This window comes from Macaca fascicularis, chromosome 5 (assembly GCF_037993035.2).
Source record: "Macaca fascicularis isolate 582-1 chromosome 5, T2T-MFA8v1.1".
Taxonomy (NCBI): domain Eukaryota; kingdom Metazoa; phylum Chordata; class Mammalia; order Primates; family Cercopithecidae; genus Macaca; species Macaca fascicularis.
Genome location: NC_088379.1, coordinates 182,048,731 through 182,170,626, shown reverse-complemented (window position 1 = coordinate 182,170,626; position 121,896 = coordinate 182,048,731). Strand labels below are relative to the sequence as shown.

General features: G+C 37.8%; 1 protein-coding gene and 1 long non-coding RNA gene across 8 annotated transcripts in view; one reads left to right on the top strand and one right to left on the bottom strand.

Moving 5' to 3' along the window:
• Positions 1-12,937: 12,937 nt before the first annotated feature.
• On the bottom strand, positions 12,938-65,187 carry NEIL3 (nei like DNA glycosylase 3). Of its 7 annotated transcripts, XR_010587088.1 has the most exons (11): positions 64,950-65,187; positions 53,715-53,827; positions 40,304-40,438; positions 39,803-40,016; positions 36,274-36,348; positions 34,475-34,641; positions 24,242-24,411; positions 22,106-22,526; positions 19,241-22,027; positions 16,712-16,865; positions 15,290-15,426 (listed from the first exon to the last, which is right to left on the bottom strand). XR_010587088.1 is itself a non-coding variant. In XM_005556351.5 (10 exons), exons 1-10 carry the CDS (start codon positions 65,103-65,105, stop codon positions 13,405-13,407), a joined length of 1,809 nt encoding a protein of 602 aa, XP_005556408.3. In that variant the 5' UTR covers positions 65,106-65,187; the 3' UTR covers positions 12,938-13,404. The 7 variants fall into 7 exon arrangements, 5 of the variants coding, with proteins under 5 accessions (XP_005556408.3, XP_065401772.1, XP_065401774.1 ...); XM_005556351.5 differs by lacking the exons at positions 16,712-16,865; positions 19,241-22,027 and adding an exon at positions 12,938-13,587 and having other exon boundaries at positions 15,252-15,426; XM_065545700.2 differs by lacking the exons at positions 16,712-16,865; positions 19,241-22,027 and adding an exon at positions 12,938-13,587 and having other exon boundaries at positions 15,252-15,426; positions 24,242-24,408.
• A 34,503-nt stretch (positions 65,188-99,690) lies between these two features.
• Positions 99,691-121,896, top strand: part of LOC102118354 (uncharacterized) — a 26,242-nt gene continuing 4,036 nt past the window's right edge. The window contains exons 1-2 of the long non-coding RNA XR_001491149.4: positions 99,691-99,908; positions 116,715-116,853. This is a non-coding gene — a long non-coding RNA (uncharacterized lncRNA). The remainder of the gene's footprint in view (positions 99,909-116,714; positions 116,854-121,896) is intronic.

Genomic DNA, 121,896 nt, shown 5'->3' with positions numbered 1-121,896 from the left:
TTCTTTTGTTTGATTCATTAGTATCTTATCGAAGGGAAAAGAGAAAGAATGAGGGAATAAATACAGTTAGTTAAGGGAGTGAAATTAGGCTAACATTGTGAATAAAGTGGGTGACAATAAGTAGCTCAAAAATGATCTGTGACAAAACAATTATTTGCATAGAGAGCATTTTGAAGGACTATTGCTCATGTTTCTTTAAGAGTGGCATCAAGAGAGGCTTACATAGTTATCCACATTCCAGAAATGATGTACTATTTAGAAATGAACTACTTCCGATCTTTTTTGAACCGGTAACAGCTTTGAAGATTTTCACCACTGGAGTTGACCATGGATCAAAATTATCTATGTTCATTCCTGAAACAAAATGAGGGTGCTGGAAATGTGCTATGGTTACAGTCCCATTGGAAAGCACAGGACAATCAGCTATAGCAGATAAGACCAATTTGAGGATGCAAGACCATAAGGCATGGAGGTAGAATGATTGCAATGTGATGCTGAAATAGGGCATTCTCTTGTCATTTCCTATCTGAGGCAGAGAAGGGTTATTGAAAAGTTTTAGATCAACCATGCACATGCTCTAAGTGGGCCTCAAGGGCACTCAGGCAGAAGCTGCATTACCCGGGAATGCGTTAGGAGTTGGAGAGCCAGGACATAAAATATGAAGTGCTGAAACACTGCAGTGTGTGAGATACAAGCAAAGCGCCAGCATATGTCCGCCCCTCAGTCACAGATCCTAACAGAAAGGGAACAGGAGCCGAGGAAGCAGTGGATAGGTGAAAGAAAAAATGTACCTCCTTGCGAAAATACAAATAAAATGTTTTGGGAAGAAGCACTCATAGATTGTAAAGAAAGCCAATTAATGGACTGTTGCCCGGATTAGAATGCATTATGCATTTGTTCTTTAAGCGTGTTTCCCCTAAGCTTTTATCGAGAAATTGCTTGTTTGGGAGGTATTCACTAAATGTTATGGGGGTTATTAAATCTTGCCTTTTTGAAGATTATAGTTTACATAAGCAAGATTTTTGGTGTGAAAGCAATTCAACAGATAGAAAATCAGCACCAACAAAAGAGATAAAAAAAGAAGGAAGAAAGGAAGGAAGCAGGGGAAAAAAGGAAAGGAGGGAGGGAAAAACAGGAAGGATGAGAAAAGGAAACTCGGAGGCCTTGCACACAAACAGCAGTGTTACATTTTCCCCTGGATTGCTAGCTTCTCTATCTTCTCTTCCCTGTCTTAACTTCAGTGAAACTTTTTTTTCTTGTTAGTTTCCAGCCCCTGTGCTTGTTCAATTGACCCTCAAGACAGGGTGCTCCACACTCTGAGATGAGTACAATTTGTTGTGTATTCTTCTAAAAGTCTATTGGGGAGTTTTAATCAAGCAATTTTCACGGGAATTTACATGTATAAAAGTAAGAATACCTCATTTTAAATAATTGTATAGTAAACTAACCACTGACCTAAAAGAGAGAGAGGGCAGAAAGAAAAGCAGATTTAAAAGTGATGGACTGGGAAACACAGCAGAGAGCGGTCTTTTCAGTGCTGCTTTGAAAAGACAAGAAGCTGAAAACAACTGGAGGTCATCTGAAAAGAGATTGGGGATGATTATCCTATTTAATTATGCAAATGATGAATGCGGAAACTTTTTTAGAAACGTATTTTAGATTTGGAAAGGGATTTTAGACATCTTCTAATGCAACCTTCTTGTCTTATGGCTGAAGATTCTGAGGTCCAAGAGAAGTTCTGTATCATGGCAGAGTTTCATATATTTGTTAGCAATCATATTTGTTATTATTATTATTAATGATTATTTAGTGGCAGAGCTGAGATGAGAAATCAGGTTGCCTGACTCCCACTGCACTCACTGTTCTTTTTTCAGCCTCACATTTCAATTCCATTTCAAATGAATTAACCCACGTATTACGGCACATTTCAAAAAAGAATTCTCACGTGTCTGTTCTAATATAGTATATTAAAATATGGTATAAAACACATGCAAATATTGTTTCCTCTAGGACAGGGGTCCTCAAATTTGAGAATGCACAAGGATTACCAGGAGAGGTTGTTGGAGCGCAAACATTCCTGGGTCTTCATCCCGGAGAATCTAAGCAGCTCTAAGCTGGTGCTGATGCTGCTAGTCCACATTTTATTAGCACTTTTACTTACAAGCGTTGCTCTAGGAAACAGTGGTTATAGTAAACCCACTCTTGGTAAGTTGAGTGAGAACAGGTAATAATTTGCAATGAATAAACAGCATGAAAATAATTACCATTATTAGAGTGGGTTGATTTTAGCTCCAGTTATCATTCATATTTATAACATGCTAGTTCCTTTCCATGCAAAGTAGCCCTTTACAAATTCTCTGTTTACAGGCTTCTCCTAAACTCTTCTTGCTTGAAGCTGGCAACTACCCATCTCTTCAGTGCTACCTCCTTTGTGAAGATTCCTTGTGTCCTCCAGGTTGCCTTGGGCGTTCTTTTTCCTGTTTTCTCTTTGCACCCTACCTCTCTCCACTGTAGTCCTTGTCACACTGGGCTGGAATTGTTACTTTGTATGCTTAATTCCCCCCAAAGGCTTTAAACTCCTTGAGGCACTGTTCTTTATTTATGCTTTCACAGTGCCTCACTGACATCATGCACTGAAACATTTGTTGATTGAACGCTTATAAAAATGAGGATAACTAGAGAGAAAAAAATGTAAAATATATATAGTAGAAATAATTCTCTGTGAAATTTATGGTTTCTAATTTTATCTATCCATTTTATCCTTGGTAGGCCTATAAATAAACTGAAAACTGTCTGTCAAAAAACAATAAACATGTGCTAAGTGTAATTTCATGATACAAAGTCTTCAATGCAAGTGTTCAGAAATTACCCTACAAAAGTTTAGCACCATTGATAATATATTTGTTTATTCTGAGCCATTTTCTTTAGTTTTTTTTAATTGTTCAAATTTTTATTTTAATGCATGGTATGAGAAATGAACTTTTAAATTAACTGAATTGTATGGAAAATGACACAATGAGACCCACGTTAAAAGAGAAGGTCAGCTAAATGTCCAAACTTAAGGATATAGTGGGCAGAGATAAACATAGATTCCACAGTCTTCTTTAAGAGGTGGCATTGTTATTTGTCAAGTAACACTGCTGTTCTCTGGACAAGTGCAGAGCAAAGTTGTGTTTGAAGGACTTCAACCTCTTTAGTTTTAGTTCCTAGAATATTACAGTGGGAAGGAAACTTTGATAGAACCTGAGGGAGGTTCCTTCTAACCACATCTACCCTTGTAGGAGGTTGATCACTGAGTTTCTCTGATGACATTCCCGGCAGGAGCTAAGTACCTCACAGCGTCTTCATTTCATTTTTTATTTTTGGAATTTCATTTTTGGAATTTTAGTCTTCTTTTTAAAAACCAAACTCATGTATCTTAGGTCTGTTTTTCTGGACATGCATGGAATAAATATAATTCTTTCTTTTTATATCAGTCTTTCAGATTTCTACAGATAGTTGCCGTCTTCTACCTAGCATGCTTTCTTTTGTAAAAAAGGAATAGAAAAAAAAGGAGACTACTTTTTTTTTTTAATTTAGAAAAGAAATACTTACCAAGTATATGTATTAATTCAAATGCAAATATATATTTACCAATGGTGCTGCATTTAGTGTCACTCAGAAAGAATAGATGGGAATGCACAAATCAAATTTGAAATGAAAGTACAAACAAGAATGAATGATACACACTCATTAAAGGGATTTACTAACTGACTTCTGCTTTTTATCGTGTTTCGACTTCCAATTTTACAAGCTTCTTAAATCATTGGTAATATCTTTGTTTCCGTATTTTTTACTCAAGAACAATATTTATGTGAACGTTAGAAGTATGATCAGAAGACAATGTAAAATGGCACTATGCCATCAAATGTGAGAATCTGTCCCTAATTTCATAGTAGTACTCCCACTCAACTCAAAACATACCTCATAAACCTCTCTTCCACTCGAAGTCTCCATGTCTGACAAAAAATGGAATAGTTGAGTTTATGCAGCTGTTCCTGGGCTAATTATCTGCAATCATTTCTGATTACTTAATAGGCCATGGTAGGATGTGTGTTTGCTGCTATGTTGAGTTTACACATTAGGCTTTAATGTGCTGATATGGTTAATTATTGTACTCACTGCTGCCTGCTAATAGACCATTCCTGAAAATGAGACCATATCTCAATGGAATTTGCTTGTTTATTTTAAATAAGTAATAACTACAAACTCAGATCCTAGATCCAGTGTTTATCATTTTAAGAAGGCACTTTTTAATGCTGTATCATTTCTAATGCATTTAAATTATTCAGGTTTGAAAAAATGAGTTATTAAACTAATGAGTCAATAACCAACTCAAGTACATAGATTTAACATTTTTCCTGCTCTATTCCGTTTCCTAAATTGTTTTCTGGTATTGACAGCAAAATAAATTCTTTAAAATGATGCCAAATAAGCTGAATGTGATGACATAATAATGAGAAAAATAAATGCATATTACAAACAGACAAGTATTTATTAATATGTAAACCAAGATGCTCATGCTAGCGACTGGGAGTGACATAGATATGTTAATATGGAAGGTAGATATGGAATTGTTGTAATGAGACTTTGAATTTGTTTTGTAGTTTTGCATTTTATGATAGCATTTAGTACAAAATGCTAGTATGTAGTTTTAAAAATTTAGAAGACTGTTCTTTTGTTGAGTACATATATTTGTGTTTCTGATTACCAAAAACAGATGCCAAGTGCCCACATAAATATATATACTTTAGGTGTTCCTCTTCATCCTTCCTTTTCTGTTCGCAGTCACAGGATCTTTTTTTTGTTTTCTGTCTTCACTTTCTTCTTCATCACTTCTTTTTTCTTTTCTTTCTTTTTTTTTTTTTTTTTTTTGAGACAGGGTCTCACTCTGTTGCCCAGGCTGGAGGGCAGTGGCATGATCATGGCTCACTGCAGCCTCGACCTCCCTGGCTCAAGCCATCCTCCCACCTCAGCCTCCCACATAGCTGGGACTACAGGTGCTCGCCACCACACCAGGCTAATTTTTGTATTTTTAGTAGAGATGGAGTTTCACCATGTTGGCCAGGCTGATCTCAAACTCCTGACCTCAAGTGATCTGCCCACCTTGGCCTCCCAGCATGCTGGGATTACAGGCATGAGCCACTGCACCCAGCTCTTCATCTCTTTTTAACTTCCTTTTTCCTCCCTCATTACTCTCTTATTAGAGAAGCCAATACGATTCAAATAATAAATAGAAAGTAGAACAATAGGTTTCTTCCATTCTCTGTTGTTCCCCAGGTCCTCCTTTGAGAACAGGTTTTACCCTTTCTCGAATGTGACTCTGGAACTACTTGGATCCATCACTGTGAATGAAACCATGTGACCCTACAATCTGCTCCTCTAGAAACACTATATATTCAGTGTTTCCATGCACTTGAGTCACAATCTCTGCTGCAAAGAAGTAGAGAGAGAAAGAGGTTAATTTTGGTAATAACACTCATTGTTCTGATACATGATTTCTATCTAGAATATAATATATGCCTGTGTTGATCTGAGGCTTTGGATCTCAAAATTTGTCATGTATGAAGGACTTTTATGAGTTCTTACATGTTTTCTATTTCTAAATTTTTGATGTATCATTGGAACCATAATACTCACCCCAGCATCTCTTCCAAATACTTTCTTTTTGAACTTCTGGACTCTGTTCCCTAAACAAAAAAAGCTTTTGCACTGTTCTTTTCTCCTCCTAAGGAGACCCTTAGTCTCCTTGCTGTAGGGTGTAGTTCAAGTCCTTCTTTAAGGTTATTGTCAATGTTATTTCCTCTCTGAAACATTCCATGAGAATAGTTGTGACACATAACAGTAGCAGGGCTATTCATGATAAACATAATAAAATTAACTCAAGAGCTTTAACTGCCAGTGCTAAACCTTCACGTGGATATTTTATTTTATCCTCACAAGAGCCCTGTAAGAACTGAACTGTTGCTGTCACCATCTCACAGATGAGGTATCTAAGACTTAGCACACAGTAGCCAAAACTTAGTAAAACACTGAGATCAAGGTTTTAAGGTCAAGGTCATGGTCAGGGCTGCTGCAGATCTTGGGACCAGCAGTCTGACTCCAGGATTCAATTTTATTCAGAATCTGAGTGACTAACCACCATGCATACCATCTCCCACACCACTGGCAGGATTGATCATTGTTTTCATTTGTTTGAGTTCCTCTGCGTCATTAGTTTAGCGCGTATCCCAGCGTACATTGGCGTACTTATCTGCCCGTGGGCTCCTTAAGGAGAGAGTGGTTTGTTTGTTTTTATATTCTCAGAACACAGAACTAGCCCATCCCAGGATCCATCCGTAGCCATGAAATGGGAACTGATTCTTCTTTTTACACATTTATCTCCCCGTTTTCCTTCACATACCCTATGATCTAGCCAAACAGGAATATTTCTATTGCTGACACCTTCTTGTGCTGCTGCTCTTAGAGACCTTTGTATATGCTGTGCCCACTGCCTAGAATGCCCTTCTACGTATGCAAATCCTCATCAAGGTGACATGTCAACTCTTTCCTCTTTCCTGAAGCTCTTCTAGCTCCTGAATCAGATGTGAAATTTCCCTCTCTGCAACCTTTAGCACTTTGCTTAAAGTGCTTATTTTACTTATCATTTCTACCTCATCTATGTATCTACAAGATCTCTTTAAAAATAACTGTCCCTGAATGTTTCACATAGTAGGTGCTCAACAGAGATTAATTGAATTAAACATTTATTTAAATCAGTTGGCTTTGTTTTCTAAAAAATGAAGAGGTTCAAAGTCATGGGCGTTGTAAGATATAATTATATTTACTCATCTCTATATGTCCCTAAATACAGTGTAAATGTAAGGCAGCATTACTTTTTTGTGTTCTTTCCCTTGTACTGAACGCATGTCCTTTGATTTGATTAATTTTGGCCTGTCTATCTGTAAGCAAAGTTCTAGAAAATACCCCAATAAAAGGGACTTTCATTTACATTACTGGAAAGATTTAACAGCTTTTAGATACTGAGGAATTTCTTTCTCTTTTATAATAAACCAGTAACACTCTTTTCAATGACATTTCACTGCCTTCATGTTTGAATAGTGGTAACAAGGTTAAAAATGTTCAATAGACTGACGTTACATTAAACCTCCATCTACAAAGTTTAACAAATATTTACCAAATTTCTACTGTGTGCAAGGTACAATACTTGGTAAGATTCTATGAAGAATAAGGAAGAGTCATATATAATTTCTTAAGGAAGTGAACATTAAGAAACGCAGAGAGGACAAATACAACACAAGGCAGACCATACTATACTCCAGAAAAGACGGCAGTGCTGTAAAGACATCCACAAAAAGAAGTAGTTTCATCTTTTGGGAAATCCATTAGAACACTTGCTTTTTCATTTCCTCGCCCAGTTTGCTAATACTGATGATCTATAATATGCAATGATAAGTACCTTTAGAAAAGTACACGAAAACAATGGATTTTTAAAAATAAAATAACGGAACTAAAATGTATAATTTGAATTTAAAATGAACTTATGGGAATTTTAACATCATAAATTTAACATAAATGTTAGAAAAGAAAAATGACCATAATCTCATCATACCACAATTATTTTCATTTGTGTATTTTTTCCCTTTATTTTTCCTACATAGGTGATTCTTAGATATTTGTACATATTAAAGACATGCAATTCTGGGAACAGCTAATTTTCCTTAATAAATGAAAAGGGGAATAGCTTATTCAGGGTGTGGGCATTAGTGTGTCACAAAGTTCATTCAAACCATGGCTTGTGTGACAGACACACTTCCTACTTAACCTACAGCAGGCCAAGTCTCCTTAACTGAAAAATTAGAAATAGCAACAACACCACAACAACAGCAACAAAGTCTATTACACAGAGTGGTCAAGAGAATTAACTGAAGTAATCTGTGGCAAATATTCAGCACAGTGGTTGCTGCAAAGTAAGGTTCAATAAACAGTGACTCTCGAAATCACTGTCTTCCTCATATTGTATCTGACTCTCACTTTTTTCTCCCATCATTGAACTATTTTATATTCTTGTGATACTGGTTTGAAATACCAGGAAATGGGCAGATAAACTCCAAAGAGGTGAATACCAGCAGCCCACACAGCATCTCCCAAGTTAAGCACAAGGACCAACAGATGTGGGCTCTGAAATCTGACAACCCTGTCCAGGTTCTGCTGCTGTGGGAGTCCATGTAGTTGATATGGGACAATAGCAACTGCTTCTCTCCACCGAGTGGTACAAGGAAACACAGGCACAGAGACAACTGCTCTCCCCAACTCCAGAAACAGCAGGCAACCTAGGGGATCAGCTGTGTCCACAGATAGCACCAGTGGGACTGATAAGGAGCCACAGCAACACCAGAAGAAAGGAGATCAGAACTGCATTGCAAGGGCTCTGTAAACGACACTGTCATTGAAACCAAAGCATACAATGCAGGCCAGAACCTACACACTAAACCTAAACAGGCTGATGGCATGCTAAAGTAGAAGATTAAAATAGGATCTAAGCTCTCCTAACATAACTGAAACATCCAGGATATGATGGAAAAAAAAATCACCTGTCAGGCCAAAAACCAGGAAAACAGCAATCTGAATGAGACTAGATACTCAACTGAGGACAACACTGAGATTTGTCAGATTTGGGGATTATCTCACAAGAATTTTAAAGCAGATAACAAAAAAAACCTTCAAGAATCAATTATACATGCTCCTGAAACCAAAGGGGAAGAAACTAGAACGTCTTAGCAAAAAACCCCCTGAAATTATATTTTTAAAAAACCAAGTGGAAGTAATAGAAATGGAAAATACAGTAATTGAAATAAAACCTTGCTGAATGATCTCAATAGTAGAGATGACAGAGAAAAGATTCAGTGACCTTGAAGACAAATCAATAAAATTTACTCAGTTGGAACAAAAGAGAGAGAAAAATAGACTGGAAAAAATGAAGAGAGCCTCAGGGATCTGGGCTATGTTCCTTGGGGATCTCAATAACAATCTAATAATCTAACGTTTGTGTCACTGGAGTCTCAGAAGAACAGGAAGAGTACGGGATTGAAAAAGTATTAGGGGCTGGGCGTGGTGGCTCATGCCTGTGATCCCAGCACTTTGGGAGGCCGAGGAGGGCAGATCACCTGAGGTCAGGAGTTCAAGACCAGCCTGGCCAACATGGTGACACCTCGTCTCTACTAAAAGTACAAAAATTAGCTGGGTGTGGTGGCGGATGCTTGTAATCCCAGCTACTTAGGAGGCTGAGGCAGGAGAATCGGTTGAACGTGGGAGGCGGAGGTTGCAGTGAGCTGAGATTGCGCCACTGCACTACAGCCTGAGCGACAAGAGTGAGACGCCATCTCAAAAAAAAAAAAAAAAAAAAAAAGTATTGGAAGAGATAATGGTTGAAAACTCCCAAAATTTGGTAATAGATATTTAAAATACATAATTAACTTTGTACAATTAGAGTCAATATGGTAACACTTCACATAAAATGTAGAAAACTCATATAATAGGTCCTTCAATCTCTCCGTCCTTTATGATATAGTTGTCACATATATCTACCTGTATTGTAAATTTCACAAGCCCATTTCTTGCTTTAAAAGTCCCGTATGTTTTAAAGAAACTAAGAGGAAAAAATATTTTATATTCCTTTAGGTATTTGCGATTTCATATTTTCTATATTGCCTCTTGAATAAATATTTGGATTTCTACCTGGTATTATTTCCCTTTAGAATTCACTTCAATGAACATAGTTATAAGAGCTACTTTAAAATCTTTGCTTACTGTCCAACATCTGGGTCATCTTAGAGTGGGTCTCTGTTGATTGTCTTTCCTCTAAAACTGGGTCGCATCATTCTGGTTGTTCATATGTTTGTAGTTTTAGACTGTATCCTGAATAGTATAGGTATTATACGGTGAAGACTCTGGATTTGGCATGCAGTAAGTTCTCATTTCACATCATTGATAGGTTCATGGAAACAATGACTTTAAGCAAAATAATGTAAAACAGAACTAATTCTCCAAAAGGCTAATTGATATAAACCAGAGTTAAGTTCCTACAGCATATTTCTGGTCAGAGAAACATCATCAAACTTCTAAATAGACTTCTAATGTTAAACACCAAAATAAATGTGAGCTGTAAATATATTGAAGAAAGATTGCTATAAACAAGATATTTACTCAAATTTTGGTGAATGAATTCATTCACCCTCCATACTGCAGTCACAGTAATTTTTTTTCTTTTTCTTAGCTACCCGAATTTTGGAGTGACTGACGATTGTAGTAGTGGTGATGAGTTAACTCACAGAATAAATGTCTGCAAATGTTTCGTACTGTGTTGTTGTGCATTTGTATGATTATTGTATACTTGGCAGATTTTTAGTTTTCTGTAATTCATATTCATTCATTTTCCAACCCACTTAATCCAGTTCTGGGTTGCAGGTGGTGGGAACCTATCCTAGCAGCTCAGGGCACCAGGTGGGAACTCTCCCTGGCCAGGATGCCCTCCCATGACAGGGCAACTCACACTAACACACACTCACACTGGAACCATGAACACACACGTGCCAGTTCACCTAAAGCACACATCTTTGGGATGTGGGAGGAACCCAGTGTCCAGATGAAAACTCATGCAGACATGCGGAGAGCATGTCAACTCCACACAGATAGTGGCCGTGGCTGAAAGTGATATTTTTCTCATAGTTACAACAAAATGATGTCGAATGAAGGGTTATTCAAGGACCTGCTGTCGGCTTCTAAAGAGTGTTGATGTATTTATCTCAGCAGCAGATTAATTTGGTTAGATTCAAACTACAAAATCTCTTTCTTGCAATGGCAGATCATATCTCGGCTCAGCCTTTTTTTTTTTTTTTTTTTTTTTTTTTTGAGACGGAGTCTCACTCTGTCGCCAGGCTGGAGTGCAATGACGAGATCTCAGCTCACTGCAACCTCCGCCTCCCAGGTTCAAGCGATTCTCCTGCCTTAGCCTCCAGAGTAGCTGGGACTATAGGCGCCCACCACCACGCCCAGCTAATTTTTGTATTTTTAGTAGAGATGGGGTTTCACCATGTTGGCCAGGATAGTCTCGATCTCTTGACCTTGTGATCCGCCCGCCTCGGGCTCCCAAAGTGCTGGGATTATAGGTGTAAGCCACTGTGCCTGGCTGGCTCAGCTTTTATCTTTAGCTTGCTGTGTTCAGTTTGTTCCATGCATATATGGTTCAGTGGTCAATGACATCAGCAGAGCTTCACAGAATGTGGGGCTCCCCTCTCCATGTCCTTTCTGAGATTTCCCCCTTACTTCCCAGTGGCTGTGGCTGCCATAATTGCCTGCTGATTCTGCAGATGAGAAATACTTAGGTTTTATACTGAAGTTTTGGCTGGCCTACTTGATTCTGTTTTTGTTCTGCCCTCAGGACAAAAGCTGTAAAAAATGGGAAATCACCTCCAGTCAATTCTTTCTTCTAAATTTCACAGCCTTCAAGAATCCGCCTGCTTTAGTTCACTCTCCAGCGGTGCTTTTGATTTGGTCCAGGATCTAGAGTTATCTGTGGGAAGGTTGGGTTCAGCCGGAGCTCACCAGGACACAAGGAGGCAGAAACCCGCACTGCAATTTTTTATGAGAAATTTCGTTATAATAGAAGTTTGAAAGAATGCTGTCATTTAAACACTCATTCTTTCCAAACAAGAGCTTGTTTTTGCTTGTTTGAACTAGAATGCATCTGGTTCTTTGGGCCTCAGATGAAAGTTTCTTCAGGCCAGGCGTGGTGGCTCACACCTGTAATCCCACAGCACTTTGGAAGGCCAAGGTGGGAGGATCTCTTGAGCCCAGAAGAAACCAGCCTGGGCGGTAGGACAAATCCCATCTCTACAGAAAATACAAAAATTAGCCTGGCATGCTGGCACACACCTCTATTCCCAGCTACTTGGAAGGCTGAGGCTAGGGGGTCACTTGAGTCCGACAGGTTGAGGCTGCAGTGAGCCGAGATCATGCTACTGCACTCCAGCCTGGGGGACAGAGTGAGACCCTGTCTCAAAAAAAGAGTTTCCTCATATAGATCCTGAACATTTCTTATTAGGATAGGGATCTAAGTTTATTGTATAACCTATTGTTTCATTTACCTACATTTCTGTGTAATTAATATGCACATTTTTGGAGACCAGACTTTATGGAAGTCCTTTTTGCAGTAGACCTTTTTTCCTGTTTATTAGCTTGCAGTTTCCTTCTTAATGTATTCCCTACGTACTTCACATCAGGGCAGCTAAGACTGTCAACTGTCCAGTCCAGCTCCTGGTCTGTAGACTCACTGCCCTGTTGAGCAATTTGGGTGAAGATCATTCATCCTAGGCTGGTCCTGTCTTTTCAGTGTAGAGTCAAAACAAAATACTTATAAAACTATGAAATATGTTTTGTTCTTGCCAATAATTTCATATGCTATTAACTTCTATAGCTCTGAATGAAAAAATTAGTGATAGAATGGGAAAGTAGTTCAAGCCACCTTCATGCTGTCCTTTAAAAAAAAAAAAAAAAAAAAGATTCAACCAGCTCTGAAAGGACGTTTTTGTACAAGCATGCAGAAACACCTTAAGAGTGACTCTTTATTGAGAGGGAACAATCATTGTGATCTGTGCTAAAATGTAAATAAAAGCAGGGGGGAGAGGGCATTAGAAAAATACAAATCAACCTCTCTTTTAAACACCTACACCCAAACTTCTTTTCTTAGATGTACTTTTACAGTCTGCGTCCCCATCACTTTACATGAGAACACAAATTTGAAGTCATACAAGGTTTGGCATAGCCCTAGCATCTAACAGCAACTTAATGTTGGTTGCACAGAATTTTAAAAATAGACTTGTTCACAAAGAAGATCTTATTTCTTAAATTTTATTTAATAAAACAAGAAATATCTTTAATCCTATATTATAAATAGTGGTTGTACATGAGAAATATATTTACTACAGACAGAATATCTTATTTTATTGTGTTGCATAATCCTTTCCTAAAAAAAAAACAAACTCTGCTTCTCCACAGTTACAAGAGACTAAGAGCATACTAAAAACACTTTATTGTCATCACTAAATGCATTAAATACACATCCTAAATGGAATACGCTCTGTATCTGATGAAACACATAGAACGTTCATCAAGGCAAAAAGAAAACACATAGCCAATGACGGAAAGATGGCACCAAAGATGGAAAGGAAAAAAAAAGAACAGTTCTCAAATATTGCAGTAACTTTTCAATGTATCATAGATATTCTACAACTTTTCTATGAAACAGAAGAGGACCAAACATTACACACAGTTTGAAGAGATTAAATGCCAGAGAATCTACAGATATTAGCATCCAGGAATAATTTTCATTCCTGGCCCATTTTCTGCCCACTGGAAAAAATTGCATTGTTTTTCCTTCCCAAGAGGACACACAAAAAAATTCTTTCCATTGTTAGGTCCAGTCTTCAATACTGTTTTCATGATGGAACGTTTGCCATGGTTGCAGAATGGGAAGGACAAATCTGCCCACTGCAGGGAAAAAAGGTAAATTTTACAAGTTTATATAAAAGTTATCATGATGTACAGGCTAACCCTAGGCACATGCGATTAGTGCCGTATAGTCTTCACTGCTGTTATCATTAATTCGACATTGTAAAATAGACTAGTCATTAGTCGTTGCCTTTAAAAAAGGCAACTAAAAGAAGCATGTCTAACTAAAAGAAGCATATCCTAAAAGAAGCATGTCTCTTACAAATTTGTTTGAATCACGCAGAAAATGGCCGTAATTCTGAGCTTCCCTTTGTCTAAAGGTATATTTACAGAAGTTTCTTCACTTTATTAAGAATAATTGAAAACTATCAAAATCTTGCTATAATCACCAATATCCCTGCCAAAGGTCTGTTTCAGTTAAAACTGTAAGATCAGGCGAGGTGTGGTGGCTCACGCCTTTAATCCCAGCACTTTGGGAGGCTGAGGTGGGAGAATAGCTTGAGCACAAGAGTTTGAAACCAGCCTGGGCAACATAGTGAGAACCCTGTCTCTAAAAAAAAAAATCAACCAACCAACCAAACAACAAGAAGAAGAAACCCTGTAAGATCAAAGATTTGTCATGATTTTAATATTAAACTTCCTTAGGAAAAGCATCGAATAAAGACTTACCCAGACTAAATTAGACAGATTCTATTATATTATTCTTACTAATTTTGACCTCAAGAGAGATATGAAAAAGGCTATTATATTTTTAGCAATACTACGAATATTGCTAATAATATTTTCCCATTACATCTATAAAAGCTTCTTGAGGAGGAAATCTGTGAATTTTGTAGGGTAGAGTCACATTGTGTTCAGAGACTGAGGTCTAAGATCACTGTCCAATTTTCCCTGGGAAATTCCTTAAGGAGGTATCACATTGAAGACAGACATTTGATTTTTCAAAAAGTCCAACCAGAAAATCTTTGCTCCAGCACTGAAACATATCAATATTTTCTTTTTTTCAGTTCTATTTCAGATGAAGAGTAACTAGAAAAAAATATGTATCTCTGACCATTAGAATCACACTCAGCCTGATGAGATGCTCACACTGAGGAATACTGGAATTGAGACTGACTAAATGGACCTGAGGTTCTTATCTCCTATCTTAGGTTCATCTTTAGGGACATATCCACAGACTGGGAAGGCATGAGGAATCGCCTGTAGCTAAATTGCTATTCTGCCATCACTTTTTTGGGTCAAGGGTGGTTAAGTAGGATTTGATAAGGTTACTGCAAATCCCAGGCATGTAAGTTGTTTTTCTTATAAACCTTTATCCAATGCATAAAGCAAAGGTTTTGATGTAGCACTGAAGTCAGGAAGAACAAATTCTCACCCTGGATTATTAGCCACATATGTACTACTAGTATTTGCTAGTCACTCAGCGTCTTTCTAACTTTACAAGCTAAGGGCAACACTTCTAGACTTGTGACTATAAATATGATATACTTTAACAATATAATAGCTATTATTTTATTAAATTTCTTTTGGCTGAACATCTGAATTTTAAGCTACTCAACATTCAAGCTTTAGACCGAATGCCAATATGGTTATTTCAAATTTAAAGGTAAAAGGTAAAACTAGGCAAGTATTGCTATTTGTTATACATGAATAACCAAAGCATTTCATTACATTTTAGTGCGCTAGATAAATCTTACACATACTTCAAAAAATCCACATTGTGCTTCTCTAGGTAGAGGACAGGCATAGAACTGCCTGCCCTTGTTTTCGCCATCCTTCCTCACAACTCGGAGAACGCAGAGGCGGCTGTGTTTACTGCAGCGAGGGCCGTCAGGATTTAAGGTACGAGGGCCATCTGTCACATTAATTTGAAGTTCACTGTAATGACAGGTTACAAAGTAAGCACCGCATAGGAGTGCTAAAGGACCATTCACACCACTTTGCCCCCACATGTCAGAATTTCACTTGTACAAAGAGATTTTATCAAAAACTGGACCACGTTAGCATTAGGTCATTATGCAAATGCTGTCTTTATTCTTTGTTTTCCCAGGTAATTCTAATTTATTTCCAAAGTTACCTATGTACCTAAAACACGTAATTTAAATTTCTAAAGAACAAAAGCAGCTGGATTGTGCATCCAGTAAATTAAATTTTATTTTTCATTTCTGATATTCTGTTCTTTTCTTACTCAGTATTACACGGTAGCCACTTTTATTTCCTCTGAACTATTCTCCAGTCCAGGTTCTCCATTCCCACTGGTCCCAAAGTGGCTAGTCACAATATTCTCTAATTATTTTCTCATCGGTAGCAAACTCTCATCAATGGCTCTGACAAGGCCATAGAAATCACTCTCTCTGCTGTCTACTTTAAAGACAATTTTCTATGCTTTTCTCTGATCAAGGCTACTCTAATAGTCGCAATCATATTCTTGCAAGAAACAGGCTGCCTGGCAGAGAGCAAAAATGTGAATTTGGTAAAGCTAGCAGGGAAGCTTTATTCTCCCCCACAATTAGGATCAAGAGGATTTGGAGGTTGTCCTCATACCCAGTGTACACAGGCCAGAAGCTGGCCTTGTACTGTAGCTGTATAAACAGAATTTTCTTTTTGAAAAGAAGCTTATTTACATTTTCTATGTTGTACATATTTTAATGAGGCCTTTATGAGAATTAGTTTTAAACTGGTTGAAGAGAAAGTGTTCACATTCATTAAAACCAGAAGTCCCCCTCTTAATATTCCTATTTTTAAAAACTTTTTAATGATAAAACAGTTAATCCGTTCTCATCTTTTTGGTAAATATCTAAAGAACAAAAATATCATTCTTAAATAATTGTTGAAAATACTTAAAAATCAAAGGTGATTTCTCTTTTTCCTTGCTTCCTAAACTGCATTTATACACTTGTTTCTATGGTGTCTGAATACATTATATCTAACTGAAATGTTCAGAGAAAGCAATCTTTTATTTGTGATGAAACTGACTGAAATTCATTTATATAACATGCTTAAATATACTGCTTTGAAAATGTTTGCTGGGATGAACTCAAACATGCTGAGGGCAATTTTTGAAGGTTTCTTCAGTAGCCATTTGTAAAAGAAGAGCAGCTGTAGGCATTGCTAAATACATCGTTATCATTAAATACTTCACCAGCAACTGTTTTGATGGTACCTTTTTCAGGGTAGGGGGTGGTGGTTGTATTTTAGAGTCATGGGTAATACCAAATCAGAAATAGGAAAGCTGAGAGGCAAAGGACTTCTCTTTTCCACAACCTTTCAGTTCACCAATCTCCTCCAACATTTAACTTCAAGAGAAGCCAGATAATCTGGACAGTTGTAGAGAAGACAACAGATTTCACAATTAAAGCAAGTGGTTCATAAACAATGCTTAAACAAAATTAAACGAGAAAAGATTAAGAATATTAACAAAATTAATGAAATGATGCATTCTTATTAAAAATCGTGTGGACATAAAAACAGTTTTATGTATCATTTTAGAGGTGGCTGTTTTGGATAATGGTTGAACATTTTCTAACCTACTTGTTTCAACCCAGAGAGCTCCAGGGTTCCACATATCCAGGGAGAGGTTTGGATTCTCTATTTTAAGGTTTTTCTGGGGAGAAGGGCCAAGGTAGAAGGCAGGATTACGGTAGAAAGGAGAGGCCCAAATGTCATCTCTCTGCCTTCCACTCCATTTCTTTCTTTAAAAATTAAGTAAAAAACATGGCCACAGGCTGGGTGCAGTGGCTCACGCCTGTAATCCCAGCATTTTGGGAGGCTGAGGCAGCAGGATCACCTGAGGTCGAGAGTTCAAGACCAGCCTGGCCAACATGGTGAAACCCTGTCTCTACTAAAAATGCAAAATTAGCCGGGCATGGTGGCACATGCCTGTAATCCTAGCTACTCAGGAGGCCGAGGCAGGAGAATTGCTTGAACTCGGGAGGCAGAGGTTGCAGTAAGCTGAGATTGCGCCTTTGCACTCCAGCCTGGTGACAGAGCAAGACTCCGTCTCAAAAAAAAAAAAAGCCACGTTCAATCTTGGTACTTCTTGGTACTCAGAGTGTGGTCCACTGACCAGAAGCATCAGCATCACCCGGAGTTTGTTAGCTACTACGCCAGATTGCTTGCAGAATCAGAATCAGCATGTTAGCAGGATTCCCAGGTGATTCGTATGCACATTAAGTTACGAAGCACTGAAGTAATATAACCAAAATACTGATGCCACCTGTAATCAGGCTGGCTCTAAATATTCACAGCTAATCTTAATTTTATGATAGAAAGCATTAGCCAGGGTAATTAAATGTTCTGATTAACTGAGGACATCTTAGTTCCTCTCTTTGTTTTAATCATTTAAAAACTTTCTAAAATGTAGCAGATTTCTCATTTAAACGTAGCATACAGAATCATTCATTTTAGTGATCATGGCCATCATTTTGAATATTAACGCTGGGTTATAAACGATCTATTAATATAATAGATCGGGGCTGGCAAACCTTTTCAGATAACATATTTTAGGCTTGCTGGTCTTATGGTCTAAGTCTGTCATCACGAAAAGCAGTCACAGAATATATCGAAACAAATGGAAATAAAGCTTTACACAAACAGGTGGTGGGATGGAGTTGGCCCTGCTGGCTATAGTCTGCTCATGTACATGTCATTAGAATCAAGAACAATGCCTGAGGCATAATAGATTCTCAATACTTATTAATAAATAAAACTGAACAGAGACCAGACAAAAACTATCATCAAGAAGGAAGACATTACTAAGCACAGGTCTGTAATTTTAAAGTGAATATTATTTTTTCATGGTCAACTTATCACAGTTTAACTTAGGGGTATCCAATCTTTTGGCTTCCCTGGGCTACATTGGAAGAAGAAGAAACGTCTTGGGCCACACATAAAATACAGTAACCCTAATGATAGCTGATGAACTTAAAAAAAATATCACACAAAAAACTCATGTTTTAGGAAAGTTTACAAATTTGTGTCGGGCTGCATTCAAAGCCAACCGGCCTACAAGCCTTTGGTTGGACAAGTTTGGTTTAACTCATTTTATAGATAGGGTGATTCATTATAATAAAAATATTGTCTGAATTGTTTGGATTAATCGGTCTCACTGAATGTGGATTTTGTCATACGGGATTATTGCAAGAATTGAAACAAAAGTGAAATGACTCATTCTGGATGGTCCCAGGTGGTTCTGAAATCCTTAGACTGAAAACTCCCAGAAGCAAACCCAGAGACAAGGACACGGTGTCAGTACTTGCACTGTGATTAAGACACATCTTCAACACCCCTGATGGCAGCAAACGTGAGAAAATATTAATGATTTTGTTATTGTCATTTCACCCTTCCATGTGAGTCTTTGCATCAACTCAGGAAAAATTTCAACCTAAAACACAAGCATTTTTTGAAAATCCATCACTGTGTTTTGCTCTGTGTTTACAATAATTGGATCGACAACTTAAACTGCTTCTAGTAATTATTCTTAACTGTTTAAAAATGGGTTCAGTCATCTAATTTATAACCCAATAACTGGATGGAATACACATCTATCTCAAGACCAATCAGAAAATATGCCTCATCAATGCTGCATGGATTGTGTGGTAATGAGAACTGTAATTAAGAGAACAAAAGTCAAAGTAATTATCATATAATATTAAAGAAAAAATAAACTGGCTATAAATTATGAATGGACCACCTGCTTTAATAGTATTATGTTGTGAGCTTCTGCTAGGCATCTTGTCCACAAGATGAACACTATAGCTGCCAGACAAGGAGAAAAATGAAATAAATGACAGTAATTTGCAATTTATTCCTTGTAAAGTAGCTGGGTGCAGAAGGGCTGCTGGGTGAATTTATTTCATCACTTGACATTTATTCTGCTAGTTAATCTTGATTGATTGTGGAGTCTCAGTCCTGGTGTTCTTATATTCAATACACACACAGGCTGCAGCATTTCTAAGGAATGCGGTGCACTGTGATTGATCATATGATCCTATTACTAATGGCTTATGAAGAAATCATTTAAATTTAAGGTTACATTAATGTTTTTTTAAATCCCTAATTCATTAGTGAAATTGTCTGAGATTTTCTACAAAGCACTAAGGGAATAAAAATATGCCAAGATATTTCATCCAGGTACAACGAATGCCACAATATTTTAAGATGATCACTTGTACTATCCACTTAAGCCACGGAACAGAAAAGACTGTTTGGAAATGCTTTTCTCCTCCAGGACAGCCTCCCAACTCAAACATTCTTAATTAACTCCTTCATGAACTTCCACCACGAGGCATTAATTAGGGTTAAAGTGAACAGGTGGTGAATTTATCCAGTCAGTTAAAAGTTCAGCCCCCATAGCTTAATTCAAATGTGAGCATATGAACAAAAGTTAAGCTCTAAATGATTATGAACAAAACATTAAAAAAGCCAGTCAAGGATAAATCATCAGGATTAACTGATGATGAAATGAGAGTTGGAATAGGAAACTCGGAGTAAATACATCTATTGAGCAAAGACTGTCTCCAAATTTGTTATGAACTAAGCTTAAGGATTCCTACAGGTTGCTCTAGGAGTTTACACCAAATGGACCCTCATCCCACTGCCAAGAGGAGGCATCTATCCATCAGTAAAGGCATAGTTAATAAGAGGAAAAGCCAGTGAATCTCACAATTCCACCTGAGATTACTCTAGGTCCCAACCAAAGTACACCCCTCCACATCTGCAGGTTTCCAATCCATGAATTCAACCAATCTTGGATCAAAAATATTTGGAAACAAGAAATAATAAAAATGAAACAATAAAAAATTATACAAAGAAAATACAGTATAACAATTATTTACACAGCCTTTACACTGAATTCAGTATTATAAGAAGTAATGCAGAGATGATTTAAATATATGAAAAGGTGTGCATATGTTATATGCAAGGACTATGCCATTTCATATCAGGGACTTGAGCATCTGCAGATTTTGGTATCCTGGGGGTTCTGGAACAAATTCCCTGAAGATACCGAGGGATGACTGTAACTCTTTCTCTGCCTGTCTCCCACTGGCAAGAAAAGACATACATGGGAGGACGACCCTCTATTTGTGTGTTATAAATTCTCCCCTTAGTCAAAAATGCTGGATGTATGTCAGCTGCTTTCTGAAGGAAGAAAGAAAGCAGCTCAGAAAAGAAAACGGTGGAGAAATGTGTCCTCTGTTGGAGATGTAACATCGGGTTGCCATAGTTAGGAATTCCAGATAAAGGGACTGGGAGGGCCAGATAAAGGGGGAAGGAGGGTCAATAGAAAATTGTTTCAGGAGCTGCCAATAATCATTAAGGAAAAGAGAGGATGACATTATGTATTCAAATTTCTGTATCACAGGCGACAAAAATGAGGGTGTTCTCCTGGACGTGTAGCTGGAAGTCCTATAAAATGTATCTGCTCTGGTAGTATTTATTAGTTACAATTACAACTTTTGAATTTCAGATACAAAGTAGAGTAGCAAGCAGGCTTTTCAGGACTTTCAGTTAAAATAAAGAGCAACTGCCAGGCCTAGTGGCTCATGCCTGTAATCCCAGCACTTTGGGAGGCTGAGGTGGGCAGATCACCTGAGGTCAGGAGTTCGAGACCAGCTGGGCCAACATGGCGAAACCCTGTCTCTACTAAAAATACAAAAAAAAATTTGCCAGGTGTTGTGGCAGTGAGCCGAGATTGTGCCACTGCACTCCAGCTGGGCGACAAGAGCGAAATGCTGTCTCAAAGAAAAAAACAAAAATAAAAATAAACACCATCTCGCATGACTGTTTGAGATCCATCCACGTTCTTTAACAGAAAGGTCACCAGAGGTATCTGAGACCCTTCCTTTTAGAACACAGTATACTAACTAAACTTTTATAAAAATAGTTCCCCTTTTGGAAGACTATCTTTCATTGGAAGGAAATATTAAAAAATGCTAACTGGTTATTGATAAGCAGTATGATTATGGGTGACAAATATTTTTCTTTATACTGTACAATATTTTCCAAATATTCTGTATTGATCATGTGTATGGTTATTATCAGAAAAAAAAACCCCAACTTTTTATACATGTAGGAAATTATGTTTTTTATAACATTATAATCTAGAGCAGGGAAAAGAGGCAGACTACTATAATAGTCTTTTAGGGTTTGATTCATGTTACCAAAAGTAATTCAACTTCCTTAGCAAGGGACAATTTCTGTCCTCTTAAAACTTAATGCAACCGGCCGGACGTGGTGGCTCATGTCTGTAATCCCAGCACCTTGAGAGGCCGAGGTGGGTGGATAACTTGAGATCAGGGGATTGAGACCAGTCTGGCCAACATGGTAAAACCCCATCTCTACTGAAAATACAAAAATTAGTCAGGTGTGATGGCAGGCATCTGTAATCTCAGCTACTTGGGAGGCTGAGGCAGGAGAATCGCTTGAATGCTGGAGGCAGAGGTTGCAGTGAGCTGAGATCACACCAATGCACTGTAGCCTAGGAGACAGAGAGACCTCGTCTTTAAAAAAAAAAAAAAAGCAATTATCTTAAAGACCAAGGTTAAAAGCATCATACCTGCTAGAATATCCAGGGTTGCAGCTTTTAAGATCTGGTGATGAGCAGTGGGCTGTTTTTAGTTTTTTATGTGCTGGACTGAATAATTTAGATTCTGAACTGATTGTAGGTGCTATGTTTACTTTGCTGGAGAGTTGAGTTATATTGTTTGTTCTCTTCTTGGAGGGGTGCTGTGTATCCTTCAAACAGACATTAGTAGGAGGAGAGTTTTGAAACTCCTTATCTAGTGTCTGGTTTTGCTTTTTTTTTATTTCCAGAGTACTGGATTTATTGCTAAAATCAGTCAAGACAAGAGTTGTAGTTCCAAATGCAGTTTTTCTGTTGATCTTGACTTCTGTATGAGGTTTTCCAAAAGTATTACACGGGTACTTCATTAAGTGGCTAAAGACAGTAGAATTTTCTTCATTCTTGAGCATTGAATCTGGAAGGAGAGATAAGTAATTCTGCAATAGTCCTATAAATATAACATACTGATTATGTGAAACATCTTTTTATTTGATTAAAACATTTACTTCACTTTATTACAGTGAACTAATATATAGAACTAATAACACCAAGTTAGCTCAGACAAGTCAGAATTAATCATCTTCTGGCTAGGAAATGAAATATTATGTAAAATGCAAAATTTTGACTTATAGAAACCCTGACATGGGTTTAACACAGATTTATATTTGCTTTTTATTATGTTTAAGCATTTAAAGGTGATTCAGCTATCAGTTTTGCTAATATTAGGCAAAATATTAACAAGTGGTAATTAAGAGATGATATCCTATGAAGCATTAGGTCAGCAGTTAAAGACCTGTTTCTAGACTACCAGGAATGACAAGGAAAGATAAGACAAAGTGAAAGGCTTATTTAAAACAAGTAAAGATGAATTACAAAAACTTAGTATCTATTTTTTTTTTTTAACGGAGTCTTGCTCTGTCGCCCAGGCTGGAGTGCAGCGGCATGATCTCGGCTCACTGCAAGCTCCACTTCCCGGGTTCCCGCCATTCTCCTGCCTCAGCCTCCCAAGTAGCTGGGACTAAAAGTGCCCGCCACCACACGCAGCTAATATTTTGTATTTTTAGTACAGACAGGTTTCACGTGGTAGCCAGAATGGTCTCGATCTCCTGACCTTGTGATCCGCCGCACTGGGCCAGACTAAACATCTATTAAATACAACGTTTCAACAGAGTATCCTAGGATTTTGGAACATGTACTATAATACATTCTATATTTTCATTAAGATGTCTTTCTGACTCAGAAACATTAACAAGAAAACAGTTAATGAGACATATAAATGCATTTCAGAACGTTGAAATCAATGTGGCAACCTAAGATTGTGTTTTTCCGTGGGCTCTGTCTCTGTTGAAGGATACTGAAGAAGGAGAGGTAGAAATAGGAGATGCAGCACAGCAAAGCTACACAAGGGGTGATGGCTGCCTTTCCGGCCCAGGGAACAAACCACAATATGACAGTTGACACAATGCGGGGGTGCATAAATCAGGAATGAACTTTCTCATCTCTAATTGAAGAAAGAAATAACACTTTGAGAACACAATAGAAGCCGCAGCAATGAGATGGCTCTTAATCACAGGTTTCCTCTGAGGTTTTACATGCTCTAAACGCATGAAATCGTGAGCTATAAAGAGTTATTTTGAAAGATTTCAATGAAATCAGTACAATTGTCTGGGTAAAGATTTTAATAACAAGGGTAGAGGGGATACAGAAGATAAAAAATTCAGCGTTTTTCTATTCCACCTGCAAAGATATTCTTACAGAAACCCTCCCTTTCAATTTATGAAACACTTGCACTGAATAACAAACTCGAAAGTTGCTGAAATCTGCATAAAACAAAGCTTTATTGAATAATTCATTAGAAACAGTAGAGAACAGATGTGATCATCTCCGTTTTTTTGAGATACAAAGGCACATACTGTTATAGCACAAACATGCTTTCCCTCTCTGTTAAAAAAAATTACTCAACAGAATATTAGCATGGTTTACATGTAAAAACTGGCAATTCCTTTAAACTTTTGAGAAAGAAATTTTATTTACTTATGGAATATCAAGATGGAGCAAGATATATTCTTGACTTTGTATAATTAACCCTCTTAGAAATGTAACAAACTCAAAATCAAAATTGAGTCTTACCAATAGGCCTTGAGGTCAAGCAAGCATCACATGCCTTAGAAGAGGGCTTATTGATTAAAGTACACACCACACAGGTCCACTGCTCTTCAGACTTCTGAGCCACAGAGTCCATAATATGATCCACCCTGCTAGATGTCCAACTGATTATAGTATTTCTAGTCGGTAGCCTGCTATAGAAATAATTTTTTTAAATTAATCACTAATGTTGTTATTGCCTTGTTCTTGTCTGGGTATTTAAGAAATGATTACAGAACCATTAATACCCCAATGCTATCTCTTTATTATTGCTTAGAAGTTAGAACTGTATCTTAGAGTCTTTTTTTTTTTTTTGTAGAGATGGGGTCTTGGTCTGTCATCCAGGCTGCAGTACAGTGGCACCATTACAGTTCACTGCAGCCTTGAACTCCTGGACTCAAACAATCCTTGTACCTGAATCTCCTGAGTAGCTAGGCCTACAGGTGCACATTAGCATGCCTGGCTAATTTTTAAATTTTTAGTAGAGATGGAATGCTATGTTGCCTAGGCTGGTCTCGAACTCCTGTCCTCAAATAATCTTCCTGCCTCAGCCTTCCAAAGTGCTGGGATTAAGGCGTGAGCCACTGCACCTGTCCAGGGTAAAATGTTTTCACCTGGACCCCGCTAATTGTTGTTAAAGTGAGAAACATCAAATAAAAGTTATTTAGAGTCAAATAATTGAGTAGTTTTTTTTTAACCAACTAAAAATATTTGATATCACATTAGGAAGTATTTCTCAAATAATATTTTAAGTAATTGGTACTTTTTCCCAAACAAAATGAAAATACCTTTATTCAATTAAATTATGGGAAAACACACCTATGCACAAATTAGAGGATTGAAAGATGTGAAAGTTTTATATTTACTTCATGTGCACAGAAAACTCAGGAAACTCTAGAATTTCTCTACAACATCTGCTGAGCACTATGTAAATTCATTAATTCATAATGATGAAAAAACATATTTCTTTGTGTTATTTCCCTTCATGTAAAACTGTGTCATGGTGGATAGCCAATTATTAGATTAGCAAGCAAACAATAAAACCCTGATTTTTGGCCACAAACATAAATCATGGTTCTCCATCTGAAGTCCTTAATTGAACATGTATTTTTACACAAAATGCCTTTATATGGCTGTGACATAGTCCTACTCTCTAATGCACAGCTAGCTATAGGTCTGGATATAGAGCATGTCACATGGTTAAGCAACCATGGCAGTATCACGGATTCCCTTCACCATCCCAAACATTAATACCGAAAAAAGCTCTTCCAGGTAAAGGCTGTGTATCTTACATTTCAGAACATGAGTTCTTTGCCTTTCAAAGGTAACCTTGTCTCCTGTGACATTTTGTTCCTTACATATAATTACCCTAGTTTTAAAATTCAGGTGTGTCTGGTAAAATAATAAATAGAATAAGAAAATCTGAAAGTAAGATACATCTCATTAGGATTCTTTTATCTTTACTTACCTTGACTTTTAATGCCACTCAGTATTTATTATCCCTATGGAACATCAGATCTTCGACAGAATTTGTTTACTTGACCTAATCTCTGTCCTCTACTAACTTACTTTGAAAGGCAGCGTGATGCATTTATCTATAATTAAACACAATTTAAATGACTTTTACATTTTCCATGGGCTCCAACTTTTCCCTATTTTCATCTTCTTCTGTCATATAAGTTTCCCTGATCATAAGGAGAATTTTATTGTTACATATGGAGGCTTTGGAAACATTCTTTCCTTTTCTTACTGCTCCATTTCTTAATCACTCATAATAAATTCTTCCCAATCTCCACTTGAATGTGTAAGAAGAATCTCAAACTTAATGTGTTGTAGTAGGATGAATAATGGCCTCCCAAAGACATAGGGCACAATTCCAGGAATCTATAAATGTTACTTTATAAAGACGGAGGGTTTTGCAGATGTAATTAAGGATCTTGACATAGAGAGGTTATTTTGGATTAGCTGGTGGCCCCTTAACCCAATCACAAGTGTCCTTATAAGAGAGAGGCAGGGGGAGACTTGATACACACTGAAGAGAAGGCAAGGAGACCACAGAGGCAGAGGTTGCAGTGAGGAGACCACAGAGGCAGAGGTTGCAGTGAGGAGACCACAGAGGCAGAGGCTGCAGTGATGTAGCCACATGTGAAAGAATGCCGGCAGCACCGGAAGCGAGAAGAGGAAAGGAATATGATTCCCCCCAGTGCCTCTAAAGCGAGCACAGTCCTACCCACACCTTAATTTTGGTCCAATGAAACTGATGTTGAGCTTTTGGCATCCAACGTTTGAGTGAATGCATTTCTGTTGCTTTAAGCTACCAAGGTCATAATTTATGATGGCAGCCAGCGGAAACGAATACACATAAAATTCATGACCCACCAATCTGCAATTCTACTATTCCATTTCGCGTCAGGAAATGGCATCAGCATCACTCAGTTCATCGGGCCCAGACCTAGAAGTCATCCTTAACACTTCCTTTCCTCACACCCACTTCCAGTCCATCAGCAAATCCTGTGGAATCTGCTGCAGATGCAAATTTACATGAAGCAAAAGTTTAATTTTCCTTGGCTTGATGTGTCCTTTGCAGACTGGGGTGGGCAGCATGGAGAATGGGAGCCATAACTCAACCACACGCTGGGGTCTCAGAGGATTGCAGGCAGCAGTAGTCCTGGTGCCTGGATGCTGCCAGCGTCACCTCACACCTGCTCAGTGCCCAGGGACAATATTGCCCTGGTGACCTCAAGGAGCAGGTGGACTCTGCCTTGAAGCCTGAGGAGAAGGACCTGAACAAGAGATATGGCATCGTTCCATGCCCACAGGCCACCGTAATCCAGATTGCCAGGCCACTCTACCCCTAATACTCAGAAACAACCTGGCGGGGGGGGGGGACCTGAGGCACCTGAGGAAGATCAAAGGGCTGGGGTTCTCCAAGTCAAGTCCTCAGGCCAGCAGTATGGGCATCATGTGGGAATGTGTTAGACATGCAGATTCTCAGGCCCCTCCCAGGTCCCACTGAATCCCCAGCTCTGGGGGTGGGGCCCGGCAATCCGTGTTTTCACAAGCCCTTCAGAAAATGCTGGCACACCCTAAAGTTTGAAAGGCACTGCTCTCAGGGTTTCCTTACAGAGAAGAAGAACTGCTTAAAGAAAAGATAGAGGAAGCTGGAGATGTGTCACTATCAACAGCCAATTGTGAAGCTAAAAGTTTTCTCATCTAGTCATAATAAAAGATGTAATGATATTGTTGGTGGTCATATGAAAAGGCAATCAAGGAGTTTGCAGCCAAAAACATGAAGGAACACAATTACACAGCTGTGTCAGGCAGTGAACTAATAATATCTCATTTTTCTGATGTTTGTGGTGTTTAAAAAATATAATTTGTTGTGATTTCTTATTCTAAATATTCACATTAGGACCTAACGTTGTAGTCATAATTTTTTATTGTTTTTCATAAATAAGGCCCCTTAAATTATACAAGTTTCTGGCCTTAACCATACCTCAACTTCCAAAGTTATCCTAAATTCAACCTTTTTATCCCACCACCTCCTCTCTCTTCCCTGTCACCAGCATTTACCACCTGCACTACTGTTGAGTCCTCAATGCTGCCGCTTCACTCTGCTTCCACGACAGTCACTAATCCATACAGCAGCCCAAATCATCCTCGGAAAACTCAAGTCAGTTCATGCTGCCCTCCTGCTCAAAATCTCCCAGTGGCTTCCCAGCTCAAAGTACTGGCAACAGTTGCCAGAGTGATTAATCTTTTCAAACGTAAGTCAGTTATTTCACGCCCTTTCAAAACCCTCCAAAGGTTCCCCATTCTACTCAGAATCTTTCCTTGGCCAAACTGACTGCATGCTCCTTGGTCCTTCCCAAGCAGAGAGGCTCCCTCTGTCTCTCATTCCCTCTGCTTGGTTCAGTCATACACGTCCTCTTTCTCTTCCTTGAACAACTCAGAGGCTTCATGCTTTTCTGGGTTACCGTCTTTGAATTTTCTCTCCCACCCTCAGATTGCTACAGGTCATCAGATCTTTTCAATAATGTCCTCCCCAGGGACTTATCCGCCACCCTATCAAAAAGGAGCCCTCTCCTGTCACTGTCTGCTACTGTGGCTGATGCTCTTGAGAACACTAATCACCACTTATCATTGCCTCGTGGCTTATACATGTATGTAGAGACAGTTTTTTTTCTTTTCTTTTTTTTTTTGAGATGGAGTCTCGCTGTGTCACCAGGCTGGAGTACAATGGCGCGATCTCGGCTCACTGCGACCTCCCCCTCCCAAGTTCAAGCGATTCTCCTGCCTCAGTCTCCCAAGTAGCTGGGACTAGAGGTGCCCGCCACCATGCCCAGCTAAGTTTTGTATTTTTAGTAGAGATGGGGTTTTCCATGTTGGCCAGGATGGTCTCCATCTCTTGACCTTGTGATCTGCCCGCCTCAGCCTCCTAAAGTGCTGGGATTACAGGCATGAGCCACTGTGCCCGGCTTTTTTTTTTTTTTTTTTTGGAGAGTCTCAATCTGTTGCCCAGGCTGGAGTGCAGTGGCGTGATCTCGGCTCACTACAACCTCCACTTCCTATATTCAAATGATTCTACTGCCTCAGCCTCCCAAGTAGCTGGAATCACTGGCACATGCTACCACGCCTGGCTAATTTTTTGTATTTTTAGTAGAGACAGCATTTTGCTATGTTGGCCAGGCTGGTCTGGAACTCCTTACCTCAGGTGATCCGCCCACCTTGACCTCCCAAAGCGTTGGGATTACAGGCGTGAGCCACCACACCCGGCCAAGTTTTTCTTAAAAAGATCTCCTCCCACTGGAATATAGTACTCTATAAATATTCAATAAATATAGGCTTAATGAACAAATTTTGCCCCTACATATTGATTACAACTGCTTTCTTGAAAATCACCTATTTCCTAGAGGTCCAATAAAATAGCCTTCTTCAAACTTCACCCTCTCTAACTCAGCTGAATTATTTTTAAATTTTTAAAATTTTAATCTTTTTAAAGACAGGAGTGCAGTGGAGTGATTATAACTCACTGTGATCTTGAACTCCTGGGCAGGTGATCCTCCTGCCTCAGCCTCCCAAGTAGGTGGGACAACAGGCATGCACCATCATGCTTGGCTAATTTAATTTTTATTTTTAGAGATGGAGTCTTGCTATGTTGCCCAGGCTGGTTTTGAACTCCTGGCCTCAAGCGATCCTCCTGCCTCAGCTGTCCAAAGTGTTGGAATTGCAGGCATGAGTCACCGTGCCAGCTGACTCAGTTGAATTTAATTCTCTCCATCACTTCCCATCTTTGATCCTATAGCTCTGTTTCTTCTACCTCTCTTTAATGGGATCCTTTTCTTTTGATCATCAAAGTTAAGGCAAAAGCAAGGCTCTCCATTGGACCTTTCTGCCTCCCTCCATGCATTCCCAGTGATCGCGAATACTATCAGATTTAGCTATCGTCTCAGACTACCCTAGGGTGGGAAATGGGGAGGGGCATAAAACATAAGTGGGGAACGGCAGTGCCTCTAAGGCAGCGGTCCCCAACTCTTTTGGCACAAGGGACTGGTTTTGTGGAAGACAATCTTTCCATCGGCGTGGTTGGCTTGGGTGGGGTGTGGGGGAGATCAGCAGGCTTAGGAGCTTGGCACCTAGATCCCTCGCATGCACAGTCACAATAGGTTTCACGCTGCTATGAGAATCCAAGGCCCCCACTGATCTGGCACAAGGCGGAGCTCATGCGCTAATGTACTGATACCAGTACCGTTCTGTGACCTGGGGGCTGGAGACCCCTGCTCTAAGGTATCTCTGCATTTCTCAGTGGAAACAAGTCCTTGGCATGGGAAGCAATTGATTTTTCTTTGTCTAAACAAAGTAGATTAAAAAAAAAAAAACCAATATAAATGTTAATAAAACTAAAAAGGAAGTTATGCAAAATAAAGTGGCATTTAAAGGCTTGAATAAAAAGCTGCTGTCCAGCTTCTATTTTAATCAATATATGATTGCTATTTCATTCAGTCTACTTTGAATCCTTCTTGGAGCACCAAAACTTCCCAGAAGCCCTCAAGAATATAGTTCTTTTGCTGAAACCAGAAATAATTTATTATCATGAAGCTTGCGGTAAGGGGCTTAAACAGGAAGCAGCTTAGACCCACCTTTTCTCTACTTGTTCTGTCTGTGGAGAGCCAAGATCACCTTCATGGGTTCCAGCCTCCAAGGCTCTGGTCCCTACAGCTTTTCTATTAATTCTGTGAATTACTCCAATATTCATTTTGGCTACATGACCCATAAATTGCCATTTTTGTTTATGAGACGTTGAGGTGGGTTTCCCTGTAGTCAAGACCTTCAAATTACGTTTTAAACATGACAACTACACAATCAGATTTTCCCCTGAACAAGTTTATCCTACCAAGACTAACCCATCACAGGTTTTCTTATGTCTCTCAAGTACCCTCTAACTGCTCCATGCCCTCAAAAATTTCTGCCAGGTTACACGTGCTTAAAGAGTGGTTTGCAGACAGCACTAAATTCTCATTGACTGGCAACCAACTATTGCCACATTTCCAAACTAGATGGTTTCTAGAGACCTGAATATGTGCTCCTGAAGGAACAAAATATCCTCCCTGTGGGCGGCTTTCCAAATGTTTTCCCTGTGTACTTTCCCATGTGCTGTTTCATCTTTCAGAAAATCCTTTTCCTACCTCTTGTCTTTGATGAATTACTATTTCTTTCTATACTAAACTCAAAGACCACCTCTTTCAGAAAGACTTCCTTGTCCTTCCTAGGTAGACTTAAGTGTTTCTTCCTCCATACTTCCATTCCCCTTAGGATAAACAAGTCCCTTTACAGCAAGTCCATCACGGTGCTTTATCTATTTACCATTTACTTCTCACATTAGCCCTTGAGCACTTTGAGAGGCAGTGTTCTATTCTGTCTGTGTATTTCCAGTACCTGGCATACAGTAGGCCCTAATAAATAAAGTAAATAACAAAAAAAATGTAAAGTCCCTAATGGAAGGTAAAGACTACCTCCTTCGTTTTCTTTAAAGGAAATAATACTCACATACATAAATTATATTAGCTAGCAAATAATTAAGAACCAACAATAGGCGGGGCATGGTGGCTCACACCTGTAATGCCAGCACTTTGGGAGGCCAAGGCAGCCGGATCACTTGAGCTCAGGATTTGAGACCAACTTGGCCAACATGGCAAAACCCCGTCTCTACTAAAAATACAAAAATTAGCTTGGCATGGTGGTGGGTGCCTGTAATCCCAGCTACTAGGGAGGCTGAAGCAGGAGAATCACTTGAACCAGGGAGGCGGAGGCTGCAGTGAGCCGAGATCGCGCCACTGTACTCCAGCCTGGGTGACAAGAGCGAGACTCTGAGACTCCGACTCAAAACGAACAAACAAACAAACAAAACTCAACAATAAATAGTATCAGTATTTAAAGTGTGATATGATCAGTGGAAACTGGAAAATTGGGGGAGGCCTTCATGAGGAGTTCAGTAAGCTTTCAGCGACGGAAGAAACAGGAGGATTTAAATAATTGGTAGTGGCCTTTTCAGACTTCAACTTAACTTGAAATGACTTTACATTAAAATGAGAAAATTTAGTCAACATAAAAAAGGTTCAAATACTCCTCCAGAAAATAAATGGGATGTACTTATTCACAGAAAAATCTAGGAACAGGGCATATCGTCCCGGTTTTCAAGCTTTTTAAAATATGTAAACATTTATTTCGCAGTGTATAGTTGGTTCATCAAACAAAGTTCCAAGCTGAGTGCCAATGTAGAAAACAGAATCAGGTCAGGAGGGAAGAGGGATTACAAGGCCCAGAACATTTTGAGCACGGCCTTCCCTAACTCATAGGTCTCTTTTGGGGAATTGTGGGGTCTTTGAAATCTAGTTTCAAAAGAACCTTTGACATTGACAAGTATTTATATGATAAATAACATAATTATTTGATAACTTTTTTAATCTCAAGAGATATCAATTCATAGAAAACCAATACAGAACATTAATCATTTATTCAGTAGACATATATTGAAGGTCTTCTATCTGCCAGCTATTGTGTTCAATGCAGTATCTAGTTATTTGGTCAAATAAATGTATACCTATATTATAAAAAAAGTTCCTGTTCATAAAAAATTATGAAAGTTCTTGCTCCTAAAAAAATGTATGAATGTTCATAAAAAATTAAAAAACCATAAGTGTGTTTTTTAATATATATATATATTATTATCTAAATCTGTTTCAGATGTCTATAATAGTAACGAGGGGTGAAGCAGATGAGTAGAAGATGTAGAGTGGTTTAGAGAAAAGTATTGGAGAACAAGAAGAGTGATGCAGAAAATGAAACACAAGGACACCAAGAGAAAGCACGCAGCTCTAGACATACTTATGAAGACATAAGCTGGGACTTCCTTTGCACGCCAGCTCCCTCCCCTGTCCCCGAGCTCTACAGACATGATGGCCCCTCCCACCTCCTGGGTTTCCCACAGCCTAGTAGTGCCCTGAGTCTCTTCCTATGTCCAATCCTACGGTTTTGTTTCCTTTGCTTTTTCTTTCCTGCCCACTCTGTAGTTATAGGTATTTGCTGAAGCTCAGACCTTGGCTCATTTCCTTTTCCATTCTTAGTGAACTGAGAAGTTGGAATGCTTCAATCAACAGCACTGTGCCGATAGCCTCTCTCATCCTGGATCGCAGCCCCTAAGACACGTCTTCCTGGATATTCCACGGTTCTTTCCCATATCTAACACGCACTGCATCTGCACTGCTGCAGCCCATTTTCCCAGACCCACAATGTGAATATTTTTATCATTTGGTCCTGAAAACTTTTGCATTTTCCTACCTATCAAATCTGCCACAGTCCTTGTTGACTTTTAAAAAGTTTTACTAGGGTACTATGTCCAGTGACTTGACCCCAGGCTGGTAACCATCGTTTGCCCGTTACTCTGCACCAGCTTCTTTACATGCGTTTTCAGTCTCTTTGTTTTCCATGTTAACTGCTACAATCAGCTAAAAGTCCTTAATGCGCTAATTTAGGAAAGACCGTTAACACCATTCCCCAAACTACTAATGACCACCACCATTTGATCACATCCTCCCTGTAAAACTAGCTTTTACTGTTCCACAACGTGGAGCCTCTGTTGGGGTTGGCCAGTATTCTCATCATCCCTCCACCATGCCATGTTTATTAATGATTCAAGGTTTGTGGCCATGCTCCTTTTTTCCAATTAAATACTGTTTGCTTTATCATTTAATTAAAATTCTATTTTTAAAAGTAAATTTCAAATGATACTTTTTTTAAAAGTACAGTAGGGAGAAGGGGGAAAAGAGTGGAACAAGGAGCTCCATTCAAATGATGCTTTCTTTGAGATCTTCCCAACCTTCCTGCACATGTAAACCTCTAATATCCCTGAACCCGTGCAGCATTTGATGTGCTTCATATCATACTGGTACTACTGGCTTAAAATCACACATACTGCTATGCAGCTGCTTTATACTGTATAATCTTTCTCTTAGATTTCCCCAAAAGGTCCTATGGCCTGTTACCAAGGTAACTGTACATTGGGGAAAAAGGAAACAATCAGACTTTTTTAGGATTATTGGACACTGGCTCTGAACTGGCACTAATTCCAGGAGACAAATTGTCACTGTGATCCACCACCAGTCAGGTCAGGTGATTGATGGAGTTTTAGCTCAAATACCTCTCACAGTAAGTCCTCAAACCTGTCCTGCGGTTATTTCTCCAGTTCTGGAAGGCATCATTGGAAGAGACATACTCGGCAACTGGCAGAACCACCACACATGAGTGTAGTAAGTGGTCTTATTATTTCACCAACAAGACATATAATCTGTAAAAATCTCTTGCTCGTGTTTTATAATATTATTTCTAAGTGAAGCAGAGACTTTTGAAGGTAGTTGCATTTTTTTCCAATTATTGACATCTCCAGGTACTCACTTTACAAACTAGGTTAAAGGTAAAGGCTACATATTATTCCCTGAGCCAGAGATTTTCTACCTAAATTCAGAACTGGTCCATAAATCACCTTTGGCTCCTTCAGGTTCTTTGGTGACGTTATTTACTATTTCCTTCCAAGGACTAAAATACTTTTGATTTATGTTCTCTTCTGAATAGCCTGACAGTTATTCAGTTATATTCTCTGATTATTAGCTTTTTAGTTAGATGGTTAGGGCAAATGGTATCCCTTTAAATTCAATATCTTACCATATGTCAACATGTTGAGGATTTTCTTTTTGACAGCGAGGACAGAAATATGTCATTCTGTTATTGTCCCCAAAGCGGCACACAGTTATTCTGCAGTGGCACTGACCACAATTAGGACGCTTGTAAACTTTATAGTGTTTAGAGACAGCAAGTCCTGCTTTACGGCACTAAAAAAAAAAAAAAAAAAACCAAAATATTCTGTTATCCACAAAACAGTGCTGCCAAGGAGCCAAAGACACAGTCTCGAAGGTCATCTCTGAAAATCATCTGTTAAAAATTTACATACTTTTGTACATATGTCAATATAATCTTTTCTTTCATCAGAGAAAAAGGTATTGACAAGATTTGGTAATATTTGTCAAATAAAATTTGCGTGAAATAAGTCATTTTATGACATTAGTATTCAAAATTGCTCTTTGCATAGCTTTATCCTCTTATCTAAATGAGATGTAAAAGTTCTATATTTAAAAATGTCTTTTACACTTTTAAGGCTTTTTTAATTAACCATAAGTATATAGTTACAGGGAAAAGGCTAGATTAGCTTTAAATCTGGTTATTTTTAGAAGACTGAAACTGCTCACTCAGTTTCAACAACCAAAAAACTTACTTCTAGGGGACAAAATTCAGTAAGAGTATTTTCTTTGTTAACCTGAAAAAGGACATTTTTTTTTTCTTTTTTAACCTTAGAGATTCAAAAAAAAAAAAAAAAAAAAAAAAAAGAAGGAAAGAAAATAAACATTCAAATACCATCCTAGCAAAGAATATATTCCATTTTGGTATAAATTCTACTTCAAAAGATATTTTGATATACTTTGTGAGTTTCATTCCACTCACAAATACTTAAGCCCCCTGCAAAGAAAATATCTTGGGTTTCCATCAGCAGTGTGAAAGTTTAAAAGCCCAGAAATACAGCTTACCATATATGAGCTGAAAATTACACAATTTATATTAATTTAAGGAAAGTATTGGAAGACCCAATTTAATCTGGGTGGAAATGGGCAGTTTTCTATGGTCATCTTTTTCTGGAGGAAGAAATAAGCAGATGCAATTTAAAAATAGCCATAGTTACTCAAGACAGATCTGCAGAGCAAGAGGTTCATTCACATTTTAGGCCAATTAATAAAGAATGCTACAATACCTGCCTTTCTGAACATAGTAAAAATGAAAATTTTGGATACAGAAAATGGACTGTGAAGAAAAGACGTATTTGTGATACTTTGCTTAAAAGATAAAATATGTTTATTGAATTCTATATATGCATATAGTATATAACTTTCCACATTTATAAGTCAGCAAGTACTTCCTTTTCAAAACTGTGGTAGACAGAGAAACATTATTATCCCATTTTACAGATGAAGAAACTAAACTTAGATAAAGTTATCCAAATAATCTAAACCACACAGATAGTTAAGTGGCAAACTTGACTGAACCAAGGTCTACAGTCAGTGGCAAAGCCTGATGGAACTAAGGTTATCTGAAAGTGTTACTGTAGGTCGGCTTTTCTAGACTTTCTATATTTTATGTATCCAAAAATAGAAAAGGGTCTGTAAAATGCTAAAATGGCTGCTCCCAACTGGTATAAAGATAATTGAATATGATTATAGTTAGTCGAGTTTGAACTGACCTATGACCTAGAATTTCAAGATGTTAATTATACCCACATAATATCACTCTCCCTTAATGCACCTCCATGCTCTTTCCACTAGATGGCTATATACAGCTTTCACATTTTTTGGTGCAATCCAAAAGGAAACCACTGACATTTGACATTTTACATAGTTGAAAAATTTTGCTCTTACCCTGTAAAAGAGAATGCTGAAATCACGTATCATTTTCACAAGGTGATGGGTCTGTTCATCCGTTAATTGACAAACCTTAAAGTGGAAAAACAGTGGAGCCCAGTTTCATGACTTGCTCATTACTGTAAGAAATAATATGCCTTGCCAATTCTGTGAAAGAGAACTGTAAATAGATTTTGAATACAGTTGACCTTTGAACAACATGGGTTTGAATTGCGAGGGTCCACTTATACGCAGATTTTTTTTTCCGCCTCTGCCATCCCTGAGACAGCAAGACCGACCCCTCCTCTTCCTCCTCAATCTATTCAATGTAATGATGATGAGGAGGAGGATCTTATGATGATCGACTTCCACTTAATGAATAGTAAATATAATCCTTACGATATTCTTTTGTTTTTTTTAGAGACATGGTCTCACTCTATTGCCCAGGCTGGAGTGCAGTGGCGCCATCATAGCTCACTGCAGCTTCAAACCCCTGGATTCAGCCATTCTTCCGCCTCAGCCTCCCAAGAAGCTGCGACTGCAGGCGCAGACCACCACACCTGGCTCTTACAATATTCTTAATAACAATTTTTCTCAAGCTTACTTTATTGTAAGAATACATATGTAACAATAAAACATACAGAATATGTGTGAACTGTGTTATCAGTAAGGCTTCTGATCAACAGTAGACTATTAGTAGTTACGTTTTTGAATAGTCAAAAATTGTATATAGATTTTCAATGGGGGGTGGTTAGCACTCCAGTTCCTGTGTTGTTCAAGAGTCAATCGTATATGCATATCTTCTAGAGCTCTATTTCTCACGGATCTATTTAGTATCATTAACAGTAATTTTATTTTGAACTGATAATATTACTGACAAAAACACGATTCCTATTTATAAATTTTAATTATAAATTCAAGCATTTATTGAATATTTATTCTGTATGAGATGCCTTCAAAGTCTCAGCATTGTGTATCAGACACCTTGAAAGATCTTGCTGGACTCGAAAAAAAAAAATTACCAAGAACAATATAAAACAGAAAGAAGGGAAAGGAAAATAGGCACAAGAATAGATGACCACCAAGGTCACGATCGAGCTTTAAAAAAGATATGCATTTATATACATGCATTAATATCAAAGTACTTATTAACACATGGAAGAGCTCAGACACAGACCTTACTGAAGAACTTTTTTCTGACACAGCCTAGCATAAATCTCAGTGTTACCCTTGTAGAATTATTATTTGGCACATGTGCTATCAATGGTAATCCCAAAAGAAACCGTCTGATGCCTCGTGCTTGTTGTCTGTGTGTGAATATGACCCTTCAACGACACAGGTTTGAACTGAGCAGGTCCACTTAGATGTAGATTTTGTCCAGTCAAACATGGATGAAAAATATAATATTTGTGAGATGTGCAGCCTGCATGAGCGTAGGGCTGACTTTTTGTATAGCAGTCTCCCTAGGGCCAACCACAGGACTTGAGTATGCGTGGATTTGGTAAAGGCAATACTGGAACTGATCCCCTGTGTATACCGAGGGAAGGCTGCATATAAACAGACACATACATGTACAAAGAAAATCATTTATCAGTGACTATAAAAGTGAAAATCTAATCAACATAGTCATCCTGAAAGTATTATAAATATTCCTCAGTTGTTCACTTAAACTTTAAAACTCGCATGCATCCAAAGCATTTATTACTTTCCATATCTTACATACTGTATTAAGTCACACCTTGAAAGGTTAAACTGCACTTTTTCAGTAATTTTTGTACACGTGCTTTTAAGAAGCCAATAGTTAAACTTCAGAATTTTTTTTTTTTTTTGAGACAGAGTCTCGCTCTGTTGCCAGGCTGGAGTGCAGTGGTGTGATCTCTGCTCACTGCAACATCTGCCTCCCGGGCAGTGATTGTCCTGCCTCAGCCTCCCAAGTAGCTGGGACTACAGGCATGTGCCACCATGCCCAGCTCATTTTTGTATTTTTAGGAGAGACGGGGTTTCGCCATGTTGGCCAGGATGGTCTTGAAGACCTCTTGACATTGTAATCCACCCATCCTGGCCTCCCAAAGTGCTGGGATTACAGGCATCAACCACCGTGCCTGGTCAATGTCATTACTTTTTAAACCCCCAGGCATTATGGGTAAATTATCTTTTCCTAGATGGATGGCTGGCTGGATGCAGAGATAAAAAGTAAATTATCCGTGCATCACAGATAACAACAATACCCTGGGTTCTTTTTTTCAAAAACATCTTTCATCGAGGTCTAAGTGATTTTTAAAAAGCTCACTCTTGTTAAAGTTCTGTTTCATTACTTCCATACTGAACTCACTTGTTCCAAGTATCAAAAAGCAGAATCTAATCTAGACCTATCATTACCTGGCTTCTTTTAAAGCTTAATTCCTACTAATTTTGGTATGACTAAAACTATCTAGTAAGTATCTACGCAAAGTAAACAAATAACCTGGGTTTATGTAAATATTTATTTACTTAATAGAGTGTTTATGTAAATATTTATTTAGTTAATAGTTTAGTTAATAGAGTGAATTATGTACAAAATAATTCAGCTAAAAGAGCTAAAAAATTAATTTAGTTAGTAACAACAGGTCTTGATAAAAGCCCTAATGTAGAGGTCTTTCCTAGAAAAAAATGTATGTATTCTACCTGGGTTTGGGTTCCCACCTCTCTTACCCTCTTAGAACATTGCCGTATTCGTCGCCATTCCCTTTTCTACAGGTGGAACCTCTGCCCTTCAACCACTTTTTATTTATTTTTTTTTTTTACAACATATAAATAAGTTCAAGTCTCTCTAGTTGTAGAACAAGAAAAAAACAAAGTAACAAACTCATGTCTTGTCCTGGTATCCTCTCTAGCAGGTCAATATTTTCCCTTCACTCTGGCCTATGTGAACAAGGGCTCTGCATTTTGTTTCCATTTCCTCACTGATCACTTATTCCTTGGACCCTGCTGCCTGCCTTCCACTGCTATCCTTACACTACAACAGCAGCTTCTAATGTCACCAACAGCTGTAATCAGGAATACACGAATGTGTGCAGAACATGTACTTAATATGCCAGAGAGAAAATAAGTTGTGAGTTAGCTCATTCACATCTTCCACAAATATTAATATGTAATGCCTACCATACACCACAGGCCACGTTCTAGATGTTAGGATACTTCAGTGAACAAAGCCTTGTTTTCTTTTGAGACTGTGTTCTAGGAGAAGGAGACAGCTTTTAAACCATCAGGATAATAAGTAAATAGGTTATGTTTGAAAGGGATACCTGGTATGGAGAGAACAAAAAGCAGGGCAAGTTAAGGAAGACTGAGAGAATGAAATGTGGAGAGGGAGGGTGTGCACAAGGCTACCGTACGTGCGGTGGTCAGAGCCGGCTGCACCGAGAAATTGACCTGGGTAGACGTGGGAAGCGGGACACCTGAAGTTTGTGGAGACTGTGTTACTGCAATGCAGAGTTAAGGCTTCCACATTGGCTCCTTCACAGTGCTGAAAACTCAAGAGATAATTTAAAAAATACTTAAAACCTACTTTAACAGCTGGGTGGAGACCACTGTCAAAGAGAGCTTCATTTTTGATGATGTTCCCTACTCCAGGCAATACGTTCTGATCCATTAGCACATCACCTAGCATCCGGCCTTTCTGTTTCTTAACTTCATTTTCCGCTCTCAAGAAACTAAATTCAGGTGAACATACATCTAATTCTTTCATCATTCCTACTCTCCGTTGGCTTTCCATTGAGTTTCTATAGAAAGGAATACAAAACACATTAATCATAAGTCTGGTTATAATTTCACAAAGTGCCATTTAAAACGAGCTTTGCTATAAGCACTTTATGTTAATCAGGGTATAAGAGTTAGATATGCAAACAACAAAGATCTTACAAATTATATTATCTGAAGGCTTCTTTAAAATGAGGTTTCATCAATTACAAACTATTTATTTATTTGTTTCTTTAGTCACACATGTGACATCCCAAACCATGCTCTGCAGTACTGCAGCTTAAGTACTTTTATTTATTTCTTTTTTTACCTGAGTTCAACTGATGAGTCAAAGAAACAAATCAAATCTTTGGTGAGCTGCACTTCCAAAACAGGAGAAGCTCCATTTTTATATTTACACTCAAGTGGATTAATCATGATGGAGCCTTTCATTCCGAAATGAATCCTGAAACAAAATCAAACCCATTTTTGAGTGGCAGAAAGTATATCATTTATCAAGCTTTTTCCCTGTACTATCATTTTTTTGGATTATAAGCAAACAAATGTTAGTCAGGATAGGCACTTTTAAAGGGCAGAAACCAGTAGTAAGATTATTATCTATTTTTCTCTCATGACTTTGTATCCTTATAAAGATAGAAGACATGACAATCAGTTTTTCAAGTCAAAAGTAAAATAACTTCTCGGAGAAATAATAAGGTACCAACACTAAGCCCAAGAAAATACACCCCTGCTCCTCTTTTCTTGTCAGACGAAGTATCTTTTATTCACGGAACAGTCTAGCATCTCTTGGCATTTTCTCAGATTCAAAGGCTTGGGATGAGATAAGGCTAAGTTTAAGTTGCCTATAGTTTGTGTTTTCATAAATTCTACAAAGCCACTAATATTCAAATTCCTTATTTCTAACCACAGTAGACTGGAAATATTTACCTATTGCAAAATAATATCTATGGTTTAAGACACTCTCTCCCCCCTTGTTTTGCACTAAGAAATGAAACAATTTTTTTATTTTTGCAAAATCTTATGTATCAAAAAAAGAGAGAGAACAAGTCAAAATACTATTGTCTTCAATTCTTTTCATTTTCTTTTACCTTTATATGTATTGGGAAGAGGAGATTTATAAATATTGACGGTTAAGTTGAAAGCCACAATGCAGTGATGAAAAATTCATAACCTTTCAGATTTTATAGGATTGATTAGCATGTCCAGTTTTTTTTTTTAAAGTAGTTCTGTAAGATCTCTGATGATGAAGATCAAAAATGATTCTCAAGATGAAATACTGTGTTCCACCTTTCAAATCCTGCTCCTTATAGCTTTGTTGAGTTAATAAATATGGCTCTTTTGGCAGCAAATGTTACTGCTCTGTGCTTCTAATTGCGAAGCACCATGTTATAGTATTGTACAAGGTTAACCAGCCTAACTTTAAAAATGTGGGTTTTAAACTCTGTGTGCCCTGCTATCAATCATAAATGCATTTTGCATGCCCCATAGTTCTTGACAGGAAAAATGTGTGCCTGTAAGTACTCCATAATTTAGCTTACGGAGGTGCAACCCCAGTGAAAGGTGTACAACTGTCATGCCCAGAAGCCATCATATCTAAAATCTTTTCAGCTGCATGGCTCATAAAGTGGATTCTAAATCACCTTCTATAATGAAACCACATCCACATAAAAAATCTCAAAGGTTAAGACCCAATTCAAATGCAGGAGTAGCCCCAGCAAGAACCTTAGATCAAATAAGTATGGCTCTGTCTTATAAATCTATTCATTTTTAGGAAAAAAGTACATAAAATGTTTACTTTATTTTTATTTATTTTGTTTTATTCAATAGTTAGATATTATAATTGAGCACCAATAAACCAACACATCTCATGGGTTTATTACTAAGTACCTTTGATCTTAAACTACAAAAATATATCAGTATTATGAAAATATTTGAGGCAGAGTAAACATCTATACTGCAACAACAATTGATACTGATTTTTGTTTTAAAACCAGTACATAGGCCCATACTACATAAAGAAAAGACATCTTTAGGATTTCATTTGCTTTTCAAGATTCCTTATAATTAATTAGTTCAGGAAAATTTTATCAGATCCTTATTTCTATTTCAAGCTCCTTCTACCAACGTGAAAGGTTACCTGAGACAATTCATTCTGCGTAATAGAAGTCTACCTGCCAACCACAGTTGCCTGGTCCAAGGGTGGGCATTAGGCTTATCCTGAACAGGTCTCTGCCGTTTTCTCAGATCCTGTGCCTTTGATACAGCTGATTCAGAAATGGACACCTGTCCCAAGCGAGATCCATCAGTATCCAAGCTGGATTCATCAGTTTTTCTGATACATTTAAAGATGCAGGACCCAGGGAGATCCTGTTAGCATTAAGAGATCTAATATGAAAGCTGTCTCTGGGAATGATTCCCAACGTGAGCCCCAGCAAAGCAAAGGAAGGTCTCTCTGCAGAGGGGAAGACTACAGAAGATTTCGGTGAGGAACAGAGTGAAGAAATGAAGAGAATCCTAATGGCTTTTAGTCTTTGCTTGCTGTAGTTCTCCTTGAAACCTGTCTGTATTCTCTTCAGGTTTTGTAAGATACTCCATATGATTTTTTAAATTTTAAAAAAGTTTTTGGTACCAAAGTCAACAAAAGATAATAAATAATTATTGAATTTGCTAGAGTTGGGCTTCTGTCACTTGCAACCAAGTTCTAATATGAAAATTGTGCCCAAACTAAAAATTCAATTAATAGTAAGAAAATTCCTCTCATTAGAAACAGCTTCCTAAATAAACTAGTAAATAAGCCCTGATCCTATTTTAAGAATCAGCTGTATTCTCCCAGCTATCACTGTCAGAATAATCTGAACATCCTTAAGCAAGCACAAACAGCATAAACAAAGCAGTACTGTCACAGTTTCACATTAATGACAACTACATTTTGCAAATAAGGCAATTGCCTATAAAAATTTTCAAGTGATCAGAAGTGTCCTAAGGGTAATAAAGAGTGTAAAATGTAGAATATAATAGTGTAAAACCTATGCTGGGAATTTGAAAAAAGAGAATGTAAAAAGATACAGTTTTAACAAAGCTAAAAAAAAAAAAAAAAAAGGAGTTCTGCTTCTACTTAGAATACAGAAGGCTGAAAGTGAACATAGCTACCACTCCAACAAGGATAAAAAAAAAAATCACATTATCTACAAAATCATACATTTTTTTAAGCCCATCAGAGACATGGGATTGCAATGCAACCAGGTAAGCTACATTCCAAAATGTGACAAGCCCCTCCATGGAAAGGAAAGTCAGAATACACAAATTGCTTCACCTATGGCAGAGCACAAGAGGAAGAGAAGGCTACCATACAAATGGGAAAGCAGAAAACTGCACAATTTTCAACAAACTTTTAGATACCGAATGTGGGCTGGTGTGACAGTTTAGAATCCCTGGAACTCCAGCCACAAGGAGAGTACACACTCGTGGGCCCATGTGAAAGATATGAGTGACAGCAAGAAACCTGAAAGAGCTGCTCATGCTGGCATGACCTCTGTCTTCATGAAACTCTGTCTGCTTCTTGGACACTTTTTTCAGACGAAGCCAAAGTCTTTTTAAAAAGTCTTTAAGCTTCTAGGGCCAAGGGAGAGGTAGAAACAAAGATCGTATCTGTCCTTGAGGGAGGAACAGGAAACTTCCTCTGCCCAGACAATATGTCTCATACTGAATAACAACCATAAGCAGTCTGCTACAGGAGAGCAGCAGGAAACCCTTCGGCCACCCAGCCCAGGCAAAGGTACCCTGGCCTGTTGAGTGTGAGGTAGAAGCAAAAGTCATCTGTCCCTAGAGTTGAAACAGAAAATCGGCTTTGGCACAAAATACTGTGATGATACAAAGAGAAATCCGCTCCCACTAAAAGAGAGGGAAGAAGCTCTCAGACCCAAGTACACCCACAGAAGCAAGGCAGAGCTTGGCTGCCATAGGAGGGCAAGCGACAGTAACCCTAAGAAAACTGCGACCTTGAGTTCTACATACACAAAGGCCTGCCCAAGTCTCAAGCTAGTCCAGAAGTAAAAATCCCCACTATCTCCATCATGAGCCTCCCACTAAGTCACAAAGCAACAGCAGCCTACATGGTGGAGAGGTAAGAACATGGAGAGACTTTCTCTGTGACGTGAATATGCAAGATGTGCTGAAAGCTGACAGTCGAGCAGCAACAGAGAAACCATCCACTGCCAACCCAGTCCACACACAAGGCATAAAGTAGCAGTAGCAGCTGGAGTTTTGAGTTGTTGGTGCACTGAAGACAACCCAAACAAAGCAAAACTCAAACCAAGGTCAACTACTTTACTAGACTCACTCAATCCCTGACACTAATGACTAATAGAAGAAGCATGACTGTTTCTGAGCTTAAATATTATTTAGCTCTTATTTGTCTATATATGGTGTCTGGGATTTAGCTTTTCGTCTTCTATAGACAATGTCTAGGATTCAAAAAAAATTATAAGACACATATATATATACAAAGATTAAAAAAGTATCAAGAGGTAAAGATATCAAGAGATAAAGCAGTCAACAGAGCCAGACCCAAAGATGCACCAGATGTCAGACCTATGAGACAGGTGATTTAAAAGTAATGTTAAATTAATTTTAAACTTAAAATATTGATTCTTAATCAAATTTTATATTGTATGCTAGTTATTAATATGTTAATGATTTAACACATGTAAGGATCTAGTATAAAGGCACTTGAACAGGTGTGATATTTCAGCAGAGAAACAAAAGTACATGACAGCAGGGATAAGACATTTCTTCAATAAGCAGACCAGCAGACTGCACAGAGCAGAGGAAAGAATAAGTTAACTTTAATATAGATTAATAGAAATTATCCAAACCTAAGAAAGAGAAAAAAAAGATGAAAAAGATAAAACAGAGCATGTTCCTTAAATATGCCTGGAGTTTTCTTTCTTGAGAGGTTTTAGACTATCAACTCATTTAAAACTTAAAAAAAACCTCGTATTATTTACTTTTCTAGAGTAGGTTTTGATAATCTGTGTCTTTCAAGGAATCTGTCCATTTATTTTAGTTGTTGAATTCATGGACATAAATTTGTTATGTAATATACAGTGTCCTATTTCTATTCAAATAACAACTTGAGGATCTGCAGTAATGCTCCCTTTGTCATTCCTCATAGCGTTTATTTGTGAGCTGTATTGTCCAGTATGGTAGCCACTACCCACATGTGGCAAATGAGCACTGGAAATGTGATTAGTTCAAATTAATGTGTACTCTAATTATAAAATACACAGCAGATTTTGAAGACTTAGTATAAAAAAAGAATGTTACATAGCTTATCAATAATTGTTTATATTGTTTATATGTTGAAATATTTTGCATAGGTTAATAAAATACAATATTAAAATTGATTTCTTTTTGCTTTAGTTAATGCGGCTATTGGAAGATTTTAAATTATATATGTCTCCCATGTTTACACTGGACTGCATTGAGCTAAAAGTTTATCATTTTTATTACACTTTTCAAAGTACCAATTTTTGGTGTCATTCATTTTTATTATGCTTTTCAAAGAACCAATTATTTGCTTCATTGATTTTTTTTCTCTATTGCTTTCATTTTTAAATTCCATTGATTTCTGTTCTTATCTTCATTATTTCTGTCCTTCTGTCTGTTTTGGGTTTAATTACTTCTTATTCTTCTAGTTTTTTTTATATGGAAGCTTAAATCTTAGAGAACTTTATTTATTTATAATAAACATTTAATGCTAGAACATTCCCTCAAGCATTGCTTTAGCTGTGTCCTACAAATTTTGATCTGGTGTTTTAATTTTCATTCAATTCAAAATATGTTCTAACTTCCTTGGTGATTTATTTGACACATGAGTTTAGAAGCACAATGATGTCCAAATACTTAAAATTTTTCAGCCAGGTGCAGTGGCTCACGCCTGTAATCCCAGCACTTTGGGAAGCCAAGGCAGGTGGATGACCTGAGGTCAGGAGTTCGAGACCGGCAAGGCCAACATGGTGAAACCCTGTCGCCACTAAAAATATAAAAATTAGCCAGGCATGGTAGCAGGCGTCTGTAATCCCAGCTACTCAAGAGGCTGAGGCAGGAGAATCACTTGAACCCAGAAGGTGGAGGCTGCGGAGAGCTGAGATCGCTCCACTGTACTCCAGTTTGGGCAACAGAGTGAGACTGCATTTGAAAAAGGAAAAAAAAAAAAAAAGAAAGATTTTTCTAGGTATCTCAATAATTTCTAGTTTAATTCTGTTGCAGTCAGGATTCTTTCAGGATGTCAATACTTTTAAATTTGTTAAGACTCATTTTGTTGTCCATAATCTGGTCAATCTTGCTGAGTGTTCCATGTGCACTTGAAAAGCAGTGTTGTTGGGTGGAATGTTCTCTACTCGTCAGTTAGGTCAAGACGGCTGATAGTGTTGCTCAGGTCTTTTATCCTTAATGATTTTTGCCCACTTGTTCTATCAGTTACTGACAAGAGAGTGTTGAATTATTCAACAATATTAGTTTCTCTTTGCCCTTTCCATTCTAGCAGTTCTTGCTTTACGTCTTTTGAATTTCTATTAGGATTACTATATTTTCTTGATGAATTAACCCCTTAATCTTTATTTAATGTCCTTCTTTACACCCAGTAATATTCCTTGATCTGATAACTACTTTGCTTTTATTCTAGCTACTCCAGCTTTTTTTTGATAAGTGTTTCCATAGTATTTCTGTTTCCATCCTTTTATTTTAACCTGCATCCTTATATTTCAAGTGGTTTTCTTATAGGCACGTTATAGTTGGGTCTTGTGTTTTTATTCAGTTAATTTCTGCCAAATAATTGGGATGGTTAGATTATTTACATTTAATGTGATTTTAATGCTTTGATTTAAATCTACTATGTTACTATTGTTTTCTATTTTTTCCATCTGTTCTTTGTTCATCTTTTAATGCCTTCTTTTGGATTGAGCGTTTTTAAAACTTACATTTTATCTCCATTAGCAGCTTATTACTTTTACCACTTTTTGAATTTTTTTTTTAGTAGTTGCTCTAGGTTTTATAATACACATCTTACACTGTGGTAAGTGTAACTTCAAATGATATGCAAAACGTATATTGCAACAACCTTAAAGTAGTGTACCATCATTTTCCTATCTCATTATTTGTACTACTGTTGCAATGCATTTTTACTCTGACATATGTTATAAAGTCCACAATAAATTGTTATTATGCTTGCTTTAGATATAGAACATAAAAGAAAAACATCTTTAAAATTACTTCCAAGTTTCCCATTCCCAGTTTTTTCTTTCTGTAGATTCAGATTTCTATCTGTTATTATATCCCTTATGCTGGAGAGACTTTTAACTTTTCTTGCACTGTAGGTCTCCTGGTACTACATTCTCTTAGTTTCTTTGTTTTTTTTCAAAAGAGTCTTTATTATACCTTCATTTTTAATAGACATTTTAGATGCATTTAGAATTCTGAGTTGAGAGGTTTTTCTTTCAGCAAACATTGCTCGGTTGTCTTCTGTCTTATACAATTTCTGTAAATGTATTTATTAGCTTCATTCCTTTGTATTAATTTGTAATGTTTCTCTGCTTCCAGCATTTTCTCTTCGTCTTTGGTTTTTAGCACATTGGCTAGGTATGTGTAAGGGACATTTGGTTTGGTTTGAGGTTCTTTTGCTTCTTGGATCTGTGGTTTGTTTAGAAAATTCTTGGCCATTTAAATCCAAAGATGTCTTCTGTTCTTTCTTTCTTCTAGGATGACAGTTACAAGAATGTTAAATTATGTAACCTTGTTCCATAGCTTTGTTAATCCTGCACAATTCTTGGCCATTACTTCTTTTAAAAATGTCTTCAGTTTTGTTTTTTTCTCTTTCCTTCCTGGAACTCCAAATATGTTAGACCAGTTGATGTTATACCAATAACAAATCTACACAAATGTTCTGGAATATCAGATAAAACTCATTTGGAGGCCATCATTACCCTAATACCAAAATTAGACAAAGGCAGTAACAGAAAAATAACACTATAGTGCAATACCTCTCATGAAGACACATGCAAAAGTGCTCAATAAAATATTAACAAATTGAATCCAGAAACATATAGAAAGGATAATGTATCATGACAAAGTGGAGTATATTCCAGGAATGCAAGGCTCATTCAAACTTTAAAAATCAATCAATGTAGAATTCCACAAATAAACATATGAAGAAAGGCAATATGAAGATCTCAATAGATGCAGAAAAACTACTTGAAAAATTCAACAAATTAGAAATAAAAGGGAAATTTTTTGATTTAATAAAAGAAAATAAAGCTAATATCATAGACAACAAGACAAACTTATTTGCTCTTACCACTACTACTCAACATCATGCTGGGGTTCCTAGCAAGTGCAATAAAACAAGAAAAAGAAATAAAAGGCATATAGGGTGTGCGGGACAAGGCGAGGGAGAGTATTAGAACAAACACCTAATACATGCGAGGCTTAAAACCTAGATGACAGGTTGATAGGTGCAGCAAACCACCATGGCACATGTATACCTAGGTAACAAACCTGCACATTCTGCACATGTACTTAGAACTTGCCCAGTATATTTTTTTTGTTTTGTTTTAAAAAAGGCATATAGATTAGAAAGGAAAAAATAAAACTGCTTTAGTTCACAGATGATATGATTATTTACATAGAAAATGCTAAAAGTATACAAGAAAAAGCTACTAGAACTATAATGAGTTTAGCAAGTATATTAGTCCCTTTTTGCACTGCTATAAGGAACTTCCCCGAGACTGGATAATTTATAAAGGAAAGAGGCTTAATTGACTTGCAGTTCCACATGGTTTGGAAGGCCTCAGGAAACTTACAATCATGGTGGAAGGTGAAAGGGAAGCAAGGACCTTCTTCAGATGCCAGTAGGAGAGAGAAGAGAAAGAGAAGGGGGAAGAGCCCCTTAAAAAACCACAGGATCTAGTGAGAACGCACTCACTATCACAAGAACACCATGGGGGAAACTGCCCCCATGATCCAATCACCTCCTTCCCTCGACACATGGGGACTACATGCCCCCCACACGTCAACACGTGGGGATTACAATTCAAGATAAAATCTGGGTGGGGACACAGAGCCAGATCATATCAGCAAGGTTGCAGGATACAAGGTCAATATACACACAAAAATTGTATTTCCATATTCTGTGAATGAACAATTAGAAAGTCAAACTTTAAAAACATACCCTCTACAATAGCACCAAAAAAACTCACTTAGTTACAAATGTAAAATACATCCGAATCTGAAAATTATGAAATACTGATAAAGAAATGAAGGAAGATCTAAATACTTATTAATGTATACTGAAAGAAATGAAGGAAGATCTAAATACTTCTTAAAATATACTGTGTTCATGGAGTGGAAGACAATAATGTTAACATGTGAATTATCACCTAATTGATCTATAGATCCAACACAAGGCCAATCAAAATGCCAGAAAGAATTTGTAGAAATCAACAAGCTAAGTCTAAAATGTAGAAAGATAACTAAAATAACAAAAACAATTAAAAAAAAAAAAGAATAAAGTCAGAGGACTGACACAACTTAATTTAAACTGACATTAAGACAGTGTATTACTGGTGAAAGGACAGACACAAAAAATGATAAAAGAATATCATTTTATCTGATCTTCTTCTCAATGGAGAGTTCAGAAATAGACCCACACATATGTGGTCAACTAATTTTCAACAAAGTTGCAAAGAAATTCAATGGAGAAAGGATAATCTCTTCAACAATGGTGCTGGAAAATACACACGCAAAAAGACAAAGTCAACTCCTGCCTTGTACCATATACAAAAAAGAACTCAAAATAGATCATAACCCTAAACAGAAGAACTAAGTCAATAAAACTTCCGGAAGAAAACAAACAAGGAAATCTTGATTAATTTGCATTAGGCAAATATTTCTTAGACTGGTCACAAAAAGTATGAATGAACCATGAAAGAAAAATTGGATAAATTAGGTTTCATCAAACTTAAAAGTTTTTAATCTTCAAGAGACATGGTTAAGAAAATGAAAAGAAAAGCCACCGATTGGGAGAAAATACTTGAAAAACATGTATCTGATAAATGGCTTACATCTAGAATATATAAAGAATACTATAACTCAGTAATACTAAAATATATCCAATAAAAAGAGAAAAAATTAATAGACACGTCACCCTACAAAATACACAAACAGCAGATAAACACTTTGCATCAGATATCATTAGTTAGTAGGGAGAAGAAAATCAAAATCATAATGAGATACGCTGTACACCTATTAGAATAGCTAAAATTAAAACGACTGACAATACCAGATGCTGGCAAAGGTGCTGAGTAACTGAAATTCTCATACTCTGCTGGTAAGAATGCAAAATGGTACCACCACTTTTAAGAACAAATTGGCAATTCCTCTTAAAGTCAAACATATACTTACCAAATGACTTAGAAATTTTTTTTTTTTTTTTCTGAGACAGAGTCTTGCTCTGTCGCCCAGGCTGGAGTGCAGTGGTGCGATCTCCATTCACTGCAAGCTCCGCCCCCCAGGTTCATGCCATTCTCCAGCCTCCCGTGTAGCTGGGACTACAGGCGCCCGCCACTGTGCCCGGCTAATGTTTTTTTGTATTTTTAGTAGAGATGGGGTTTCACTGTGTTAGCCAGGATGGTCTCGATCTCCTGACCTCGTGATCGGCCCATCTTGGCCTCCCAAAGTGCTGGGATTACAGGCGTGAGCCACCGCGCCCGGCCATGACTTAGAAATTCTAATCCAACGTATTTATCCAAGACAAGTGAAAATATATGTCCACACATATATGTCATATGTATGTGAATATTCATAGCAATTTTAATACTAAAAACTTGAAACAATCCAAATGTCCATCATCTGATGAATGAATTAACAAAATATGGTACATTCATATAATGGGAGACTACTTAGTAAAAGAAAGTACCACTGATACTTCAAACGATATGAATGAATCTTAAAGTATTATACAGAGTAAAAGTACACTTCTATTTCCCCTAACATGTTATGTGACAGTACAGAAACTATGTTGAAGCTGTAAAACTATTTTATAAGTAGTATATGATGGATTCAATAAAGACATTTCAGCAAACTAAAAAGAATCATTATATTATCTCTTGCATAACTGATTTGAGGTTCATACTCACTTAAACCCCAATAAATTATAAAATCAATCATGTATAAGGCATTTCTAAAATGGCAAAGCCTCCAAAATATCTCAAATATAGTTTCTAGTCTCTGAGCACATATAAGTGCAAAAGCCAGAGGGAGTAAATCACAAACTAGAAACAGCAAATAGTCTTGGAAAAATATATTTATTTATCTATCTATCTGTTTTTTGAATTTTAGTCCAAAATGCCCAGCTATGTCCATTTTGATTAAAATGATAGCTTAAGTGTGAGTGCAGCTGGGTGAACATGCATATAAATATTTGCACACATTATACTGGCAATGTGGCAATATATGAATCCAAAGTTAATAAAGATTATACCTGGTAGTGGAATTGAGAATGTATTATTTTACACTTATTTTTTCATTATTTTTCAGTTTTTTCTACTGAGTACTTGTTACATTTATAGCAAAAACTTCAAGTGACGTTTGTGTTGTTTTAGTTGAAGGGTTACTGGAAAGTGCTCAGAAGTTGTACAGGTATTAATCACACATAATACCACAACAGGGCTCCTAAAATAAATGTATAGCAAATAATTTTTAGTATTCCTTGGCACTATTAGGAGCACTTAAATATATCACTTAGTAGGTAGAGAAGTAATCACTCTCTATTATGTATCTTTCTGATGTGTGGGTTTCTACAGGGCAGATTCTTTTAGAGGGCTATGCTTGTATTCTACTTTCATTAACAAACGAATCCCAGGAGATTCATGGCCCGACCTGTGAGATGCACATACTTTATAACTAAACTCTGCAGGCAATTTTGCTTGTGAAAAGTTGGGTATCAAGGGAAAACTGTGAGCAACCTTTAAACATGTTTCCTGCTATATGCTCTATCAAATGCAGACGAGCCAGGGTGGGAGAGAGGCAGAAGTCAAAAATGAAGACTACATTTCTATTGCAGGTGCACAGACCTGCAGCCTCACAAAGAGATCATATTTCTTTGAGAGAGTTATCCATTCCTCTAAGAAGCACAAGTTGGAAGTACATTTTTTGAACTTATGTTACATTGTGAAAGGGGAGCAACTGATTTTAGGTTCAGATTCCAACAGCAGATCTGCCACTGACCTTGAATTGTTAGATCCCATAGTTGTTATGGCTGCAGGAAATTGAAAGGAAGCAAGCCACTGCATTTTTCCCACCCATATACTGACATAGGTACTCTCCAGGGATGGTACTAGTTCAATGAGTTTGAAGAAGTGATTGTCCTTGTTTAGAACTTCATGGAACACTTACTGACAGCCCTGCACTGAGAAATGACTTCCCCCTTATCAGTCTGGTGGAGAGCACTTGATAAAAACCCCTATCATCTTACAGAAATAAATCTGTACCTAACACCAGAGAATCAATAACATATCAATGTTTTCAACTATCGTGCACAGATTCCATTGTGTACTACTCTATCCAGAGCTACGAGTTTTCAAGCACATCAATATACTACAGCAGTAATGTAACCTGCAATATATCATTCCTGCATGAACAACTAGGCATATGCTGATGTTATCAATTCCAGACTGAGAAAAACCATGAAGTGACAATGTTGTCCAAGGACAGCAGCTGCTGACAATGAAAAGAGAACACCTCAAAGGAAAAGCAATTACATAAACCCTGGATTCCTCTAAATATGTGGTAGATGAGATGCAACAAAGAACAATCATATAGTATCATCTCTTTGTGACAACTATTCACCTCTGTTTAGCATCGGGTTCAAGAATGGGTCTTTTAAGAAGGTGATAACTGTGGACAGTATCTTTAAACAGCACTAAAAACGATTTGAGGAAGCAGTACCAGTTTTTACAGTTGGCAAAAGCTTAGGCTAAACTCAGAAAAGACAGAATGAGATTGGGTAGACATATTAACTCAAAGGCCGCTTTCATTTTCCTGCAAAAATTAAATATGTCATCATGCATCACAATTACATATATTTTGACTTTTTTACCATTAAGTCACCCAAGGAAGTAGGTTGCTAGTCCTTCTCTGCCAGTATATTAGCCATGAATTTCCATGGGAACTGTGAAACAATGGAGAACCTGTTATTTCTCTGGAAAGTTTTTACCTTCTCCAAGTAAATTTCCAAATTCCATTCAAGGCTTCAGAGAAAGCAAGGAGCCAGAAAAATATTTAAAAATCAAGTGATACTTTTAAACCAAACTAGGGCCTGTCACAAATATAAAGTAACCAATGTCACTGAATGCAATACACATTTGGTAAAAACAAGGAGAGACTGTGGTATAGGGAGCTTGGGGACTAGCAAAACAGATGTGTTGCTCTACTACATCTTGGGAAGCTCTGTAAAATGACTGTCTTCCAAGTAATGATGACATCAGAATTTATTCTTCGGCTGCTTATTGATTTCCATGATAGAATTGCAACCGCTCATATTGGAACTCTCTTAAAAACACAGTACTTCCTATACGATTAAATGTGTCACCCAGCAAGCTCCATCTAGCCTTCTACGCATCTTTAAACTTAAGAGAGATAAGATGCATTGTACAGGCTTATCTTACCGGAAAGCTTTTGGTCCAAAGTACATAAAGAGCTCCTTCCCCAAAGTTTCCACGCCACTGTAAACGTATCCATTAAACAGGCTGCTGGCATCATTATTATTCAGTGCAGAAGCCTAGTAGAAAATACATATACACACATAAACACATACACACACACACTCTAAGCAAAATTATAATTTAATTCTTAAATGTGTTTATATTACTTCATGCCCAGCTGCATTCCAATGAGAAGAATAATCTCCAACAAGTCAGGTAATGTAATCGGCTGTTTACATACATTTTGTCAAATTACTATGCAGTCATTTAAAGAGAGAGAGAGGCCAAAAAAATTAAGTGAAAAAAAGTAATTGGCAGACAATCAAAATAAAGTTTCTTCCAGGACCATACAGCTCTGTGCATATGAAAAGAAAGCACAGGAATACAACACGAATGTTTTAAAACTAAAAATTGGAATACAGGTTCTTCCATTTCCAGAAGTATAGCCAAGTTCCCTCAAAGAGTGGTCAGACAAAAACAGCTACAAATGATAGATGATAAAATATGAAAACAAAGTATTTTTAACTACACCAGTGAACTGTTAAGCTAGTATGAGATAATAAAAGGTCAAAACCTAAAAGTGGGAGAGAACCCTGAGAGGCAGTAGGGAGAGTCCTGAAGCCAGCATGTACCCTAAGGGCATTGATTGAAACTAAGGAATGAGAGCTTCAATCTTTGTGTCTTGTGAGGGTGCAGGAGATCAGAGATAAAAACCTGGGGCCCCCTGAGTAAGGGTATCTAATTTGAGACCTGTCCTCTTCCAACCACAATGTTAAGAAAAGAAAAAATCAACTCATATTCCCTTTCCCCCATCAGCCTTGCACAACCAAACAATACATTGTTAGAATTACAACACCTATGCAGAATCCTATAAGATATTTGAGGAAATTATAAACATGAATAAACAGAAAACAAAAATATAAAATACAGGTTCTTCTGTGGGAGAAGAAAAGAAAGGGAGTTTGGTTTAGATTTTAGTAATGCCCTTCTTCTTAAACTGGGTGTTATGTATACTGGTGTTTCTTATGTCATTATTTTTTATTATTTAGATATGTTTTACAAACATTATTTAACTTAAACTCAAAATGTAACAAAAAATGTAAAACTTAAGACATGCATAACTATCATATAAGATAAAGCAGGGTACACAGAATTACATCTATGTATTAACTCAATCTAAAGTAATATCCGCATTTACCTCTCACTTCTTCTTTGTTTTTCTCTAATGGGCCTAAGGATCCTCAGAAGATTCTGAATGAAACCTTGGTAGGCAATGGGAGTGGGGAAATGTCAAGATATAATTATAAAACAGCTTTAGATATAGAGTCTAGAAACAAGTCACAATTTTTCCTCAGTTTAAAGTGAAATGATATTGTTCAGTGATTCTCAAACTTTTGGTTTTACAGACATTTGTCATTCTAAATGCTTAAGATGGCATGTCCACTCTATTCTTTATTTCACTAAATTGGACTTTGTTAAGATACAGTCACAGTATTTAGCTCAAAGAGAGATAACAGGGAGATAAAGAAAAAAAGATAGAGATGAGAGACATTATTCCACTAAACCCACTCAAGGTTGAAATAGCTACAGTCAATGCCAGAATTTTCCAACTGCCTACAGTTCAGTCGATTAGCTTTATATAAAACCTTCTTTGTTTAAGGACTGGAGAATCAATCACTGGCTTAGAATGTCAGATAAATGCACAGGAGTAATTAAAAATGACAGCAATCACTTCCTGCTCTGCACAAAAAAGAACCTGTTGGAGACGTAGGTTTTTGCCACCATGTCCTCAAAGCTCAGTCTTTGGTTTCCCTTTCTGGGATGAACTCCAGTACCTATCAATAATTATCAAGCACTGGGAAGGCAGGCTTGAGCACTCAGTGAGGAAAAAACACATTTGCCTTGTTTTCATATAAGTCAATCTTTTAAAGCCCTGAATTGAGAAGCACCAAGAATCTTGATGCTTTTCTCCCTAACAAGGGACTTTAAGTCACTCAAATACACTTCAGGCCAAGTATAGATTATGATAGTAGGTTTTAAGGTAGGTTTCCATGACAACCAATCAGTATGTAAAAAGTTCTTATAAACTACCCAGGACACTTTTAAGATGATGATATACAAAGCAGATATAGATTTTCGTCTCAATATAGATTAGGTTGTACATTTTCAGGATCTCAGATTTAAGTTCTTATTAACATTTTGAACCCTCATTTATAAGTCAATGATCAGAGCCTTGTTTTCCCACCATTCCAATGTCAACAATCTCTTATCTTTTCCCAATATTCTTTACTAGCAACTTGTTTTAGCCATACCCTGTGAAATCTTCTAGTTTTTCTTAGAGCTCCCAGCAGAGGCCAGGTGATGAATGTTAACCCATTTTATACACACACACACACACACACACACACACACACACACACACACACACACACACACACACCCTTCTCTCTCTCTCATATATAGTAGCATTCCCCACTTCTTGGGTAGGAAAGAATTTGCTACTACTGCCACTCCTGTGCTTTAATCTCCTTTACCCCTTCAAGTTTTATAGGTTAAATCTGATGCAAAGACATAAGAATTACACATTAGACTTTGGAGACTTGCGGGGAGGGACAGAGGGGTATGAGGGCTAAAAGACTACACATTGTGTATAGTGTGCATTGCCTGGATGATGGGTGCACCAAAATCTCAGAAATCACCACTAAAGAACTTATCCATGTAACGATACACCACCTGTTCCCCCAGAAGCCTACTGTAATAAAAATAATAAATTTTAAAAAGTTAAAGCTGAAACTCAACATCTATCTAATGTCTGATAGGCCAATTATGAAATTCTGTGTCAGCTGCCACATCACTGTTTCTCACTGCACCTGACTGGCTCACTTCCCTTCTTCCAAGATGGGAAACTATCTGACTAGCCTGCACTCACTACTTGTCTTCTCCCTGCCTGGACCTTCTTTCTACTACTTAGTTCTGACTTTACCAGGTTTTATAATGGCTGCTAGCAGAGACAGAGAAATAACCTTGAAACAGACAGTGCTGTCACAACACCTAATAAGATAGTACATGAGTCCCAAATGTCTCATGTGAAGTCTGCTCACATCACCAAGTTAACAGCTTTGGCAAGAACTTACACCATTTAGTTAAAAACACCAAAAGTCAACACCTATAACAGTTCATGTTATTCACTTGGCTTTGTCTACAACAAAAGTGGCACGTGACATCTGGAGAGATGATCCTCCTCCCCGTTAAAAATGGCTGTTTACTTGGATAAACTCATTTTAGAAAAGTCTACTGACCTTCCACTATGTCTCAGGCCTTGTTCTAGAGGCTCGGGATGCATCCATAAATAAAACAACTAAACCAGCTGCCTTCATGGAGTTTATGTTCTAGTAAGGGAAAAGAGTAGGCAATAAATACAATAACACAGTATGTTAGGAGATTTGGAAAAGAGATGGAGACGTAAAGGAGAGATCAAGATTGGGGGAGGGTGCAACAGGTTGCAATTTTAAAGGAGCAATCATAATTTCATCAAGGAATTGAAATTTGAGCAAGTTTTAAATAAGTGAGCCATGCTCCTGGCAAAAGGAATGACAGAGCAAAGGCCCTGCTATGCCATGGCCCAGAGAGCAAGAGGAAGAGTAGTAGACAGATTTTCTAATTTTACTCTATCAGTTCTGAAAACTCTGCCAATTTCCTGGGGAAGTTTTCTACTCCATGAAGACAACTACCCCATTATCAAAACACCCAAATCGAATTCAGCAGTACTGCCCCACTGAGTTTTGTTGTAATTGCCAAATGAAAATACCTACAGAAATAATAAGTGTAAAATTTTTTGAACCATTGAACCTCAGACCACCATATGACATACATTTCAGGTGAGATCAATTGAAAAAACAAACAGGAAAAACCTGACAAAAATGAGGGTTCTTAATGGAAACCTCAACTTCTTTTTACCCCAATATTAAAATGCTTAGGACTCCTAATAATGTTTATTAGGAAGAGACACAAAACCAGCCGTCCTGATTTCTACCAGAGATTTTCCCCCAGGGAATTCCTATGTGATAAATGAGCCTATAAGATCCTGCCTTAAGATTCTGTAAAATCTACACTGTGGGGAATATGGTTCCATGTACAGTTTATGAAAAGCACAGCTGAAACATCTCCCATAACCAATGCTGGGGGATAGGCATTTTTTTAAAAAGTTTTTATTTCCAGGATTTTACGCCTCAAGGCATCAAAGGTTATCCTGGAGCAGACATCTATATCTGCAAATCTGCTGTCATCTATCAGAGATTTTAGCAAGTTCTAACCATGGTGGACGGGCACGGTGGCTCACGCCTGTAATTCCAGCACTTTGGGAGGCTGAGGCAGGCGGATCACCTGAGGTCAGGAGTTTGAGACCAGCCTGACCAACATGATGAAAACTCTACTAAAAGCACAAAAATTAACCGGGTCTGGTGGCGCATGCCTGTAATCCCAGCTACTTGGGAGGCTGAGGCAGAATTGCTTGAACCCAGGAGGTGGAGGCTGCAGTGAGCCGATCTCTCAACAGCACTGCAGCCTGGGTGACAGAGCGAAGACTCCATCTAAAAAAAAAAAAAAAAAAAGTTCTAACCGTGGAAAATGATGTGGCCATTTAGCAAACAAAGTTTTGGTGGACAGTGCTTCAAATCTTATGGTTACTGGGCCACTTATTAACAAGAAAAAAGGTAATACGTTCCCTTGTAAATAAATTCTCTTGTGAAAGGAAAAAGAGTCAAAAATACAAAGTCCCCAATATACTTAAATGCATGAGACCATTATATATTTTCACATGGCTGTCAATGGAAATTGAAATATGTTGTCCTAGCTGACAGAGCCTCAAAGAGAACCTCCAACTAAAGTCTTAAAGGTGTAATACATGTCTTGTTTGTTCTACTGGTGTTTTACTCTATTCTCTGCAATTAAAAACAACATACGATACAATCTTTAAAAAAATCAAAACTCTGAAATTATAAATGTTGAAAAAAGAGGTTTATTGCCTGATGAATGTTAATATTGTAACATACGTGTTGACAGAGAGCAAGTGAAGGAATTCACAGGTAGATATTAACTCATAGAAAAACATTAACCTAAAAATATCAAATGACTTCAGTGCAGCAGAAACTCTTCTAGCTACAGATGCCATATGACCTTGGCTTGAATATGTTTAAGAATTCCTTTTTTCATACCTGATGGTATTTGGGTATTAAAATGAAATGTTAGTAAAACCTCTCCCTTGCTCACATATATGGTTTGTAATTCTCTCTGGGGCTAGGGTTTCCCCACCTGGACAGCAGGATAATCTTGAGGCTTTCTACCTGCCAAATTTCACATAGTATTTTCTAAACCACTGTCATAGTACTTACTATACTGAATTATTATTTGTCTGACTTGCATTTCTCCCCCATCGGTCTATAAGCTCTCTGGGGACAGTAACAAGTTTAGCTAATATCCTTGATGGCTTTACACAATGCCTAGGGTTCAGTGAACATTTGTGGGATTAAATAGATGCCTCCTCCTTTAGCTCTGAAAACCAAGTGTGACTTTAAAGTATACACTCATTGCTTCCCCTCCCACCATCCCCATCCTGCTTGACTTTTCCCAAGATATCTTGGCAAAATCTTCTACTCTACCATCTACTTAATCTCCTTTTAAAATTCATTAACATCCCAATATCTTATTTTCTAATTACCTGTAATGGAGTGAGAACATAAGAGGACCAAATTCTCATGACTACTAAAAGTCTTAACGCAACTAAAATACTCTACTTACCAGAATTTCCCATAAAATTAAAAGAACCATATGGGAAGGTTTAGGGAGGAGTTCCTCTGTGTTTGGCCACCAGTCCTAGAATGCCTGGGTTTTATTTAACATGTTTACTTAGCATTTAAATTGTTGCTCTAAAAAGATCTAATCCAATACAGTAGTTCTCACTTATCCAAGGTTTCACTTTCTGTAGTTCCAGTGACTCGCGGTATATATAGTCCCATAAGGTATTTTAAGACAGAGAGAGATACCGCATTCATTTAACTTTTATTACAGTATAACTGTTCTATTAAGAATTACTGCTATTAATCTCCTACTGTACCTAATTTATAAATTAAACTATCATAGGTTGTATGTGTAGGAAAAAAGATAGCATATATAGAGTTCGATACTATCCATGGTTTCTGGCATTCACTGGGTGTCTTCGAATGTACCTTCTGTGGATAGGTGGTACTACTGTGCTTAATTTTGGTTTTGAAATGTCATATAAAGATTTTTTTATTCAGTTGTCTATCATGCGGATGGTTTACCCAAGTCAGTGGATTCCTGGTACTCTATCATTTCTAAAATAATCAGCTCTGGATAATATACTTGGGATAAAATAAAATTTTCAACTTATGATTGCCCATTGCAAGCACCGGCATATATCTTTCACTGTCCTTTTAAAACTCCATCTTAAGGTAAAATTCTGGTATACAGGTAATGGTTTGTTCTACCTGTTTTAATAGCTATTGTGTACAAATTGGGCAAAGCTTTTGCAATAAACCTAAGATTTATAAGATACTCACTTGTCCTACCACAGAATCTAGGGTTATCCCTTCTCTCTACAAGCTTTTGCTGCCCAAATTCAAAAACTAATTTCCATAAGCCTGTTATCTTTGCTATAACTATACACAATTGCCCAATATACACTTGACTGTCTCATGTTGACCCGTATAATCTATTACTGTATTATCTGAACATTTCATCCTTTTTATTTTTTTCTGAAATAAAGATGAAAATCTGCTTTGACACAATTTTAAGTATGATTGAGAAGGGTTCACCTTCCCATTTTCAAGTGGCTTAATAATATGAAATCTTTAAAACAACATATATTTTCAGAGACAGCACATGATTTATTGTGCTGATTACCATTTATCCTGCCTATCCATGGGTGGACAAGGAAGATAAACTTTTCAGAGCAGAATAAGACTTTTCCATAGATAAATGTTTCAACTCTAGTGCAGTTAAGTATTTTCCCTATAGAGAAGAAAATACCATATTTACTTTCATAGTCTCTCCTCTTTTCCTTACATGCTTTTCCCCGCAATACAACAATACTTTTTAATCAGAGATCACTTGTATACCAGTCTAAGTCATCAAGGAACATAATTTTAAAATGATTTCTAAACACCAAAATAGGGGTCCTCAGGCCTAGTCATCAAAACATATTCTACAATTTTCTAAGTGCAGGGCCTTCAAGCACTTACTAAGAGATTAAAGACTTTGTACCTTATCTGAAGGCATCAAATGATTACAAACCCTTCATAAAAACAGGGTGTTCCTCAGATAAGTGGGTCTGGTGAGAAAGCTCTGATCTAGAAGAAAAAGGAACAATTCCCAGGATGTTTATTTTGCTAGGCACTAAGCTAAGAATTTTATATGCTGCTTAATTTAATCCTGACCAAATAAGCTAAGATGTGACAATAAGCATCTCCAGACGAGGAAGTAACAAAGAAATGGGAATTCAAAATCAAGATGATAGATGTTCTTGTCTCTACAGCATACCGAATATGTTCATCTTGGATAAAAAGCTACAATGGCCATGGAAAATCACCTCCCCTTTTTCCTCCTTTGTAAGAATGTTATCTGTTCTCTGTTATCCCTTGTTTCATAACTCCATAGGATTCTGGATACTGATAATGATGATCTTGAGTCATTAAGGAGAAATCATTATCAGTATCCATTTAAGAAGGTAAGGAAGTATATAATGCATGCTCTCTAAATTATTTAGGTATCCCCTTCAGATGCTTAAAGAAATGAGCCTCATTTTACTGGAAAATGAATCTCTGTAGATTAGCTCATTTCTTTAAATAATGGCAATAAAATGAGCCACGATTTTTTCCCCGCACTTTGAAGAAGGAAAATTTACTACATGGTTTATATTCTGGTAGTAGGAATTTCCATATAACATGCACAACAAAATATACACATTCTCATAATGAAAGATTCCAAATGGAATTTATTTCTAAATCTTTAATCATTTTGCACTATTCAAAACCTTGCTCTTCTCCATCTATTCAACTTTTATTAAATGTCTCCTCAGTTCCTGACACTGTGAAGCATATATAAAGACACATAGCTGGCATATTAAATACATGTATCAAATTTTAAGGAGTGATGGAAATAACCAGACCATGTTTCAAATAAAATGAATGCTTATAAATAAACTGTTTCATATCCTGTTTTGTGAAATTGAAAACACATGCAGATTAAATATTTCACTAAAATATTGTATCCACCCAACAATTAAAATCAAAGGTTTGACTTTTCAAAGCTCATTAACCAGCTATGTTCATTTATATTCCAACATTGTTTCTTACCATAAGGTTCCACAATCTCCAGCAGAGTTTTATGCAATTTGCTTACACTGTTGCACAATTTTATGCTGACAAGACAGTGGATCATAACTCAGAACAATAATATAGTGCACCCATGACTAGCAGATGCTGGGATCTTCTATGGCTAGGTTTTCTCAAAATGAGGATCAGTTGTCACAGGGAGACATGCATTCAAGTGTGTTCTCGATAAACTTTACACTGGAACAAAGAAGAATGCTATATGACAGAGTAACACTTCATTGCGGCAACAGCTACTGAAGTAGTGTTTCTTGGTTTGTTTTTTGGTATGATTATCTGAGGTTTAAATATTTTATTTTGAATGCCCATTAAATATTTCTTTAGCTCTCATTGGTAACTTTTTCCATGTTTACTGCACTGTAAAGAATGCAGTATGCAGTTATTAAATTATTTTTAAATGCTGCCTTGTGAAAACTAATCATTGCAAGCCAGTAGCAGAAACATTTAAATAGCTTTAACTCTTTGGCATAACTGCCTAGGAGACATGGGATCATCTGTTACACTAATGATCTTGCCAGAGGTTTGTGACAACCTACCATGTTTTAATGAAATTTACTAAGGATCCCTCTAAAATGCAAAAGACTCTTCATGTTTACAAAAGGTTATAATTATGTTTTTTTTTTTTAGATCAAAGCCCCAGAAGATGAAGCCATAGTAAATTATTTAGAAGTTTACCAACAGCCTCAAAGAGTGTATTCCTTCCATGTTGATTTTAAAATCCAGTGTCCATAGAACCAGATTCCTGATCCTAATCATAGAGACCTATTCCAATTTTTAATGCCTCTTTCTATTAAGGTATCAAAAATAATACCTTTAAATGCCGGGCTTTTTATGTGTGGGGTATAACTTACTGAATATTGCTGCCAAGTGATGTTAATAATTGCCTAACCAGTACTGAAGCATTTGTATTACATCATCAGGCTGCACTCTTTTGTGCAATCCAAACATGGTGATGGAAGCTGTTAGAAGAGAATTATCAGAATAGACATAAGAGATTTCACTAAACCGAACAAAACTAAAAATGGTAGTAGACACAGCTAAAAATCCAAGGTTGCACTTCTCTATTTAATAAATAACCACTACTACATACTGAGCATTATGGTGTTCCTACCATTGTATGCTAAAAAAGCAATAAAGATCCTACTGAATCTTTTATGGCTGAGAGGAGCTACGGCATGTTAAGAGGGTAGGCTTTGGAGTTTTTTTTGTTTTTGAGATGGAGTCTGGCTCTGTGGCCCAGGCTGGAGTGCAGTGGCCAGATCTCAGCCCACTGCAAGCTCCACCTCCCGGGTTTACACCATTCTCCTGCCTCAGCCTCCCGAGTAGCTGGGACTACAGGCTCCCGCCACCACTCCCGGCTAGTTTTTTGTTTTGTTTTGTTTTGTTTGTATTTTTCAGTAGAGACGGGGTTTCACCGTGTTAGCCAGGATGGTCTCGATCTCCTGACCTCGTGATCCACCGTCTCAGCCTCCCAAAGTGCTGGGATTACAGGATTGAGCCACTGCACCCGGCCCACACCTCAGCTTTGCTACTTCCCTGGGGAAGCCTTCCCTGATCCTCCTACAAGCCCTTAAAGAACCATGTATCTCTCCTTCACAGAACTTAATTTATATTTCTTTAGGCGATTATTTAATGAATGTCTTTGTATCTTCCCAACTAGAGTATAGGCTCTAAAAGAGGAAGTATTTGTTTTTGCTCCCCAGGTGCCTCGAGTACTCAAATTTTGTTGAATGAGTAATTTTCATAAATATTAATATTCTTAAGAAACCATATAAAATCCATCTTTGGTACCCTGAAACGACTTTAGAAACACTGTAACAATAATAAAAAAAAAATAGGTACAGAGTACTTACTGGCATATCAAGTCAAAATAAACAAAAGGGCAATTGGAAGGAGATGTAAAATTTATTCTTTTTTCCCAAGTTTGAAAATATATTTTCTTAGACTTAGAACCTCATTTCTTTCAAGTTGTAAGCATATGCTAATTTCATAGCAGGCAACTTTTTCTTCTAGGACCAAAGGCTATGAGGAAGCTTTGCAGAAGAAATTGAAATACAGCAATATTGCATGTATCCATGTATCCATGAAATACAATCATCCACACATCTAAAGGGCTTTTAAAACATGATGCCTTAATCAAAATATTTTTAGTACAAGTTCTGTCCAAATGAATACCACATCGTCTGCAATGAATGCCTGAGTGGCAAGAAGCTGTGCTCGTTTACTTTAAAAAGAAATAAATTCACTTAAGGGAACCAGAACTGGGTTTCATTGCCCCTTAATTAGATGGCAATATGAAGCTGAGTGAGAAGTTAGTGCTACATTTTCTACGTGTAGTTTTAGAATTATATACTAGTTGTGATATACTTACCAATTGCAGAATATTAGGCAAGCAAGAAACTAGAATTTTATGCTAAAAGCTTAAAATGGGACGAAAAAACAAATCAGAGGTAGCAGAGATTTGATACTATCAACAGTAAAAAATGCAGCTGTAGACATGGGAAACCATGTGGGTATCATAAAGGAGTTAAGTAAGGTGACTCGGATAAAACACCTTCACTGGATTCCCCTAGGGCATCTTGCTCAGGCAGCTTCTGCCCAGAGCGCTAGCCCTTCTCTCCTGCGCAGGCGCCCTAGGACAGACTTCTCCCTCCAGTAAATTGACGAAAAACTTTGGGAAACAAAACCTGGGCCAGAGCAAAGAGATGACACTTTAAACCTTGGAACCCTGATGGAGTCTTTATTCCACTTCCCCGTGCTGACTGCATGGCCGGTTACAGGAGTAGCTCACCTGCGGGGAGACCACAGCCGTGGAGGCTGCCAGCGGCAAGGCGCGGCCCTGCAGGCTCCGCAGAGCGCTTCCCCGCACGCCGGTCACCGCCTGGCCCGGGAGCACCCGCGCGCGAATCTTCTCTCCATTCAGAGTACAGCCTGGTCCTTCCACCATCTCTGTGGCCGGCACCCGTGGCCCACTGCTCGCAGGCCCTGGTGCGAGTACTGCTATGCAACTCAACCTCTGCGCGGGCACTGACTGCTCGCAGAGGAAATTCAAATCTGGCGCGCGCCTGGTCCCGCCCAGGCCCGGCCCAGGCTCGGCCTAGGCCCCGCCCAAGCAGCGTCCTGGCTGTTGTTGGGGGTGTCGCTCCCTACGGCGCATGCGTTGTGGCTCAACCCCCCCCTCCCCCCCCCCGCCGCCGCCCTAGGTCTTGCTATGAGTTTATTAAGAAAACGCAAACGCACGTGGGGCGTGGGGCGTGGAGGACAACTAACTAGGCTGACCTGTAAAAGCAGAGGAAATTGGGACTCGGAAAGTTCTGAATGTATTTTCTGTGCGTTAAAGTTTTGCCCTTGTCTTTGAGCTACTTAGTATACACACATTTTCTGATCTGGCCCTCTTAATCTGTACTTGTCTGGGACAGGACAGATATGTTACAGACAATCTAGTTTTTGGCCCTGTTTTTGGTATGCTATATTTGGACGTGGGTGGGATGAGAGAAACGAAGAGGAGGGTTTTTGGAACAAACAGCAGAATATATTCTAGTGTCTATATTTAAAAACTCCATTATTAGTTAAGTGAGCCCTACCCAAGTCCATGCACCCATTTTGTTAGGCGACATGCACCCATTTGTTTGCTTTGTTAAAGATAGAGCTTCATATAAATTTGAGGGTAATGCGTAGCTTTTCAAATTTACCCACAACCCTAACCAAAGATGTATACATACATATAAATCTATGAGGTTTATGACTCCATATTGTTTTATAAATTATAAAGTGTATTCTTTTTTGAAAACTGAAATACAACACATTAAAACAGAATGTCAATTTCTAAGTGATTTCGTAAGCATAGCACCGCACTGCAGTTAAACCAGGAGAGCATATACACAGGTGGTTGCTGACTTAGGATGACTCAGCGTAACAGTGTTTTGACTGTATGATGGTGCAAAAGTGACACACACTCAGTAGAAACTGTACTTTGAGTACTCATACAGCCATTCTGTTTTTAATTTTCAGTACAGTAGTCAATAAACTATTTGACACTTTGTTACAAAATATGCTTTGTGTTAGGTGATTTTTCCTTACTGTAGGCTAATGTAAGTGTTCTGAGCACATTTAAGGAGGGCCTCGTGAAGGTATGATGTTTGGTAGGTTAGGTATATTAAAGGCATTTTCGACTTAGTTACTATATTTTCAGTTTACAACGGGTTTATCAGGACATAACCCCATCATAAGTTGAGGAGCATCTGTATACTAGAGACTTGCATTTGAATATACTGAAGACTTGACTTTGAAATTTTGAAAAGTATTAAATCTTTCTCTTTGCAGGGAGAGATTAGTGGTCAAAAGTTGGCTGGATCAGTTTCAGGACTATTTGTACTTTACTCCCTTGTTCAATTCAATAATCTCTGTCCTTTGATGGAGAAAAGTCCTATATACCTTTTCCCTTTTCAGAGTTGTATTAGTTATTTATTGTTACCTCATAAATTATTCCATTTGTTATTTCAAAATTTCTGTGGGTCAGGAATTTGGCAATAGTCTAACTAGCCAGGGTCATCCTGGCTCAGCATTTCCCAAGAGGTTACAGTTAAAATATTAGCCAGGGCTAAAGTGCCCTAAAGGCTTTTTGTAGCTAAAAGATCCACTTCTGAGATCAGTGGCTTTCATGGCTGTTGGCAGGAGACCTCAGTTTCTCACTTCATATGTCTCTCTACAGTGCTGCTTGGCTCTTCTAACAAAATGGCAGCTGAGTGTGTGATCCAAGAGAGAAGTCAAGGAGAAAGTTGCAATGCCCTTTATTACTTAGTCACCCTTTATTACCTAGTTTATTATGGTAACTTACTCCTTATTCCATTCATTAGAAGCCAGCCATTAAATACAGTTCATACACAAGGGGAAGGGAATTTAGCTGTGATTTGAAAGGAGGGATATCAAAGAGTTTGTGGACAAATTTTAAAAATATCAACCTGTTCATTTATCTGATTCATCTCATTTCTCTTTAAGGTGTTGGGTACTGTGCACATTTGGGTCAAATACTATCTTTAATTAGTAAGAGTTGGGGACTGACACTGAAGGTATTAAGAGATTTCACTGGTGTGACTGAAAGGCCGAGTCAGATTTTGTTTTGTTTTGTTTTGTTGGCTGGAGTGCGGTGGCATGACCATGGCTCACTGCAACTTCCACCTCCCGGGTTCAAGCGATTCTCTTGCCTCAGTCTCCCGAGTAGCTAGGATTACAGGCACCTACCACCACACCTGGCTAATTTTTGTATTTTTAGTAGAAACGGAGTTTTGCCATGTTGGCCAGACTGGTCTTGAACTCCTGACCTCAAGAGATCCACCCACCTCAGCCTCCCAAAGTGCTGGGATTACAGGCATAAGCCCCTGCACCCGGCCCAGATTTTGTTTATATGTGACTAACCTCTGAGTCCTTTAGTATATCTCTTTGCTCTCGCTTCTTACATCCGATCAAAAGCAAACTTGCATATGCTATGTATCTACAGTGTCTGTAAAAAGACTCCCCACATCATTGCAAGCAAGCCTACCCTGGTGCAGACCCTTGCTACGTTTCAGCTGGACTATGGCACGATCCTGCTAACTGCCATCCTCCTTGCAGTTTCTCTTGTGCACTTTTACCAGAGGAACCTTCACAATTTCTTAAGTACAATTTATTAATTTTAACAAATTTGCTAAATTTATTAAATTGTGCTCTTTGATAACTATATATATATGTCATTCATGTTTCCCAAAACTCACTTTCTTCATATGGACAATAAATAATACTTCTTCTATACACCTGCATATGATTGCTCTAATTTCCATACACAACATAGCTTATGTGAAAGCACTTTGAAAACTATGAAATACTCCAAAAAAATAAGATAAATTGTACCTACCATTCCCAGAATATACTTTGTACTTTTTTTTTTTGGCTCATGCTATTATTCGCACTGTTTTTTTATGTTTGTTTGTTTTGTTTTTGTTTTTGTTTTTGTTTTTGTTTTCTGAGGCTGGAGTGTAGTGGTGTGATCTCAGCTCACTGCAACCCCTGCCTTCCCGGTTCAAGCAATCCTCCCACCTCAGCCTCCCGAGTAACTGGGACTACAGGCACCCACCACCATGTCCAGGTAATTTTTGTATTTTTAGTAGAAATGGGGTTTTGCCGTGTTGGCCAGGCTGGTCTTGAACTTCTGACCTTAGGTGATCCGTCCACCTCGGCCTCCCAAAGTGCTGGGATTACAGGCATGAGCCACCGTCGATGGCCTATTCTCGCCTTTTTAATACCTCCTCTTTTTCCCAGTTTGTTGAAGTTCTCTCAACTTTTTTTTTTTCCTTTGAGATGGGGTCTCACTCTGTCACCCAGGCTGGAGTGCAGTAGCACGATCTCGGCTCACTGCAATCTCCACCTCCCGGGTTCAAGCGATTCTCCTGACTCAGCCTCCCAAGTAGCTGGGACTACAGGCATGCACCAACACAACCAACTAATGTTTGTATTTTTAGTAGAGTCAGGGTTTCACCATATTGGCTAGGATGGTCTCAATCTCTAAATCTCATGATCCTTCTGCCTTAGCCTCCCAAAGTGCTGGGACCACCATGCCTAGCTAAGTTTTTCCAACTTTTAAGCCCCAGTTTTATGGATATCCTCTAAAAAAACCTTATTGATACAGTCAGAATTAACCTCATATCTTCTGAAGTTAGTTCTTCCGAAGAACTTACCAAAGTTACCTTGTGGTAAAGTAATTTGTGTACATTTTGTACATTTTGGTCTCCTTCTAAACTAGACTCTTATTCCTTAAAGACAGAAGAGATGCTCATCTTTACACTTCCCATAGCAGCCGGGATGCTTTTTTTGTATATAATAGATATTCAACAAATATTTGTTTAATCGAATGATTATTATTAACTTAAGGTTGAAAAATTGGACCATCTGTTCCCAGAGGCCTTCACTGTCATTCTTTTGAATACAGATTTGATGTTTTCAAAGGTCTCTTTTAAACTAAATGTTATGGAAAATTAGTAATACATTAAGTTACTCTGTGACACGCTTTCTCTATTAGAGCAACAAGCCAGTAATCTTGATGTATTCCCTAGGAAATAAGACCAACCGTATGTGCAGTCATTTGTGTACATTACAGTCATTCGTGGCTCAATGACGGGATGCATTCCGAGAAATTTGTCATGAGGCAGTTTTGACATTGTGTGAACATCATGGAATGCACTTTTACAAACACAGAGGGGACAGCCCACTGCACAGCTAGACTATGTGGTATAGTCTATTGCTCCTGGGCTACAAACCTTTGCAGTATGTTTCTGTGCTGAATACTGTAAGCAATTATAGCACAATGGTATTTGTGTTTCTCAACATATCTAAACATAGAAAAGGTACAGTAAAATACAGTATAAAAGATTTAAAAATGGTACACCTCCATAGGACACTTTTTATGAATGGAGCTTAGAGGACTGGAAGTTGCGCTGGGTGAGTCAGTGAGTGAGTGGTGGGTGAATGGGAAGGCCTAGGATACTGCTATACACAACTTTAGACTTTATAAACACAGTACACTTAGGCCACATTACATTTATAAAAAGTATTTTTCTTTCTTCAGTAATAAATTAACCTTAGCTTACTGTAACTTTGTTACTTTGTAAACTTTTTAAACTTTTTGACTCTTTTGTAATAGCACTCAACTTAAAACATAAACTCATTGTACAGCTGTACAAAACTATTTTCTTTATATCCTTATTCTATAAGTTTTATTGTATTTAATTTTTTTTTTTTAACCTGTAAGCTTTTTGAAAAAATGAAGACACAAACACACACATTAGCTTAGGCCTACACTGGATCAGGATCATCAATATCACTGTCTTCCACCTCCACATCTTGTCCCACTGGAAAGTCTTCAGGGACAGTAACACGCATGGAGCTGTCATCTCTTACAGCAATGCCTTCTGGAATACCTCCTGAAGGGCTTGCCTGAGACTGTTTCATGGTTAACCTTTTTTTTTAAAATAAGTACAAGGGGTAAATTCTAAAATAATAATAAAATGCACAGTATAGTATATATAAAAAGCAGCAACATAGTCAATTATTATCATTATCAAATATTATGTACTGTACATAATTGTTTACATGACAGCAGTGCAGTAGGTTTCTTCACACCAGCATCACCACAAACATGAGTAATGCATTGCACTGTGATGTTAGGATAGCTACGATGACATCACTAGGCAATAGCTGCATTACAGTCTTCTGGGACCACCGTAGGATATGTGGCCCATTGTTTATCAAAATATTGTCACACAACACAAGACTGCATTTTGTATGTATTTGTCTTCACAATAACCCTGTGTAGTAGTCAGGGAAGATATTAGCTTTAGTATTTTACAGATGAAGAAACAGTTTCATTTCAGGTTAGTCATTATTAAGATAACCTACATTTTTTTGCTCCTGGATCAGTACTTTTTTCACTAACAACACAGGTAAGTGTTGATGAAATAAAAATTTCCAAAACATTGGGAAAGAGAGCTTTCTTCGAGATCTCAAATAAGCAATATATAGCACATAAATACGTAATACTAGTGGAAAAAGCGTTAAAAGGGATAACAATTTGCCAAAAGGAGATGGATGGGAGCTAAAAATAAATGTAAATTTTACTTCCAATGATTTTATTAATAAAAAAATATACTCCATGCGTGCTCTGTCTGGGGCACAGAGCCAGGCCCTGGGGTACAATATGACATAGAGGAGTCTTTGTACACAAAGAAATTACAATATAGTTAGAGATACAGGCGTTCAGAAATGTAACAAAAGGAAAAGTATTTCATACTATGTGCAAAAAATGATACAGGTACTAGGAGAATTCATCGAAGGAACCGATCGCTCAGAAGCAATGTAATCTAACAAATATGATCAGAGAAGAGATGGAAGCTAAGAGGGTTCCCATCAGAAGTGGGGACCCTAGGGAAGTAGAAAAGTCAATTAAGGGAATTCTAAGCAAGTGGAATGTGGAAAAATATGTGATGTAGTTTGGGCACAATGATTAAAGCAGAAGTGTCAGGTAGGTAAGTAATGGTAGATGACACTGAAAAAATTCCTAGGAACTATGTTGTCAAGAACACAAATCAAGGAAAGTAGAACTCATTTTCCTAGGATAATACGCAGCCAGTGAAATTTTTCAACAAGTGTAGGGATCCCAAACCCACAAATTCACAAAACTTCTTACTGAATTTGAAACCCAGATTTAGTATGGAAGTATTTAATACATTTACTAACCAGAATCCAGGGCTGCATTTTAGGCTATGAAGAGCTGTAGTCTGGGCCCCTTATCTGCTTATTCTTATTAAGGAATAGATGGATCTCACAGTTGTTCATAGTAGGTGGGTAGAGTTTCCTGCACAATGCTGAGTTCTTAACACTTTGAAGAGTCCTTAGTACAAAATTCCTCTGTTTTCTCTAATAATAGTCCCAGAGGCTTACTTAGTGCTTTCATGTACCAGGAAAGGTTCGGAGTGTTTTGCAAATATTGACTATTTTTCATCTATTTTTATTTTTTAGAGACAGGGTCTCACTTTGCACCTAGGCTGAAGTGCAGTGATGCAATCATATTTCACTGCAGCCTTGAACTCCTGGGCTCAAGTGATCCTCCTACCTCAGTTTCCTGAGCTGCTGGGACTACAGGCACTCACCACCATGACTTGCTAATTTGAAAAATACATATTTTTTTAGAGATAGGGTCTTGCTATGTTGCCCAGGCTGGTCTTGAACTCCTGGCCTCAAGTGATCCTCCTGCCTTGGTCTGCCAAAGTCCTGGGATTATAGGCATGAGCCATGGAATGTGGCCCAAATATTGACTCTTAGTCCTTACAGTAACCTTCTGATGTTGGAACTATTATTGCTATCCTAATTTTACAAATGAAAGATCTGAGGCATAGAGCGGTGAAGCCACTTTCTCAAGGTTACAGAGTTAGGATTCAACCAGGCAAGCTGTAGTCTTAGCCAAATATTTTCAGCAACATCAATTCTGTGACACTGGCTCTCAACCAAATATGTTTAGCAACAGCCTAAAAAAAAAAGGTGGTTGGTTTAAAAGAAAAGAAAACATTTTAGCCTTATATGGGAACTAACAACAATCTAAGTCTTCTTTTAGCATATTATGTTTTCACGTATTTCAGACAACAAAACTTTGTTTATACCCTTCTTATAGTGTCTGTGGGCAGATTTTTAGCTGGAGTGATAAAAGTATAGCATGGGGGAAATGCCTTTAATTTTGGCATTTTACATAAATTACCTGGATATATTTAAAAGGTACAGAGATAGCATCCATCCTCTCTCAGCACCCTCTCAATTTGAGCTTTGAAGTGAGGAAACCTCATTAGCAAGCATTTTATGCAGGTGTTTTCAGTGGTATTTACTAAAGAGTCTCCAGTTTCTAAACATTTAAGAGAAACTTTAACATTCAACTATCGGAAGAATACTAAAATGCACAGCCACAGAAACCATTTTGACACTTTTATTGTTTGGAGCATACACCAAATGTTGGGACTTTGCAAATCAGTGTTTTTGTTACGCAGTGAAGGCTGGAAGTGCCCAGGTGACAGTTTTCTGCCTGCAAAGTAAAAATCTAAATTGCAGAATCAACCGTGCCCTCCTGATACAGGAAACTGCTCTGACATACCTAGGCTTTTCATAGTGTTGTGAAATCTATGATCGCAGTGTTTAATTCTAGCTTTCTTTTGCCAAATTCTTGGTGGAAGAGATGTTTTTTCCAATTTTTAAAAATTCAAACATATTAAGAAAAATAGCTTCTGAGTTTGGAAAAAATAATAACTTATAGTGACAAAATACAAAATCATTTCTTCTTGAGGGGTTCTCTCCATGCAAGAGAATGGGAGAATTAATTTCTTTTCTATTTTAAAATAGAAAAGCAAGTTATCACCCATTCATATTTTGGAGCAACATTCTTCCTCAGTTTCAGCCACCAGAGTGTATTCAAGTTGAGGCATGAAATCCACCATTTACTCCATCATTCCAAAAACAATTATTGTAGAACTACTATGTTCCAGGAAGAGGGTTAAACCCTTAAAAACAGATAATGGTCAGAGATCTAAACAACTCACAGCCTAGTGCCAGGAAAGGAGGAAATAAACACTAGCTCTCTAATTGAGGTAACGTGCTCAGAGCGTACATGAGAAAGTAACCTAGATTCTCAGACATCTAAGCTGGCTCCTAAAGAGAAGTAAGTAAAAGTTCATCAGATGAACAACAGAAGGTCTTTTCTAGGTGGATGGAGGAAAAGATATTTACAGAGCCAGGAGATGTGAGGGAACCTCATATTCAGGGGAACCGCAAGCATATACGGAGGACAAGAGGATGGAAAGAGAGGGCAGCGAAATAACCAAGAGAAATGAGCAAAGCCCAATTGTGAGTAATCTAATATGATATACTAAGAAATGTGAATATTGTTTTGAAACTAATAGGCAACACATAATTCTATGCAGGAAAGTGACATGATTGGATTTGCTTTTTAAAAAGATCACTAGAACAGGATAAAGGAAGGGGTCTCAGCCAGGAGCAATATTGCCCCTCAGGTGACATTTGGTCACAACTAGGAGATGGGGATGTGCTACTGATGTCTAAGGAGCACATGGCAGGGATGCTGCTAAATATCTTACAATGCAGAGGACAAGCCACCATCACAAGAAATTATCCAGGCAAACATGTCAATTGTGCCAAGGTTGAGATCCTCTGGGGTGGTTGACAGAATAGGGGCCTCCAAAAAGTGTTCAAGTGCTAATTTCTGGAACCTGTAAATATGTTTCCTCATGTGACACAAGGACTCTGCATGTGTGATTAAATTGCAGATTTTGAGATGGGGGATTATCCTGCATTGTCCTGGTGGGTTCAATGTAATCACAAGGGTCCTTATAAAAGGCAGACAGGAGGGTCAAAGACAGAAAAGCTGACGTGAAAACAGAAGCAGAGTTAGTGAAGGAAGGTGGTGATGCTATGCTGATGCCTTTGAAGAAGGATGAAGAAGCCACCATCCAAGGAACACCAGTGACCTGGGCCAGCCAGAAAGGGCAAGGAAACCGATTCTCCCTCATTGCCTCCAGGGGGAACCAGCCTTACTGACTCTTTGACTCCAGGCCAGTGAGGCTGATGTTGAGCTTTTGACCTCCAGGACAGTAAGAGAAAAAATTTGTGGTGTTGTAACCCACTGAATTTGTGATAATTTGTTCCATCAGCGATAGGAAACTAATATATCTGGTTTAGAGAGGAATAGATCAGAAGCAAATCCTGAAACAGGATACACAGTAAGGAGGTTTAACAGTGAGGAGTAACAATATTGCCAGGCACTTATCTTAGCACTGGAGCTACAATAGTGATCAATACAGAAAATAATAGTGATAATAATTCTGGCTCTCTTCAAGTATATAAGCTACTGAATCATATGAGGTTTTGTCGTACTCTAGAAAATAATCTCTTGTATAATGCTAATTTATTTTCTTCCTCTATCATATATCAGCTATTTTTTTTCTATCCTGAGCATAAATTTTTACTTTTGATTTATTTTTATCAACATTTTATACTATGATTTGTTCTTTCCCCCCAAATCCAAGGTAGTACCAATGTCATAAAAATGTTCTCATACACACTATTTTAATAAACTTCATAGTTTTATTATGCTAAATTGATTATTGTTTCCTGCATTCACTTGCTTCCTTACAGCAGTTTTATTAATGCTATCATTGATGTGTCTTTCTCTAGAGGATAAGACTTCACCACACTGTTGTCAGACCATTTGACTACCTTAGTCAATTGAATGTGAGTTCTCTTATCTGATCATAAATTTGTGAGTGAGAAATAAAATGTTTATTTTTAGGCCAGGCATGGTGACTCACGCCTGTAAACCCAGCACTTTGGGAAGCTCAGGTGGTGGATCACCAGAGGTCAGGAGTTTGAGACCAGCCTGGCTAACTTGGTTAAACACTGTACTAAAAATACAAAAATTAGCTGGGCATGGTGGCGGGCACCTGTAATCCCAGCTACTCAGGAGGCTGAGGCAGGAGAATCACTTGAACTCAGGAGGCATAAGTTGCAGTGAGCTGATATCGAGCCACCGCACTCCAGCCTGGGCAACAGAGTGAGACTTGAGACTCTGACTCAAAAAATAAATAAATACATACATACATACATAAAAGACACTCCATCTCAAAAGAAAAGTTTATTTTTGGAAGCCACTGAGACTTTGGGATGGTTTCTTATGCAGAAAACCTAAAAAAACTTTGATTAAAACTTTTATGTTTACATTTAGGTCTTTTATGTATGGTGCCATCATTACATGCAGAATTCACAGTTATATATGTCTGTTTGTTCTTCCTCCTCAGTTTCATTGGTCTATCTGTTCTTGCTCCAGTTCAATACTATTTTTATAACAGTGGTATTATAATATGTCTTCATATCTTGGAAAATGAGTTCCCACTTTTAGTCTTTCTTTTCAAAATTATATTAGCTTTCTATGACTGTTTAAACTTCCAGGTTATATTTAGAATCAGTTTTATATTCCTCCTGAAATTTTTCTGAGATTTTAATTATAAATACATTAAATTTATAGATAAGTTTAAGAAAAAATTAATAGCTTCACAATGTTAATGTGTCTTCTTTTATTAAGGTCTCATTGGATGAAGTTTATTAATTTTATAAGTTTCTCTGTGAAGGTGGTGTGCTTTATTGGCTTAATTCCTAGTTATTTCATAGATTGATATATTGAGTGCCATATTATTTTCTATTGTATTTTTATTGTTTTAAATTGTATAAAAGGCACTTGATTGCAATGCGAAAGGTGTACATGCAATTGGGGAAGAGAAAAACATATTAGCATTTCTATATATTAAAAAACTTTTTTTCTTCTTAAAAATATTTTAATTTTAAGGCAAGTAGTTCCTAATGGATTAATAACTTAGCTCTATACTTATAATAATAGAAAATATTTATGAGGCACTGACTTTGTACTATGAATATTTTAGTGCTTTTCAAGTATGATTCACTTAATCCTTGCAGCATCCCAAGTGATAAGTATTATTATTGTTCTCATTTTACAGATGAGAAAGCTGAGGCAGGGAATGGATACATAACTTGCCTAAATTCATACAGATAATGACACAACCAAGATTTGAGTCTGGGCAATCTTGTTCTTATTACACTCCCAGTGGTTTCTTCTTGCCCAATGCACAGCTAAAGCCACTGTATTGAGACAGCAGTGTTGCAGCAGAGAAAGAGTTTAATTATTGCAAGGCAGCTGAGCAGAAGGATGGGAGATGTTTCTCATATTTGCCTCACCAACAGCTTGGAGCCTAGGATTTTTAAGGATAATTTGGTAGGCAAGGGGCTAGGGAACGGGTGCTGCTGATTGGTTGGGGATGAAATCATCAGAGCATCCAAATTGTCTTCTTGTGCTGAGTCAGTTTCTGGGTATGAATCACAGGTCCAGGTGGCATCAGTTGGTCTGCCCGAATGTAAAGTCTGAAAAATATCTCAAAAACCAATCAATAGTAATGTTATCTATAGGAGCAACAAGAGAAGTTACAAACCTAGTGACATCTGGCTACATGACTCCTGAGCAGTAAGGAATTATAGAAAAGTAAGCTAGGGAGCAATGGCTACTTTTTATTTAAATATGTCCACATCTTTGCAGAATTCCGGCCCCTCCCATAACCCTAACCCTGTAGCCTCTCAGTGTTCTTGCAAAGGCAGTTTCTGTCCCCAGAGGGGGTCAGTTTTGGGAGGGAATATTATCATCCTTGCTTCAAAGTTGAACTGAAAACTGAATTTCTTCCATACTTACCTTGGCCTGCACCCAGAAATGAGTGAGAGCAATTAGCTTGTGAGGTTAGAAGCAAGATGGAGTCAGTTAGGTTAGATTTTTCTCACTGTTATAATTTTTGCAAAGGTAGTTTCACTCTTAGCCTCTGCGTTATATTGTATGTGAAGTAGATAATTGTAGCTAATAAATAAATAAATATCAGGGTCATAATAGGCTCATAAAATGAGTTGGCTTGCTTTTTAATTAATTAATTTTTTTTTGAGATAGAGTCTTACTCTGTCACCCAGGCTGAAGTGCAGTGGTGCGATCTCAGCTCACTGCAACCTCTGCCTCTCAGATTCAAGTGATTCTCCTTCCTGAGCCTTAGAATAGCTGGGATTACAGGCACTCGCCACCATATCCTGCTAATTTTTGTATTTTTGTAGAGACAGAGTTTTACCATGTTGGCTAGGCTGGTCTCAAACGCCTGACCTCAAGTGATCCACCCGGCTCGGCTTCCCAAGGTGCTGGGATTATAAAGCATGAGCAACCATACCCAACCTGTCTTGCTTTTTAAAAGTAAGGATTATATATTTTTCAAAGTTGTATTTTTATTTTATTTTATTTATTATTATTATTATTTTTGTAGAAACAGGATCTTGTGATGTTGCCCAGGCTGGTCTCAAACTCCTGGCCTCAAGTGATCTTCTTGCCTCAGTCTCACAAAGCACTACAATTATAGATATGAGCCACCACAGCAAGCCTAACAGTTTTATTTATTAATTTTTAGAGGAACTAATATTTTGAGACTAGTGGTGTGGAAAAACACTAATAATTTTTAAAGTTTATCTTGTATCTAGAAATTTTACTTAACTCTTTTATTAGATACACTAATTTGGTTTTTCTCTTGGATTTTCTATGTAGAGATCATCTTAGCATCTACAAACAACGGCAGTCACATCTTTTCCTTTCCAATTCCTTTTTTTTGAAACAGGGTCTCACTCTGTCACCCAGGCTGGAGTGTGTCATCTCAGCTCACTGCAACCTCCTCCTCCCAAGTTCAAGTGATTCTCCTGCCTCAGCCTCCCTAGTAGCTGGAATTACAGGTGCACACCACTACGCCCAGCTAATTTTTGTATTTTTAGTAGAGACATGGTTTCACCATGTTGGCCTGGCTGGTTTTGAACTCCTGACCTCAGGTGTTCCACCCGCTTCAGCCTTCTAGAGTGCTGGGATTACAGGCATGAGCCACAGTGCCTGGCCATCCAATTCTTAAGGTCAGTAATTATTTTCTTTGTCTTATTGTGTTGGCCAGGGCCTTCAGTAGTACCTTGAACAGTAGTTGAGATATATGATATCTTTGTCTTGTTGAGTTAAAAATTTCTTCAGTAAGCACAATCTTGTTTTCTTTTTCTTAAAAAGTTAAATACTTTTTGTTTACTATAAGTGGTTCTAAGTGGCTTAGGATGGGTCCCCTAGGTAGCCTCGGGATGGGGCTGGTCACCAGAAAGACTAAGGTGAGGGTTAGAGGGTTAGAACTTTTGACCTTACCCACTGACCTCTGGAAAGGGGCATGGAAATGAGATTAGACTCCATGAAAACTGTTGAACAACAGAGATTTGATGAGCTTCTGGATTGGTGAACACATCCAGGCCCTGAGGGAGTGGTGTCAGGAGAGTGTGTGCAGCCTCTCTGCACCCCTCCCCCAATACCTTACTCTGAGTTGTGCCCTTTATAATAAACCAGTAAATGTGAGTTATCTGCCTTCCCGAGTTCTGTGAGCCTTTCTAGAAAATTATCAAGCATTCAGAGGAGGTCACGGGAATTCTTAATGTATAGCCATCAGAAAGTACAGGAGGCCTGGGACTTGCAACTGGCATCTGGAGTTGGGGCAGTCTTGAGGGACTGAACCCTTAAACTGTGGGATTTGCTCTAACCCTAGGTGGTTAGTGTCAAAGTTGAATTGTTGAACTCCCAGTTGGTATCTGGACAATCACACAATTGGTTGGTGTGAGAAACAAACCCCACACATTTAGTGCCAAAAGTATCCTGTGGATAGAAACAGATCATAAGACAAGTAAAGGACATCTCATTTGCTCCCAGTTTTCCTAGGTTTTCTTTTGTTTTGTATTAAATAAGTGTAAAATTGTGTTAAATGCTTTATCTACATCTATTGAGATAATAAATTGTTCTCCTTTAGTCTTCTACTATAATGAACTACATTGATAGAGCTTTGATCAGTAAACTTTTCTAGCATTCCTGGAATAAGCCCTACCTATTCACACTATATTCTTCTTAATACATTTTGAATTTATGTGGCTAATATTTTATTTAGTATTTTTCCATCTGTTCAGAAGTGAATTATTTTTCTTTTTCTTTGATATTGTCCTTATCCGATTTTAATATCAGGGTACTAGTGATATAAAGTGACATGTACAATCTCTTTCTTTCCATTTTTTTTTTTTTTTTTTTTGAGACGAAGTTTCACTCTTGTTATCCAGGCTGGAGTGCAATGATGCGATCTCAGTTCACTGCAACCTCCGCCTTCCAGGTTCAAGTGATTCTCCTGCCTCAGCCTCCTGAGTAGCTGGGATTACAGGCACCTGCCACCACACCCAGGTAATTTTTTGTATTTTTAGTAGAGATGGGGTTTCACCATGTTGGACAGGCTGGTCCAAACTTCTGACATCAGGTGATCTGTCCATCTTGGTCTCCCAAAGTGCTGGGATTACAGGCAGGAGCCAGCGCTCCAGGCTTCTTTTCTGTTTCTGGAAGAGCTTTTTTAAGATGTAGATTACCTGCTTTTAAAAATTTCATTTATCAAACGTTAAAAGGCCGTACTTCAACTAAGTATTAGGTATTTAATTAGCAAGGGTGAAAAGAAGGGATACCAAAGCTGTGCTGTGACATTCACCACTCCTTCAGCGTCTGGATGTGTTCACCAATCCAGAAGCTCATCAAATTTCTGTTGTTCAAGAGTTTTTTGGATCCTAATCTCATTTCCATGCCCTTTTCTAGAGGTCAGTGGGCAAGGCCAAAGGTTCTAACCCTCTAACCCTCACCTTCGTCTTTCTGGTGACCATCCCCATCCTGAGGCTACCTAGGGGACCCATCCTAAGTCACTTAGTACCACTTATAGTAAACAATTATAGTGACTAATTAACTGATTTAGTGAGTTAAATATTTTCTGTAATTCATCATAAGATAGTGAACTTTAAAGCTTCATAGCAGAATTTTGAAATTCATGGTATTTGGCTGTTTTGGAAGGGATTAAGAACATCGGCACTTTTGTATGTTTGACTCATTTGATGTTTTGGTTGCCAACCATTTTGGAAGTCAGTTTCCCCCCAAATTCCTGTCAGATTATTAATGCAAAAAAATCAAAGTAACTATGTCAACATAAGCTATGTTTTGATGGGTAAATTGAAAGACAAAAAAGGATGAGTTTCCAGAGGGTGATTACTGTAAAAATTAGATTTCTAATGAGGACTGCATTTGTTCCAGGGAGAAGAAATATCAAGCTAATTGTTTTTTTCAAAAAAAATTTAAGAAATTAAAAAAATTGTTTTTATTTTTATTTTGAGAGAGGGCCTTGCTCTATCACCCAGGCTGGAGTGCAGTGACACAATCGTAGTTCAGTACAGCCTCAAACTCTCAGGCTCACTTCACCTCAATCCTGAGGTGGGAGGATTGCTTGAGCCAGAGAGTTTGAAGCTGCGTTGAACTATGATCAGCGTCCTGAGTAGCAGATGCTACATGCCACAATGCCTGGCTAATTAAAAAATAATTGTGGAACGGGTCTCACTATGTTGCTGAGGCTGATCTCAAACTGCTGGGCTCAAGCAATCCTGTCTCAGCCTCTTGAAGTGCTGGGATTATGAGCCACTGTGCCTGGCCTAATTATTCTTTAAAAATCAGAATTTCTACTTGAGGCAAAGGGGCCACTATTATCTTCATTGATAGAGTCTGGATGTAGAGGAAGTGTTTAGTAAGGAATTCCTCTCAAGAAACAAAACCTGAGAACAGAAATATTACTAGATTTCATCTCAGGCAGAGACTATTATTTTAGACCAAGGACCAAGAGTTTTGAAATAATTTTACATGTGGATTCATTGTTGCTGTTTTTAGTGATCGCCAGTTCACATCATGAATAGCTGGAAAACTCTTAAGAATAAACAAGCTGCATCCTTGTTTTTAGGGGCAGCAAGCCATTTGGAGAAATGTAAGCAAGGGACAGAGAAGGAGGTGGCAGCTGAGAGGTAGAGCAGAAACTAAGTTAAGTCCTGACTGCTACAAAGCAGAAGCAGGAACAGAAAAAGTCTTGTGGACCTGGAGTTTTAAAAAACAGAAATGCTTGAATGATGTCTTTATGCCACATTATCTACTCTGTGGATGTTCCAAGTCGACTTGATTGTTTTAAGGCATGATTTGAAGCAAGGTAACACTGAAATTGATAGCTGTGCAATGACAGCAACAGATGGACTTTGCTAGCATGAAGCAATCAAAGGTGTGCAAAGTTTAAACAAAATACTCAATCCTGAGCTTGACAGACCATATAGAAGCAGGTTATATCATTAACTAAAGGTCAGATATAAATATTGTGAGCTCGTTTAAGACAGTTGGGCACACTCTAGCCTTCTCAATCATATTTACACACTTGGGAGATAACTTGTCAGCTATATGTATATTTATCCCTACATATGTAACAGCACAAGTACAACTTTCAGGAGGTGACTGAATCCAGTCTATTGTATAATGTCCTAATGAGAACACAGTAATTATAATGTGGTAAAATGGATTTATATTCCTATGGAACAGAAAGTCAGTTTCAGCAGCCAAATAAAAGATCACTCACTTCTTGCCCAAAGTTTTAGTCAACCACCAAAATCAACAGAAAAACTCAGATGTATAAAATTTGTAGATGTTTTGGAACCCATTTTTTTTTTAAAGACAAGAACGATATTTAGAAATTGTTCATCTTATGCAGACGGGGTTCCTAGTTTAATCATTAAGCCTCAACAAAGATTCCTTAGCATTTTTTGATCTAATAATTATTGGCCTGTAATGAATTTGAACTACTGATTAAGCCACAATAGGTTCTATTTTGATTTTTTTTATCTATTAGACTTGAAAGGTTTATCAGATCTAAACCTATGCAGCATTTAAAATTCAAGACTTTTTGCTTACTTGCTGAATACCGACACCTAGTTTTTTTTGTTTTTTGTTTTTTTTCTGTTCCACTGGTTTTATTCATGAAGCAATTGGAAGTTGCTAAGGGAGGGGTGTGTGTGTGTGTGTGTGTGTGTGCGCACGCACGCATGTACACGGACATGTTTTATAGTCCTTCAGGGGTAAGCACTCAGCTTTACAAAATATTCTAATTTAGATTAGCAAAGCTGAGAAACAGCCCATTCTTTTCATTTATTAATGCTGCACTAGGGCATCCAGAGCCATATCCTAAATGCTGGCTGGAATTACTGTTTATCTTACATGTGGAAGTTTGCATCAGTAGACATTTATGTGACAACTTGATTATAAAAGGTTTTGATTAATTCCTCAGCACATGCATGTTAGAACTTGATTCTGAGGTTGCGTGCTAATGTGAAAGGGATTAGCACTGCAAATTTAAAACTCTCCTTAAGAAAAGGGTTAAGCATAACTTCAGCTCAGACAGAAAAGGCCAAGGCAGTTACAGAAACGTATTTGCAGAGATTCCAGATATGGAAATAATTTTGTAGAAATTTCACCTTGGGAATGTCTTTCAAACTATGTAAGAAGTTGAGTTGTTTTACAAAAGGGCAGTCAACAATGTTCTTCAGGATAGCCTGGACTTAATGTCTCATTTTAGAAAAAGTAGTGGTATTTCAAAGAAAGGGAAACACTACTCAGACGATTTCTGGTTACCAAAACCAGAAATCATCTGCCGCATAATGGGGGAAAGTCCGCACTGAATTCTTTGCAGGAAAAAATAGTAAGCTTTGGCCGGGGGCATGGCTCACGCCTGTAGTCCCAGCACTTTGGGAGGCCCAGGAGGGTGGATCACAAGGCCAGGAGATCGAGACCATCCCGGCTAACATGGTGAAACCCCATCTCTACTAAAAATACAAAAAATTAGCCGGACATTGTGGTGGGCGCCTGTAGTCCCAGCTACTTGGGAGTCTGAGGCAGGAGAATGGCGGGAACCCGGGAGGCGGAGTTTTGCAGTGAGCAGAGATCGCGCCACCGCACTCCAGCCTGGGCGACAGAGCAAGACTCCGTCTCAAAAAAAAAAAAACAAAAACAAAAACAAAAAGATTGTAACCTTTAAAGTGTATTCTTCAGAGAAACTATTCTAGAAGAGGGGAAAATCGAAAAATGTAACTCAGGCAGAAGTTTGAATATGGTTTCTGATAGACTCATGAATTTCCTTTCTTTTTTGGTATTAGTTAGAGATTATGTCCCACTGACTGTAAAATAAACACAACTTTGTTGGCTTAACCATGTAGGTTTCCTTTTCTCACATACAAAGTCTGGATACAGGTCAGTGAGATTGGTATAGTGGCTTCATGAGGTCATCAATATCCTGGACTTAATTCATCTTTTGCTCCTTCCTCTTCATGATGACTTCATGGTTGTAAGGTGTTATTCTCCATCAGTAACCTCCTTTCTCTATTCGAGGCAGGAAGAATAAGAAAGTTATGAGGTGGAAGGGCAGGTGCCCACGTCAGGCAGACAAAAGGGCAGAGGAATTCCTGGCAGAGTTCAGCTAATTTCGTTGACCAAACTTTTGCTGAAACAGAGCCGGAGAGATAGGTGTGGTTTTGTTTTGGTTTTTGTTGCATTGCTAATAAAAATAAAATGAGGGTCCTTTTAATAAAAACAGAAATAGGATTCTTTTAGTAAACACAAAGGAGGGAATGGGTATTGAGTGGTCAATCAGCATGTTCCACCACATATTACAAGATATTTACCAGCATCCATTCTGATTTTTGGCAGATGCCTGTGACATCTTGATTGTTAGTTATTTTTTACACAATACCTTCTCTCCTTATCTTGCTTAATTAGAAGTAGATTTTGTGCAAAATAGCTTTAGTGCACAGTTTATTTTTGAGGAAATAATGACATCGTGAGAGCGTGTTGATGAAGAGTTTATTCTTTCACAGTGCTTCAGAACAAGAACAAAACCCGAATTATTCATATATGCAGAAAGGCTAAGAAAGTGTGTTAGACTGGCAACACTGGGTAAGAAATCAAAAGGAAGTATGACGTCACTCTTCATATGGCTGCCCTGAGAATTAAACCTAAAGACGTACTATGTTGATGCAAAAATACCTAAAGTAAAAGCTGGTGGAACTAATGACAGATACAGACCATTCCAATGGACATATGAACACCTTTTATGAAGGCATATTATGCAACTTCCAGGATAAACCATATGTTGGAAAATGAAACATATAGAAGTCTTCATATTATAAACTTTGTTAACTGATAACAGACTTAAATTAGAAATCAATAACATAAGGTATTTCGAAAAGCCAAAACATTAGAAAAGAACTGCCTTTTAAATATCAGATGGGTCAAAGAAAACAATTACAATTAAATAAAAACTTAATTTGAGTGAAATTAAAACAAGAAAATTTGAGGGATATTGCTAAAGCAGTACTTAAAAGGAAAACTCTAAAATTGAATAAGCAAAATGATTTAAGATCACTCTAAATTTCTGCTTTCTTAAGCAGGTAGAAAAAGGCAAGCATTTAAACCCAAATATATAAAAAGACACAAAAACAATAAAGATAAGGTGGAAATAAGAAATATAAAACAAACAAGGGAGAAAATTGACAAAGCCAAAAGTTGGTTCTCTGAAAAGATGAATAAAATTGATAAAACTATAGCTAGATTGGTAAGTTCAAAAAAGTTAAAAAGAAAATCAAAACTACTACTTTCCGAAAAATAGGAATTTTTGTTCAAATAATATGTATATTAAAAGGATAATAGTGGAATATTATTAACTTTTTGCCAATATGTGTGACAATTTAAGATAAAATAGAGAAATTCCTTGAAAAACACCAGTTATCAAAACTGATGCAATAGAAAATCTAAATAGTCCCATAATAACAGTTGAATTTATAATTATAGTCTTTCCACAAATAAAACTTGAGTCTTTTTTTTTTTTTTTTTGCAATAGAGTCTTGCTCTGTTGCTCATGCTGAAGTGCAAGAGCATCATCTCAGCTCATTGCAGTTTCAGCCTCCTGGGCCAAAGTGATCCTTTCACCCCAACATCCCAAGTAGTTGGGACTACACGAGCATGCCACCGCATCTGGCTAAATTTTTTAAGAGATGAAATCTCACTCTGTTCCCAGGCTGGTCTTGAACTCTGGGGCTCAAGCAATCCTCCCTCCTCAGCCTCCCAAAGTGCTGAGATTACGGTGTCAGCCACTGCACCTGGCCAAAGCTTGAGTCTTAAATGGCTTTATTGGTTAATTCTGTCAAACATTTAAGAAAGAAACCTGGATTTCCTAGGCCGAATAAGAATCCCTAAGCCTAGCTGGGAAGGTGACCGCATCCACTTTTAAACACGGGGCTTGCAACTTAGCTCACACCTGACCAATCAGAGAGCTCACCAAAATGCTATTTAGGCAAAAACAGGAGGTAAAGAAATAGCCAATCATCTATCTCCTGAGAGCACAGCAGGAGGGACAATGATGGGATTATAAACCCAGGCATTCTATCCGGCAAAGGCTACCTTCTTTGAGTCCCCTCCCTTTGTATGGGAGCTCTGTTTTCACGCTCTTAAATCTTGCAACTGCAAAAAAAAAAAAAAAAAAAAAAAAAAAAAAATTCAAACAAGCTAGCAAATCTTACATATAGTTTCACATAAAATGAAAAAGGAGGCAATAATTTCCAGTGTTTCCTATGAGGTCTGTGTCAGGCTTAGGATTTGATTTTACCCTAGTTATAAGCTATTATCTAGCATGTTACGGTTTCATAGAGTCTGGCAGAAGACAATGAGACTCAACCTCATCAACATATTTGTGTCTATTCACCTTGTTCGCCAGTCCCACAGGGGTGACCCAAAGGGCCCAGATGGATGCCAATACATGCGATGTATTGCATGACAGGAGAGCGGTTCTGAGCTTGAAAAATCCACCAACTTGTATCTATCCAGTGATAAAGAAACCTGATTGAGAATTAGGAAACACGGTTTTGATTTTAGGTTAGCTATTGATGCATTCTCACCTAAGGACAAGCCATCTGTGTTTTGTGGTCTCAGGTTCATTATTCATGAAAGCAGAAGGTTTGGAAAAAGGATTTTTCAGGTCTTCTCATCTCCAACTCTAAGAAGAGTTTAATTCATGTCTATACACATGAATTAAAGAGGTTTGATAAATATAGCCTTAAATTATTTTATGTACTAGAACTCCTTTCATCAGCATTTGGCCTGAAAATATCAATTCTTCCCCACCCTGTGATTCATACATAATCCATGCATCTTAAACTTCCTAACATTTTTATTTAGTATTTCAGATTTGTACTTCTCATTCTATAGCTTTCTTTTCACGTCCATTTAAAAACTCTCCTGATGATGAGAATAAATCAAATAAATAATCCCAAGTGTTTATATGTGTATGCAAATATCTAGCAAATATCAAGATATTTGTACACATGAATATGTATAAGTATGTGTATATATATGTGTTTATGTGCATGTGTATGCACTGATAAATAATACTAATACAATAACATTACTTTTTTTTTTTCAATTTAATGTGTAGCTTTGGTCTTTAAAAAGCTGACATTTTCTTCCTAGCTGCTTTTGCTACTATTCGAACAGTGTCACTAGGTTACAGAGGAACTTTGGTCCTAGATATCAAACTGACAATCTGTATTTTTTTCTTCTAAAATTCAGATTTTCTAACCATGAATTTTTCAGAACATTGATAATAAAAAGTGATATTTAGCTAACTAGAATCAAATGGTGTCAAATACATATTTTTTACTTAAACCTTAATGTCTAAAGTTTAAGGAAACAAATGTCTCTTGTCAAATTCAGGATTTTTATTACTAGTTACTTTAATCCAGTTCAGACATTATTTATTGAATATACTGTAGAGTTAAGTCTACTGGACTCCAACTTAAAACCAAGAGATATCTTCCCATCGATTTTTAAAACTTTGTCCTCATGCACTTTTCAAATTGTGTTCCAGAGAATATTTGAAAAAATGTAAAAAAAGTATTTTATGAAGCATTGGATTAAATTTTTAAAAAATAAAGTGGTTTCCTCTATGTGGATTTCTGAGGATCTTCATCCACTGTTGCTCATTTGAACTTCTGAGGGGAAAGTATGGAACACTGCTTCCCAAATCTATTTGATCACTGACATTTACTTCAAGAAACACACTCTGCAAATGCTACTTGAGGCTCTTCAGCATTAAGCCTTGTGATATTTTTATAGAGTTCACAGAATGTCTGCCTAAATTTTAAAAGGCTCTTAATTTGCCCTTTTCTATATTGATCAGCGGAGGCATTGTGTTGCCTTGATTGCCCTGTAATTTCTTCTCATTCAGCTAGATAAGATAGACAGACATTAAGGCCATGGATAAGAGAACACTGGGCCTACTTAACAGGAGTTTGAAGCCACACAGGGACAACTAGGTTTAAGTGGTTAAGTGGTTGAGCAGGCAGACATTTAGAAAGGCCAAGAAACTGGCAGAATCAAGGCTAGTGATTGCCAGCTGTCAATGCAGACTTTTCCAGGAAGAAATTCAAGGCAAGATGAGTAGATAAGGCAGGGTTGAGGCTTAATCAAGTTAGGACTGGAATTGCAGAACTTGGGTCTCAGCACTCCGCCACAGGGAGGAACTGATTCTTAATTTCGCTCGATACTTGATACAGATGCCTCTATTTTCTGGCTCTGGTGTCTCAGATTGTCCTTCACCTATTAGGTTCAGGTAGAATTATTTTGACTTTAAAAGACCGAGGGTCTTGAGGGCAATCTGCCTGAGTGGGCAGTGCTATATGTTTTAAGTAGATTTTGGCCTCAGATTGAGTCACCTGTAGAATGAGGAAGGGTGGATTCCTGGGGTCCTTGAACGTTACTTTGTTGTTTTCCTCCTAGGCAGACTCTTTTAACCATAATTTTGACAAAGTAAAAGCTCCCATTAGGGCTGATCCTAAATTAGGTTACGAAGCCTCTTATATTTTAAACTTCAAAACAATTCCACCAATAACGTATACAGGCATACTTCGGAGATATTGCAGAACGGTTTCCGGACCACTGAAATAAGCCAATATAGTAATAAAGCAAGGCACAAGAATTTTTTGGTTTTCCAGGGAATATGAAAGTTACGTTTACACTATACTGTCATCTATTAAACGTGCAATCACATCCTGTTTTTTAAAAATTACATACCTTAATTTAAAAATACTTTATTGCTAAAAAACTCGAACAATCGTCTGACCCTTAAACAAGTTGTAATCTCTTTGTTGCTCTTGGAGGATCGTGCCGCAGTATTGATACCCACTGATTGATCAGGGTGGAGTTGCTGAAAGTTGGGGTGGTTGTGGCAATTTCTTAAAATAGGACAAAAATAAATTTTGTCACATCAGTGGACTCTCACAAAAGATTTCTGTGTATCATGCAAACTGATGGCATTTCACCTACAGTAGAATTTCTTTAAAAACTGGAGGTCATCCTGTCAAACCCTACTGCTGCTTTACCAACCAAGTTATTCTAAATAACTTAGAATTAAGTTATGTTCATGTTCTAAATCCTGTTATTTGAACAGTGTGTACAGCATCTTCACCAGGTGGTGTTTTTACTTCAAGAAATTACTTTCTGGCCTGGCGCAGTGGCTTATGCCTGTAATCCCAGCACTTTGGGAGGCTGAGGCAGGTGGATCACTTGAGGTCAGGAGTTTGAGACCAGCCAGGCCAACATGCTAAAGCGCTGTTTCTACTGAAAATACTAAATTAGCCAGGTGTGGTGGCAGACGCCTGTAGTCCCAGCTACCTGGGAAGCTGAGACAGGAGAAACAATTACTTGAACCCAGGAGGCGGAGGCTGCAGTGAGCCAAGATCCCACCACTGCACTTCAGCCTGGGTGGCAGAGAGAATCTGTCTTAAAAAAAACCCAAAACCAAAAACTTTCTTTGCTAATTCATAAAAAGTAACTTCTCATCTATTCAAGTTTTATTATGAGATTGCAGCAAGTCAGTCACACCTTCAAGCTCCATTTCTAATTCTAGTTCTCTCTTGCTATTTCCACCATATCTGCAGTCAATTTCTACACTGAAGTCTGGAACCCCTCAAAGTCATCCATGAGGGTTGGAATCAACTTCTTCCAAACTACTGTTAGGCTGATATTTTGACCAACTCCCATGAAACATGAATATTCTTAATGTATCTAAAATGATGAATCCTTTCTAGAAGGTTTTCAATTGTCTCCTCTCAGATCCATCAGAGGAATTACTATTTATTGCAGCTGTAGCCTTATAAAATGTATTTCTTAAATAATAGGTCTTGAAAGTCAAATTTATTTCCTGATGCATGGGCTACAGAATGAATGCTGCATTAGTAGGCATGAAAACAACATTTACTTCTTAGTACATCTCCATCAGAGCTCTTAGGTGACCAGGTATATTGTTCAAAAGCAGAAGGAAACTTTTTTTTTTTTTCTTAATATTGGGTCTCAACAGTGGGCTGAGACCAGGCGCGCTGGCTCACGCCTGTCATCCCAGCACTTTGGGAGGCTGAGGAGGGTGGATCACCTGAGGTCAGGAGTTCAAGACAAGCCAGGTCAACACGATGAAAACCTGTCTCTACTAAAAATACAGAAAATTATCCAGGCGTAGTGGCACGTGCCTGTAGTCCCAGGTACTTGGGAGGTTGAGGCAGGAGAATCGCTTGAACCCAGGAGGAGGAGGTTGCAGTGAGCCGACATTGCACCACTGCACTCCAGCCTGGGCAACAGAGCGAGACTCCATCTCAAAAACAAAACAAAACAAAACAAAGAGTTGGCTGAAAATACTAAGTAAACCATGCTGTAAACAGATGTGTTGTCATCTACACTTTCTTGTTCCAAGAGAGTCAGCCTGACATTTGAAACTTTGAAGCCAGGCTTTAACTTCTCTCTAGTTAGGAAAGTCCTAGATAACATCTTTTTCTAATAGAAGGCTGTTTCATTTACATTGAAAATCGGTTATTTAGTGTAGTCACTGTCACTGATTATTTTAGCTAGATCTTCTGGATAACCTGCAGTAGCTTCTCCATCAGCACTTGCTGCTTCACCTTGCACTGTTATGTTACGGAGATGACCTCTCTTCTCAAACCTCATGAACCAACAACCTCCACTATCTTGCAACTTTTCTTCTGCAGTTTCTTTACCCTTCTCAGCCTTCACAAAGTTGACTTAGGGTCTTGCTGAGGCTTAGACTTTGATTTAAGGGAATATTGTGGCTGGTTTGATCTATTCAGACCACTCAGACTTTCTCTAAATCAGAAATAAAGCTGTTTTGCTTTCTTATCATTTGTGTGTTCACTAGAGTAGTATTTTTAATTTCCTTCAAGAACTTTTCATTTGCATTCACATGTCGAACTATTTGGTGCAAGAGGCCTAGCTTTTGGCCTATTGCTGTTTTCAACATGACTTTCTCACTAAGCTTAATCATTTCTAGCTTTTGATTTAAGATGAGATGCACGTGACTCTTTCACTTGAATACTGAGAGGCCATTGGAGGGTTATTTATTTGCCTAATTTCAATATTGTTTTATCTTAAGGAATTTCAAGGAGAGGGAGAGAGATGGGGGAATGGCCAGTGGGTAGAGCAGTCAGAACACACACAACATTTATTAAATTTGTTATCTTATATTTGCACAATTTGTGGAGCCCTGAAATAATTACAGTAGTGACTTCGAAGATCACTGGTCACAGATCACGATAACAGATATAATAATCGCAAAAAAGTTTGAAATATTGTTAGAGTTACCAAAATGTGACATAAATTGAGCACATGATGTTGGAAAAATGACATTGATAGATTTGCTTTAGGCAGGGTTGCTACCATCCTTCAATGTGTAAACAATGCAATATTTATCCAGGCATGGTGGTGCATGTCTGTAGTTTCAGCTAGTCCAGAGGCTGAGTCAGGAGGATCACTTTAGCCCAGGAGTTTGAGGCTTCAGTAAGCTATGATTGTGCCACTGCAATCCAGCCTGAGTGACAGAGTCAGACATGGTCTCCAAAAAAAGAAGAAAAATAAGAATAATGCATTATCTTTGAAGCACAGTAAAGCAAAACACAAAAATGAAGTAGGCCTTTACTGGACATAGTATTATGTTTGGTTTTGAGCTATAAAAATCCTGATGAATAGTGGCTTAAACACAGAAAGTGTAAATTTTTCTCATGTACACTTCGGGGTAGAGATAGGTAGTCCAGGGCTGCTATTACTGAAGCTCTGCAAAATTATCAAGGATTCCAACTCCTTTTATTTCTCTACTCTGCCCTCCTCAGGGTGTTGCTACCTTTGTGCTTGTTACGATTTGAATGTTTGTGTACCCCCCAACATTTTTATGTTTGAATTTAATCTCCAGTGTGATCGCATTAACAGGTGAGGCCTTTGGGAGGTGAGGCCTTTGGGAGCTCATGAGGACTATGCCCTTACAAATGGCCTTGGTGCCACTATAAAAGAGGCCTGAGGGAGGCTGTTTGCCCATCTGCCATGTGAGAACTCTTAGAAGGTGGCATTGATGAGTAATGGGTCCTCACCACACGTGGAATCTGCTGGTGGTTGATCTCAGGCTTCCCAGCCTCCAGAATTGTGAGCAATACGTTTCTGTGGTTTATAAATTGCTCAGTCTAGCGTATTTTGTTATAGCAGTCCTAAGGGACTAAGACAGTGCCCATGTTTGCAAGCTGGCTGCTGCCTCTCCAGGCCTTCTGTTCCCATTCCAGGCAGAAAGAAACAGATCGGTACATAACCCTTTCCCACAAGACTCTGTCTTTATCTTGACAAGGATGCTGGCCCTAGGCATGTCTGTCTGTATCTTATTAGCCAGAACTGGCAACATGGCTTCCCTTAACGGCAAAGGCATTTGTGAAAGTGAATATATTTACATATTACATATTAAACTTGGAACGTTGATAATAACCTCCAACAAAATTGGAGTTATATTATCCAGGAAGAAGGGGAGAAGAGGTAGTGGCAAGTGACAAGTTTCTACCATTCGCTTACTGCAGAAAAATTACAAAATGCAAAGGAGCACCTCTTGATTCTTTTAATTCCATTTATTTCTTTACTCAGCCTTTTCCCCACTTTCTTCGGGTCAGTTCCTTATTGGAAAATAGAGCCTTTCCTGGCCTTCCCTCAGATAGGTAAAGCAACTTTCAAACTATGTCCTTAAATAAACTGTGTTCTAGCTTTCTGATAAAAATAACTTGCAGAAGACTTTTTTTCCTAAAATTATTTAGTATCTCTAAGAAAAAAACGTATCTTTCAGAAAAAAAATGTAAATAAGGTTTCAGGCCAGAAATTGAAAATGGTTTTATGACAGGCTGTCGACATTTTACTTGTGTCACAAAACAGGCCATTTCCTGTCTTCTCAAAGCCCTACGCATCTCTCATCACTGCCCTGTAACCCAGTGAGTGGAAATATACTCAGTAAACGCCACAAAGGCAGCAATCCCCCTCCTAAGTGCATGGCCTTTTGTCAATGGCTCTAGACACTGTTTGCGGGACCTGGTCCTGTTCATCATTGTCATAATCACCATGGATTATTTTTTTGAGTGCCTACAGGGGGCAAGGCACTATACTCTGCATAATGTTTACTGTTCTATTTCTGTGTCCGAATCATTAGATGTTTTGTTCACACTGAGCTTATCTCTGATTGCAAGCAATACTGTCCACTGCTGTCAGCTACCAAAAGTTAAAGCCTTTTATACTGTGAACATCCCCTTAAGGAATCTGATGAAAAAGCGGTACTACCACTTTTTGGCGATGTGTTTTCATCATTAATGGATTTACTCAACACGCCTATTCGTAGGTATTCTTTTCTTTATTATATAGCTCAGCGATGACATTGCTGAGTTCAAGCTTTGCCAGAACCATCAAGATTTGAAGGAAAAAGAGAGAGTCACTATGCATCAGTCCTGGGAATAGTGCAGAACTGCTTTATATTTAAATCTTAAGGTATCTGTCTGAAGGAATGATTAGTACAAACACTTTGTAGACGAAGCAGCTGATCCTAAAAGAGATTAGATTATTTGCCCAGGCTGGGCATGGTCGTTTTATGCTTGTAATTCCAGCACTTTGGGAGGCCCTAGGTGGGAGAATTGCTGGGCAAGATAGTCAGACCCTGTCTATACAAAAAAAAAAAAAAAAAAAGAAAAAGAAAAGAAAAGGAAAGAAAAGAAGCTGGGCACAGTCCCATGCATTTGTAGTCCTAGTTACTCAGCCAGCTGAGGTGGGAGAATAGCTTGAACCCGGGAGTTTGACATTACAGTAAGCTATGACTACAACACTGCACTCCAGCCTGGGTGACAACATGAGGCCCACTCTCAAAAAAAAAAAAGAAAAAGAAAAAGAAAAAAAAAGTTGTCCAAAATCACACAGCTGATAAAAGATTAAAACTGAACTTGAACCTGGGTCCTAATCTAATTATCTTTCACCTACAGTATGCTATCCTTTAATAAGTGTTCTAATATTTCACGAAAAGATCGTAAAACCCAATCCTCATTCGTGAACCTGGCTAAACGTAAAGTATTCTAAAGAACTCATACCTTTTATTGCCATCAGTTGTTACTGTGCATGAAAAAGAATAGGTCCTTTCACAAGGTAAATGAAGGTACTTAAAAAGTCTAGCAGAATTCACGAATAAGGTATTTTATTTTCTTCAAAGTATATTATGTACTATGTTCTTTTAATATAGTGGAACTGAAATTACACTATGTTCTTGTTCAACATAGTTTATTTGCCCTAACATGTTTACAACTTTGTTCTGCTTACTTACTTTATAAGTTAGTTCTCCATCATAATGATAGTTTTTCTAATAGTTTATTCTTGCTCTTAGCTCTTTGTTTTAGTAGCAATTTCTAGTGCGATGCTTTATTTGACACATGCTTTCTTACTTTTGTTCAAGGGCTTTCATAATTTTCATACTCATTCACATCAGCCTTATTCTCCTCTTGCATTATTTCTGAGTGCTACTAACTGCACATTTCCTGAGTTTGTTTTAGAATCCTTAATCTTCCTTCTGTAGTTTACAATTGCAGATGGCTTTTTTTTTTTTTTGGTAGTATGCTTATTTTCTCAGTCTCTACTTCTTAAAGCTTGCTGTTCCCACTCACTTAAATAACAATTCACTAAGAACCTGAAAATTTGCAAATTGTGATTGCTATTGAATATAATTGTGACTTCTATTTCATAGGTGCCAGTTTTCCTTTTTTCTAATAATTACATCCATAATGATTTTCAACTTTATTAGAATTTTGCAAGGGAATCTAGCATATCATTTGTGTGTGTTCTTTTTCTTTATAGAATCTATTGTACAGAAGCTGATCTTTCTTTTAACTAGTCTCAGTCATTGAAAGTATTTATGTTTTATGTTAACAACTAAAGCCCAAATATGTTGCATTAATCTCTTCTCCTTCTTATCACATACTCTCTGGCCTGGACTTTAATACACATTTCCTACCGGGTAACATGAAATCCACCTCACATTTGTAAGTTTTCCAAGCTTTTCTCATTGGCCTCATACCATCTTGACATTCTGGCATTGACTTAGATAATAACAAATATTTAGTAATGTAATATTTTGGCACATGTACTTCCCTACAATTATATGGCTAGTAGGAAAAAAAAGGTCAGCTGTGTAATTTAATCTGATGGTGACTAAAATTAAGTAGAAAAACATCTAAAAGTGCTTTTGAAATAAATAGATCAAGTGAAGGAAAGAAAACTCACTTTAAAGACAAGAAAAGGAAACACAAAATGAATTTTATGTAAAGAAATAGTCAAACAGCAATAACTGTCTATAAAATTCATGGACATTGAACATCAGGTTCTTTGCATATATGTATATATAAATCAAAGTCTAAGCCTCAGCAAGACCCTAAGTCAACTTTGTGAAGGCTGAGAAGGGTAAAGAAACTGCAGAAGAAAAGTTGGAAGATAGTGGAGGTTGTTGGTTCATGAGGTTTGAGAAGAGAGGTCATCTCCGTAACATAACAGTGTGCAAGGTGAAGCAGCAAGTGCTGATGGAGAAGCTACTGCAGGTTATCCAGAAGATCTAGCTAAAATAATCAGTGAAAGTGACTACACTAAATAACTGATTTTCAATGTAAATGAAACAGCCTTCTATTAGGAAAAGATGTTATCTAGGACTTTCCTAACTAGAGAGAAGTTAAAGCCTGGCTTCAAAGTTTCAAATGTCAGGCTGACTCTCTTGGAACAAGAAAGTGTAGATGACAACACATCTGTTTACAGCATGGTTTACCCAATATTTTCAGCCAACTATTTGTTTTGTTTTGTTTTGTTTTTGAGATGGAGTCTCACTCTGTTGCCCAGGCTGGAGTGCAGTGGTGCAATCTCTGCTCACTGCAACCTCTGCCTCCCGGGTTCAAGCAATTCTCCTGCCCGAGTACCTGGGACTTCAGGCACGTGCCACTATGCCTGGCTAATTTTTTGTATTTTTAGTAGAGATAGGTTTTCACGATGTTAGTAGAGACGGGGTTTCACCTTGCTATCGAGGCTGGTCTGAACTCCTGGGCTCAAGTGAGCTGCCTGCCTTGGCTTCCCAAAGTGCTAGGATTACAGGCATGAGCCACTGCTCTTGGCCCCTTTTTTATTCTTTATAACCACTTTATGAGATAGGCATTACTTCCATGTTATGACAAGGAAATTAATATTGTCATCCTTGAATCTGCTCCATTCATCTTCACCTACTGCCCATGCTAAACTAATCCAGCTTCACCAGCTGTATGCAGGGGCTGCCCAGTTAATCCCATCTCTTCCTTTCTCCATGGTGTACACTGGTAGCATATAGAGCGTGATTCATGGGTTTTGCTATTCCTCTGACTTTGTAATAGTTTCTAAAGGCAATGAAGTCTTTATTATCCTTTTTTTTATATTGTCTGATTTTGTGCTTACCTCTTTCCACATTGGGTGATCCTAAAAAAACAGCAATGTGCCTTATTTATTTTGGTATGTACAGAGATTAATACTAGTAGTTATTCAAAATAAAAGTATTGAATCAACTAACAAATGAAAGAAGATTATAACAGAAACAAAAAAGTATTTTTATTAATATTCGTTACTAATTTCAAAGCTTTTCAGTAGGCTATTTCATTGCAGTCATGTTTTTCACATTCTTTTTTATATTATGTTATTTATTTATAAACCAAAATAAATCATTTATAGAAAAAAATAACTTGAATTAACATGTGATCATGTTCAGACCCCCTAGTTTGCCATTAAACAGCTGTGTGTGGCCAGGCACAGTGACTCATGCCTGTAATCTCAGCACTTTGGGAAGCTGAGGCAGGAGGATCACTTGAGGTCAGGAGTTCAAAATCTGCCTTGACAGCATAGTGGGACCCGTCTCTACAAAATATTTTAAAATTATTCAGGCATAGTGGTGTGTACCTGTAGTCCCAGCTTTTCAGGAGTCTGAGGTGGGAGAATTGATTGAGCCCAGGAGGTTGAGGCTGCAGTGAACCATGATCAGACCATTTACACTCTAGCCTGGATGACAGAAAAAAAAAAAAAAAGAAAAGAAAGCTAAAAAGCTATGTGTATTTATGCGAAAATTTTACTTTTTTCTTCTTATATTTCCCTTTATTTTTTTTTCTTTCCTTTTCTTTTTTCTTTCTTTCTTTCTTTTTTTTTTTGAGATTGAGTCTCACTCTATTGCCTAGGCTGGAGTGCAGTGGTACAATCTTGGCTCACTGCAACCTCTGCCTACAGGATTCAAGTGATTCTCCTGCCTCAGCCTCTTGATTAGCTGGGATTACAGGCGCGCACCATCGTGCCTGGCTAATTTTTGTATTTTTAGTAGAGACGGGGTTTCACCATGTTGGCCAGGCTGGTCTCGATCTCCTGATCTCGTGATCCACCCACCTCAGCCACCCAAAGTGCTGGGATTACAGACATGAGTCACTACGCCCTTTCCTTTATTTCCTATTTCTAAAAAGTGGTTTTTAAAGGCAAATTCAATTCTATTACCCTTTCTAAAAAGTGACCTTTAAGGTCAAATTCAATTCTGAAATTCTATGATAGTTTTTAAAGTATGAAGTTTAGTTTTGATAATGGATTCTGTAGTATTTACCTATGATTTTTGAAAAATAATCTATACATTAAAATTAGTGTTTAAAAATATCTTCACTCTTTCTTTAGTAGATAAAAGATGTCCTTAAGTTTTTTGGTAGAAACATATTTTTTTATTTTGAGATATGATTAATAAACATTGGTAAATTGTCTCCTTGAATATACCTCATCAGCAATCTAATTTAATGCTTTATTGAATTGCAATTTTTTAAGCCGTATCCAAATTTCACTGCTAGTAAGAGCAGTGTCTTAACTGACTTTTCAGTGATGTAATCAGTAACCAAAACCAGGAAGGAATGATCAGTCTGGCAGAAGAAGCCAAGTTGATTTCTTTATTACCTCTTGGAATTTTGCTTTATTTGAGGGACCTCATATATTAACGCAAAACTCTAAACTGGTGTGGATATGCATTTTTTAAAATCACTTCAATGTCAAGTTGTGACTTTTATTTGTTATTTATTACTGGAAAAGGAATTGGTTATTGCTATGCACCTCAAATACACTACATCATTTTTCTTCTTCTTCTTTTTTTTTTTTTTTTGAGATGGAGTCTTGCTCTGTCTCCAGGCTGGAGTGCAGTGGTGTGATTTGGCTCACCACAATCTCCTCCCGGATTCAAGCAATTCTCCTGCCTCAGCCTCCCAAGAAGTTGGGACTACAGGCATGTGCCACCACACCTGGCTAATTTGTGTATTTTTAGTAGAGACAGGATTTCACTATGTTGGCCAGGCTGGTCCCTAACTCCTGACCTTGTGATCCACCCACCTCGGTCTCCCAAAGTGCTGGGGTTATCGGCATGAGCCAGCGCGCCTAGCCCATTACATCGTTTTTCTTATCATGGTAACCAGCATGTGTAGATTACAGTTTCCCAGGCACTTTTATTTTCAAAAGACTAGACTATGGCTGTCTTCCTATTGTGTATCCCAGCAGCTAGTCTTGTTACAGAACCAAACTGGGGTCCTCTTGTCCAGCACAGTAAGACCAGATAGCCACACCACAGTTTGCATCAGTAGAAAGGAAGGTGTTTATTTGTAGGGCGGCAAGCAATGAGGACTAGACAGTTCATGCTTAAGTCTCAGCCTCGTTGATGGATTGCAGGTAAGAGTTTTTAAAGGCGGGGTAAATTTCAGGAAAGCAGAAGTTATAGGCAACATGGTATGTCAATATATTTGCATTGGTTTTGGCCTTAAAAAGATGGATAGCTTTAAGGGAGAGAGGGCTTACGTATCATAAATAGATTCAAAGATTTTCTAATTTGCAATTAGATAAGTAAGAAAAACCTTGTTTAAAAATGTGGGGTCAGCAGATTGGAACGTTAGCTCTGGCTCCCGGATGTGACTCCCTCTTGGCCCCTCAGAATGAAATGTAAAACAAAGAACAGTGGTCCGAGTTCAGACTTCAGTTCCTTCTTATCTGAGGTCTACATGCCAGCAGGTTCATTTGGTGGGGGTCTGGGTTTCTGGAAAACAACTCAGAGACATATGTTGTTATCTTCAGTTTCTGTAGGAGAACCAAACATCCCATGATTGAAGCTTTCTTGGCTGTTGTTTTAGGCTACTATTACTTTCTTGCTTTTCAAGTTGATTATTTACTTCTTAGGACTAGCTAGGCACTTGAATTTCCCTTGAAGGAGCTCAAGATTTCCCTTTATTTCCATGCTTGGGTGTGGAGAGGTGCAGGCCCCTAAGAGGGGGGTCTCTGCTCCTTTTCAGTTTAGAGCCTGACACACACACATAATGCCTGATTCAACAAATACTCACTTCATGACAAAATGAATGAAAGCACGCTCATATTTGATGCTCACATTATTCCTATTAGACAGATGAGGAAAGAAAGGTTCATTAAAGGATTATTGCACAAGGTCACAGAGATGATAAGCAACAGCACCAAGATTTAAACCAGATCTTCTGACTGGAGAGCCCTAATCTTTTCAGTGACTCCAGCCTGCTGCTTCTATTAAAGTTGTACATGTTTTTAGAGCTGATCTATCAAATCATGTTTGTTCAGAAGATTTTATGATAAACACTTCATACTTTAGCACTTTTATGATATTTAGAACCATAAGACAGACTTAAACTTCCTCAGCACAAAAACACCAGAAAGGCCCATTGAGAAACCTGCTGCAAATTTTAATGTGCATCTGCAGAGGATTAGGGTCCCCATAAACATTCCGGGGCATTCCCCAGGGAGTTTCGTGGAATCCTATTTCCCAAAGCTGTTCAGAAGTTCCTCGCAGTCAGGAACATTTTTGTGCTGCTTAGGCAAGTATGTTATCTGCAGACTGTAATTTCTCAAGTCCAAGGAAGGGAAATGTTGGTGACAGAAACTCACTCTGGGGACTTCATCTACGGAAAGAAAGCTCACTTATCACAAACAAATCATTTCTAAGCGAGCAACAATTTTGTTGACTACATTTAAAGACAGAAACACGCAGTTCCCAAGTGCAATTTCAGTTTTCCAAAGGACAGTTTGATTCTTTTTCAGAAATGCCTTGGTGATTATTTTTTGTTGTTTTGTTTCGTTTTGCTTAGAAGGACTGCTTAGTGTGCCTCTTTAGTCAACATGAAAAAGAAGAAAAGAACAAGTAACTGAAGGATCCTCTGATGGCCTCAAGGCAGTGGATTGAGAATATCTCTTAAGTACAAGGAGGTATTCTAGGTAAGACTGGTAAAGACTTTTTAAATCGGGCTCAAATACTCCTCAAACACTGACACAGTCAGATGGATTCAGATTAAATGCTTTTTTTTTCCCCCTAAAGATTGTCTGTTTTCCATACTGATTTTGCAAAATCCCTCTAAAGGTGCTGAAATTCCCATAATAAAATGTTAATCTCTTACATTAAGAATTGGATGAAATTTACTTATAGCAGACAATCTTGGGTTCTATTATGTTTAGTATACAGATTTTTTTCTTTTGACAACTGCTGTTTTAAAACTCACGATATTAGGTTTCAGGATACATATTTTATAAGATAATATTACATATACATATATGTATGATAACATAGACATATAATATATTATATTTGTACATAATATGTATATATAATATATTATTTATACATAATATGTATATATAATATATAATATATTAGGCTTTGCAGGCTATGTAATCTCTGTTACATATTCTTCTTTGTTATTTTTACAGCACATTAAAAACGTGTGCAAAACACTCTTAGCTTTCCTGGCATATAAAAACTGGTCATGGACCAGATTTGACCCTACTGTGCCAGCACCTAGACAGACACATGATATAATCATTGCCTTTGATGCAGTTGACAAAAATATATATATAATGTATATATAATATATAATATATTTATACATGTTATGTATGTATAAATATAATATATTTATACATGTTATGTATGTATAATATAACATACATAATATGTATATATAATATGTTTTTGATATATATATTTTATATATATATATGTTGTGTGTTTTTTTGACACAGGAAATAGTACCAGGGCTAGAAATTACATCAGTATCATAGGATATTTTTATGCTGTTTTGGCTACTTTGTATCCTTCATATATATTCCTTGTAGGTAGGACATACATGCCTTAAATATGTGTAATTTTTTTAGAAACTTGTGATTTTCTCAGCTTAATAACTTTGTAACTAACTTTGTACTATTTTAAAAATATTTATCTGTAAAATTATGCACCACACTTGCAGAAAAAACTGTTTGGGATATTTACTGTGTAAAAATGAAAGGTAGGCTTACATTTTGACTTTTCCTGGGTGGGGAGGGAGGAGATACCACTACATTATGAGGTTTTTCAGGGAATACACTCTATGTTGCTCAGATCTGTATCCCCAACACTTAGTTTGGCGACTGACCGTATTAGACACTCCATAAATTTTTGTTAACTAACTGCATGAAAGGCAATGATTATATCATGTGTCTGTCTAGGTGCTGGCACAGTAAGGTCAAATCTGGTCCATGACCAGTTTTTATATGCCAGGAAAGCTAAGAGTGTTTTGCACATTTTTTTAACGTGCTGTAAAAATAACAAAGAATATGTAACAGAGATTACATAGCCTGCAAAGCCTAAAATATTTGCTATCTGGCCCTTTACAGAACAATGTTTTCAGACCTATCTTTATTCTTAAATATACTCTTGTTTTTACATACACTTCAGTCAGAGCTCAGACCAGTCTTGGAGTGAGGCTATCCATGGAGGTGGACTCTACTAATTGGCTATTCAAATTCACTCCCTTTCTCTCTTGTTAACAGAATCCCTATTGCGTTTGATTGACAACAGAACTGCTATGGATGAAACATGGCAGGTCAAAGCCAGTTTTGGCAATTTCATTTGTCTTTCCTAGTGATTTGTCTAGAGTCAGCATGTGACTCAGCTCTGGAAGATGAAACCTAAGGGGAAATGACCAGATAGATTTCTGAGAAGGATTTCACTCCTCTTTTAAAGGCAAACATACATAAAGGAATATATGTGTTTGCTTCCACTCCATTCTGTTAAATGAAATTTAGTCTAAAGTTGCCTCTTTACATATTTTAAATTGAGCCTAAGGCTTTCTCTGTACATAGTGAACTATAACCTAAATAGAGGTGTAAATGGACTCAAATCTACTCTTGTGCCAGTCACTGAGTTCTGGCTAATCATAGGGGGGCAAGTGTTTAAACCATTTTTAAATAAGGCAAATGCTGAGCTGTAACCCACCTGGCTGTTTCTGTACCTCGCTTCCATTTTCTGTAGGTCACTTTCCTTCTGTCCATAAGTCTTATGTCACCACATGCTTGTGCTGGAGTCTCTGGGTCTACTCTGGCTCAGGAGGATGCCCAGTTCATGACTTGTTCTTTGCTCAATTCAACTCTGTTAAATTTTATTTGTCTAAAGGTTTTTTCTTTCAACAATTCTTTCTTGCTTGGGATTTAGTTATGTGAGGTTGTGTTTTGCCTCTTTGGCAGTCCTCTTTTGACCAAGAAAGAAAGCCAAAATGATTCAAAGTGATGTTGAGCTAACATTCTGTCACTGTTGTGGTGTTGAATTGACCCTACAACTGAGATGAGATTGTTTCCTTGACCTTGACCCTCTTCACGGGTGGGAACTGGATGACTCATTTCACTCAGTCCGCTGCTGTCCACTCCTTGCAAGAGGGAGCATGCAAGCAAGTGAGTGTGGGACCAAAGCAAATGAACGCTGGAACCGGCCAGTTGGTCCTCTCTGGCAGGAGCAGGCTCTGTGCAGGCCCCACAGCAGTGTCGCAGCCCCTGCCCTCTCAGCACCCAGGTTGTTGTCCAGTATCCAGGAAGAATCAGGTTACATGAATGGATTGAAGGGTAGTGTATGCAGAGGATTTTACTGGGTGATGGAAGTGGCTCTCAGCAGAATGGAAAGTTGGAAAGGGGATGGTGTGGGAAGGTCATCTTTCCCTGAAGCTTCGCCATCTGAAGTTAGCTGCATCTATCTGTAGTCTCTGAATCTCATTTGCTTCTCTGCATGCTTCTCAGCTTGACACTCAGCCACTTGTTTCCCTCATCCTCAGCTGCTTGTGTTGCTCTGCCAGCTGAAGTCTTTTTATGGGCACAGGATAGGGGTAGGGCAGACCAAAAAGAAAAACAACGACATTTTGGCAGAAAAATGGGGTTGGGCTATTTTCACTTAGGGCTGCGGTTCCAGGCTTAAGGGTGGGGTTTAGCTGGGATCCCAGCCCTTCTATATCATAACTACCTATCTCTAGCCTGCTTATGAAACCACCATTGCAAAATTGTAACTAAGACAGTGAAAGAGATTTGACCTAACCAACTACATCTTGCTTCTGATCTCCAAGCTATCCTTGTTCTTTCCTGGGCATAGGCTGAACTAACTTCTGGAGGAACTTAGTTTATAGTTTAAAACAAAGATGATAACAGGCCTTTACCAAGGGAAATCCCCTTCTTGCCTGGGGACTTGACTGCCACTGTAGGTTGAACATATTAGCCACAAGATTAGAAATTACGGTTTAAGTGTCATGTAGCTGGAGGCTACAAGATTCTGACCCTCCTTAACCTGCTTGTAAGATCAGTGCTTGAGATATTTTGCAGACCCTGCAACTGATGGATCAGCTGGCACCACCAAGATCGATAAACTGGCTCATCTGATCTTGTGGCTCCCACCTAGGAACTAAGTACAAGAAGCATCTCTTACTTGACCAATCAGCACGCCTGTCTCATTGGCTTCCCCCCACCCACCAACTTGTCCTTAAAAACCCTGATCCCCCGAACCCATAGGGAGACTGATTTTAGTAATAATAAGACTCCAGTTTCCTGCACAGCTGGCTCTGCATGAATTATTCTTTCTCTATTGCAATTCCCCTGTCTTGATAAATTGGCTCTGTCTAGGCAGTGGGCAAGGTGAACCCACTGGGCCATTACACTTGTGATAAGATAAAAAAAAATCATGTCTTTATGCTTCAGGCTATTGTTAATTCTGTATGCTGATACTTTCTGCTAAAATATACTGATTCATTCAGTTTTTAGATCTATTATAATGAGTTCAATGAAATTATTGAAGTTTTTTTTTTTTTTAAATGAGAAACTCTCAAATTACTTGGAGTCCTAATTGGTTATAGTATTATCCAGACAGGGATTAGTGTAACCTGGTACTGCACAATCTTGGACATAGCCATTTTGGTTCGAATTTATATGAGAAAGGTAACCACTTGGAGAGCAGAGTGAATTCAACCATGAAAAATCAATTTAATTTCTTATCTGATTAAGAAGTGTGTGTGGGTGTGCTTATGCATTTGTGTGTTCAGTATTGACAACTGTAATGAGATTCAGAAAATATTATTAATTGTAGAGTTTATTCAAGCACTAAGCTTGAGGATGGCCATCTGGGAAGCAAAGATTCCAAAAAATGGAAATCAGCTTTCCAAAATGTGGAATTTTGGGGGTCATCTATGTAGATAACACTTAGGCAAGCTTAACAGAATTTCAACATCTTTGACTATAAGGCTTAATGCATGGTTACAATGATCTGATTGGTTGAGGTGGTCTTTTTCTTTCAGGAAAGGCATATTTGATTTCCACACTGAACATGTGACAGTCATGGGGTTTTTTGCATGATCTGGTCTGAATTAGGTGCAGACAGTAAAGGAGGCAGTTAATCTGTAACAAAAGTCAGTGATGAGAAGAGGAAGAGGCGTAGTCTCTGGTCTCTCCTAGTCATTTACAACACAAAAGCAATGAGAAAGAGAGTTATTCTATAATCTAAGAAGCAGAAGCTGTAACTACATTCTATGTGATTCAGATCACAGTCACATTTCTCTCAAGGCTTAAAGAGTTTTGAGGGTTCCAACAGCTTTTAAATTGTATGTGTTTTCACAGTGTAAACATAGAATGCATGTGCTTCACTTAGATATTGGTTAGAATATACTAGACTAGGAATTAAGGAAAATAATGCTTGTGATCTGTCAATAGTGATGTTACAAATCCGTACTGTAAAGTTCATACTCTTAAACCCTCACATTCCTCCCTCAATGCTTATTTCAGAATGGATAGAAATACAATGCTAGTGTAATATTATTTTACCTTATTTCTGCATTTTGGCATCCCAGAATGGTATATTGCATTTTCACTGCCATATAGGAAACTTCCCAGGGCTCTTAAGTACAGAGTTAATACTCTTTAGACTTCTATTGACTCTAGGTTAGCTGTGTTAACTATTAAAACTCTGCCGCAAACTAACATTCATTTAGTTTGATTACATATTTTCTGAAATCTTTTAAATAACTACGATTGAGATGATTATTTTTTTAGTTGTGTCTACATCTCACAAATAGTACTTTCTATGGGCATTTCATACACTCATCCATTTCTGACTTACATTACTTTCTACTGTAGGTTAGTTTATGAAATCTCGTGTTATTCTGTCTGTCTATTATTGTGAACTTTCAACTGTCTGGCAGAGGGCTATAACTTACTGCATTTGTAAAGAGACAACAGATAACTCCTTGCCTCCCACAAAGCTGCTTCCATATAACAAATTAATAGAAAACTTACTTATTTAAAAGAAAAAAGGGAATATGTTTTCTTTACTAAATTTCTAACATGTACATAGTGCTGTACAGTAGAAAGTGCACTCATATTTCTTATTTTATCTTCATAAAAACTTCAGGAAGTCAACAAGATACTGCTTTTTGTATCTATTTCGTATTTTAAAAACAGGGGCTCAGAAAGTTTAGGAGACTTGCTCAGTTCACTCTCCTTTGAATAGGCAGATTCTGGCTCTAAACCCAAGTCTCCTGACTCTCAGTCTTTCCCAGAGGTAGGACATTTGCACTGTTTTGGGGGAGGACATTTGCACTATTTTGGGGGTAGTGCTACCATCTTTTTGAATGATTTTTGGAAATAAACCATTTTTGAAATATAATTTTTGTTAGAGGTGGCCAACTAAATTAGCTAACCTTTGACATCTTCACTGAAATCAGTGAGCCTGTGCAAAAAGCTTTACATCAGTTTCTCTTTTAAAAAAATAGAGAAAAATATTCACCATATATTACGACTCCATAGAAATATTTTGGAAATGTCTAAACACTGTGAATAAAATCAGTGTAGCATACAACTATATACCATCGACATAATGTATCTAATGTCAAGGTTGATTGAAGATTATTATAAAAAGTCTAAACATATACCCAGTTAATTTATGATGCTGGCTTTCTTTGCCTGTATTCTCAGCAGATGACAGAATTCTACACACCTGACCGTCAAGCTTTATTGGTGGTTCTCCTCTACGCAGCATTCATTTTACTTTAATTAACCTCAAGACTCTAGTTTACAAGGCAGAGCTGGGCTTCCTAATTATTTCCATAAAACTAGTAATCTTGCAAGCCATCAGAGGCTGTGGCTAAATCCCACACAAATAAGCCTCAGTACTAGAAAATTTAACACACTAATTTTTTTTTTTTAAAGGAACGGACTCTTTCATGTTTTTTAATTTTTGTTGAATGGTGTTACAGTGAACTCTAGAAATGGCTCAGAGGCTAATTTTTTTTCTTTTGTACATCTGTCTATCATGCTATCTCTATATTTTTAGAGTATATTAAAGAAAATATGCCCTACGGTACTATTTTTCATCTTTATAATGCATGTGAAAAATTATTCTTGTTTTATCGTCTAAGGATAGTGAAGCCTGGGAATTGAATTCACTGTTACCCACATGCTGGCCTTGACAGGGAAAGAGTCTGGATTATCTTCAGAATCAAGCCTTCATTACTGAGATAAAGTGAAAGAGACTTTACCACTCTTTATGTAATTAAATGCAAGCATTATTAAGAAAATTTTTCTGTACAGCTGCTAGGTTGAAAAAAATGTATGCCTTATCAGTAATCCCTTTATATCTTTAACATGATTCATAGCTCCTCACGTATTCCCTGGCCTGAAAATGAAACAGAATTTGCAGCCTTCCACAGGTAAACAGTGCCCATTTGTTGCTTTAATATCAATTCTGTAGCTCTTTTTAAAAAAAGTCAGTGAACCATTCAAATGGCTATCATGCCACGTCTGGTCAATTTATTTAATCAGCAATTCATATTAAAAGGCCAAGTGGCCAAGCGGGTCATAAAATAGTCACTTGAATTTAGTCTCCAAGTGTTGCAGGACTTTTCCTTAGTTCAGCTAAAGACAGGGACCTTGCCACACGGTCATGGAAATTTAGGTTTGCAGACAATTTGAAGGGGGAGTAAGGAAGGGTTTTGTTAGGTGAAAAGGGAAAAAAGCGAAAACAAGGACCTTCCGCAAAGCCAGAGTCGCTGCTGGTGAGCTTCCCACCTTGCAGCTTGAATCCCGGGTTCTATGAGGGAAGAGAAGGGGCCACGCTCCTTTCCACTGCAAATGGCATGAACTTCTGTGGCTTCACCGCGGTGCTCAGGCCAGATGGAGTGTTGCGAGGGAACCCTTCCCACCTGGCTGTCGCAAAACCTTTAGACAGCTGAAGTAATAGCCTCCAATTGGGCTGTTAATTAGACCACTGTCATGTAATAACATATGAGCTTGAGGGGAGGTTATGCTGGGGTCCGGGTATTTCTGGGGTTGGGAACCTGGAATGATAAGTTCCCTAACCTACTTGACCATATCCGACAAAAAATCTCCAATTGTATTAATTGATATCAAAAATGTTCTTTAATGTCTTTTGTCTACATCTCCAGTGACTCTAAACTTGGGCAGAGAAGACAGATGTGTAATATACTGGGGTCCTTACGACCTCACGCATTAGTCCAAGCTCAGTAATCCCTGAAAGGCCTGGGCATTTCCTTTTTCAGGCCCATGGTAAGGGGCTCTGTGTCCTTTGCAGGGAGACCAGAGAAAAGATTTGGCAATATCAAAAAGTCTTTCCTTAGGAATCTGTTTTACTCTGTATTTGAGGGACTTTTGGTCTTGAGAAGTAGTTTATGTCTAAGAATTAGAGGAGAGGGTCTTTTACTCTTTTATGATGGGAAAATCAGACTTCTGCTTACAACACTAGAGTCTTTAAATTCAGATCTAATAGGACTCTAGTAGTCTGCCTATTTCCGTCCAAGAGACACCATGGTTAATTAGTAACTACCAAAGATTCCTATGGGAAAAATTATTCTAATGATCTTTCTGTCTCTGCTGCCTATTTCTATAATCGTGAGCATCTTGTTTCTAGCAGTTAAACGCTGCCATTTAGTCTTCTCCACTCTGGGACCCAATTGTCTTCACTGAAGTCAGTAAGCCTGTGTCAAGGGCAGCCTTTTCCACCTTCCTTGCTGACCTACTCAGGATACCCAGTATAGTACCTTTCATGGTGTTGTATGTATATCTTTATTAACATATATTTTTAAATTTATTTGAAAATAATTTCAAACTTATAGCAAAGTTGCAAAAATAGGCATATACAAAGAACAATGGTACAGCCTTTACCCAGATTCGCTTCTTAACATGTTGCTCCATTTGCTTTATCATAGCGACTCTGTCTCGGCCTCAGCATCTGAGAATAAGTTGCACACCTCCTGGTCCTTTCCCACTAAGTACTCATTTCTTAAGAAAAAAATGTATCCTTGTGTAGCAACTGTGTGGTTATCACCTTCAGTAAATGTAATACTAACTCATATGTTAATCTGTCATCTACATTCTATTTTACCAAGCAACCCAGTAACGTCCTTCATTGAATTTGTCTTCCAGTATAAAATGTAGTCTAGGGGTAGGTACTGCACTTAATTATGTCTTTTTAGATTCATTTAATTTGAGAGATGTCTAAAGCCTTTCTTTGCCTCCTTTATATGCAGAGTGCAGTCCTCTCCCACATTTTCAAAAAATAAAACAGCATGTTCTTCATTTTGACTTTGATGTTTACTCATGTTTAGATTTGGGTTATGTCTTCCCAACTGGGATGCTACATAAGGGATATTGTGACTTGATGGCCTTCTCAGGGTATCAAATCGAGAGTCACACAATATCCGTTTGCATCCTTATCATCTGGTCAAGGCATTTGATTTGTATACTATAGAGTTACTATTTTTTTACATTGTAATGAATAATCTATAGGAAAACAATTTAAGATCACACAAATATTTTGCCTCTTTAAAAAATTTATCCCCCTAGTTATAGCATCAGTTGATGATTTCTGCCTATCTCAATCTTTACTGTAATGATGACAAAAATGATGACCTTTTTCCAACTCCAGCAATCCCTCTGGGGTTTATCAGTCAGCAGTTGGTGTTCTTATAAAACAAGAGCCCCTATCTTCTTATTTATTTACTTTATTTATTTATGTATTTTGTATTCATAAGTATATATATTTTAAATATGAGTATAATAGAGATACATATTTTGGTATAAACTCACAGTTTTTCATTTTTTTCCCTAGTGGCTTATAACATATTTCTGTCTTTTATTTTATTATTTTTTCTTTTTTTGATACAAATTGTCTCTGTCACCCAGGCTGCAGTGCAGTGGTGCAATCTCAGCTTACTGCATCCTCAAAAACCTAGGTCAAGCGATCCTTCCAGCTCAACCTCCCAAATAGCTAGGACTACAAATGCAAACCCCTATGCACACCTAATATTTTATTTTTTATTTTTATTTTTATTTTTTTTAAAATTAATTTATTATTATTATACTTTAAGTTGTAGGGTACATGTGCATAACGTGCAGGTTTGTTACATATGTATACTTGTGCCATGTTGGTGTGCTGCACCCATCAACTCATCATTTACATCAGGTATAACTCCCAATGCAATCCCTCCCTAATATTTTATTTTTTGTAGAGACAGGGTCTCACTGTGATGCCCAGACTGGTCTTGAACTCCTTGTCTCAAATGATCCTCCTGCTTGGCCTCTTCAATTGTTGGGATTACAGGCATGAGCCACTATGCCTGGCCCATATTTCTGTCTTTAATTATTTTTGTTTACCAATTTATTTTTAAATTGCCTAGGTAAATGGAGGGTCCTCTGAGGGGCCTCAGGATAAATTTCTATAGATTGAGTAATTTAGTACATAAAATAAACTCATTCCATTCTTATCATTCTAAGTCTTAAAATCCCTTTTTCTGTATTATACTAAATAAGGTAGGCATGTCACCTTCATTTAGTGCAGAACACCATTTAGTCCACTAACCAAGTCAACATTTTATACCACAGTGAGAAGATTCAGCTGGCACATTGAGTCTATAATCTCTGGTTGGTATACCTATACTGATACAGTTTGTCTGATCTATGTTTCTTTTTCCTTCGTCTATCCTTATTAGAACCCATTCTTACATATATCCTTCAGCTTCCAGCTTATATATATATATGTATATTAGCAAAATCATGGATCTATTTGATATGGAAACATAACTCTTTCCATGTCAGATTCTGTTTGCTTCCCTAGGACAACCTGGGATCTAACTCTTGTCATAGGGGTAGTGTCTGTGAGGTGCAGTTGTGGCCAGGGTCTCCGAACAAACCAGGGCTTGTTCCATCACAGAGGGGAGAAAGAACCGTTTCTGTGGGTGAAGAGATATTCACTGGTCTTTAGGGATGCAGAGTGGTCAGGTTCAACAGAATCCATCAAAATGTTCCCCATCCGGATTCCACTTTCTGTTGCAAAATACTCCAGCTTTGATGTAAGAGACGTGGAAAGGCTTTGCATTCAGTTTTTGTTGTGATATAGCAAATTATGGACATCAAACTCCATGTCTGATTTCTGGCTATGTTGGTTATGTGACGGCCAGAGATCATGATAGATGTTTCCCAACCTTCTAACCATGTGTTGGACTAACAATTGAAAACCCAGAGCTTGTCTTTTATTTTGTTTAATTTAAAAATTGTCCAATATAATGAGAAACAGCCAGAGTTCTGTATTCTTTTTACTCTCCGGGATGCTCTATCACAATGGTCATTTCATTTCAAAACCTTCCCTTCAGTAGGCACTTTATTTCAAGTGACTGAAGGGGATCCTATGAGTGGCTCTGTGTCATGTGCTACACATTTTCCATTTTTGAATGACATTGGGATCATCCTTGTTTCACAAAACTAGTCTTCCAGTCACTCCCAAATTCCCATCTCTCAAGTACAACTACTTCTAGTCCTACTGTATGAGTCAGAACTCAATGTAAAAACAGGGTCTACTGTCAAACCCAAAATCTGACAGAGATACAAAAAAAGAAAAGAAAACAAAACTTCAGGCCAATACCCTTGATGAATATTGATACAAAAATCCTCAACAAAATACTGGCAAAATGAATCTAGCAACACATCAAAAAGCTTATCCACCACAATCAAGTAGGCTTCATCCCTGGGATGCAAGGTTGGTTCAACATACAAATCAATCAACAAACAAACAAATCAATAGATGTGATTCATTACATAAACAGAACTAAAGACAAAAACAAGAAGATTATGAAGAAAAGGCCTGTGATAAAATTTAACATCCCTTCACGTTAAAAACTCTCAATAAACTAGGCATTGAAGGAACATACCGTAAAATAAGAGTCATATACGACAAACCCACAACCAATATATACTGAATGGGCAAAAACTGGAAGCATTCCCCTTGAAATCTGGCACAGGACAAGGGTGCCCTCTGTCACCACTCGATTCAACCTAGTAATGGAAGTTATGGACAATCAGGCAATTGAAAGAAATAAAGGACATTCAAATAGGAAGAGAGGAAGTCAAACTTTCCCTGTTTGTAGATGACATGATCCTATGTCTAGAAAACCCCACTGTCTCAGACCAAAAGCTTCTTAAGCTAATAAGCAACTTCAGCAAAGTCTCAGGATGTAAAGTCAATGTGTAAAAATTGCTAGCACTCCTATACACCAACAACAGTCAAGCCAAGAACCAACTCAGGAACCAACTCATTCACAATTGCCATGAAAAGAATAAAATACCTAGGAATACAGCTAACTAGGGAGATGAAAGATCTCTAAAAGGGGAAGTACAAATGACTGCTCAAAGTAATCAGAGATGATACAAACAAATGGAGAAACATTCCATGCTCATAGACAGGAAAAATCAATATCATTAAAGTGGCCATACTACCCACAGCAATTTATAGATTCAATGGTATTCACATTAAATTGCCACTGACATTCTTCACAGAACTAGAAAAAACTATTTCAAAATTCATACGGAATCAAAAAAGAGTCAAAATAGCCAAGGCAATCTTGAGCAAAAAGAACAAAGCTGGAGGCATTACGCTATTTAACTTCAAACTATACTACAGGGTCACAGTAATCAAAACAGCATGGTACTGGTACAAGAACAGACACATAGACCAGTAAAACAGAATAGAGAATGCAGAAATAAGGCCACACACCTACAGCTAGCTGTTCTTTGAGAAACCTGACAAAAACAAGCAAAGGGGAATGGATTCCCTATTCATAAATGGTGGTACGATAACTGGCTAGCCATATGTAGAAGATTGAAACTGGACCCCTTCCTTATGCCATAAACAAAAATTAACTAATGATGGATTAAAGAAGTAAGTGTAAAACCCCAAAGTATAAAACCTTAAAAGACAACCTAAGCAATACCATTCAGGAGAGAGGCATGGGCAAAGATTTCATGACAAAGATATCAAAATCAATTGCAATAAAAGCAAAAATTGACCAATGGTATCTAATTAAACTAAAGAGCTTCTGCACAGCAAAAGAAACTGTCAACAGAATAGACAGACAACCTACAGAATGGGAGAAAATTTTGCCAGCTATGCATCCAACAAAGATCTGATGTCCAGCTCTATAAGGAACTTAAATGAATTTACAAGAAAAAAAATCCCATTAAAAAGTGGGCAAAGGACATGAAAAGACACTTCTCAAAAGAAGACATACATGTGTCCAACAATCATATGAGAAAAAGCTTAGCATCACTGATCATTAGAGAAACACAAATCAAAACCACAATGAGATATTATCTCACACCAGTCAGAATGGCTGTTATTAAAAAGTCAAAAAGTAACAGATGCTGCCAAGGTTGTGGAGAAAAAGGAATGTTTATACACTGTTGGTGGGTGTGTAAATTAGTTCAACCATTGTGGAAGACAGTGTGATTCCTCAAAGACCAAAGACAGAAATACCATTTGACCCAGCAATCCCATTACTGGGTAGATATCTAAAGGAATATAAATCGTTCTGTTACCAAGACACATGCATGGATATGTTCACTGCAGCACTATTCATAATAGCAAAGACAGAATCAACCTAAATGTCCATCAGTGGTAGACTGGATAAATGTGGTACATATACACCATGGAATACTATGCAGCCATAAAAAGAACAAGATCATGTCCTTTGCAGGGACATGGATGGAGCTGGAGGCCATTAATCTTAGCAAACTAATGCAGGAGCACAAAACCAAACATTGCATGTTCTCACTTGTAAGTGGGAACTAATTTATGAGAACACATGGACACTTAGAGGGGAACAACACAAACCGGGGCCTTTCAGAAGGTGGAGGGTGGGAAGAGGGAGAGGATCAGGAAGAATAACTAATGAGTATTACACTTAATACCTAAGTGATGTTCGTGACCAGCCCGGCCAACATGGTGAAACCCTGTCTCTACTAAAAATACAAAAATTAGCTGGGAATGGTGGTGGGTGCCTGTAATCCCAGTTACTCGTGAGGCTGAGACAGGAGAATTACTTGAACCCGGGAGGTGGAGGTTGCAGTGAGCCCAGATCACGCCACTGCACTCCAGCCTGGGTGACAGAGTATGACTCCATCTATAAATAAATAAATAAATAAAACCTGGATAATGAAATAATCTGTTCAAAAAACCCCCATGACACACATTTACCTATGTAACAAACCTGTACATGTACCCCTGAACTTAAATAGAAGTATAAAAAGGCAGGGTGCAGTGGCTCATGCCTGTAATTCCAGCACTTTGGGAGGCTGAGGCGGGTGGATCATCTGAGGTCAGGAGTTCGAGACTGGCCTGGCCAACATGGTGAAACCCTGTCTCTACTAAATATACAAAAATTAGCTGGGCATGGTGGCACGTGCCTGTAATCCCAGCTACTGGGGGTGCTGAGGTAGGAGAATTGCTTGAACCTGGGAGATGGAGGTTGCAGTGAGCTGAGATTGTGCCATTGCACTCCAGCCTGGGCAACAGAGTGAGGCTCCATCTCAAAAAAAAAAAAAAAAAAAAGTATAAAAAAAGAATATTTAAAAAAGAGAAAACATAAAAGACAAAAAACACAGAAAATTGTAGGCTTCCATTAAGGAATACTGGAAGGATAGATTGTAGTTGCGCCACCAGAAATGACCTCTTCAATCAAGATCCACAGGGGACCTGCTCTACTAGACGGCTGCTGGGCTTGATAGTGCCTATGACGCAGGATGAGGATTTCAAGGCTGATGCCACTGCTGCCTCTGACAGAACTTCCTGTAAAAACAAAAGAAGCAAAGAAAAAGACATTCAGTGATTGAAGCCGAAAATCTTCAAATTTCCATGTTCTTTGTAGAAAAACATCAAAAAAAGACAAGAAAATGGTTTTGGCGTCGCTTTCACCTTCCAGACCTCACTCAAATGCATTTAATCTGAGGAATCTGATTTGTATCAAGGACCCTAGTGCAATAGATAAACATTGTTTAGTTTCCCCAGATCTCAGTTAGAGATAGGGTGGAATCGAGGTTGAACAAACTAGTCGACAATATTTAACAGAGCCCAACAGTGAGAACTGCCACATTTAGATCAGGAACAAGCAAACCCATGGACAGATCTGTTGTTAATGAGAGTTATAAGCAGTAAATATTTGGCTTAATTCTCATAGTGTGTATTTATAAATCATACCTCATAAAACTCATCAAGTGGATGATTCTGATTCCCCCAGAATGAAGTTTATGATACTTACTGTCCCCTTTTTTAATATTCTTAAATCATGAAAATAAATGGCAGCTGGTTCATGTCCAAAGTGATTTTGAGATTGAGTTGTACACATTATGGTAATGCATTTTTCTGTTCTAATAAAGCCTTATTATATTATCATCAATTAATCAATAATTGTATATGACTCATTAATATATTTGTATTTTATATATAGCAAGACCTAGCTGATTTTTTTAACAGTATGGTGTGGAAGATCCAGTTCACCCCGAGTAAGAAAGCATCATTTCTTCTCTTTGAGAAAACTGGGCCAAATGGAGGATGCTGGTCACATGATCTACTGATGCCTGCTAAGCAACAGCATGGCTGATTGGACAGATGTGTTAATATAGATTCTGGTGGAAGCATAGCTCCTTCCCTTTTTTTGTATTTTGTTGTTTTTATCAGTAACTGTATTTTTACTGAAGTAGAAGTTCATAAGGAAAAAAATGAAAAATATCACTGTAAGCTAATTGGCTTTGAAGCTTTGGGGGATTCATTTTATTATGGAAGATCAACTGGAAGATAAATGCACATACACAGCATGAAAAATATCGACCCCACAGAAACCACAGGAGAAAGCTCAATTGGCTGGCAATGCTATCTGATTCAAAGGTATATATACATAAACTAACTTTCATTGTGTTTGTTTTATTTATGCTTGTTTATCTCTTCCAAGCAAGGACTTACTCATTACTTGAAAAAGAAGTCAATAAAAGGGGAAAAGGCTTAGATAAGAGAAGAAGCTGTTTTTAAAAAACACCTTTCTGATATCTTATTTAGAGGTTTTCATTGTGTGGTAAATTATTTTGTTAAATTTTACATTTTAACTTATGCTTGCAAGTTTTTTATTATTTGATACATTAGTCCCTTTAATTCTTGCCTAAAAATATTTATTCCTCAAGCATTAATGAGAGAAGAATCTCTTCCATCTAGGTAATAAGGAAAATAAAGTGGCTACATATTAGAGTCGAGTTTTCAACTATTGTCTGGCCTTTTGTGTAAGAATTAGTTGGCACTTAAAAACACCTTTTCAAGGTGAAGCCCTCTAACTGCTTTTGTAAGCGTATGTGGGGTCATGAATATCAATGGCTTCACAGGGAAAATACATCTTCACATCTGATGAGTATCTAGAAGATTCGCTCCTTTCCCAAATCTCTCTGAACAATATACATTAATCTTCAGAAGTGATATGATAACCTTAACAGAATATGGAGCAACGTTTTACACGTTATTTCACATATTGTCTGATTTATTGAAAATGGGTACTTCCAATGATATCACAGAACTAACAACCATCTGACCCCAACTACATAACATATGTAATATGACATATTATGAATATCTGTCATAATAATATGACAGATAAAAAATATTGTTACAATGAACCAGAAGAGGTATCTGTTTTTTGTTGCAGTAGAATTTAGATCTAAGGAGTACATAACTATAATTTGCATTTCTGGGACAAAAGAGCTTGAGAACCAAAAGAGCTAAACATCATAGTTTGCTTTTGATATTAGTAATGGAGAAAAATGCTTCAGCAAAGTTAGTGCAATGATTTAATAAGACAAATATCCCAAAGATCTACTCTTAAGCTTCTAATATGTGTAATGAGTATAGAAGAGCAGGAGAAAGAAATCACTGGCAATAACTGATCATAGAGAGGTTCCAATATTTCCAGCAACAGCCCTGTAATGTCCTTCCTCATTCAGATAGGATGTAGTTCATCTTTGGTTATCAATCACTAAGATTGGTCTGAGGTATCTTAGTGTTGGCAGAGCCCAAGCACAGGTTTACAGGCGGACTTATATACCACAGACCACATAGGGGAAGCCAGGGTGTATGACAAGTTAAAGCAGGCATAAGCTATCAATCTGTGCTCTTTTCCAAACCCTATATAAACACATAACCAAGCCTTCATCTCTGTTGCTTCTGTATTCTTACTTCTCTTGTTTTGATTCCTAATGTTTGTGCTTCTGGATTCCGGATTCCTTATCTGACTTCTATTCTCAAACTCATTTACACCTTTGACTCTTTTTTTCTCAACCACCCTGGCTATTATAATGATTTGGTACAGAAAATAAGAAAATGAAAGATATAAAACTTTATCTACATCTTTTCTGTCTGTGTTTTAGTCCATTTGTGCTGCTATAACAAAATACCTGAGATTGGGTAATTTGGCTCATGATTCTGGAGACTGGAAGTCCAAGACTGAGGGACTGGCTTCTGGCAAGGACCTTCTTGCTGTGTCATGTCATGGCAGATGGCAGAAAGGTAAGAGAGGGCAAGAAAGCAAGAGGGGGCCATATTCTTTCTTTTATAAAGGCACCGATTCCACCTGTGAGAGTGGATGCCTCATGGCCTAATCACTTCTTGAAGGTCGTGCCTCTTAAAACTCTTGGAATAGCAATTGAATTTTAACATGAGTTTTGGAGAGGACAAACATTGAAACCATAGCAACCTGCAAGATGTTTATGTTATATTTGGTGGCTTGTTTGGAAGTTAAAGTTCATAGGATGGAGATCTGGGAGTAAGGAATTTAAACGAGTTCCTTGGGAAGGAGACAAGAGAATAATTGCTTTAAATGTCATATAGATGTGGAGTATTCACTTTAAATTCATTAATTATATGTAGAAACCAGGTTAAGGGTTAGTGACAGTCACTGTAAAGATTCTATTTGCATTTATATGTTCATATTCACAACTTTTGGAGAAAGCATGAAAGATCTTAGGGTAATATTAGATCTCTTAGACTTAAATGTAGACAGCCTGTGCAGACATTTGCCACATAATATGTGCAAATACATTTTACTGTAATATCATTGTGTTTGTCTGGATTAGAACAGGATTTTCCTGTTACGATAGTGGCCCTCACACTTGGCTGTAGTGTGGGTGACTGATTCCCCCCCGCTTGCCTTCCTTACAAAGGCTGATTTGACTGAATCTCTTGTCCTAGGCTTCCTTTTTGAAGTTGCCAGAATGAACCTCATTGGCTTTTTCAGCATGTTTTATGTCCTGATGAAGTTCAATATCTCTCAAGGATATTCTATAGAAATCAACTTCTGTAAGAAAGACTTTATCAGTGTAATCAGGACACATATAACAAATGTTGGCCAGGGACTGTGGCTTACACTTGTAATCCCAGAACTTTGGGAGGCCATGACAGGAGGATCACTTGAGGCCAGGAGCTTAAGCATGGATAGCAGAGTGAGACCTTGTCTCTGCCAAAAATTTAAAAATTAGCTGCATACGGCAGCATGCACCCGTAGTCCCAGATACTCAGGAGGCTGAGGTGGGAGGATTGCTTGAGCTCAGGGTTTAAGGCTGCAGTGAGCTACAATTGCACCACTGCACTCCAGCCTAGGCTACAGAGCAAGAGATCCTGTCTCCAATAAATAAATAAATAATAAACAAATAATAATAAAAATAACATTTATTAGGTACTTACCTTGTGCCAAGTTCTGTACGAAACAATGTACATGTATTGACTCATATAATCCTGAATAATGTTATGAGGCAAAAACTGTTATAATTCCCATTTTATAGATGTGGAAACTGAAACACAGGAAGGTTTAGTAATTTGCCCAAGTGCACACAGTAGGAAAAAGCGGAACTGGTATTTCAATAGATACATTAGTGAGAAAAGTCCCAGAGTTAACATAAAGTGAATCACAACAAAGGAAGAAAAGCTGTAATAATAATTATCAAAAAGCTTCTTGTTTAAACCGTTGTTTTCATACTTGTCCATAGACAGTGCATTTTGAGTAACACCCATTACTACAGTGTACACTTTGGGAAACGCTTCATTAATTTAGTTAGATTCTCCATGACTGTACTTCCAGACCTCAGTTCCGAAGTTCCAGAGTCCTTTAGGAGCCTTGAGTAAACAGGTCTGAAATTTTCCAGGGAGGAGTTTTAAGATATTCCATCACATTTACTTTAGAAATCCACAAAGAGATGGGAATGGGCTAAAGATTTCTCATTTAATTCCCACTGTTACTGAGGGCGTGTTCTGCAAACGTAGGAATTTTTGTTGGTTTCATTCTATGTTATAGCTGTGACAGTTAGAATCATGCCTAGAACACAGTGGGTGCTCAAAAGATATTAGATAAACAACTGCATTAAATAGCCATCACAGATCATAACCTGATTATATACCAGATTTGCTCTGAACCCTGAAGTTTAGAAGAGAATGGCGAGGGGGAATGGAAACGGATTTCAAAGGTCTGTCCTCTGCATTCCCCATCCCACTTGTTCTCACTGCTATTCTTACTCCACAACTCTCAAGCAAATTAAGATTCTTGTCCCAGTGGATTAGAAATGTTTGGTATCTAGTTTCCTATAAGGACAGGGAAAATATTTTCATTCTTGAATTCAGTTAACGACACTTTTCGAAGGCTACTATGTGGTAGCCATTGGACATTTGGTAATGAACAAAATACCATATAAGTAAGCACTTGCGTAATAATTACTATGGACCTTTTATAAGTGATGCGTGTATATTTATTTATATTCTCATATACATATTATATATACACAGTATGTGAAAACATATGTGATAGGCACCATGACGTGCTTCACAGTATCATTGATAAAAGTTACTAAAGGTATTTTTTCCAAAGCTATACACGATGTGTATATATGTCATCTATAAAAATGTATATATATAAACAATATGTATATATACTCATTGAACCATCATCACACTTTACATATGAGAAAAATAGGGCCACAAAGTTAGCAGAGGGCCATTATGATTAGCCATTGTTTACAAGCCAAGTTTTCACAGTAAGCTATGGTCCCCACTTCAACTTTAGTGGAAGTGAGAGGCATCTACTCACACCATTGCCTACCAAACCCCACAAATATGACAGGTGCTGTGACAGAGCAGCAGAGGGTATTATGAGGGACGGCGGTGGAGGGGAAGTCAGAATGGGACTCTGATGAAATGACATTTAAGCTGAGACCTGAAAGGAGGCGAGTGGTTGGCCAGGAGAGGGCGGGGAAGGCATTCTAGATACAGGAAACTGTGCAAGGGCTGAGGCAGAGCAGGTGCGGCCTCATACTTTGGAAGGAACTGGAAGAAGAGCATCGTAGTGTGAGCTTAGGAGTTGGGTGCAGGGCAGGAAAAAGGAACGCAGGACACAGCAAGAAGACGCTGGAGAGTGAGGTGGGGCGGCGTACATCACATCCATAGTGTAAACCATGCAAAATTTTACACACTGTTTTAATTTCAGTGGGAAGTCACTGTAAGATTTTAGCAAGGATGTGGCATTACCCTATTTATGTTTTGGAAATGTTAGTCTGCTTTTTGCACTTCCATAGCAATAGTCATGATAATACATAGCTCACTTATGAAAGAATATTTATTCCTTTTAAAAAATGTTGTCTTGATTAATTCAACTAACTCATTTGTACCACAGATACCATGTGGACAACAGAAACCATATTTACATTTAAAAGTATTTAAAATTAAAATATGGTTTACTGTAAATAAATATAATATGTAAAAGGAGCAAATTTAGACACTGTGTTACTAGGAAGAAAAGGCAAAGACATGTGACAGGGATACTAAGTGCTGCACAGTGTCGTTGATTGAAGTTACCAAAAGGAACCTTTCTAGAGCTACACAACGCTCATTGGCTATGTAAATGTTAAAAGACACATATTTAGATATTTAGGACAATATTTACTATGAGGACTACTAATGCAGTGAAATGCAGAGGTAAACTGTTGTTAATACATAATTCTATGATAGAATTAACAAACTGGTTACTATTTCATCTGTATTTAAAATATTATGAATTAAAAGGCAAAAAAAGCACCAGTGTTTTAATAAAATTTAGTCAAAAATGAGGCTTACGTCGTCCTGTATAATGAAGAGCTAAGACTAATAGGTTTGCATTGATAATGCATGTGCTTTGCAAAACTACCACCTAGAAAAAAGAACTTAGCTACTTTTAGGGTGCCCAACATTTGTATCTCACATAAACAAGCTGTCGTTTGGAATCAGAAGTCAAATCCATGGCCTATAGCACCGGCTAAAAGCAGACACCGTTGCTCTAACAGAGTGCGTTATTTCTCTTCCTGGGCTGGTTGGAGATTGGCAGGAACTCGGCTGGAAACATCCAGAGCGGGCTCACGGTCCAGCAGCGCTCCCAGGAGGGCAATAGCAGAATAGCAGCCTGTTAGGCTGCGGGAGGAAGACGAGGCACCGGTTACTGATAGCATATGTGTGAGGGGGGTCTGAAGGCGAGGAAAGACGGAAGAAAGCATGGAGGTGACAGGGTAGACAGCAAGAGAAATAGCATAATGCAGAGCCGGTTAATGACTCTGGCAGCTTTCCACGGCTGAGAATGTTACAATTGGCAAGGGAGGATGGCACCTGTGAATTATCTCTTAGTAAGAGGCAAATCCTTGACTTGAAAGATCTGAATGTTCTTGCTTATCAGGACACACTGAAATAGTTAGATTCTGAGATTAGAATGCACTAATGCTAGTTTTCTAAACGTTATGTTATTGAATCTGTTGCCTGTTAAATTTGAGGATACAAATGAAAAAAATCTATTCGATAGCTCTAAAGACTAATATTTTATGAAACACATACCTCTATGCCAGGCATGAGGCGCTATGTCAGTAAAATAGACATGGTCTTTTCCCTTCGCAGAGCCTAGAGGATAATTTATTAATGATTAATCTTTTTTTTTTTTTTTTTTTTTTTTTTTTGGAGACAGAGTCTCGCTCTGTTGCCCAGGCTGGAGTGCAGTGGCCGGATCTCAGCTCACTGCAAGCTCCGCCTCCCGGGTTTAGACCATTCTCCTGCCTCAGCCTCCCGAGTAGCTGGGACTACAGGCGCCCGCCACCTCGCCCGGCTAGTTTTTTGTATTTTTTTTTTTTAAGTAGAGACGGGGTTTCACTGTGTTAGCCAGGATGGTCTCGATCTCCTGACCTCGTGATCCGCCCGTCTCGGCCTCCCAAAGTGCTGGGATTACAGGCTTGAGCCACCGCGCCCGGCCTATTAATGATTAATCTTAGAGGATAATGTATTAATCGAATTAACCATTGCTTTGGTTAATTTGTAGTTTGTGTTAGAACACAAAGAAAAAAGAACAGTTTAGAATGTTTATCAAGGATTGGCTTTGGATAGAGAGTTCAATACCTGCACTTTAAGCCAGAAAACTGCAGAATGGGGAGACCTTGCTGGCAACTACAGTGGAGTCGTAGTAGGTAAGGATGAAGAGGATATGGGTGAAAATCATATGCCAGGCACTGAGCATGAACACGTGCAGGATTAATTTCCATGCAGTCTGATGAAGTA

Bases quoted from the DNA above. Each gene is read 5' to 3' on its own strand.
- NEIL3 (XM_005556351.5), bottom strand. From the start codon at position 65,105: ATGGTGGAAGGACCAGGCTGTACTCTGAATGGAGAGAAGATTCGCGCG. The intron at 36,349-39,802 runs GTAGGTTTTAAG...TTCCACTTTAAG, and splicing joins GTCTCCACCCAGCTGTTAAA to GTTTGTCAATTAACGGATGA. The intron at 24,412-34,474 runs GTAAGATATTGA...TTATTTCTATAG, and splicing joins CCTCAACATGTTGACATATG to CAGGCTACCGACTAGAAATA.